Here is a 121,896-nt window from a genome sequence, read left to right as displayed (position 1 = left end):
TGCCGGGTTGCGTGAAGAAATCTGTGCCCTCGCGTAAGTTTAAAGATTTGCCCCATACATTTTAATGTGGGGAAAAAAAGGGGTTGTTTAGGGGCATTGTTCAAAAATACATGCAGAAGATGCTGTTTTCTAAGAGAGACATATACATTACCAAATTTGTTCATACATTTTTACACCTGCTAGTTGTCTTGCACAAGTTAAAAATTGGACTTTTCTGTTGGCAGTTTTTGCATGGCAGGCTGGAAGAATGGGTGGGGATTTAGGGTGAAGTCCTAGAGAGTCTAGGTAAACTGGAAACTAGGTGAGGTGGAAGCATTGGCAAACTAGCAATTCCAAGTACTCATACATACTTTATAAAATATCTGCCTCCATGTTTAATTCTGTGTGTTTATTCTCATTGCCACAATATTTTGAATGTAAAATATATACATTTATAAAATGGGTAGGACAAGTATGTGTTTTCTTACACTGGAAACATGTGTGTACTTTTAGAGAAGATTGATGTGGTATGTTATAAATTCTGCAGCATTAAACTCCATATGTCCATATACATATGCAAATGTTGTACCTGCAGATAGTCTTATTTATTTATTATTTATTTAAATTCTTTTAATATACCGATGCTCAAGACCAGGTCTTATCGTACCGGTTTACAGTAAACAAGGGGTAACCAGTTAACAGAGCAAACAACAACAAAAGTTACATTATAACAGGGAATGTAGAACTAGGCTGTTAGAGAGAAAATAGGTTAAACAAATTCTAACAAATTTTAAAAGTTAAGTTAAACAAATTCTAACTGGAGGGAAGGGCAAAAGGAGGAGAGGGTGCTTACAGGATAAGAATTATGTACAATTTTATCTAGTATATATGCAAAATTAAGCATATTTACAAATTTACATAGAGAATATGAAATTAAGCAAATTATAAGATGCAATTGGTTGGGCAACAGTTCCTTTGAGTTGCGGTAATAGTCTTAAGAGCCCAACTTTCAAACCAAAGGCCTTTAGACCAAGAAAATACATACTGTACCTGAAATGTAATTTTTCACATGCTCAGGTTTGGAAAGGCAAGCAATCAAATCTAAAATTCAAATCCTTTTCACCCCAGAACTTGTCTGTGATCTCTGTGACATTTTGAGTTATGGGTATTTAGAAGGACCTAGACAGGAAAATCAGCTCAAAAATACAACTAGTAAAAATGTTCTAGTTTCCCTCAACTTGCCAGGTTCTTGTGGCCTGGTTTGGCCTCTGTTGGAAACAGGATGCTGGGCTTGATGGACCCTTGCTCTGACCCAGCATGGCAATTTCTTATGTTCTTATGTACAATATATTTTAAACATCAGCTAGAGCACCTTCTTTGGCCAAAGTAGCATATTTAACTTGAAAACTAAGGAAAACAACAGACTTGAAAACTAAGAAAAAACAAACTATGCAGTAATGGCAAAGCAGCAAAACTGATTTTACAAAGCTTGTGTTTAATTGAAATAAAAATAAATGGGTTCCAAACATTTTGAAGACAGGACAAGTTCTATTGACAATATATCTTTATGAAAAAATTTTTTTTTATACCTTCTGATCTCAGGTTAACAAAATAAAAAGATTCCAGTCCCACAGGGGCTGAAAAGAGAGGTACCAATGTTCCTTACTGGCAGATGTGCCCCTCCTCCTGCAGGACATTCTTGCCTCTGTCCCTGTGTATCCATAGCAGCCGCCCCCCCCCTCCCCCAGTCATTCTTCCATGCCAACTTACACCAACTCCAATGACCCAAAAGCAAGATTCCTGCTCCCAGCTGAGCAGTCTGTCTCTCCTGGCCTGCTGCTAGCATACAGTTGTGCTGTGAACACAACAGCACACCAACTGCTAGGTCTGATCAGTTTATGCAACATGAGGAAGACGAAAAGGGGCATAGACAGACAGGACATAAAAGAATTTTGTATTTCTTACAGAAAAGAACATCTGAAAAGTTGCAGCTTACTATCATAATAAAAGCAGATTTATGTAAAACATTTCTTTTGTATCATTTTCTAGCAGATAGGCTTTAAAAGCCCATGTTACACAGCAAATTATTTTGTGGATACAAGGCATACAAAGTCATCGCCATTAACTGCAGCGCATTACAGGAACTGAACTTATCTGCCAATCAGATCACAGATTAAATTTTGTAATGCAAACATATGCAAATTTACAGACTTTAAAGAAATCAACTAATAGAAACTGGAAAATATTGAAAGAACACTAGTGAATTGATAGAAATACCATAAAATAACTGCTTAATCATATTCCCATACAACACAGATGCACTATGTGAGGAAGTATATTTCTAGCAGATATTCCACTATCATAAGAAAGTACATTGTTTTTATACATATTAGAAAATCATGGCCTCTAGTCCATCCTCCATAAACTTCTTATAAATGGCCATGAACTTAGCAACAAATGCTTCCAGGTGATAAATTGCTTTGCTGCCAAGCTGTAAACGGTGTTCATAATACGCAGCCATCTGTGCAACTTCTCCTTTGAGCTGTCCGTCACAGTTATTTAGAAGTTCTGACAAAAGACCCTGAAAAAAGAACAAAAAGAAGAATATGCTTCAAAGTTTTAAATGGTACAAAGATCATTGCTAGAAACTGAAAAATCCTAAAGTCCCTGTCTTAAACTCATGGATTTATATACCATGATCTTAGCACACTATGGGACTAATTTACTAAGCATTTTTGCCATAAATACAGAATAGGAGAAAAGCCTTAGTAAATAAAGCCCTTAGATATAATACTTGACATAGAGCCTGATTTACTAAGGCTTTTCTCCCATTCTATGTTCAAGCACAGTAAGTCAGGCTTTTTAAGAAATGTTAAAATATATCAGCATTTACTAGGATAAGAAGAAAATGATATATAATAGCCAATAAAACAGGGGAAAAAAAAGTCTCTCAGACAATGTCAAAAATAAAAATTTCCTTCTAGTTTGTGTATGGCTTTTATCATCATGTGTTTGTAAGAGGCCTCCCAAATCTGCCCAATTACTAACAGTAATTGGCCTTAATGGTCTGGTGTGCCAATAGTGTATATGGGAGTGGTATTAGGGCATCTCCCAATGAGGAGTGCTAAACTTAGGTTTGATAAAAATGCTGTGCCTATGCGACAGATTTAGGAGGGAGTTTGCAGGAGTAGATAGTGTTCCTGAGAGACTGTAATCCAAGGCTGCCAATCTCTTCACAGAGGGGTGCCACTAGAGCCTGGTCCCTCCACAAGGAAGATCCAAGGGAGTACTTTCTCCTCAAAAACCTACAAATAAAATTAAAAAGGCATGCTGAGAAGCTGAATTATTCCTATTTTGAGAGAGTGGCTGGGGCCCAAGCCCAGGGTGTTCAGACTTTCAAGAGAGGTGGGGAACAAGAGATCCTATCCAGAAAAGGTAGCTGGGGCCCAGGTCTTTGGCTGGAAGGAAGACTTCATGGGAGGAGAGGTCAATAAATCTCTCTCATATGTTTGACAAGAGTTCTTGGGAGAAATGTGTGCCAGACAGGGTGGTCTTTGGTGGGATCTTGCAAGGAGAAGGGCTATCTGAGAAAGGACCCCAAAGAAGTTCCTGACAGAGTTACCCAGTAGCTTGCCAGAGTGAGAGAAGATGAGATATAGGAAAATTAGTTCTTACCTGTTAATTTTCGTTCCTGTAGTACCACGGATCAGTCTAGACAGTGGGTTGAGCCTCCTTTCCAGCAGGTGGAGACAGACTAAAACTTGATGAATGCCCTATATCAGGACAGAGCCTATCCTCTAACCCTTCAGTATAACGTATGTCAAAGCATAAAACAATAAACCGAAGAATAGGATCAAGCAAGTAACCAAAAAGCTCAACGGAGCAACCATAGATTAATGTAGAAGCATTGTATACCTATACGCTCTTGCATAAACTTGGTATAAAATAACCACCAAGGCTTCCGGTGTAAATGCTCAGTAATCTTGCACCAAGGAAAATATGAAAATCTGCAGACCTGCAAGAAAACAAGCTTCGAGAGGACAGAAGACAGACAGGGAAGGGCGTCTGGACTGATCCGTGGTACTACAGGAACGAAAATTAACAGGTAAGAACTAATTTTCCTTTCCTGTACGTACCCGGATTAGTCCAGACAGTGGGATGTACCAAAGCTTCCCTAAACTGGGTGGGACAGAGACAGTCCCGCTCGAAGCACTTGCCGCCCAAAGGAACCGAACACCGGAGCGTGTACATCCAGACTGTAGTGCCGAGCAAAAGTGTGCAGAGATGTCCAAGTGGCGGCCCTGCAAATCTCCTGCGGGGAGACAGATTGACTCTCCGCCCACGAAGTAGCCTGAGAACGCAGAGAATGGGCCTTCAGACCCTCAGGAAGCGGACGACCTTGACAAAGATACGCCGAGGAAATGGCTTCCTTCAACCACCGCGCAATCATGGTCTTAGAAGCCTGCTTACCGCGGTTGGGACCACTCCAAAGGACGAAAAGATACCTGGAGATAGCGAAGCAAGACTCGTTTCACATCTAGCCGACGAAGGTCGCCACCCGCCATACCCGCAATCTCCTCTGGAGAGAACGCTGGGAGTTCGACCGACTGGTTGACATGAAAAGCGACAACCTTAGGCAAGAAGGAAGGAACCGTCCTGAGAGAAACCCCGGAATCGGAGAAACGCAAGAAGGGCTCCCGACAGGACAGCGCCTGAAGCTCGGAAATACGGCGAGCAGAGGAAATAGAGACCAGAAGACAGTCTTTAGAGTAAGATCCTTGAGTGTAGCGTGGCGAAGAGGCTCGAAGGGAGCTGCACAGAGAGCACGAAGGACCAGGTTGAGACTCCACGACGGACACGTGGCACGAGAGGGGGGGGGGGGCGGAGGTGTCTAACGCCCCTCAGGAAACGAATCACGTCAGGGTGAGCTGCTAAGGCATGACCATCCACCCGACCCAAGAGAGCGCCGAGACTTGAACGCGTAGAGAACTGAAGGAGAGGCCCTTAGAGAGACCCTTCTGAAGAAAAGAAATAATCAAAGGAATTGAGGCGGAGCGCGCAGGGACACCCACCTCCGTACACGCGGACTCAAAAACTTTCCAGATGTGCACATAGGCCAGAGAAGTCGACTGCTTCCGGGCTCGCAGCAGGGAGGAGATGACCTCCTCCCTATAACCTTTGCGCCTCAGGCGACGCCGTTCAAAAGCCAGGCTGCAAGACAGAAGCGATCGGCCTGGTCGAAAAATACAGGCCCCTGCCGGAGGAGACAAGGGAGATGACCGAGGCGCAGGGGCCCGTCCACCGCTAGATTGATGAGATCCGCGAACCACGGCCTTTGCGGTCACTCGGGAGCGACGAGAATCACCGGTCCCCGGTGGAGCTCGATTCTCCTGAGAACTTTCCCCACCAGTGGCCACGGGGGAAACACGTACAGAAGGACGTCCACTGGCCAAGGTAGAGCCAGAGCATCCACGCCCTCTGCGCCGTGCTCCCTGCAGCAGCTGAAGAACCGATTGGCCTTGGCATTGCGCAGAGTCGCCATGAGGTCGAGGAGAGGAGGACCCCACCTGTCCACTATTAGAGCCATGGCCGCGTCCGAGAGCTCCCACTCTCCCGGATCGAGCGACTGCCGGCTGAGGAAGTCGGCTTGAACATTGTCTTTTCTGGCGATGTGAGAAGCCGCAAGGCACTGTAGGTGACGCTCCGCCCAAGCGAGGAGACGGCTGGCTTCTAAGGCTACCAGGGGACTGCGAGTGCCCCCTTGGCAATTGATGTAGGCGACTGTGGTGGAGTTGTCGGACAGGACTCGTACCGCCTTGCCGCGGATCAGGGGAAGGAACTCCTGAAGGGCCAGGCGGACCGCCAAAGTTTCCAGTCGATTGATGTGCCAGCGCGACTGAGTCTGGGACCATGTCCCCTGGGTGGACTGAGAAAGGCAGGCTGGCGTCCATAGTTACTATCGTCCACTGTGGAGCTTGAAGAGGCATCCCTTGCAGGAGATGAGGAAGAGACAGCCACCACTGTAATTCGTCGGTAGTAGACTCCAAGAACGGAAGGACTACGTGGAACTGCTCCGACACGGGTTGCCAACGAGACAGCAAAGCTTTCTGTAACGGACGCATATGAGCAAAGGCCCAGGGGACCAGATCGATGGTAGAAGCCATGGAGCCCAGGACTTGGAGATAATCCCAGGCTGTCGGGGAAAATAGCGCAATCAGATTCTGGACCTGATTGATCAGCTTGAGGGCTCGCGCCAGAGGTAAGAATACCTTGACTACTCGGGTGTCGAAGTGTGCTCCCAGAAATTCCAACTCCTGGGAGGGCTGAAGCTTGCTCTTGGAAAAGTTCACTATCCACCCGAGAGAGGCAAGGAGCTCCAAGACGCGATCCACCGCCCGCCGGCAAGAGGTCTCTGACTTGGCCCTGATGAGCCAATCGTCCAGATAGGGATGGACGAGAATCCCCTCCCGGCGCAAGGCCGCTGCCACTACTACCATGACCTTCGTGAAGGTGCGAGGAGTGGTCGCGAGGCCGAAGGGGAGAGCTCGAAACTGGAAGTCCTGGTTGAGAATGTGGAATCGGAGATACTTCTTGTAGTCGCGGTGGATGGGAATATGAAAATATGCTTCTGCGAGATCGAGGGAAGCAAGGAACTCTCCGGGATGGACCGCCGCAATGACCGCCCGTAGGGTTTCCATGCGGAAGTGGGGGATCTTGAGGGCCCGATTGACCCTCTTGAGGTCCAGGATTGGGCGGAAGGACCCGTCCTTTTTTGGCACGGTGACGTAAATAGAATACTGGCCGGGGCCAATTTCCCCTTTTGGGACTGGGACCACCGCCCCCAGATCCAGAAGCTTGGAGAGAGTCTGGACCACTGCGTCCCTCTTGGCCCGGCCGCAAGGGGAGAACAGAAAGATCTGGAAGTTCCCTGACGAGGTCGAAAGCGTACCCGTCTCTGATAATGTCGAGGACCCACTGATCTGACGTGATTTTGACCCATTCCTCGAAAAACAGGGAGAGGCATCCGCCGATGTAAGGGACCAAGGAATGGGTCGGCTGAACTTCATTGCGTGGCAGGTTTAGCGGTGGTACGCATGGGCTGGCCCTCGCGAAAAGGCCGCCTGCCACAAAAGGACTGCGACCAGGAATGCGCACGAGAAGACCCCCTCGCAGCACCGCCCCGCCCGCGAGAAGCGGAGCGACGCTGACTCCTGAAGCGAAAGCGAGAGGCCGCGAAGGACCGAGAAGACTTAGGGCGGTCCTCTGGAAGCTTATGGACCTTGTTGTCAGCCAAGGAGTCCATAAGCTTGTCGAGGTCCTCGCCAAAGAGCATCTTACCTTTGAAGGGAAGCGTGCCCAGCCGGGTCTTCGAGGACTGATCAGCCGACCAGTGGCGTAGCCAAAGGAGCCTCTGGGCAGCCACTGCGGAAACCATTGCCTTCGCCTGCACACGGACCAAATCGTAGAGGGCGTCTGACACATAAGCGATTACCGTCTCCAGACGTTCGGCTTGTTCTGCCTCATCTGGCGGAAGCTCCCGGGCGCAGAGTAACTGTTGGACCCACTGGAGGCCCGCTCGCATCATGAGACTGCTACAGCAAGACGCCCGATCCCGAGGGCCAGGACGTCAAAGATGCACTTCAGGTGAGCCTCCAGCTTACGATCTTGTGAATCCTTCAAGGCCGTGGAATCTTCCACCGGAATCGTGGTGTGCTTGGCCACTGCAGAAACATAAGAATCCACCGATGGATATCGCAACAGCTCCAAGCCCTCTTCCGGGAGGGGACAGAGCTTATCCATCGCACGCCCCACCCGGAGCGCACCCTCAGGAGCCTCCCATTCCCGCAGGATAAGGAGCTTAAGCATGGGGTGGAAGGGAAAGGCCGAGGCCGGAGCCCTCCCAAAACCGGGTTCATATCCTTAGGGAATGAGGCCATGAGATTATCCACGGAGGGACTTTCCAGACCCAGCTCTTCCAAAACAAAAGGGAGGAGGGGCTCTAACTCCTCCTTACGAAAAAGACGAAGGGCTCTGGGGTCATCCCCCTCTGGGGGGGGGGGGGCATCCGCCGAATCCGAGGCAGCAGCGGGGTCCGAGGACCCGGGAGACACTGGGGGGGGGACACCCCCCGGGACCACCCGCACCCGAACTGGTCCCTGAGGCTCCGCGGCCGGTCCAGTGGTCAACGGCGCTGAACGAGGGATTTTTGGCGGGGGGAGCAAGGGGGGGCTTTCATCCAGCTCATGCAGGCTAGCTAGATAAGATTTGTGCATGAGGAGGACGAAATCCGCGGAAAAAGGGACCCTGAATTTGCCGGGGGGGGGGGGGGGGGGGGGGGGAAGGAAGAGAGGGGGGCGAGGGAAGGTCAGGACCCCCCTCCTGGGGACCCGCGGGGGCCAAATCGGGGGTTAAATAAAAAAAATCCGGCCCCCCAGCCCCAGGGATCACTGAAATCGGCCCCGATGAAAAATCCAAGATGGCGGCCATTCCTGGGCTCTGCCGACCCGGGAAAGGCCTAGCCATGCCAGGAGGAGTGGAGCCCCGGGCTAAATTTGCTTGTCCTGCCGAGGAGGGACTTTCCCCACCCGGCAGGCAAGCAGTGCAGAGGCCCTGACGCGAAAAACGCGAAGAGGACAGCCCACAAGAAAGACAGGCTGTCAGCCAGGACATAGCTAAACCTCGACTGAAGAAAAAAAAGTTGAAAAAAAGCTTGATTGACAGCCTGCACAGCAGGAGAGAGCAGGCAGGAAACCTGCTGCCTTCTGCTTCTCTGACTGCCGGTTCTAGCCCTACTCTGACCAGAAAAAAATAAAAAAGCTGGTCAACTGCTGCAAATAAGTTAGAGGTAGGTGAGTACCTGCAACTTATTGAAGTTTAACACCTTTTAACTCCTTTTTTTTTTTTTTACTGAGCGCAGCAGCGGGTTCAAAACCCTCTCGGCAGCCAGAGGGGGAACGAGGCCCAGAGAGCGTCGATCCCCACACCTGGAAGCGTCCACGGACTCAGGACTATGCAGGGAACCCCCTCCTGCAAAAGGGGACAAGCCCCCCTGAGCCGGGCAAGAACTGGGAGACTGACGTCTCCCACACAAAAAACAGAAAAAACACTAAAGGCGGCAGAAATTTCCTTCAGAGATCTTTTTTTTTTTTTTCTTTTTTTTTTTAAAAACAAGAACCAAAAGAAGTACTTGCTTGAGCCTAAAGAGAAAGAAGAGGCTGACTAGCCTACAGCAGAGAACCGAAGGGGAGATGCTGCACTTGCTGGAGACAGACGAATACTGAAGGGTTAGAGGATAGGCTCTGTCCTGATATAGGGCATCCTGCAAGTTGTAGTCTGTCTCCACCTGCTGGAAAGGAGGCTCAACCCACTGTCTGGACTGATCTGGGTACGTACAGGAAATAGAGAGCTGCTCTACAGACAATGCACCTGGGAGAGCTCAAGGGAAGGGAATTCCTGCCCCACAGAGGTAACTTGTCTGTGAGCACAGAAGAGTGCTTTTAAGAACATAAGAAATTGCCATACTTGGTCAGACCAAGGGTCCATCAAGCCCAGCATCCTGTTTCTTCCAACAGTGGCCAATCCAGGCTACAAGAACCTGGCAAGTACCCCAAACACTAAGAAGATCCCATGTTACTGATGCCAAAAGTAGCAGAGGCCATTCCCTAAGTCAACTTGAAAGAGATAATTTGACTTTCATACCTTGCTGTACTATCAACTAGTTCATCATTATTTGGACTGATTTTTTTCTATCAGTGCCACTAAAGACTTATTTTGAACAGTTTTGGTGTGCATCATGGTAATTTTTACCTTGACCAGACTTATGAGCAGAAGACACAAAGAGAAGAGAAACTAAGGGCCTTGAAAAGAAGTCTCTCCCATCCGCCTGGTGCAGGAATCCTAGGCCAGTGAACCCGTGTCCAGAACTGGATTGCGATAGGGGCTACATGTGTTTTAAATATGTGGTTTTAGCCAAATGGACCATATATCCATTGTATCATGTGATTGCTCTACTGTTGCTGAAAGAATATAGTTGGAGTGCACCGATATTTACACTTATGTCAGGAATTTTAGTTTTGTGGTAACGACTTCAGAGTTCTCTTCAAAAAGGATTGTTTTTCCTAGCCATTTTTGTTTTTAAAAGTTAAAATTTCTCAGTTAGGATCTACAGCCTAAAAGAATGAACCATTTAGACAACTATGGTACACATATGATACCTAGTTTCAGTTCACTAATTATATTACCTTCATTATTATTTCAGGAGGAATACAATGGGTTAAGAGTTCATAAAGTCGCCCACGAACTTCAAGCAACCTACAAAAAAAAATTTTAAAATATAATTCTTCTCTCTCTTTTCATTTCTCACTTTTTTGAGGCTAGTCTAAGAAAAAAGTAATCAGTGTCAGTATTTTCAGAGATCAGAGTCACCAAAATATCCCTATTGCATTTTACTGGAAACAGTTACAGGCTGTAGAATATTGATCAGCACTCTCTACCAAACCCCCACGACAGGCCCAAAGCAATACAGGCAGACAGAGAGGAAAAAACAACAAGCAGCTGGCAAATGATGGCACCAAAAGGCACCTTAAAAAGTCACCTTCCCTTACTTTCCAAAGTCATGTACGCCCAATCCCCTCCACACATATACCCACATACATGCACTGCATGCCTATGCAACTCCCCTACACACAAGCCTTCGTGCTTCCTCCACCCACACAATGACATACACCCCCTCCACTCAGCTCTATATTGCAATTTTTTTTATTCTTATCACTAAAATTGCATTTGTTTAACCACCCCCCCCCCCCCCCACATTAATGAAAAGGTACTGATAATGAAGAGTTAGCCACTAAAATTACATGATATAACTGATATAAGATTTCCCCCTTCTTATTGCAATCTCCCTCCAGCTTTCAATGCTTCTTTTGAGTAAAGGCCCTTAGAATCAACTTGGAAAATTAAGTGGAAAAAATAAAGGTGGGAAAAACATGAAGGGAAGCATGACTTTGGAAATGTTTTCAAGTTAAGCCATGTGCATAAGCTCGTTGAGAGAAAGGAATTGCAGGATGATGTCTTCCTATCTTTAGCAGAAGCTAGGATTAGGGAACTTGAAAGGAGTTGTATGTTTCTCCTCTTCTCACTATCTATCTACCTTGTATTTTATGGTTGGACAGCAGGTTATAAGATATGGAAGATGGAGGGGCTGTAATGGAATGGAATGAATGACAAAATTCCAAGAGCCCTAAATGCCAGCAGGCCCTTTGCAGAAACATGACTTTGAGAATGCTTTCCAGACTTTTCCAACTTGATTGGAAATTGTCTGCTTAGTTTGCAAACAAAACTTCCAAAATACACTGCCCCCTCCACAAGAATGTTGCTTTTCTATGCAGCCAAAAGTACACAGTATGAAAATATGTACATATTTTCAGGATATGAAGACTATGGCAGATTCATTTTTACCTGCATAGAAGGCACTGTGCCTGTTACAGAGGTAAGATTTTTCTATAAAACTCTCTTCACTTCATCATACTCTGGAAATAGTTTTCAAGCTATATGTGATAGTATTATATAAGGAAATTGTCGCACTCCGTACCTCTGTGGTGTCTGTTGACTGACAATAGTATTAGCAGTCTCTCTCAAATATACCTCCCAGTCTGTTTCTGGTATATCTTGGTCTATTGCAAACGGATACCTGTACAAGAAACATTCTGGCAATGAATCCAAGTAAGTGATAAACTAAAAGTCCAAAAATGTACTGCACTTGTAAAAAGAGCTTTACTGAAATAAGACAATATAAGCATCATTAATCTTTACTGAAGCACAGAAATTCTCATAGGAGTCTCCATGGATGGCTTGGCAATATGCCTAGTAGGGTTTACTACTACTATCAACTGGTAAAACACACACCCCTCCCCCCCCTTAAAATAGATCAATGTTTGCAATCTCATTAGGCAAATCATTTATGCAATTAGCCTGCACTGAGCATATTTCTTTTTATATTTAAATGAATTAACATGTACTTTGTGTGTAGACTTACTGTTGCACTCTACAGGCCTCACAAATCAGCAGTGCTTTTCTGAGATTTCTGCCAGATTTTTCAGCAAGTCTGCGAGCAAGATCCTGAGGAAGAGTTAACCCTTCTTTCTTACAAACACTGGATAATACATGGCAGATCTGGAACGAAGAGGTGCAATCAAGTACAATCATTCTGCCCAGTACCTTTTATTTACAACTTAACTACATGACAAATGATGGCTGGATCTGCTTTAGGCTTAAAACGCTGCAGTTAAAATAAAGATTATAATAATCACTAAATTCAGCAGCGAATCCCTCCAGTAATGCAGTGGCTGAGTCTCAGCAAATGCTCTTCATTTTTATAATGAATAACTTTTACAACAAAAAACCAAAATTTTCTCTCAACAATTTCCTGCTTGGCCCCATGTTAAAATTAGAATAGGTCACCAAAAATTTCCCTGTATAAATTTTAATGCAGAAACGACAAATAACTGATGAAAACATTGAAAATAATTTGTTTTCTGGTCATTTCATTCATACAAATAGTGGGCATAATTATATAGACTGTCCTCTTTGTGTTTGTAGGACCAACACAGAGCCAGCTAATAACACATGTATAAGCTGAATGTCTTAGGTCAACTTTTGTTTTGTTTTTTTATAATGTTTTTATTTATTTAGAACTTTTTTATACCGACATTCATAAACATATCACATTGGTTTACAGATCAACGGGGATAAACCAAAAGATGAGAAATTGATTTATAAAGTTAGAATTAACAAGGGGTCAAACGGAACAAGTAGGGAGTATTAGAGGGTCGAGCGGACCTAGGTAATGAGAGTAGCAGATAGTATAACCAATAAATAGAGATAGAGCATTTAACATAACTAGATGGTTAAACTATTTAGTTATGGTTAAACTAATAAATAAAAGTGGGCTTGAAGAGGGTAGGGGAGAAGTAGCTCTTGAAGGAATGAGCTGCAGGGTGAGGGGGGGAGGGGAAGGGGGAGGGATGATTTGACAGAGGGATGGAGGTTGAAGTTAGTTATAGGCCCGTTTAAACAGCCAAGTTTTTAGTTGGGTTTTTTTTAACGTTTTGATACATTGTTCTTGGCGTAGATCGGGCAGCATAAAATTCCAAATCTTTGGGCCTGCTATGGAGAAAGCGCGATCTTTGGTGGAGATAAGCTGAGTCAGTTTATGCGAGGGAATAGACAAGGAGCCTTTGTAGGCGGATCTAGTCGGTCTATTGGAGGAGTCATATTGTAAGGAGTCATTAAGCCACTGAGAGTTTTGATTGTGAAGGGATTTGTGGATAATTGTGAGGGCTTTGTGGAGTATTCTAGAGGGGATGGGGAGCCAATGTAGATCTCCAAGGATTGGAGTGATGTGGTCTATTCTGCAAGAATTGGTGAGGATTCTAGCTGCTGCGTTTTGCAGCATTTGGAGCGGTTTGATGGAAACAGCGGGGAGGCCTAGGAGGCGAGTATTGCAGTAGTCAATCTTCGAAAATAGAGTTGCTTGGCAGACAATCCTGAAATCATTGTAATGGAGGAGTGGTCTTAGTTTCTTAAGGATGTGCAGTTTGTAGAAACAGTCTTTGGTGGTGTTATTGATACATTTTTTTAAGTTCAGATGGCTGTCGAGCGAGACTCTTAAATCTCTTACTTGTTGGGAGAAGGACACAGTCTGAAGGGAGGGGGGAGGGGGGTTGTGGTTACCAGGGGAGATGAGTAGGAGCTCTGTTTTTGTAGTGTTTAAGGCGAGGTTCAGGTTAGTTAGAAGGCAATTAATAGAAGAAGAGGCAGTTTTCCCAGGTCTTTAGGGCTTTGGGTATGGAATCGGTGATGGGGATGAGAATTTGTACATCATCCGCGTAGATGTAATGGGAAAGACCAAAATCAGCTAGGAGTTGGCATAGTGGCAGGAGATAGACATTGAAGAGAGTCGGGGATAGGGAGGAGCCTTGGGGAACTCCATGGGTAAAGTTGATAGGGTTGTATTCATGGGCACCAATTTTGACCTTGTAGAGTCTGTTATTGTGGAAAGCTTCAAACCAGCTCAGGGCAATTTCAGAGATACCTATTTCAGAAAAGCGTTTAATCATGAGGTTGTGGTTGACCGTGTCGAAGGCCGAAGAAATGTCGAGCATGGCTAGAATGTATGACTGGCCCTTATCAAGTCCTATAAGTAGGATATCTGTAAGGAATATTAACAGAGTTTCCATATTAAAGAATTTACGGAATCCGAATTGTGAGGGAAATAAGGTGTTGTGTTTTTCGAGATGATCATTAAGTTGTGAGTTGACCACTCTTTCTGTAAGTTTGGATACGAAAAGGGAGGTTAGATATTGGCCGGACGTTAGAGGGGTCAGAAGGGTCATGTCAGAATATCATGTCATGTCATGTTAGAATGTCATGTCAGAATGGTCATGTCAGAAGGTATCCATGCTGTCAACCTGGACAGCACGGATACCAACTCTAACATGTGGACTAACTCTAATCCGAACTATCTCTAGTCCGGAATTTGTTATTTCTCCTTTTAACTTAACTTTATCTTTTTTCTTCCAGCTACCTAAGCTTCCAAGTTCACGGTCCTCGTTTAATGTAACTTTGTTTCTTCCTTTACCTAGTTATTTTTACCCCTGTTCGATGTAAACCGTCCTGATATGGTATTTAACCATGAAGGTCGGTATAGAAAAATGTTAAATAAATAAATAAATAAATAAATAAATAAGATTAGATTTTATTAAGATGGGTTTGAGGATGGCTTGTTTCCAAGCTGGGGGGGCTTGCCCAAGGGAAAAGGGAGAGATTAATTATTTCGGATAATGGTTTGGCAATGATGTCTGGGATAGAAAGAAGTGATTTAGTGGGAATGGAGTCCTCAGGGTGTGAGGAGGGTTTCATTTTTTTAAAATTATTGCTATCTCTAAGGAGGAAGTGGGTTCAAAGGACTCAAGTGTAGAGTTCTGGTTAGTTGGCATGGGGTGGGGGTGAGGTGGGGGGGGGGGAATTGTGCAATTAGCTTGTCTATTTTGTCATGGAAGAAGGTTGCTAATTCGTTACATTTATTTTTGGCTTTATCTGCTATGGGTGGAAAGGCTGTTTTTGTGAGGTGTGAAACGTAATCGAACAGGGCGTTATTGTGGTAGTTATGGATTTTTAAAGCGTAATAATCTTTTTTGGTTTTGAGGATGGAGTCTCTGTAGTGGTAGAGGGTGTGTTTGTATGATGCAAGGAGGGAGGGGGAGGGGTCCTTGCGCCATTTCTTTTCTTTGGTTCTTAGTTCTCGTTTGAGTAACTTTAGTTTGGCGGTGTACCATGATTTTTTGGGATTTGATGGGTTTAGTTCTTTGGAGATGAGTGGGCAGATTTTGTTGGCTATGTCCTTGGTAATCTTGTTCCATGAGCTATGGGCAGAGTCCATGTTGGAAAGGTCTAAGTAGACCAGATCATCAGCTAGGGCGAGGCTAAGCTCTTCTTTGGAGCAGGGTTTTCTATACTGTATAGTGTTATTTAGATTCTGTTTGGGTGTGTGGGATTTTTTGACTGTGAGATTGATTTTTATAACAGAATGGTCTGACCAGGGGACTGGGGTGCAGGATGATATGTCTGAAAGAAGATGGGAGTTTGTGAAGATCAAGTCGAGCGTGTGGCCCATTTTGTGGGTGGGGCTAGTTACGATTTGCTTAAGGCCAAGGGCAGATAGGAAGGTTTCGCAGGGGGGGGGGGGGGGGGGGGGGGGGGGGGACACACGCGGTTTAATGTCAACATGGAGATTGAAGTCCCCAAGGATAATGACTGGGGTGTCCATGTCTATGGCAATAAATTCTATGAGAGGGGAGGAGTTGAGGTCGAGGAGGCCTGGGGGAGTATAAACTAGGTATATTTGTAATTGTGGGGATTTGAAAAAAATTTCAAATTTGGGGGCGGTGTTGACAGTCTGTGAGACTAGTTTGAGATCTTTCTTGGCAGCCAGTAAGAGCCCTCCTCTTCTTTTTTTGGGTCTGGGAAGGGAAAAGATATCATAAAGATGGGTTGGGAGTTGATTTTCTGTAAATGCAAATATTTCCACTTGACTTTGAACATTACATACACCCAAAACCAGGGTGTCAGCAGTGAGCACAATGTCCTGTGAAACAAAAGCAGTGCTCAGCTTGTATGTCCAGCGTAAAGATGGACATACAACCATATAAAAAAATATATAAAAGTGGACCTAAGACATTCAGCTTATACATGTGTTATTAGCTGTCCCTGTGTTGGTTCTACAAACACAAAGAGGACAGACTATATAATTAAGCTCACGATTTGTTTGAATTAAATGACCAGAAAACAAATTATTTTGAATATTTTCACAATTAGAGCTAGTACATAAAAACAAAGATTACAGGAGATAAGAGCAGCAAAACCCATCTAGTCTGCCTATTCCTGATGCTATACCCCACACAGCCTACATGATCTCAGGCTTCTTCACATTCTCACAACTGTCTCAGTGATTCTTCTGTCTAGCTCTACCTTGAAGAGTGCCAAAGAAAACACAGTCAGCCTTTTGGGGGAACTGAGGTCCTCCATAGCTCTTTGGAATACATCCCAGCATGCTGAAAGAATTGAAAAATGAAATTACGGACCTGCTATTGGAAATTTGTAAACTATCAGTAACATCATCTATGGTACTTGAAGACTGGAGGGTTGCCAATGAAATGCCAATTTTTAAAAAGAGATCAAGTGGTGAGCCAGGAAACTACAGACCAGTGAGTCTGACATCTGTGCCAGGCAAAATGGTAGAAACTATCTTCAAGAACAAAATTGCTGAATATATAGATAAGTATAGCTTAATAGGACAAAGCCAACATGGATTTAGCCAAGGGAAGTCTTGTCTCACAAATTTGCTACATTATTTTGAGAGCATAAATAGACATGTGGATAAAGGTGAGCCAGTTGATATGCTTTCTGGAAATCCAGTTATACTATATGACAAAATCCCTCATGAGAAACTTCTTAGCAAATTAAAAAGTCATGGGATAAGGGGCAATGTCCTATTATGGGCTGCCAACTGGTTAAAAGATAAACAGAGAGAAGGGCTAAATGGTAAACTTTCCCAATGGAAAAAGGTAAATAGTGGCAAGCCTTAGGGATCTCTTTTGGGACCACTGCTTTTTAATATATTTATAAACAACCTGGAAATGGGAACAAGTGAGATGATCAGATTTGCCAGTGACAAAATTATTCAAAGTTGTTAAATCGCAAGGGGACTGTGAAAAATTGCAAGAGGACATTGCAAAAGTGGGAGACTGGGTATGCAAATGAAATTTAATGTGGAAAAGTACAAAGTGATGCATTTAGGGAAGAGTAACCCAAATTATAGCTACATAATGCAAAATTACTCATTAGGAAGTCACGACTAAGGATAAAGATCTAGGTGTCATCGTTGAAAATACACTGAAATTTTCTGCTCAGTGTGCAACAGCAACCAAGAGAACAAATAAAATGTTAGGGATTATTAGGAAAGGAATGTAGAATAAAACGAAGAATATCATATTGCCTCTATAATCAATCCATGGTGCAACCTCATCCTAAGTATTGTGTGCAGTTCTGGTCACCCCATCTCAAAAAAGATATAGCAAAATTAGAAAAGGTACAGAGAAGGGCGACCAAAATGATAAAGGGGATGGAACAATTCTCCTATGAAGAAAGGCTAAGGGAGGTTAGGATTCTTCAGCTTGGAGAAGAGACGGCTCAGGGAAGATGATAGAGGTCTATAAAATGAATGGAATGGAATGAATAAATGTTAATCAGTTGTTTACTCTTTCAAAAAGTATAAAGACCAGAAGTCACACAATGAAGTTACTAGGTAATACATTTAAAACTAATAAGAAACTTTTTAAACAATTTTTTTTTTTTTTTTTTTTTTTACTCGATGCATACTTAAGTTCTGGAATACATTGCCAGAGGATCTGGTCTGGTGAAAGCTATTAGTGTAGCTGCATTTACATAAGGTTTGGACAAGTTCCTGGAGGAAAAGTCCATTAACCATTATTAAGGTAGATTTGCAGAAATCCACTGCTTATTCTTGGGACAAGCAGCTTGGAATCTATCTACTCCTTGGGATCCTGCCAGGTACCTGTGACCTTGCTTGGTCACTGTTGGAAACAAGATACTGGGGCTTGATGGACCCAGTATGGCAAATCTTATTTTCTTATATTCCCACTTCCTGTGTTATCTGCACCAGAGCTACCATGTCTGCATCTAGACCCTCAATTTCTCCAGTCCCCTATCTCTTGCAGTGATAATTGGTGGACAGACCACACTGCAATTGCCCAGTTGCTGAGTCATTGCATGGAGGTCTGGTCTCAGTGAGATCACTGCCCCTGAGCTAAAGGCCATACCCTTTGCCTCACATGCTGCCTCAGACCTTATCAAAGCAATAGTATGCAAGAAGCCAGTGATGGTAGTCTGAGTAGCTGGTAAGGCCGGGGAAATGGAAGGGGGGAGTTCCCTAAATCCTGTCTATCTGCTTCTTAACCACAACATTACATTGGAACCAATGTAATGTTTTTCTAACAATTAACAGAAATGTATAATCTATCCTACAAACTAAGTTCATAAAACTTTAATAACTCTGTAAAATTATAATACTATGTTAACCATTTAAATGAACCTTTTTTAAAAAACTCTGTTAAACTTTGAAACTTTGTAAACCGTTGTGATGGCGAAACCGAACGACAGTATATAAAACTCGACAAATAAATAATAAAGTCAGGAGAATAAAAATAGCCACAAATCGCTGCTCAGTGGATCCAGAGTTTAGCTTTGCATCACCAGTTTTGATTGTATTTTATGTTTTACAACTTATCTAAGAGGAAGCTTTTAAGATTCGTGGACTAGAAATTTCTGAAATATAGAAACATTCTAATTGCCAACTAAAAGAAGGTATGGTGTTTTCAGGCAAAAGCCTAAAGAAAAAAAAAAAAGCAAACTAAAAATCAGTAACTGTAGAAGAGTTGCTGAAAACCTGAAACTTTATTTCTGTGAATGAAGCACGGTGTGGGGGAGGACTGCCATTGGGTTGCAAAAGCACAGGAACTGCTTTGTGCAAGTAGTAAAGGAACCTATTTAGGCCTTTCCAGAAAGCTCTGGAAAAAAAAAAAATCTAGTGCCAAGGATAGTCATGTGACCTACTTTTGTGACTAAGGTGAACTGATGGTCTTCTGAAAAAGCAAAACATCTGAATGCTGTGGCAAGAGTGAGAGAAGCAAACCTGCTTGGGAAAAATAATTACGGTATTTTTCACACTATAAGACGCACCTGACCATAAGACACACCTAGGATTTAGAGGAGGAAAATAAGAAAAAAAAAATTCTGTCCCCATGACGGGCTCTGTACGGAGCTCCCTCCTGGTGGCCATCGGTGGGAAATTTTTTTGGTTTTGCTTGGTCGACACTAGGATGAGAACATTTTACATTTAAAACTGAAAACTCGCCTTGTTGAAGGCTTCCCAACAGATATTATAATATCCTCAAGGTCTCTGGATAACGGACAGTGATAAGACTATCGAGCGCTCAATGTCTATGCCATCAAGTTGAGAGAGGGAAGGTTCAGATGACAGACTGCCTTCCTCCTGAGTTAAAATAGGATCAGATCTCAGAGGGATCAGAGGGTTGACTAACAACCAGATGAAATACTTGAACCACACCTGTCCAGCCCACACTGAAATAATGAGGATCAGACATGCCTCAAATACTTTCTGCATTGTTCTGACCACCAAAGGAAGCAGTGGAAAGTATACAAATTGATCTGCAAACCATTTCAGCAGAAAAATATCTGAAGAAGACCTGAACTTGCATGTAACCACTGTTCGATGTGCATTAATGAACATTTGATCCAATTATTTCACCACATATCTTTGCCAATATCACATGAACTGAGAGGTCATTTTGACTGCAGGACTACCCAGGTCGTATATCCTATTATCTGCCCTTGTTGCAAATTATACATAAGCCACACTAAGTTACCTGTACTTACATGGATCATCCAACACAAAAGTTGTATCCGCATCCATAAGGTAGATGGCCTCCCCCCCAGTTAAGTATTGAATGGACTCGGGCCATATTCTTGACCAATTAAAGTTCTTTGTAATCCAGCGCCTTGATTGCCCAAGGGGCAGTCACATCTCATTACAGATATTACAGTGTGAATAGGGGTACATTTATTCATGGCACACCTTATCCCCAGATGGACTCAACTCAATGATTGAGTGGGAGGCATTTACATGATGAAGCAGGGTGACCGTCTCCCCTTTTGCTTTGGTTGCCCATCTCGGTTCTGTTTTTTACTCTTCAACGCAGGTCGGCTCACCCATACTAGATTGGGAATCACATCTACACACTAGTCTTGCAGCCTAGTGTCCTCACTGGACGAGACAGTGGTCTTTCATGATTAGTCACACCCCTGTATGTTCAGCTCTATCTTTATGAATGTAAGTCAGTTTAAACACAATTGCGGGGTTGCCTCGTTTGGGTTCCTGGCCTGTTTGCAGCACTGAAGGACTGGAGTTCGCCATCCCTGTTCTAAGTCTTTCTCTACCCCATGCACACAAAAGCTCTTACTTCCCGCAGATTCCCTCATACACACAGGCTTTCACCCACACAGATCCCCAAGCAGGCACCCTTTCATTCTCACACACACGGACCCCCAAGATGCACCCATTCTCTCTTACACACAGCCCCCAAAGGCAGGCACTCATTCCCTCTCACATACACAGATCCCCAGGCAGGCATCCATTCTCTCACACACACAGAAAGACCCTCAGGCAGGCCCCCATTCATACACATACACACACTGAAGGCAAGCACCCTCTGTTTCCCCAGCAGCCTCAGAGCCCCTCTCATTTCTGCTGCTGCTGTCACTGCCACCACTTGGCTGTTGGGGAAGGAGCCATTCACTCAACCCTGCTTTTGGCACTGAAGCCCATTCTGCTGCCTCCTCCCCTCTGTGAAGATCCTGTGATATTAAAAATTGGCAGGACTAGCCCTTCCTTCATGCATCATGAGATCAGCATAGAGAAAGTGCTACTCTCACAAGTTGTAATACTGTGGGAAGGGTGTCGTCCTCTGATCAGCCGTCAGTGGGATGAAGTCCACTGGCGGCTGCATGGCCTCTCTCTGTTTTTCGTCCATTAGTTTGATCGTGTCCACCAGTGGCCACATGCACCTTCCCCCGCGGTACAGCATTCTATTAGACCCCAGACAGCAGAGGAGGCACTCTTGTCTTTTCGTCCGGGCTGCTGGCGGCCCCCCTGGAAGCTCGTTTACAACACCCCCCCATTTGCGCACTCCTAGTGCATATGATAAGAAGCAGTGATTAAAGGTGGTTAGGAGCATCCTTCTAAGTTCAGTTTATGGAACAGAAGGAAGCATGCACATGTAAATATATGAGGTTATTAAAATAATGAAATTTGGGGTATGAAAAACTTACCCCTACCAGGGCCGGTGGAAGCACTAGGCGGACTAGGCCTGGGCCTAGGGCACCGAGCATTAGGGGGCGCCGAGCCGCTGATGGCCAACATGAAGGCTCATGCGGCCGCCGGTGGACCTCATCCCACTGGCGGCTGAGCAATGAACTACTGCTGTGATGAGTGCCGAATACACACAGCAAGAAGATCAGCAGGGCCGGGGTGGAGCTCACGTCACCATGGCCCGAAGAAAAAGGTTGTATCTAAACGTGCAGGTGTTCCTCCTTCTTGCCCGTGCGGCCCCGGAAGAAAAATTGCCAGAGCCGCATGGGCAGGAAGGAGGAGGAGCATCAGCCGTGTGCAAAAGAGGAGCAGCGCTTACGGGCCGCTGCGAATCCCAAGTCACAGCGGCCTGAGAAGAAGAGGAGGCCCGGTAACAGGGCCGCTGCCACGGATCCCACATTGCTGGCAGCCCAAGAAGATTAGGGCCGCTGCAGAGCCCATCCTGCGGCGACCCATGAAGAGGAGGCCCAGAGGTGAGAGAGAGGCTGAGGGCCTGTAGAGTGTGTATGTGTGCATGTATGAGATGAGTTGAGAGATTGTGTGTGGGAGTGAGGACCTGAATGTTTGCAGAGACAGCATGTGACAGTGAGAGCCTGTGCTTGAGCAAGACAGCATGTGGGAGTGAGAGAGAGCCTGTGTGAGTGAGAATCAGACAGCATGTGCCAGTGAGAGACTGTGTGTGTGTGTGAGAGAGAGAAAGCGTGTGAGAATGAGAACCTGACCGTGTGTTTGAGGGAAGAAGACAGATGGAGAGAAAAGAAATAGAAAAAAAGACAATATAAAAGGAATTGGCAAAAAAATAAGAAAGGGAAGGTGGGGAAAAAAAGCCTGTGACCAACCGATTAGAAAACTAAGATCAAACAGCAAATGTAAAAAAAAAAAAAAAAAAAAATTGTTTTCCTTTTTACTGATTGGCACATGTAATCTTTGGGAATGTGCAAGAGTAGCACTTTCTCTATGCGGATCTCACAATGTACGAGATCAGCATGGAGGAAGTGGAAGCCCATGGGGTCTGCACAGAGGAGGCAGCAGAATGGGCTTCAGTGCCAGTAGCAGCAATCAGCACCTCCCCAATAACCACACGGCAGCAGAGGAATGAGAGAGGCTCTGAGGTTGCTGGCAAAAGAGAGGGGGTCTGCCTTTAGTGTGTGCATGTGTTGAATGGGAGACTCCCTGGGGTGTATGTGTGTGAAAGCATGGGTGCCTGCCTGAGGGTGTGTCTGTGTATGAGAACGAATGGGTGTCTTCCTAGAGTTTGTATGTGTGAGAATAGGTGCCTACCTGTGTGTGGTGTATGTGTGTGTGAGAATGAATTGGTGCCTGCCTGGGGGTCTGTGTGCGATAATGATTGGGAATTTGCCTGGGTGTGTGCGTTTGTGTGGGAGACAGTGAGAGTGAGAGCATGAATGTATGAGAAAATCCAGGGGAATAAGAGTGTGTGTGTGTGTGTGTGTGTGTGTGTGTATAGGGGGGATGTGTGGAGGGGGAGAGAGTGTCTTACAGCCTGAGAGTGTGACAGTGTATGTGTGAGAGAGAATGGACATGTGAGTATGTGTGAGAGAGAGATGATAACCTCCTAATCCTCGACAATATCAGGGTGACTGGAAATCACAGAAGGGGACAGCAGGGGCTTTTTAAAATCCTTATTAGTTTAAATTATTGGGTGTTATTTGATATATGTGCTGTTTTGAAATATTTTATTGGTGTTTGGGAAATTGTAAAAAATGTATATGATTTTAATTAATATAACTTCTATTTAGCAATAGTTTTAAAATATTATTTTATTAGTATGGTTTTACTATTATAATTGATGCTTTGTGTTTCTTGATTTTATTGTTTTATGAGAAATAGTGGTTCTCTTTTTCCATTGTTAATACACAGAGTCTGGCTTCTTGGTGTTTCCATTTCAGTTTTTTCTAATTTGTGCTCTTTTATTTTGTATTCTGTATTTGGTGAGGGTCTGTCTCTGTGACCATGATGAGACATTCTGCTAGCATGTAGTGTCTATTGTACTGTTATTGTACTGTTATGTTATGATGGGATTGCAGTATAGATTTTGAGTGCCTTTTTTGCGGGGTTTTGTGTTAGTTCACAATGTGTCTGGCAGTGGAAGGTATTTGTGCTGCTGTTACTGTGAGGTGACACCAGAATTTGAAAATATCTTTTAGTATGATGAGCTGTAAGGGAAACATCCAAGCTCCATTGTTTGGGGGAATTTCAGTGGATGCACAGAGTTACAGAATTGGAGGTGCAGGATTTATATTTGCATTCTGTCCCTTCCTATATATTCCAGACTTCACTCTCATAGCCATATAGAATTAGTTGAATGAGGCTATCAAATAATTTTATAGTGTGAAACTGGCCAGCTTTTTAAAATTACGCAGAAGACCCTTTGGACTTTTTTTTAACACTTTTTTTTTTTTATAACCAATTTTAAAGCAGGATCCATGCTATAGCGGTGGGTGTGATGAAGAAATGTCATTTTGGCTCCCCCCCCCCCCCAAAATTCTTCTGTCTAGAGATGCCATTTATTTCCTGTGACCTTAAGCATTAGTACAAGAAGGATTACGGGGGGGATGCTGGAGAGGCACACAAATGCATTGGCCCCCAGGCGCCGGAGACCCTTGGTGTGCCACTGGGTGCGAGCCATATGGGGCCGCAAGCGGTGGCAAAGAGGAGTGGAGATTTGGTGAGTCACAAGCAGTGCCCAACCTGCTCGCGACCCAGAAAACCACACAATCAGCGGGCATGATCGAGAATGAGGTAGGAGTTGGGGCTGAGACCGGGGGATGGCGGCGCAACAGGGGGGGGGGGGGGGGGGCGCAAGGGAGAAGGCTCGCCTAGGGCACCTAATCCCCTTGCACCGGCCCTGACCCTTACACACACAGTTTAGATTTTACTTTTAAAAAGGGGAGGGAGGAAAAAAATCTAAAGCACCGAGCTGAAGATTATGATGAACTATCAACACAGATACGAATTATCATTAGCCAACTGTATTACAGGGCTACTTCCTACTATTTTATAATTTACACTGACTTCACATAAAAATGTTAACATTTCTATGTTTTCTAGTGCAAGTTAGTTCATTTGCCAACTCTTGAAAGATGTTAAAGCTTTCTTGGAGAAAGCTCCATTAAACAAGAAAGTGCTACCCTGCAACTCTGGTTCTCCAAAAGTAATACTACTGATATATGCACAGAAAGGAAAAACTATGACCAACAGCCTGGGGAAGGCAACATTCAAATGCTTTTACCCATGTAGAATGGCATGACTGAGAACTGTCCTCCAGAAATGTGGGAGAGGAAATAGTGTGCAAGTTTTTAATTTTCAAGTGCACATGCGCTTATTTTGTACCCCCTCCAGCACCCACACAAACAGCAGGTCCATAAGTACACAACTTTTGCATGTGCACTTTGCTCTTGCTAATTTTCAAACAAACGTCATAGGTGGTTTCTCTTTGAAAATTAGTAAGTGCAAAGTACACATACTAAAATTGTTGGACTGGTTTGATGGCTCAGTGGCATTCAAAACTACCTGGGATTTTCTCCTGTTTTTATAGATCTTCTGCCCAATCTGGTTTAGTTTAATTATTGTAATAAAGTCTGTGGCTCCTGGCCAAGGACTGTCAATTCCATCTTTATTTATTGCTTATAGATACCCAAGTGATTTACAACCGACATACATCCTTTGTCTGGCCACTAGTCGCCATCATTGTGAAATGGTTGAAACTCCTAGGGGGCTGTGAATTTTACCTTCAAAACATACCCAACTCTGATTGGCTTGAGTAGCTGAATATGAGCTTGGGAATCAAACCCAGGTCTCCTGCATCACAGTGAAGTGCTCTGAAGACAACTGGCCAGAATAAGAGTGTATGGAGGTCAGAGTCCTTTGCCAAGGGCCACAGACTGCATTACAATAAATGAAAAAAGGAACAAAAAGCAATAAGGTGCCCAAATATTAAACTATTAAAAAAGTGAAAACTGCTGTCAGTTGGTATATGTGCTTATAACCTGTAATCCAAGTATAATATTTTTGGTAGGTGGGAAGCTTAGAATTGGTACTTGATGTTAATAGGAGTGCTTTTGCATTATACAGTTTGAAGCTCACTGCAGGCAAGAGACTGTGGATTAAAGGTTATAAGCACAAATACCAACCAATACCAATTTCCACTTTTTCAATAGTTTGTTAATAATTAAATAAAACCAGATTGGACAGGTGGGTCTATAATGGAGGAGGTAGTTGTGAATGAAGGCTCATGGTTGTATTGAGTTGTATTGAACTAGAAGCTCAAAAGAGCAAGAGAAAATATTTTTTGCTCTCCCACTCCCAAAATATCAAACATACAACAAACCCTACATCGTCGATGCTGGGAGCAGGAATCCGCACTGCTAGACATCTGCTTCGAATAGGAGGGATGACTTTAGAGGTGGAATTGCAGCACAGAATCAACCTGCAAGTAGTCATATACTTCTCCATGGTTCTTCTTAAGGCATGCTGAGCATCTTTTGTAAGTTTGTCAACTTCTGTCAACACCACCACTAGAAACGTGAAAAGCAACAAACATACATATTACTCAAGCAATAATGGGCTAGATTGGTGGCTCAGGGGTAGTGTTGTGCACTGCCATGTAAACAACCTGAGTTCAATTTCTGGGTCAAGTTCTGCTCCCTGAGCTGTCCGGGGGTGCTATGGAAGCAGTATTCACAACCCATTGCTGAGGCAACCTCTCATTGCTCAATGGTGATACCAAAGTAGCAGGGCTTAAAGTTCATGTTAATCAGGTTCCAGGACTCATCACTGTTTATGACTCCTGACTGAGGACTGCTGCTAGGTTGAGTTGGGGGTAGATATAAAATTGAAGAGACCTTCCCCCAAGTAGGCTGATGGATTGGTGCCATAGGCCAACAGATACCAGCTCCAATTCAACTGGAAGCAACTGCTGGTCCAAGAAATAGCAAACAGTAATATAAAATAGGGCAGTGTACAATATGTAATGTCTTGTGAGGCACAGTACTTAAGAGTAGCTACCCCATGATATATAAATCATAGAGTATATTACAGCTTTTAAAAAGGTGGGATTTTTTTTTTAATATTTCAAGCTGTTTATGTAATGAAATATGAAAATGGTTTATTTTGGTGTATATTGCTTTTTGGCATTTCAGTACTGCAGGATGGTCGAAGAACTAGGATGTTCTCAAACAAAAAATCTTTCACAAGAAACTGTTTACATTAACATGCTACAGGTCTGGTCAGCTTCAGAGCTTATCATGTTAAGAGTTACTATTGGTTATGATCAGTTCATAAAATGTTCAACAGCTCCCCACTCCAATCACACAACACTGAAAGCAAGCAACTCACTGCTCAGTACCACTTTTACTTCAGAAAGCATTTAGAATGCAAAATTTGGATACATTTACCTTGTAACAGAAACCTCCAGAATAATCATTAAAAGATAGAAAGTATAAAATAGAAATAGAAAAAAAAATAAATTTTCCCTTTGTTCTGCAATAGACAGGAAAAGAGGAAAAAAGTTAATGCTTTTAATAGTGTTTTGACAAGAGTGTCTTTTAAAGTAGGGCCAAATGGCAGGGGAGGGGAAGAGGCTATAATGGTTTTGGAGAAAATCTTTTAACAGATGTTTTTTTTTACTAACAGTTTAGATTAGAAAACAAGTTTGCTTAATGTAAACTGAGTTCTCCATAGACAGGATGATGAATTAGCTATGACACGTGGGTGATGTCATCCAACTGCGCCAAACAGACCCTTCTCTAATAACTCATAGAGCTTTTGCTTTGAGCATGTGCGGGAGTTCTATGCACATGCTGCCTCATAAGCTCCTCAACTGATTGCAGAGCTTAGTTTTAGCAAGGTAGTTGACTCTCCAAGGAGGCAGGCTGCTATTAAACATGGCTAATTCATGTTGCTGTCTACAAAGAACCCCCATTTATGGTAAGCAAACTTGCTTTCTCTGTCAGCAAAAAGGGCTGCATTAGCCATGACATATGGGGAGTCCCAAGCTGAGGGTTACAGTGGAGCATTTACTGAAAAGCAACCCAGACACCCCCCACCCCCACCCCCACGGACAGTGAACTACTGGGAGAACAGTAAAACAGATTGTCCAAAATTGCTGTCACTTTGGGATAGATTGCCCAGACAGTAAGTGAAGTTGCAAACTGACAATCAAGTTACAGCACTGAAAATTCCTCAGTGGTTATGGCTTGCAGATGAACCACCGAAGTAGCCTTGGCCCTTATTTGATGAGCCTCGACAGTCTGATCTGGAGGCAGCCAGAGCACAGCAATGTGTGATACAGTCCGCTAGCAGTTAAAACAGCATGCGCTTGGCCACCGCTATTCCCAGTCTGTCAGAACATAAGAACATAAGATATGCCATACTGGGTCAGACCAAGGGTCCATCAAGCCCAGTATCCTATTTCCAACAGTGGACAATCCAAGTCACAAGTTCCTGGCAAGTACCTAAACATTAAATAAATTTCAAGTAACTATTACTTATTAATGAATAGCAGTTTATGGATTTTTCCTCTAGGAATTTATCCAAACCTTTTTTACACTCAGTTACACTAATTGCCGTAACTACATCCTCTGGCAATGGATTCCAGAGCTTAACTATGTGCTTTGTGAAAAAGAATTTTCTTCTATTTGTTTTAAATGAGCTACTTGCTAACTTCATGGAGTGCCCCCTAGATCTTCTATTATCTGAGAGAGTAAATAACCAATTTACATTAACCTGTTCAAGTCCTTTCATGATTTTGTAGACTTCTATCATATCCCCCCCTCAGTCGCCTCTTCTCCAAACTGAACAGTCCTAACTTCCTTAGCCTTTTCTCATAGGGCAGCCATTCCATGCCCCTTATTTTGGTCACCCTTCTCTGCACTTTCTCCAGTGCAACTATTTCTTTTTTGAGATGCAACGACCAGAATTGCACAGTATTCAAGATGCGGTCTCACCATGGAGCGATACAGAGGCATTATGACATCCATCGTTTTATTTGTCATTCCCTTCCTAATAATTCTTAACATTGCTTGCTTTTTTGATGGCCACAGTACACTGAGCTGATGATTTCAATGTATTATCCACTATGACACCTAGATCTCTTTCCTGTTAGGACTGAAAGAGGTAAAGAGTTGAGAAGCCTGATGATGTGATTTAGTTCTATTCATATAAGCCAAGACCTTTTTACAGTCCAGAGAATGGAGGGCCTTCTCGCCTTCATGTGCATTAGGTCTTGGAAAGAACATGGGCAACATTAACGGCTTGATTTATATGAAAAGCCGCCACCATTTTTAACAGAATCTTGGGGCACGTGTGGCGTACTACTCTGTTGTGGTAAAACTATATATGGAGAGTTATGAATCCATGCTTGAAGCTTCCTGACTCTTCTAGCCAATGTAATGGCAACTAGAACACTCTTCCAGCTGAAGAACTTCAAGAAAGCAAACGGTTTGTAAGGCTGTTTTCATTAGCTGTGCCAATACCACAATGAGATCCTATGGCACCAGTGGTTTGGAAACTTTCATGAACTTTGACACTTAAAGATGAACAGATATTGGTTTGTCATCCACTGGGAACACTGCAAGCCGCAACATGGAGATGTACTTTGACCAATGATGTACTGAGACTCAAGGAAGAGAGGAGAATAAGTACTGGAGCAGCAGCTTTGGCTCACGGGAGAATGAGTCCAGAGAGCTTGGTCGACACTAGGATGAGAACATTTTACATTTAAAACTGTAAACTCGCCTTGTTGAATGCTTCCCAACAGATATTATAATATCCTCAAGGTCTCTGGATAACGGACAGTGATAGGACTACTGAGCGCTCAATGTCTATGCCATCAAGTTGAGAGAGGGAAGGTTCAGATGACAGACAACCTTCTTCCTGAGTTAAAGTCAGATCAGATCTCAGAAGGATCAGAGGGCTAGCTAACAACCGGATGAAATACTTGAACCACACCTGTCCAGGCCACACTGGAATAATGAGGATCAGACATGCCTCAAATACTTTCTGCATTGTTCTGACCACCAAAGGAAACAGTGGAGAAAGCATACAAATTGATCTGCAAACCATCTGAGCAGAAAAGTATATGAAGACGACCTGAACTTGCTTTGAAAAATGAAGCAGAATCTTTGCTGTTGTCCTCTGATGTGAACAAAATCGATCGACAGATGAAACACTCTGCTGAGGCAATCTGTCAACGTGTTGGAGATGCCATGAAGGTAGGCTGCTTGCAGGAAAGCTTTGTGTTTGAAGGCTTACTCCCAAATTCTCAGGGGCTCCTGGCAGAGGATCCATGATTCTGTGTCCCGTTGCTTATTGACATAGAACATTGCTACCTGGTTGTTTGGATCAGAATTTTCTTTCTGTGAAAGAGATGGAAAAAACTCTTAATGCATGTCAGATTGCTCATAGCTCCAGAAGGTTGATTTGAAAAAGATGTTATGTTGGCAACCAGGTCCCTTGGGTTCTGAAAATAACCATATACGTTCCCCATCCCTAAGTGGACACATTCATTGTGAGCATCACCTGATAGGAGCTCCCCTTCAGCTTCTACTCTATCTCCACATTGTCTGGGTCTAGCCACCCCTGGAGAGATTCCTTCATTTCTACTATTAACTCTCACCAGGGACAACAGCTAAAGCAACTGATCCCACTGCGCGCAGAGACCCCACTTTAGAATCCGCATGTTGAGGTGGGTCAAGAATACCATGTGTACCTCTGCCAGAGAGTCTATCCACGTCCCTACGAACTTGATTCTTTGGGTAGGATCAGGTTCGAGTTGGCAAAATTTATAATGAATGTCAGTGATTGAGGAAGCTGGATTGTTTTCTGCGGGGAATCCAGTACCACTGCTTGAAAAGGCCAGTCATTAACCAATCATCAAGGTATGGAAAGACAAATCCTTAGATGACAAGGTGCATTGCTACCACCACTAGGCATTTGCGAAAACCCTCAGGGCCAAGTATTGCCCAAAAGGGAGGACCCTGTATTAATAGTGAGAAGAATCCACTATGAAACAAAGGATTGCCAATGAGAGAGATGTATGTTTATGTGATCTTACGCCACTCTTCCAGGTAAAGTTAAATCCTTCCCTCTATATGAAGGGTAGTGGCTTGAAAGTAAAATCTGGTCAAAAACTAAGCGCAGGTTTGGGCTGGGCTTGCTGCACAATCTTCGGTTGATGCCATTGATGCCTACACATCTGTGAGCTGGAAACTGATGCTGTGAAAATGCAGGTGGTGCATATTACCAAAATTGGCAGAAAGAGCATCTCCGAAGTAAAAGAAAAGTATGGACACCTGAAGAAGGCAGCTGCTCATATTCCATTGAGAGAGCTTTGAGGACAATATGCTGGTCATTAATATGGTTCACTGATTCAATGAGCTTATCTCCAAGATATTTTGCCCAGAACAGGGCACATCTGCCAAACTGTCATGCACATCCTCTCATAGCTGCTGGCTCTCACAGCCAGGCCATTTGGAATGTTTCAATGGCTGCTGATCAAATGATTTGTATTAGAATAGAGAAAATGATGTTCCCACTCCACTGCATCCAAAGAACTTGCTGATATTCTTTCTGCTCTCCATCCAGTGGCTCTAACAAGGCTTTCTAATTCTCAATGCAATAGTGTAAGTATTGCAACATGTAGAATCGGTGGGCCACGATGTGGGCATTGAGATCTGAAAACTCTTTCCCCCCCCAAAGTTATCCATCAGTCTAGGGTCCTTGCCCAGTTGGATGATGAAGAAAATCCTAGTATTTGCCTGCTTCAGTGCCAATTCCACTACTACTGACAGGTATAGTAGCTGGACTACCCCAAACCCTGGTGTCTGCTGAACTTTATATTTAAAAAGTCCAGTTTCCTGGCCACTGGGGGCAGGATGCCGGATTCTTCCACATTCTTGTTTGTAACCCCCATTGTATACAGTGCACCAGGATTGCTGCAGGCTTGGAGTTTCCAAGATTTAGAGAAAACCAAGAGACTTTGGAGCAGGGGTCTTTATCCTTGTGGATGCTGACTCCCAAGACCTCACTCAACTTATCCATAAACTTGGAATGAGACAAGTTTTCTGGTGGAAAAGCATGCACTGATGGATCAAGTAGAGGGTTGGAGGGAATCCCCTTCCTTGGTCCCAAGAAGTGAGGGAACACTGACCCAGGATCCCAATGATGATGTAGGCAATTGGGGTGGAGCTCCCAGCCACCTGAAGGGATTATCCCTCCTCGGACTGACTGGACTACACAGTGAGAGACAGTTGGGAACTAGAATCCGCCCCTGGGACTTCCAATGGGTGCTCCCATAGTGTGGAAGCAAGGGACTCTTCCTTGAGAGAACAAATCCAACACTCTAGATAGGAGAGGCTGAAGAATGCGTAATTGCCTCCAAGCAAGTTTTCAACTGTTCTCTGTAAACCGATTTGATTTGCATATAATGTAAGAAGATCGGTATATAAAAAAACAATAAATAAATAAATAAATAAATAAGAATGCCCCCTTGTCCCCAGATTCCAGCGAGGTAAAAGTCTTTTCCAACTCTAAATGGTCTAGGGGCTGCTATGTCCCAAGACCAAAAGTCAGGAGAGAAACATCTTCTTCCAAGACCAGAAAAGGTTCATCTTCTTGAAAAGTTCCCATTGGACTCCAGGAAGAAGCTACCTCCCAAAGCAGTGAATGCAGAAAAGCAGATGAAATCGGGTGCATAGAAACTAGAGGAAACCATATCAGATCTGAAGATTCCAGATAAGGTCCTTGCTCCAAAAGTCTAGATGGAAACTCAGCTTTCAAGCTGGCAGAAGGTAAAGGAAGTGAATTCCCTTCAGGGCCTCTTCTTATTTATTTATTTGATTTATATTCTGCCTCTTGCTGTCCAGTCTAGTCTAGAATGTGTTGATGGGGCCAGGGATTGATGCTCTAGTTGTCCCAGTGTGACAAATAACTGCATCAGTTGAACCGAAGCCTGATACAAAGACTGCTTTGATAGTGCTGAGCTGCATGCTGATGGCATCAAGGGCCACTGTGTCGAAAGGACGGAGCCCGCCTCTGTTTCAATGGCACTGACTGCGCCGCCACTACTGAAGCATAGTCCTGCTTCTTTTTGTGTGTTGAAACCTGCAGGATTTGCAAAGGGCTTACAGACTCCTGTATCAGGTGCTTTTGCACTTTGCTCACCCCTGAAGGGGCAGCAGATACAGGGATTTGTGCCACAGGAGGAGAACTCCTGCTCAACTCAGCATACAGGTAAGCCTGAAGAGACCCCTCTCTGAGTTGATGAATGACGCTGACGTTTCACTGACATCTGCAGTTCCTCCATCATCCATACCGTAGTTAGCTGGGTCTTTGGAGACATCCGGCCGCAATGGTTAATGGTACGTCATGGTCTGGCCCTAGACACCTGTAACAGATGTTGTGGGTGTCATTAATGGACATCTTCCCTCCATATACACAGTCTTTGAAGCTGCTAGGTGCAGTCTCCTTTGAGCCTAACTTTTTTTGTTGACTTTCTTTTTTGGGTAGCTCTGAAATGTGCTGTTGAGGGGCTGCCAAAGCAGCAAGGCAAATCAAAGCTGAGTTTGATAAGAAAAAATTAGAAATACCAAAAATTTAGAAGAAAGAAAGGGTACACATCCATGCAGGAGTTCTGATGAAAAAAAAAAAGACTGTGGGATTCATGAGGCAGCACAAAAGCTCTATGAACTTTGAAATAACAAATCTTTGAATAACAAATCTCAACTAAAGTCTCATAAGGAGTACAGGAAAAGCAATAACCGTAAAGAGAGTACCTGGAAAGCTATGACTTCAAATGCTCATAGTTTGGGAAATAAAATCCCAGATCTGCAGGCCCTAATGACAGAGGCAGAATTGGACATCGTTGCTATCACAGAGACATGGTTCACAGAATCTCATGATTGGGACACGGCAATACCAGGCTATAACTTGTTAAGGAAGGACAGAGTGGATAGAAAAGGGGGAGGTGTGGCTCTTTATGTCAGAAATAATATCCAAGCATCTGAGCTGCAAGGTAGTTGGGGCAAGGAAGAAGCACTATGGGTCGACCTAAAAACAGATGATGGAGCATCCATTTATATTGGAGTGGTTTACAGGCCTCCAAACCAAAAGGAAGAGCTGGACAGAGATCTGGTTGAAGACATCCATAAGATAGGTAAGAAAGGGGAAGTGGTGATCATTGGTGACTTTAATATGCCAGATGTAGACTGGAAAATCCCATCTGCAGAATCTAAAAACAGTAGAGCAATACTGGATGCCATGCAAGTATCTTTGTTCAAACAAATGGTATTGAAACCCACGAGAGAAGGAACTATTCTCGACTTAGTGCTCAATAATGGAGAAATCGTCTCTGATGTCAAGGTGGGTGCCCACCTCAGCACCAGTGATCATCAAACGGTATGGTTTAATATCACTAAAAGAATAGGGAAAAGAACCACAAAGACCCGAGTTTTACAGTTCAAAAACACAGACTTTGAGGAAATGGGGAAGTACCTAGAGGAAGAACTAAATGGATGGGAAAATGAGAGAGATGTGGATCAACAGTGGACCAATCTAAAAGGAGCAATCGCCAAGGCAACTGCTCTATATGTTAGAAATGTAAAGAAAAGCAAAAGAAAAATGAAACCTATCTGGTTCTCAAAGGAGGTGGCTGACAAAATTAAAGCTAAAAGAACTGCATACAAGAAATACAAAAGATCCCAAAGGGAGGAGCACAAAGAAGAATATCTGATTCAACTGAGGGAGACTAAGAAATTAATCAAGTTGGCAAAAAGTCAAGCAGAAGAGAGGATTGCCAAGGAGATAAAATATGGTGACAAAACATTTTTCAGATACATCAGCGAAAAGAGAAAAGTCCAAAGTGGTATAGTGAAATTGAAAGGTGGAAATGATCAATGTGTGGAGGGAGATGAAGAAATGGCAGAAATATTAAACGAATACTTCAGCTCTGTGTTCACTAAAGAAGACCCTGGAGAAGGACCATCTCTACACAACAAGAAACTGGAGGGAAGCGGAACAGAGGAAAATCCATTTACAGTAGATAATATATGGGAAGAGCTAAAGAATCTGAAAGTGGACAAAGCCATGGGGCCTGATGGGATTCATCCAAGGATACCGAGGGAGCTCAGAGATGTGCTGGCGGGACCGCTGTGCGACCTGTTCAATAGATCCCTAGAAACAGGAGTGGTGCCGAGTGATTGGAGAAGAGCGGTGGTGGTCCCTCTTCACAAGTGTGGGAACAGAGAGGAGGCTGGTAACTACAGACCAGTTAGCCTCACTTCAGTGGTAGGAAAAGTAATGGAGTCACTGTTGAAAGAGAGAATAGTGAACTATCTACAGTCCGGAGAATTGATGGACCAGAGGCAGCATGGATTCACCAGAGGAAGATCCTGTCAGACAAATCTGATTGACTTTTTTGACTGGGTAACCAAGGAATTGGATCAAGGAAGAGCACTCGATGTCATCTACTTGGATTTCAGCAAAGCTTTTGATACGGTTCCGCACAGGAGACTGGTGAATAAAACGAGAAGCTTGGGAGTGAGTGCCGAGGTGGTGACCTGGATTGCAAATTGGTTGACGGACAGAAGACAATGTGTGATGGTAAATGGAACCTTCTCTGAAGAGAGAGCGGTTTTAAGTGGTGTACCGCAAGGATCGGTGTTGGGACCGGTCCTGTTCAATATCTTTGTGAGCGACATTGCGGACGGGGTAGAAGGTAAGGTTTGTCTTTTTGCGGATGACACTAAGATCTGCAACAGAGTGGACACGCCGGAAGGAGTGGAGAGAATGAGACGGGATCTAAGGAAACTGGAAGAGTGGTCGAAGATATGGCAGCTGAGATTCAATGCCAAGAAGTGCAAAGTCATGCATATGGGGAGTGGAAATCCGAATGAACTGAATTCGATGGGGGGGGAAAGGCTGATGTGCACGGAGCAGGAGAGGGACCTTGGGGTGATGGTGTCTAATGATCTGAAGTCGGCGAAACAATGCGACAAGGCGATAGCTAAAGCCAGAAGAATGCTGGGCTACATAGAGAGAGGAATATCGAGTAAGAAAAGGGAAGTGATTATTCCCTTGTACAGGTCCTTGGTGAGGCCTCACCTGGAGTACTGTGTTCAGTTCTGGAGACCGTACCTTCAAAAAGACAAAGACAAGATGGAGGCGGTACAGAGAAGGGCGACCAGGAAGGTGGAGGATCTTCATCGGATGACGTACGAGGAGAGATTGAAGAATCTAAATATGTACACCCTGGAGGAAAGGAGGAGCAGAGGTGATATGATACAGACTTTCAGATACTTGAAAGGTGTTAATGATCAAAAGACAACGACAAACCTTTTCCGAAGGAAAAAAATCAGCAGAACCAGGGGTCACGATTTGAAGCTCCAGGGAGGAAGATTCAGAACCAATGTCAGGAAGTATTTCTTCACGGAGAGGGTGGTGGATGCCTGGAATGCCCTTCCGGAGGATGTGGTGAAGACCAGAACTGTGAAGGACTTCAAAGGGGCGTGGGATAAACACTGTGGATCCATAAAGTCAAGAGGCTGCCAATGAAGAGTGGGTGACTCGCCAGAATGATGGCTACTGCCTGGAGTCAATACCCTTATTAAATAAACATACACAGGCTTACGGTGACTCCAACATCGCTCTAAGCTTCAACAGCAAGAGGAAATGTGGAAAAAAGGATTCACACTCACAAAGAGGGGAGTAGCTGGCTTGTTACGGCGGTTACTACCCCAAATCAAATAAGCCTGATACTTCACTTTCAATGCATATACAGCAAAGTTCTCTGATTCAACGGCAGGGGAGAAGAAAAACTGATACTTCACACATCCAGCAGAGCTCTCTGCTTCAACGGCAGGGGAGAAGAAAAGAGGGTTCGCACTCACAAAGCGGGGAGTAGCTGGCTTGTTACGGCGGTTACTACCCCAAACCAAATGTGCCTGATACTTCACTTTCGATGCAATCCAGCATGGCTCTCTGCTTCAACGGCATGGGAGAAGACTTATACGTCACGCATATCCAGCATAGCTCCCTGCTTCAACGGCAGGGGAGAAGAAAAACAACCAATAAGGGCTAATAACATAGTCTGGGTAAAACAAATAAGCATGGGTGCAGCTTGCTTATTGCGGCGGCTACTACCCCTAACGAATCAAGCTAGATATTTCACTTGGATGCAGCTCCATCACTGCTCTCTACATTAAAGGTGGGGGTGGAAGGGAAATAGAACCAAGAGCTAAGAGAAACAGATAAGTATGAGAGAAAATATGTGTGAAGCTTGCTGGGCAGACTAGATGGGCCATTTGGTCTTCTTCTGCCGTCATTTCTATGTTTCTATGTTTCTATGAAAGAAGGGTCCATTTGGCACTGTTCAACAACATCATCCGCATGTCATTGCTAATTCAGCCTTGTGTCGATGAAGAAAATTAGTTCTGATCTGCAATTATTGTCTAGTAAACTTCTTAGGCTGGAGATGTATGCCACACTGACTACAGCCTTCTTTGTTAAAGATTCTGCTTTACTTACAACATAACCAGCAGTCACAACATGTAAACTGCTTACCTCTAGCAGTATTACTCACACCGTTCAGCTTAGGACAGAGATATGACAGGAGCTGCCTTCTCCTGGAGATGTAGGGCCTCTGTTCCCAGCTGCCACATTTTTATTTCTGCTCAGCAGCTCTCTCTCTCTGGCTTTTAAGGTGGACCAAGATAGTTGCCTGGTCCCACACAAGTTAAGGAGGGTTTCTAGGGACACTCCTTCACATACCCTCTCCCCTCAGCTCGAACCTATTGTGTCTAGTATCCTTCCTTACTCTGGATCCCTTCCAGGGAAGTAACTTTTCTTCCCCATGTGCTTATTCTGGTCCTTGCCAACTAAACTCGGGGTAGTGGCTACAGGGTCATGCTCTCCCCCTCTTACTAGGGTTAGCCTTAACCAATCCCAATTACCACAACCACCCACCGTGCCCTTTGCCCAGTGTCCACCCATTATCATTTATATGAGTCCATCTGCTGTTCTGAATTCCAATCCTCCTCCAGCAAGACTCGCTTGTCTAAACTTGGATGCTCCAGTTGTAGCTTCTCTTCCACTTGCTCTAACCCCTGATTGTCTTCATCTCTCACTGAGAGGCTTTATCTCCTTTCCAGTTTTTACCACAGCAAATTCTGACTTCTTTGTATCATCTCCAGCTGCAAGTGCTCATCTGGCCACTCTATGCTGCTTCCATCAAGCCAGGCTGTAAAGCTCCATCATGAGCTCCCTTGCATATAAGCCACAGTCAATCAGGCTTTCATTCTCTTTTCTTGATTTCTTCAAGTGTGCCTGTTCTTGCCACTCTGACTCTTCTCCAGACTTTCCTGTAGCACTGTCCAGAGGCTTCTCTCTGGCCCCAGCATATTCGCTATCTTCCTCTAAACCTTTGTCCCTCCACAGGGTAAAGAACCAGTCAGGTGATTAATACAGTTGCTGTTCTTCCTCTGCTTCCAGGTGCAGTGAGCCCTTCCCTGGTCTTACTTCTGATAGGCTAAAAGTTAGGAGCACCCTGTTTGTTTCCTGTTCTTTCAAGACACACGCCCAATCTGTAATTTTACAAGGCTTTCCTGCAGTTGCCTCTGGCCTTCCAAATAGGTTTGAAGCCAAACTTCTATTTATTACTCAGTCATGCTTTCCGTAGACAAGGTCGACTTTCTTGAGCTCTGATACAGAGCAGCTGGCTTGCTTCTAGAGGACCAAGCCTTGTTCATACACAATCCACAAACTGTTCCTTTTTTTCCCCCCTCTGACAGGAAAAGGCAAAAAAAACACCAAACCCCCCCCAACCCTCTGCTTGTTCAGCAATGACTTCACAAACCTTGTCTAGCCGATCTAGCTATGTGGAACCATTCTCCTTACCTGTAATAATGTTTTTTGAACTACTTTAGCCTTCAGGCCCCAGAACCCAGCTCTCTGTATTGAAGAAAACATTTTCAGATTTATAGCTTCTGTACTCCCCCTGAGCTAGTGTCTTAATTTTCTCAATGCTCTATGCACACACCTAGCAGCACTGCTTCTGTCCCAAACTGCTTCCTTGGGTAGGAATCACATATCCGCACTTATTTTCTTCTCTACTCTCTCTTCCTTTTCTGGAGACTTGTGTTTATGCCTATAGTCACATAGTGCAGAAATACCGAACTGACACCGTATATGGGATTGCTCAGTAAGCTTCTTAGGCTGAAGATGTGTGTCACACTGACTCTAGCCTTCTTTCTTAAAGATTCCACTTTATTTACAACATATCCAGCATTCACATGTAAACTGATTATCTCCACAGTATTACAGTGTTTATCTTAGGACAGAGATGTGACAGGAGCTGCCTTCTCCTGGAGACGTGCAGCCTCTGTTCCCAGCTGGGCCCACATTCTTAGGCCTGCTCAGCAGGGTCCCAGTCATAGAGCTCTCTCTCTCTGGCTTTTAAAATTGACCAGGCTAGATGCCTGGTCCTGCACAGGTTAAGGAGGGTTTCTAGGAACACTCCTTCACATTAGAAAATAATTAGCCCACACCATAGACAGGGACTAATTTCATCTTGGTATGAAGGATAAGTTCCCATTTATTATACAAAAGGTCAGAAAATGTCTTCGGAGACAAGTGATCTAACTGGTCAACAAGTTGCCAGCTTCCCCACACTTCCGGGTAAATATACCATCAATCCTGATGAGACCTTTACAGATGAGAGGATAATTCAGTGTTCATGCCTGTTAAATCTTTGGCACCTATGCCGATACTGCCAAAACAAGATGCCAAAATTTTTTTTTTTTTTTTAAGCAGACATGGTGATATTTTTGCAATATGAACAGCTTCTACTGGGACTTGGACTAAAACCACCAACTTATTTCGTACAAGCTACCAAATGCTTTTTAAATAGTAATGACTTGGTTGCTACTGGTCTACCCTGCATTTGAACTGGTAAATATGAGATTATATACAGTTATGATCATAAATTTACATACCCTGGCAGAATTTGTAAGATATGTAGCATTTTAAGAAAACATGAGTGATCAGACAAAACATGTCTGTTATTTTTAATGTATTTCAAATTAAATTATTATGCATCATAGAATAGCATAATCATTAAACAAACCACAGCAATAAAGGAAAGAAAATGGTCCTGTTCAAAAGCTTGCATACCCTTAAATTTTGGGCTGATAATATGCACTCAAATTGACACACAGGTTGAAATGGCAATGAAGGGTAAGTATCCACGCCTGTGTACCTTGTTTGATTGTAATTAGCGTGTGTATAAATAGTCAAATAGTTTCTTAGCTCTTGAGAAACCCTTGTGCATTTCATCCATTGAAGCATGGGGAAAGCAAAAGAACTACGAAAGGATCTGTGAGCAAAAGTAGTTCAATTTTATAAATCAGGAAAAGGATATTAAAAGATATCCAAAGATTTGAAAATGCCAATCAGTACTGTTCAAATTCTGATTAAGAAGTGGAAAATTATGGGTTCTGTTAATACCAGGCAGACCAAGAAAGATTTCAGACAACTGCCAGAAAAATGTATTGGGATGCAAAGAAAAACCCACAAGCAACTTCTACTGAAATACAGGCTTCTCTGAAACAAAGTGGTGTGGAAGTTTCAGCATACACAATAAGGAGATACTTGAACAAAAATAGGCTGCATGATAGCGTTGCCAGAAAAAAGTCATTGCTGCACCAATGCCACAAACAGTCCTCTTACAATACACCAAACACCTAGAGAAGCCTCAAAATTTCTGGAACAAAATAGTTTGGAGTGATGAGACCAAAATTGAACTTTATGGTCACAATCATAAATGCTATGTTTGGAGAGGCGTCAACAAAGCCTATGAAGAGAAACACAACATCCCTACCAGGAAGCATGGAGGTGGATCTCTACCGTTTTGGGTTGTGTGAGCTAAAGCAGCACAGAGACTTTAGTCAAAATTGATGGCAGGATGAATGAATCATATCAGAAAATACTGGAGGAGAATTTGCATTCATCAGCCAGGAAGCTGCACATGGAGGTGGCAATTGGGCTTTCCAACATGACAATGATCTGAAATATAAGGCCAAGTCGACCCTTCAGTGACTGCAGAAGAAAGTGAAGGTTCTGCAGTGGCCATCAGCGTCCCCTGACCTCAACATCATTGAGCCACTTTGGAGAGTACTCAAACATACAGGTATTTAGAGTTATCTGGAGGCTTTTTGCCAAGAGGAATGGACAGCTTTACCACATAAGAAAATAAAGGGCCTCATTCACAACCATCACAAAAGACTGCAAGCAGTCATGGATGCAAAAGGGGGCAATACACAATATTAAGAACTAACGATATGCAAACTTTTGATCAGGACCATTTTATGATTTCCTTTATTGCTATGGATTGTTTAATGATTATACTAGTCTGTGATGCATAATAGTTTAAATTTGAACCACAAAAGTAACAGATGTGTTTTGTCTGATCACTCATGTTTTCTTAAAATGCTACACATCTTACAAATTCTGCCAGGGGTATGTAAACTTATGATCACAACTGTATTTCCCTGCTCTTTTGCCTTACAAAATTCTCTTAAATTGATTCATTTTACACAATCAGCACCACGCTTTGGTAAGCCCAGTTATGCTATACAATTTAGAGCTTCACCTCTTGGTATTCATGCATATTGGTTAAAAAGGTATTGTCGGGCTTTAGTAGTGAGCATTATCTACTTAGACAGTCATGCTGTTAACAGCAACCTACAGCATTTGTTTAAATAATGTAACAATGTAATTACATCTCATGTTATTATTCCCTGTTATTATTCCCTGTTCATTGTAAAACAAGACTTTGTCTATGTTATTTTGCTGGTTGTAATGTAAACCGAAGTGATAATTAATCTTGTTAATTGAACCTCGGTATATAAAAGTTATAAATAAATAAATAAATAAATAAATAAATAAATGTTAATGGTCTCAGAATCAATTTAGGGCCCCAACGCTTCCTCCACATTATCTACAAAGAAATGCCTTTGCCCCACAAGCAATAATCAGAAACAAGACATCTGTTGTAAAATACTTTAGCCATTAAAGTACTGCATTGTACTTTTCATTGCTAACCTTTAAAATCTCTTTGAGTACTTGTCTCGAGTTGTTGAGATTGTGCAACTGTCTTTAACAGTTCCTGAATTACCACCCGATCACTGTTTCCAGCATCACTGCCAAAAGAGATATTTCATCCATAAATATGAGAACACATGATTAAACAGGTGATATCACCAACAAAATACTAATATAGTTCTTACTCTAATGCACTCAAGATCTCTTATGCAGTGTATAATGTTCTATCACCGAAATACATATTGATAATAACAGATAGTGAAGCTGCTTACCTGTAAAAGGTGTTCTCTCGAGAGCAGCTCACCTATCACAAGTGGGTCATGTGACCATCTATTATGGTACTAAGTGGAACAAACTTTCTAGAGCTTTTTTTTTTTTTTTTTTTTTTTATAAAGACTAGAAGTCTAATGCTAATGTGCAAGAAAGCAAATTTGCTTAACGTAAAAACAGTGTTTTCCGTAGGTAGCAGGATAAATCAGCCATAACATGTGGGTGATGTCAACCATGGACACTGAATGGACCTCTCACATGGCTAATAGAGCTTTTTGCTCTACTGAGCAAGTGTGGGAATTCCCACTCAGTCATTGCCTTCAGTCGATTTTAGGGATAAATCTAGTTAGGTAGTCTACTTTCCAGGGAGGAGGGCGGGCATTTAGCATGACTAATTCATGCTGCTATCTATGTAAAACACCATTTACGATAAGCAAGGAGAAATTGTTACTTAACTGAATTTCCTTTCCTCTAGTAAGGGCAGTTCAATCCCAACGAGTGGATTATGCTCCTCTGCCAGCAAATGGAGATGGAGCAAAAGCCAATGTCACAGCTATATAGTCCCACCCTGACATCAACCAGACAGTATTCTTTGGAAAAGCCAAACTTTGGACAAAACTGATTATACTTGAACATTATCAACAGCCAACCATTGTGTTTCTCAACCAACAGGAAAACTGAACCCAGCCAAAAGAAGGAACATATCTAGTAAACTAAGGGCTAGAGAAGCCACTTACCAGTATTCCACGAAGTGCAGGAATCAGTCTGCATAGCTCGCTCGAAGGTCAACCTCAAATTTAAAAATTGGTAGCCAAGGGTGGGTCTGGGATTGTCCTGCCCTTACTAGAGGAAAGGAAATCAGGTAAGTAGTAAATTCTCCTTCCTCAGTGTTCGGACAAGTCAATCCCAACGAGTGGGTAATACCAAAACTAATCTCAGAAAGGGTGGGAGGCTGCCAGGGGTCCAATCAATACCGCCCGCACAAATGCAGCATCCTCCCTAGCCCTAACATCCAAGTGGTAATGCTTGGAGAAGGTGTGCCAAGATGACCACGTCGCCGCTTGGGAAATTTCAGCAGGCGACAACAAAACAAAGTTTCGCCCAGCCCATGACACCGCCTGAACCCTCGTGGAGTGTGGTCTAATCTGTTTTGGTAAGGCAACCTTAAGACTGCCAGAATGACCTCTTTAACCCAGCGGGCTATTGTTACCCAAGCTCCCTGTTTACCTCCACCATGGAGCACAAACAGGCAGACTTCTGAACATTTTTAGTCATCTCCAAGTACCGCAGTAAATGATGCTTGATGTCCAAGAAACACAAAAGACAGTATTCAGCTTCATCTCTATCCCTGTCCAAGGCGGATAAGGGAAATGACTGATTCAAATGAAACTCCGAATCTACTATTGGCAAAAAGGAGGGCACAGTCTGAAGTTGAACCTCACCCAGTCATATGAAGAAAAGATTCATGGCAGGAAAGAGCCTGCATCTCAGAGATCAGACATGCCAAACAGATTGCTACCTGAAAAACTGTCTTCAAGGTAAGCAGCCAAAAGGAAAGAGTATGCAGCAGTCGAAAGGTTGAACCCGCCAAGAGCTCGAGGACCAAGTTAAGGTCCCACAGAAGCACTGGAAGCCGCAATTGGGGGGTGGGGGGCAAAGATACTTAACTCCCTGCAAGAAACGAAACATCTGAATGGGAAGACAAAGGCCCTCCATTGACTCTCCCTCTATAACAAGCCAGGGCTGCAACTTGAACCTTCAAGGTGTTAAGGACCAAACCCTTAAGCAAGCCCTTCTGTAAAAAAATTCCAAGATCAAAGGAATATGCAGCTTGAGCTGTTGAGTACTTCACTCAGAACACCAGGCCACAAAGACCCTCCAAACTCTGACATAGGCTAGAGAAGTAGAAAATTTCCAGGCACGAAGTAGAGTGGAAATTACAGCAGGCGAATAACCCCACTTCAAAGGAGCCCTTTCAATTGTCAAGCCATAAGACAGAATCAACCCGGATCCTCATGTACAATGGGCCTGACGTAACATATCCGTCTGAGACGGTAGCCTGAAGGGACTGCTCACCAGAAGTCTCTAGAGATTGGCGTACCATAGTCTTCGAGCCATTCTGCAGCCACTAAAAGGATGGTGTTTGTTTGATGTGCAATCTTCTGGACCAGCCTGCCTATCAGAGGCCAGGGCAGAAACACAAACAGAAGGGTGCCATGTGGCCACTCCTGAACAAGAGCATCAATGCCCATCACTTTTGAGTCCTGCCTGCCACTAAAGAAGCATGGAACCTTTGCGTTATTGAAGGTAACCAACAAGTCTAGATCCAGTAGGCCCCAGCAGTTCACCAGGAGTTGAAAGGCCTTGTCCATCAGCTCCCATTCTCCTGGGTCCAAGTTTCTCCTGCTGAGGAAACTCGCTCAGATATTGTCCTTTCCAGCAATATGAGAGGTGGATATGCATAGGAGATGCTGCTCTGTCCACACCATGCGTGCATCTATCTTCTCCTAAACCTGTTGACTCTTGGCTCCACCCCGATAATTGATGTAAGCCACCGTCGCATTGTCAGACATTATCTGGACAGCCAGAGCCTTTAGCCTCTCAGCAAACCACAGTCATGCCAACTGAACAGCTCATGCTTCCAGTCTGTTAATGTTCCACTGCTGCTCTGCTGCATTCCAGCACACACCCCCCACCCCCCCACCCAATTCCAGAGGCTCACATCTGTCGCAAGTACCAACCAATTCGGCGTTGTGGGGGAAATTCCCTTCCTGAGATGATCCACGTGTAATCAATAGTTCAACTGAGATCTCACTTCTAATGGAAAAAGCAGCCTCACCGCATAGTTCTGCAACTGTGGAGTCCATCGGGAGTGTGCGCCAAAGAGAATGCATATGTGCCCTTGCCCAGGGAACAACTTCTAATGCGGCATCCATCAACCCCTGGATCTGTCGATAAGACCACATGTTTGGACGAACAGAGTTCCGCAGGGATCAAACTACCATCGAGTGGATCGGAGACTCCAGCAGAAATACTCTGCCCTGCCTTGTATCAAATCAAACCCCAAGATACTCCAGGGTCTGAAACTGCTGCAAAGTGCTCTTGGCCAGATTCACCACTCAGCCTAGGTCCTGTAGCAAGGAAACTACCCTGCAGGAAGCACAAAGACTCTCTTCCACTGTCTTGGCTTAAATCAGCCAGTCATCCAGATAAGGATGAACTAGAATGCCCTGCTTGCGAAGGGCCATCGCTACCATCACCATGACCTTGGAAAAGGTCCTGGGTGCTGAGGCTAGTCCAAAAGACAAGGCCTGAAACTGGTAATGATGATCCATGATAACAAATCTGAGGAACTGCTGATGTTCCTGCCGGATGGGAATATGCAGACATGCCTCTGTCAGATCCAGAGACATGAGATACTCCCCTGCTTGAAAGCCATTATGACAGAGTGCAGTTTCCAACATGAAATATATGACTTGTGGATGTCAGTTGACGCCCTTGAGATCCAGTATGAGCCAAAACGACCGTTGTAATGTCGCTTCCACTTCTACCCTCCGTTGTAATGTCACTTCCACTTCTACCCTCTTCTGAGGGGAGTTGAATGGAGAGATCATTAAGGAATCCAGAGGAATGCAAAGAAATGCTAGAGTATACCTGTCCCGAATCACTTCGAGAACCCATTGATCCAAAGTAATCTGGGCTTACGTGTGATAAAAATGGGATAGATGACCATCTATCTCCTGTACCAACAGATGAGCCAGTGAACGTTCATTGGGAATACAGAGGGCATCTACCACTGGAGCCTGTATCCTTTCAAGGTCCCTGGGAGTGAAAGGAATGAGACCTGCAGAAGGGACAGGACCACTCGGAAGAACCTCCTCTATAAGGCCGAAAAAAATTTAATCTCAATTCTATCCTGAACATCCTTCAGTGCCGCACCTCCCTCTACTGCGATAGTGGTATATTGCGTGACAGAACACACCAAGGCATCCACCCTAAGGATACACAACTGCTCTCTGGTCTGTGGATCCAAGGAGTATAAACTCGCCAAGACGCATTCCCCTTTAAAAGACGCCTTGGCGCACTCCATTCCAGATCAATCAACCCTTGGATTGCATCCAGGAAGGGAAAAAAACAAGAAGCCTTGTGCAGGGTGACCAAACCAGAATCCTCCTCCTGCATCCCCAAGGAGTCAGGCCCAGCCACTCCAAGGGTATTAGATCAAGGAAGAGCACTCGATGTCATCTACTTGGATTTCAGCAAAGCTTTTGATACGGTCCCACACAGGAGGCTTGAGTGAGTGCCGAGGTGGTGGCCTGGATTGCAAACTGGTTGACAGACAGAAGACAACGTGTGATGGTAAATGGAACTTACTCTGAAGAGAGAGAGGTGTTAAGCAGAGTGCCGCAAGGACTGGTGTTGGGACCGGTCCTGTTCAATATCTTTGTGAGCGACATTGCTGATGGGATAGAAAGTAAGGTTTGTCTTTTTACGGATGATACTAAGATCTGCAACAGAGTGGACACGCCAGAAGGAGTGGAGAGAATGAGACGGGATTTAAGGAAGCTGTAAGAGTGGTCGAAGATGTGGCAGCTGAGATTCAATGCCAAGACGTGCAGAGTCATGCATATGGGGTGTGGAAATCTGAAAGAACTGTATTTGATGGGGGGGGGGGGGGGGGGGAGTGTGAAGGGCTGATATGTGCATGGAGCAGGAGAGACACCTTGGGGTGATAGTGTCTAACGATCTGAAGTCGGCAAAACAATGTGACAAGGCAATAGCTAAAGCCAGAAGAATGCTGGGTTGCATAGAGAGATGAATATCTAGTAAGAGAAAGGAGTGATGATCCCCTTGTACAGGGCCTTGGTGAGGCTTCACCTGGAGTACTGTGTTCAGTTCTGGAGACCATATCTCCAAAGGGACAGAGACAGGATGGAGGCAGTCCAGAGAAGGGCGACCAAAAAGGTGCATGGTCTTCATAAATGACTTATGAGAGATTGAAGAACCTAAATATGTATACCCTGGAGGAGAGGAGGAGCAGGGGTGATATGATACAGACTTTCAGATACTTGAAAGGTTTTAATGATCCATGGTCAACAAAAAACCTTTTCCGTTGGGGAAAAAAAAATAAAATCAGTAGAACTAGGGGTCACAATTTTAAATTCCAGGGAGGAAGACTCAGAACCAATGTCAGGAAGTATTTCTTCATGGAGAGGGTGGTGGATGCCTGGCATGCCCTTCCAGAGGAAGTGGTTAAGACTAAAACTGTGAAGGATTTCAAAGAGGCATGGGATAAACACTGTGGATCCATAAAGGCTAGAGGATGGGAATGAAGAGAAGAGCCATGGGGGTGGCTTGCTGAAATGGAGGCTACTACCTGGTGATTACTACCCTTACTCAATAAGCCTTCACACATGGTTAATGCAACTCCAACATTGCTCTCTGCTTCAACGGCAGGGGGAAATGTGGAAAAGAGGATTTGCATTCAGACAACAACCAACAAGGACTGAACTACACAGTCTGGGTAAACAAATAAGCATGGGAGTAGCTTGCTTATTGTGGCGGTTACTACCCTAAACCAATTAAGCCTGATACATCACTTTGAATGCATATACAGCATTGCTCTCTGGTTCAACGGCAGGAAGAAATGTGGAAAAGAGGATTTACATTCAGACAACATCCAACAAGGCATTGATCTGTGCAGTCTGGACAAACAAGCATCGGGGTAACTTGCTTGATGCGGTGGTTACTACCCTTAACTATTAAGCCTTATGCTCACCTTTGATGCAACTCCAACATTACTCTCTGCATCAATGGCAGGGGGTGGCAGGAAATTTGAATTAAACAGTTACCAACAAGGGCCCTGAACTTGGTGGTCGGTAAAATAGCTAAGTATGGGAAAATAAGTGTGGGAGCTTGCTAGGCAGACTGGATGGGCCGATTGGTTTTTTTCTGCCGTCCTTTCTATGTTTCCATATGTTTCTATGTAAGGTCTGAAAAATCAAACTTGGCAACTCATCTCTCTGAAAGAAACTTAGAAAGGTTCTATATGGCTCCAAATCTGGGGGAATGTCCCCTTCCTCATCAGGTGAGCCACCCCCATCATCTGTATCATTATCCACCTGTATTTGAGCTCTGTCAGACCCCACTGTGCCACGGTATTTGACCATGTAGACAGGCAGAGGAGCACTTGGAATTACCTTAGTAGGTACTACCGACTCAGAAGACCAGCCCTGTAGAAATGTCTGCAATCCCTGGAAGAATTCTACCCAGGAAAAGGAGTACGGGTCCATTCCAGGCTCTATAAGTCCGAATCTGACATGCTGGGAACTAGTGTCCCTGGAGGACTCGACCAGTGGAGCAAGCAAGGGAGGGGGATGCCCTAACCATGTTTCCCTCAGTCCCACTTCCCTCAAACCGAGGAGAGAGTCATCGCCAGCAAAATCAGGAGGTAAGTCTCCCCAAACATCCAGGCAGTGCTGACACAGGCTCAAAGAAAGCTCCTGCTGAATGGCCCTGATGTGGCACGCAGCACAAATAGATAGGCTTCTTCGCCACAGGCAATTTGCTGTAAGCGTGTAGACCGATAAAGGTTTGTGCCTAGATTATCTGTGCCCAAAATGGTCACACAAAAAACATATGTCCAAGCACACGTGCCTAGGCCACTCGTCCAACTGGACACCCAATACAGAAGCCTAAGCTGGACACACAATATGTGCGTCCACAGAAGGAAGAACGCCCAAACTGAAGGCACAAGTGAGAACAGATACACAGATGCGCAGGCACACACCGACGACTTGCAGCAAAAAACATGCAAAAACAACCCCGCGACCTACCACAAGCTGAAATGGGAGAAGCCTGAGATCAGAGCCTAGCCAAACAGCTGCTCAACCCGCCGTGTCTGCACTATCTCCTCACAGAACTCCCCAGAGACATAAGCGGGACAGCCAAATGTCGAGAAAACAGACCCTTCCTTTTGCTTTTTTCCTTTTCGCTATTTTTTCTTTTTTAAAGTAAAAAACTTACCTGAGCTCAGCCTCAAGAGCGGCTTGGTGGAAGGAGGATAACCAATGGGACACTGATACCAGGGTACAAATTATACTGCAATGATAAGATGGATCAAACTGATGGAGGGGTAGCACTATATATTAAAACATTGAGTTAAACAGGATAAAGGTGCTGCAGGAAACAAAATGCACTGTAGAATCTTTATGGAAAGAAATTCCATGTGAAAAGGGGGATAAAATAGCATTGGGGGTGTATTACTGTCTACCAGGCCAGAATGAACAGACAGATAATGAAATGCTAATAGAAATTAGGGAAGCTAACACAATTAGCAGCACAGTAATAATGGGTGACTTCAATTACCGTTAACAAGAAAAGGGGCCAAAAAATTATTACTTCTAACACAAGCCTAAATGATGGGGTCAGCAAGCCTGTCGTTCTGGTTTTGGCAAAGAAACCCAACCGGTCTTCAATTACCCCAATATTGACTAGGTAATTGTCACATCAGGACATGTTATAGCATTTAGATTTCAAAAGAGAGACTATGATAAAATGAGGAAAACAGTTTGGAAAAAAACTGAAAGGAGCAGCTACCCGGGTTAAGAGTTAATAGCAGGCATGGACCTTGTTTAAAAATACAATCTTGGAAGCCCAGACCAGATGTGTTCCATGCATTACAAGCAAAATCATCCTTAAGAAAGAGGGCCCTTTCGACAGCAGTACCTCATCAATGGAATGCATTACCTCTGGACCTCAGGCAAGAGCATTATCCATCTTCTTTTAAAAAAAAGACTTAAAACATGGCTATTCAGCCTAGCCTTCCCTGACTCTTAATGCTATCCTTCCCATACTCCAAACTCTAGCCTTCACAGACTCCTAATTCTTGCCCCCTCAAACTCTTAATTCTTCCTCTCTTTCTTCTGAACTGACACCCCATTCAGTTCAACACAATCTGTCAATTCGCTCCTACTATGTTTCTTAGCCATCTCTCCCACGCATTCTTCTAAGACGCCATTTTATGTTATGAAATGTCTGGTTATGTCATGTTGTCTCAGTTGTTTCAGCTATTTACAATATGTTAAGTTATATGATAGGATAAGTTACAGTTTACGATACTTTAAGTTATATTTCATTCCATATTTATATGCCTCACTGCTCTATGTAATGCTCCTAAGCGAATTTTTGTAGTTACATTGTAAACCGGTGTGATTTGTATTCTTACAGGAACATTGGTATAGAAAAAAATTAAAAATAAATAAATAATAAACTTAAGGATGTAGCATTTCCCTAAAAATTGACTGTAAGAGTGTCCCTTCCACTTGCTCTCCCTACTCCCCTGGTCACTTTGCCCTCTCAGGCCAGTATCTCTCCCCTCCACTTCTAGGCTCAACCCCTTCCACTCTATCGCTACTCCCAGAGTTTGACCCCATTCTCAGTATTGCCCCTCACACAGGCTCCCTCTGTCCCTCCCCTTCTCTCATAAACATGCTTCCTCTCTTTAGTGTGCACACACACACACACACAACCTCATACAGGCTCCCTCACTCTCTCGCATACACACATCCCCTCATACAGGGTCCTTCTCTCTTGCATACATACCCACACAAACTCCCTTTCTCTCTCATGCATACACCCTCATACAGGCTACCTATTGTCTCTCTCTCACACATACACAATCCCTTCACACAGGCTAGCACCCACACATCCACACAAACCCTTTTTCATACACACCAGCTTCCAGTCTCACACACATACACACTCCTTCACAATCTCCTCATATAGGCACCCACACTCAAGCACCCCCCCTAGTTCTCACCCTCCCCTGCTCTCTCTCTCTCCTTCCCCCTACTCACCCTCTGCTCTCTCTCCCACACCCACACTCAAGCACCCCCCTGGTCTCCCCCCCTTGCTCTCCCCCTCTCCTCCCCACCTTCCCATCTCATACCCCCCTCCACTCTCCCTCTCCTCCCCCCTCCCCCACCTTCCCCTCTCCTCCCCCCTCCACTCTCTCACGCCTCCCCCACCTTCCCCTCTCATACCCCCCTCCACTCTCTCACTCCTTCCCCTCTCATACTCCCTCCACTCTCACTCTTCCCTCCCCCTCACACCCTTTCCCCCTCTGTGTGTGGGGGGGAATTCTGCGCTCCGCAGTAGGCAGAATTCCCCCAGGACTAATACATGAGAGTGCATGAAAATTTATCTTATGCACTTTTTATTGGGAATATCCTGAAAAAACAGATGTTAGCTGAGGCTCTAGAGCCACGCTATGAAACATTAAGATTTCCATATCCTAACACAACCAAAGATTCTAATAAACAATTTGTTACATAGTTTTGAGTAAGAGCTTTCATTTACAATGCCTCAGAAATGTATGCTTCCTGTAGAATTTTCCAGGCTTATCTACGTTGTGGTCAACTTTTCATTAGTCACAAATCTATATTAAATTTATAGGCAGAATTTTAATAAACACAGAGCTAGCAATAATTCAACTGAAAGGCTATCTTGACAGCTTGGTGGCATCATGAACTATGAACAGCAGCAGATTACCACTCTTTTCAAGATTTACATTTAACTGAATGGAAAAAAAGAATTAAGATTTGTTTCAAGAAATTTCAGTCAAGTATTAATTTAAGCTAAATTATAAAACAATAAGGATTGATCTGATTGAAAAAGACAATACACCTCACTCCATCAAAATAAGTCGGCATAGCTGGTTCATGCAGTACATTTAGCAAACACAGTTGGTTCCAAGCCTTTAAATGCGTTTTCAAAGCAAGGGGAATAAAACAATGAATATACAGCACACTTTGTACAAATGGAAACATACTGAACCGAGAGTTACTCAGTACATTTCAAATAAGGCAAAAAGCCCCCATGCTCTTACATCAGAATATAGTTTATAGTGAATTGGATGCCAGCAATGGTAAAGATAAGCTTGGTATCATGGCAGAAACGCAAGCTACATTGTGCTTTGGTGGCAGTGTGGGACCACATCCTGTGTGCCCCTAATGGTAGCAGGCACCCTGGAAGCTGTACAAGCTGCGAGTGCCAGACAGCAGGAGGCAATATCAAAGAAGGTGAGACAGGGGAATGTGAGAAAGAGGTCGGAGTTAGAGGAGATTTAGCTGGGTGGAAAGGGATCAACTTACTGCATGTGCATTTATGTGAATATGTATATGAGTGTGTATATGTACAAGTGTATGCACGTGTCTGCCTGTGAGAGAGAGACAACTGGTGTTGGGGATGTGCGAGAGACAGTGCGAGTGTGTGGGCATTGGGGCTAGCAGCGGGTGTGTATCTGAGAGGATACCAGGAATGGCGGTGCAAAGAGTAACAGGATTAGAGCTGAGAACACCTAAACCACACCCCCAGTCCTCCCTCTCCTTCCAATTTGGATCTTCCTTTACAGTTTATTCTGTGAAAGAATAACTAGAAATTCTGGATTTACAGAAGTATTACTGAAAAAAGGCTTAATTTAACCTTTAACGGTTTTGCGGGTTTCAGCTAGTATAACTAACCACTTACCTTGGGTTAACTTCCAAATGATAATTGCTTGCAATAGTGCTAATTTCAATTTTCTTTTTAGATGGTGTCTGTCCAATTAAAGAATAATGAGTTAGCAGGAAAAATGAGAATAAATTATACTTTCAGGAGTGATTAACTTTAGTTAGCTCATTTTACAGTATTACGAACTTTTACAAATTTTCCTTTATCCTGGATTGCTTGGAACCTTCCCTTCCTGAGCAATAAGGCATTACAAGACAGGGACAAAATATTGCTTTTTTTTCATGTCAGTTTTATTAGAAAGCTTGATTTTCTGAATATTTTTCTTCTTGCAACTCAGATTTAAAAAATTTACAGTACCATAAAACCATGTTTGCTTACCATAAACAGTGTTTTTCTTAGATAGCAGGATCAATTAACTATGATTTGTGGGTGACATCATCTGGCGGCATCAAACTGACTCTTCTCTCCAAGCTAATAACTTTGAGGTTTACTGAGCATGTTCGGGAATTCTTGTGCGGACTTCACCTCAAGATTCTTCACTGTCTGTTTCAGAGCTAATTAAGCAGTCAACTTTCCATGGAGGGCAGCATGTATCTCATGGCTAATTCATCCTGCTATCTATGGAAAACGCTGTTTACAGTAAGCAAATATGCTTTTTCTGTCTGTAAGCAGGCTGCATTAGCCATGATATGTGGCAAGTCCCAAGCTGAGGGTTGCAGCGGACTATTACTAAAAAGCAACCCAGACTCCACAGTGGAGAGTAGACTACTACAAGACTACATTCTGCAACACTGCCTTTCCAAATGTATTATCCGTATTTGAGAGACGGTCTAAATAGTAGTGGGATATAAAGGTATGCACTAATGACCAAGTGGCAAGCTTTGCACATATCCTCCAGAGGAACTTCTCACAAGTGGGGAATGGACGAGGCCATAGCAATGACTTGAATAAGTTTTTACCAAACTGATAAGATCAAGTCCCACTGAAATGTAGCAGTGTTGAATGTATCTGCTATCCAGTTGGGAAAGGTACACTTAGACACTGCTATTCCTAATTTACCATGCAAATCATCCATTAGCCACCCTCCAGTCTTCAGGTACAATGTAATCAATATTTAAAAAGGGCTCCAGGGCTTGACTTCAGTGCCGGGAAAAATAGTGGAAACTATTCTAAAGATCAAAATCAGAGCATAAAGAAAGACATGGTTTAATGGAACACAGTCAGCATGGATTTACCTGAGGCAAGTCTTGCCTCACAAATCTGCTTCTTTTTTTTTTTTTTTGAAGGGCTTAATAAATGTGGATATAGGTGAACTAGTAGATAGAGTGTATTTGGATTTTCAGAAAGAGTTTTGACAAAGTCCCTCATGAGAGGCTTCTAAGAAAACTAAAAAGTCATGGGATAGGAGGAGATGTCCTTTCGTGGATTATAAATTGGTTAAGAGGCAGGAAACAGAGTAGGATTGAATGGTCAATGTTCTCAGTGGAAAAGGGTAAACAGTGGAGTGCCTCAGGGTTCTGTACTTGGACCGGTGCTTTTCAATATATTTATAAATGATCTGGAAAGGAATACATCAAGTGAGGTTATCAAATTTGCAGATGATTCAAAATTATTCAGAGTAGTTAAATCCAAAGCAGACTGTGATAAATTACAGGAGGAACTTGCAAGACTGGAAGATTGGGCTTACAAATGGCAGATGAAATTTAACGTGGACACGTGCAAGGTGATACATACAGGGAAAAATAACCCATACTATAGTTACACAATGTTAGGTTCCATATTAGGTGCTACCACCAAGGAAAAAGATCTAAGTGTCATAGTAGATAATACATTGAAATTATCGGCTCAAAACAGCAAACAGAATGTTAGGAATTATTAGGACAGGAATGGTAAATAAAACGGAAAATGTCATAATGCCTCTGTATCGCTCCATGGTGAGAACATACCTTAAGTACTGTGTACAATTCTGATCGCTGCATCTCAAAAAAGATATAGTTGCACTGGAGAAAGTACAGAAAAGGGTAACCAAAACGATAAAGGGAACGGAATGGCTCCCCTGTGAAGAAAGGCTAAAGAGCTGTTCAGCTTGGCGAAGAGAACTTTAAAATCATGAGAGGTTTAGAATGGGTAAATGTGAATCGGTTATTTACTCTTTCAGATAATAGAAGGTCTAGGGGGCACTCCATGAAGTTAGCAAGTAGCACATTTAAAACTAATCGGAGAAAATTATTTTTCACTCACAAGTAAAGGTTTGGATAAGTTCTTGGAGAAGTCCATTAACTGCTATTTCTCAAGTTGTCTTAGGGAATAGCCACTGCTATTACTGGCATCAGTAGCATGGCATATACGTAATTTTTGGGTACTTGCAGCCTGGTTTGTCCACGGTTGTAAACAGGATGCTTGATGGACCCTTAGTCTGACCCAGTATGGCAATTTCTTATGTTCTTAGTCTATTAGGGTCAATGTGACTGGGTTCTTCTCTTGTAGTAGGCCAGTACTCTTTTACAGTCCAAGGTGTGGATATTTGTCTCGCATCATGAGCATGTGGCCACAGGAAGAAAGTTGGCAGCAAAATGGACTGATTGATGTGGAAAGCAGAGACCACCTTCGGTAGGAATTTTGGATGCATATGAAAAAAAAATCCAAAAAAAACCCGAAAACACTTTATTGTGGAAAAACAGCATTTAAAAAAGGTAGTGTACTAGAGCTGTAGGTCACTTACTCTGTGCGCCAAGGTTATAGCAAATAGGAAGTCTATTCTCCATGTGCGGTACTTCAGTGATGCTGTGTCCACCAGTTCAAAAAGCAATTTCATCAATTGGGCGAAGATTATGTTAAGATGCCATGGCACTGGTGGCTTATGCACCGAAGGCTTCAAGTGCCACAACTCCTTCATGAATTTCACTACAAGAGAAGGGTGACGGGTCTATCATCTACAGACGTATGATAGGCTACTATGACACTGAGGTGCACTATCATTGAAGAATTCAATAAGAGATACAAGTATGATAATAGGTGCTTGGGTTTGTGGTAGATTGGGTCAAAACAGTGGGCACACCAAGTGGAATATCGATCCAAATGAAAAGAATAGTTGTACCTGGTGGAAAGTTTACAGGCTGAAAGTACAATATTTCAATTGATTTGGGAAGTGAAAGGCTAGCTATTATCATGCACTCAACATCCATGCCATGAGAGTGAAGGATGTTAGATTTGGATGAAGTATGCTCCCATCTTCCTGAGTAAGTAGAATGTAGCAAAAGTTGAATGAGATACACATACCAGACTTGCTTGAGCCATGCTGGACTATGAGAATCATGCAGCCTTGATCCCAAAGGAGTTTCTATAATGTCCTTTCAAGAGATAATGGTGGAAAAGCATACATGATGCTTGTTTCCAATTGGGAAAGCATTTTGACCTAATCTGAGATCTCTTGGAAGAATAGAGCAAAATTGGTCGCGTTTCCAGTTTTGCTCTGAAGGAAACATGTTATCAATGGATGGTCCCACAACTCATTGGCTATGGATTGACAGAGAGACAATTTGTGTAGTCAAAACACTGCTGAGGTGATCTGCCAATGTACTGGATATTCCGGGAAAGTAGGCGACTTGAAGGGTTGCCTGATAGTTGATCATCCACTGCCAGGTTTCCTGTATCACCTGACAGCCTGCCAGGAGCCTGTGTCACCCTTTTTGTTCATAGAAAACATGGTTGTTGGTTTGAAGTAAGATGTTCTTCCCTTGCAGGAGATGTGTGACAAATTGGAATGCATTCTTGATTGCTTTAAGTTCAAGAAGGTTAATCTGAAGAAGATGATATTCCTTGAGGATTGTGTATGTCCCCAACCCTTGGTGAAGACATCCATCACCAAAGTGACTTGATAAGGAAGAGGTTGAAGGGGGGCTCCATCCTGAAGGATGTGAGAAAGCAGCCACCAGCAGAGTTCCTGGTTTCATCTCCCGAGAAATGAAAATTACTGTGCTCAGTGGGTGCATAAGCTGATGGCACTAGGTGTATAAGCCACACTCTAGACAACAGATATGTAATCAGGTCAGTGGGATGTGCATCACCGCTGCCATCGGACACCAAAATTCGGCAGGCTATGGAGGTACGAAGTGACAATGTTTCTAAGCAGGGCACAATGTTCATGCTCTATCATAGGGCAGGAACGCTCTCTCTTGAAATGAAACTATTCATGCACCAATGAATTAGATTCACTGTGCTGGAAACAAGAAGGGCTTCTCATAGTTGATTAAGAATCAGAGGTACTGTAGTCCCTGGATTGTGGTGTGGAGGGCTTGAAATACCCTTTGAGAGGATACCGTTATTGGCCAGTCATCCATATATGGGAACACCTGGATTCCCCATCTCAGGTGGGCCGCTACCTCTGTAAGACACTTGGTGAAGCCCCTTGAAGTAGCCTAAAGGCCAAATGGGAGTACCTTGTATTGGCAATGAATTGAATCTACCTTGAAGTTAAGTCAGGGCCAACACGAGGGGTGGATAGAAATCTGTGTATGCATACTTGAGATTGTCATCTGGTTAAGGAGAAACTCCTCCATAGTTAATCATTTTATAAACCTTGGTAATTTTAGTATCACACCCTTAGATCAAGTCCAGGACTTAGGAATCCAGATACGTGAAAATGTTACTATGAACAGACACAAATAAAATAAAATTATAGCAGGATATGCAAAACTGTGCATCCTACATAGATTTAAACCATTACTAACTACCGAAGATTTCCATATAGTCCTACAATCTCTAATTTTCTCAACTATAGATTATTTAACTCCCTACTACTAGGTCTCCCAACCTATCTATCAAAAAATCTGCAACTACTACAAAATGCAGTGGCAAGATTCTTAACTGGAATCAGGAAAGTTGATCACATCACACCCTCGCTTATAGCACTGCACTGGCTGCCGATACAATACCGAATATATTTCAAAGTTTTAATCTTAATCTTCAATATCATCCATAACGATAACCCAGGACTAATTGGCATCAACCTTCAAACAGTGAATCCTTAGGTCGCAAAACAAAGGACTATTAACTGTACCTATTTTCCGGGGCACACACCTAAAGAAAAATAAATGATCCCAGGTTCTCCATAGCTGGATCTAAACTATGGAACTCACTACCAGAGACAATTCGACTGATCCCAGAAAAAAAAGATATTCAAATGTGAATGAAAAACATGGCTGTTTTAAAAATGCCTATAATCTAACTTAAATGCTATCCGACTGAAGAAGCAACAAAATATAAACAACAAACACAATACCAAATAATGAGAGAACTAAGGAGCTCTTGACTACTCCCTACAACCTTGTATACTACTAAACAGAATCCCAGGTCTACTAATCCTTGGACCCCTCCTCAGTCGAGAAGTAAAAACTGTGTGCTGCAATATATATCTTACCAAATATGTTTCATGTCAAAGTACATGTAATACTATATTATATAGTACCAATGTATGTGTTATACCAAATTGTGCTACACTAACTTATGTAATGACCCAAAGATGAACGTTACTTTTGTAAACTGTTGATCTTCACTTGGAATGATGGTATATAAAACAATTAAATAAATAAAATTGAGCGAGCACATCCAGTTCCCTTTCTGAACAAAAGGGAGAATTGTGCAGAGGGAATTAATCTTTAACTTCTCTGGTGGAGATAGTAGCTCAGATACCTCAAAGTCTGGGATGGATATCAATTCTCCTGACATCTTAGGAATTAGGAAGTAATGAGAGTAGAAGCCATTTTCCATTTGTGAGGTTGGGACTTGCTCTATGGGGTGCTGCTGGCAAAAAGCTTGTACCTCCATGCAAAGCTAAGGTAACTGTGCTTGATCCAGAAAAAACAGTTCTGAGATACAGAAGGGAAGAGAGCTGAGAAAAGTGTAAACAGTATCCATACTGTATAATTGAGGACCCACTCGTCCATCATGATTTGGTGCCATGTTCCCAGAAAGTACTGAATTCTGCCCCCCACTGGGTAAAGGTTTTCCAGGACATTTGGAATCAAAAACTTGGCCCAGATTTTGGTTGGGTCTGTTGGGATATTTTTGGCAATAAGTGTTTCCTCTGGAGAGATCTAACCAGAGACTGTTGGTGCTATTATCTGTGCAGATTCCAAGACCACAGACTGATATGGAAGCTGCACAACTCTGTAACCAGTAAGCTTCTACATTTTGTAGTTGAGGTATAGCTTTCTGGCTGCTGTAATGCCAGAAATGGGCATTTCCCACATTTTCATCTGTAAGGTATCCAATATGGTATGCATCAGAAGAGCTACTGGATCTGATGGGATGTCCAAAATCTAAAGTCGTCTCATGACTTCAGTTCAAGGATCCTTGTACTTCCTTACATTGACAATGAGATGAACTTTGAATAAGACTGATCTTTCAGAGGAGACGCGTGATCTGGTAGTTCTGGAAGCAGATCAGAAGGTATCCCAAACTCTGGCCAAAATTGTGAAGACTAGTGTGGTGACAGATGTGGTTCATCCTGAGATTTCGGGAGGGAAAAGGTTGGTGTGTAGCTCCTAAATTAGAAGACTCCACTACAGCCGAGGATAAAGTGTGGATCAGAGGATTCAAGGAAGCACGTACATGCAGTGTGGAGACTGCAGTTTGAGCAAGTGCTGTGGGAAAAGAAGAATGTAGCAGTAGTAAAGATCTGAATGGTTCTCTGGAAAGGGATACAAAGAAGCTACTGATTATGTCTGTCACTTGCTCAATAGTCTGCTAAATTTTCTGAGCTGGTAGAGGAGGAACATCGTCTTCTAATATCAGGGCTGGTTCCTACTCCACGATGGGTGGTCTACTGGAGGAAAGCAAGACAGAATCCAGCATCTCTAAATGCAAGTCTTGCACCAGTAGCTGCAAGACCAGAAGTGCCCGTGTGATGAGAGGAGGTAGCCGGGTTGAATCACTGGGTACCACAGACCTGTTTTGCACACTATAAAGCTGAATGGGTATGGCAGCACTCAGAATTTAAGACTCCAAGAGTCCTGTAGGCACAGAATGTTTGAATTTGGAAGAATACACCAGTAGGATTAAAGCAGAGATGGAATGCTTCACAGAGAGAGTGTGTGAAGCTATGATGAGAGGAAGATACAGAGTGCATTGAGGCACGTGGAAGGTGGACTGTAAACTTTTTGTGTATTGGATGACTAGGGATAGAATGCATCGGTTCGCATCTCTGAAGTGTTGGTGCATCGAGAGAAAAGTGTAATGGATGCTTCTGCGTCAGTGCATTGGGTGCTGGATGTGGCAATGCACCATACATTACTATTTGCATCAATGCAATATGCTTCAAAGAGCCAGGTTTCTGCTATGCTTTCAGCACAACACTTCATGAATCGATAATGTGGATGCACCTCGATGCTTATGCTTTTTTGAAGTATGAAGAGGTTCTGTCGAGTAGCGCCATTTTAACTTCAACGCATAGCAGTCATTTTCACTCGACCTCACAGATGTCGTTGATGGGGGGAGTATGAGGAACTGCGGCTCAACTCTCTTTCCTGTGAGGCAGAGAAATCCACCTTCTGGGATAGATTTGCTGCGGTTCCTACAAGATCGACCCAGGATCTCTATTTTTTCTGCTCTAAATTGCTTACCAGATCATGGTCAGCCCCCAAGAAGTAGTAACAGTTCCTGTCCATCAGTTATGGACATCACTTGACTGAAAACACAATTTTTGAATCCACTAACTGTAGTCTTTCCCTTCAACATGATTTTAAGAGATGATGTTCCAGAACCATCTGTCCTTTCTTCTTCCTCTTAAGTAGTACTGAAAAGCACTGTTGGGTGTGCTGCTGAGGAAGTGAGGCAACAAGAAATGAACAAAAATTAGAGAAAAAAAAATGAAGAATTTTGATAATTCTAGAAAACAATGTAGGGAAAGAAAATACAAGTCCGTGTTTCAACTCAGACAAATAAATGATCAAGGAACCTCTCATGGGAATTCCCATACACGATTCAGTAGAGTTCAAAGCCCTACTAGCTTGGAGAGAGACCAGGCCATTTGGTGCCAATAGATAATATCACGGCTAATGTTGAGATTACTTACCTGATAATCTCCTTTTCCTTAGTGTAGACAGATGGACTCAGAACGAATGGGTATAGTATCCGCGTGCTAGCAGTTGGAGACGGATCTGACGTCAGCACGGGGTATATATACCCCCACAGGAAGCGTAGCAACTTAGTAATCTTCCTTGCAAAAGCTGTTATGGATGTGTGTACTGACGCTCAGTGAAAAGTGAAACAGGATTCCCCTGACCGATTGATAGTAGATGGAGACTGCCAGCATTCCCAACCGGAAGGCGTTGACATCTGGTAGAGTGTACGCTCTTATGGAAACAGATGACATGGCTTACCTTGAATCGATGAAACCCACGTACACAGGCAGCTGGGCGGGATGCTGAGTCCATCTGTCTACACTAAGGAAAAGGAGATTATCAGGTAAGTAATCTCAACATTTCCTGGCGTGTAGCCAGATGGACTCAGAACGAATGGGATGTACAAAAGCTTTACTCCCAGCCTGGGCGGGAGGCTGCCTGAGGACCATGTAGAACCGCCTTCGCAAATGCTGAGTCCTCCCTGGCCTGGACATCCAGACGGTAGAATCTGGAGAAGGTATGGAGGGAGGACCATGTCGCCACTTTACATATTTCTGCAGGCGACAGCATCCTGGATTCCGCCCATGATGCCGCTTGTGCTCTGGTAGAATGAGCCTTGACTTGTAGAGGCGGAGGCTTCCCAGCCTCCACATAAGCTGCTCTGATAACTTCTTTAATCCAGTGGGCGATGGTGGGCCGCGAGGCCGCTTCACCTTGCTTCTTCCTGATGTGCAGGACGAACAGATGGTCCGTCTTTCGTAGTTCTTGTGTCACTTCCAGATATCTGGGCAGTAATCTGCCAATGTCGAGATGGCGCAACAAACGCCCTTCTTCAGATTTCTTCAAACCCGCCGTGGTAGGCAAGGATATGGTTTGGTTAAGATGAAACTGTGAAACCACTTTCGGTAGAAAGGAGGGAACCGTGCAAAGATGGATAGCCTCAGGAGTGATTCGGAGAAACGGATCCCGACAGGACAGTGCCTGTAGCTCTGATATGCAGCGTGCTGAACATACAGCCAGCAAGAACACCATCTTCAAGGTTAGAGAACGGAGAAACAGGCCCCGAAGGGGTCTGAAGGTGGATCCTGCGAGGAAATCCAAAACAAGGTTGAGGTTCCATAAGGGCACAGGCCACTTCAGTGGCGGACGAATATGCTTGACTCCTTGCAGGAAGCGAGAAACATCTGGGTGCTTGGCGATGGGCTTGCCATCCCTCCTGGGGCCATAGCAAGACAGCGCCGCCACCTGAACCTTGATGGAGCTGAGGGAGAGACCCTTCTGAAGTCCATCTTGCAGGAAATCCAACACAACAGGGATTGTGGTCAAATGTGGATTGGTACCATGAGTGTCGCACCATGCCTCGAATACTCTCCAGATCCTTACATAGGTGAGGGATGTGGAAAACTTGCGAGCTCGGAGGAGTGTATCTATCATGGGCTCCGAGTAACCTCTTTTCTTCAGTCTAGCCCTCTCAATGGCCAGACCGTAAGAGAGAATTGAGCTGGATCCTCGTGGAGGATGGGACCTTGACGTAAAAGGTCCCGGAGAGGAGGCAGGGGAAGAGGCTCCCCTGCCAGTAGTCTTCTCATGTCCGTGTACCAGGGTCTTCTTGGCCAGTCTGGAGCCACTAGAAGAACTAGGCCCCGGTGTTTCTGAATCTTGTGGATGATGGCGCCCAGCAGAGGCCACGGAGGAAAGGCATATAGCAGAGTCCCTGGAGGCCATGGCTGGACCAGGGCATCGATTCTGTGTGAGAACGGGTCGCGCTTGCAGCTGAAGTATCTGGGTACTTGAGCATTGGACTTGTCTGCCAGTAAATCCATGTCCGGAATCCCCCAGTGTTCTACAATCATCTGGAAGGCTGTGGGTGACAGCTGCCACTCTCCCGGATTTAGACTTTCTCTGCTGAGGAAGTCTGCCGTGGTGTTGTCCTTCCCGGCAATGTGGACGGCGGAGATGTCCTGAAGATTCGCCTCTGCCCAAACCATCAGTGGGGCGATCTCCAGAGATACTTGTCGGCTTCTGGTTCCGCCCTGACGGTTGATGTATGCCACCGTGGTGGCGTTGTCTGACAGCACTCTGACTGCTCTGTTCTTCAGTTTGTGAGCAAATCGAAGGCATGCCAATCGGACTGCCCGAGCCTCCAGACGGTTGATGTTCCACGCTGACTCTTCTCCGCGCCACCGCCCTTGTGCGGTGAGTCCTTCGCAGTGTGCTCCCCAGCCGCTCAGGCTGGCATCTGTGGTGAGCAGAGTCCACGTGGGGGAGGACATCCTCGACCCCTTGCTCATGTGGTCGGGCTGCAGCCACCACCGTAACTGTGTCCGGACTCTGGCAGGCAGAGGTAGGTGCGTGGAATAGTTCCGTAGACGAGGGCTCCAGCGAGAGAGCAGGGAGTGTTGTAGAGGTCTCATATGGGCCCTTGCCCAAGGTACCACTTCCAGGGTGGATGCCATGAGACCAAGAACCTGCAGATAATCCCAAGCTATGGGCCGACTGGCTCCCATCAAGTACTGGATACGCATCTGAAGTTTCAACCTTCTCTTGGTAGTGAGACTGACTGTGTCTGCCTGCGTGTCGAACTGTACTCCCAGGTATTCCAGGGACTGGGAAGGCTGTAGGCAACTCTTGCTGAGGTTGATTACCCAGCCCAAGCTTTCCAGAAGGGCGATCACCCTGTTGGTTGTCCGATGGCTCTCCTCTCGTGATTTCGCCCTGATCAGCCAATCGTCTAGGTAGGGATGGACCAGAATTCCTTCCCGCCTGAGGGCCGCCGCTACCACGACAACCACCTTGGTGAAGGTCCGCGGTGACGTGGCCAATCCGAAGGGCAAAGCCCGGAATTGGAAGTGGCGACCCAGAACCTTGAAGCGTAGGTAGCGCTGATGATCCAGATGGATCGGGATATGCAGGTATGCCTCTGACAGGTCTAATGCCGTGAGGAATTCTCCTGGCTGTACTGCGGCCTTGATGGAGCGCAGAGTCTCCATGCGAAACCTCGGGACCCGTAAGTATCGATTGACTGACTTGAGTTCCAGCACAGGCTGAAAGGTGCCCCCTTTCTTGGGTACCATGAAATAAATGGAATAGTGTCCAGAATTCACTTCCCAGGCAGGTACTGGGATGATGGCTTTCAAGGACAGGAGCCTCGCCAGGGTAGCTTCCAATGCCGCCGTCTTGTGTATGGGACAAGAAGATTCCACAAACTTGTCCGGAGGGAGATGATGAAAGTAGATTTGGAAAACACGCTCGCGAGCGTGCAGGCTCTCCAAACTGCTTTGGAGACGGAAATTACTAAGTTGCCACGCTTCCTGTGGGGGTATATATACCCCGTGCTGACGTCAGATCCGTCTCCAACTGCTAGCACGCGGATACTATACCCATTCGTTCTGAGTCCATCTGGCTACACGCCAGGAAATTCAGTAATTCAGCTTGCTTATCACGAAATACAATAAAACATGGAATCCTAACCAGAACTAAGCAAAATAAATTGTAGTGCTGCACTGAAAATCTAGAGGTCCATATTCAAAAGCCGTTTAGATGTATCTCAAGCATCTAACAAGGAACAACTGGCATATCTGGCCACTTATCCGGCTAAATTATAGCTGGATAACTATTTATTCGGCTAGAATTACGCCGGATAAAAAGGGGACGTTACGGGGAGGAGTTGATTTATCTGGCTAACTTAGCAGATAACTTGAACTTACTCAGATATCTTCAAAAGTTATCTGAGTAAGCAGCATTTTAGCCCCTCAAAAAAACAAGTATTAAAGGAGCCTATGGCCTGATATTTTCTCTCCCTTACCTAATATAAATGTTGCCCTATTGGACTGTGCATCCCCCCATACCATCTCTCTAAATATGCTGAAGCCATCGAACGCAAACTCTCCCCCCCTCCCCCGCCGCCAGACAATTCCCTTCTTCAGACACCGAGGCCAGGCCCTTCTCCCCTCCCTTAGCAATGTAACTTAACACCCCACCCCATTCACCCTCCCCGGCCCTTCCCCCTACTACCCAAAGCCAAAAAAATCCCCACTTACCCACTACCGGCCAGGTCCAGTGCAGCTTCTTTCAAAGCTGCTTTGGAAGCATAATTCAACACCAGCTTTACATTTCCAGTGCTAGAAAAGTACTAGAAGCACAAACCTGGTGGAGTTTATGCTTCCAGCGCAGCCAATGGGGATCTTTCTGGTTTTGGGTAGTGGATATATATATATATATAGTGGACATATATATATATGAGGGGCTTGTCCACTACCCAAAACCAGAAAGATCATATATATATGAGGGGCTTGTCCACTAAAGTGCCTACTGAATATTGGCCTCCTAGTGTATATCAAGCTATTAGCCAAAGCAAATTATGGATCAAAATAATGCCCTAAAATTCTGTTACAGAAATAACAGCATAATATTGATCAGCTATACTAGAGCCTGGCTTTGGATTTCCTATACCTTTACTTCTTTCACTGCAATTTATTCAACAAGAGTTCAATTCATTGAACTTCTAGCTACTTTCTCTTTATATAAGTCTGTAAAATATGGGTGACAGACAAAGTTAAGAGCCAAGAGAACATATGGTTTTGCTTTTACTGTATTTTTGCTTTTTCAAATTTTATTTTGTCTTTTAGTCCTTCTCCTTTCCCCTCCTGTTTTCTTTGTCCAATCCAGGCTATCTCCTCCTTCCATGTCCTCCAATGGAGAAATTACTTACCTGATATTTTCGTTTTCCTTAGTGGAGACAGATGGACTCAGGAACAATAAGTATAGTGTACTCCTGATAGCAGTTGGAGACGGATCAGATTTCAATCTGACGTCAGCCCTAGTACATATACCCCTGCAGGAAGTGCAGCTCTTCAGTATTCTCCTCGAAAAGCATTGTGGATATATGTGTGACTGACTAATTTGACTAACTTGATTAACTTTATACCTTGGTTAACTTGATTAACTTGAACTGTTTGAATTGGCTATAGCTGGAGACCGCCAGTGCCCTCAACCGAGAAATATCGACACCTGGTAGTTAGCATGGCTTACCCTTGAATCACTCGCTCCCGGGGATGTCCCCCGAGAATTCCATGAGTAACAGCAGCCGTGGGTGGGATGCTGAGTCCATCTGTCTACACTAAGGAAAACGAAATTATCAGGTAAGTAATTTCTCCATTTCCTAGCGTGTGGCAGATGGACTCAGGACCAATGGGATGTATAAAAGCTACTCCCGAACCGGGTGGGAGGCTGCCCGTGACCCCTTAGTACTGCCCTTGCAAATGGCTGTGTCCTCCCGAGCCTGAACATCCAGGCAGTAAAACCTGGAGAAGGTGTGGATGGAGGACCATGCTGCTGCCCTGCAGATCTCGGCGGGCGACAGCATCTTGGTTTCTGCCCAGGACACTGCCTGGGCTCTAGTAGAATGGGCCTAGACTTGTAAAGGTGGTGGCTTGCCTGCTTCCACGTAGGCCGCCTTGATGACTTCTTTGATCCAGCGGGCTATGGTTGCTCGCGAGGCCGCTTCCCCCTGCTTCTTCCTGCTGTGAAGGACGAAAAGATGGTCGGTCTTTTGTACAGATTCCGACCTTTCAAGGTATCGGACTAGGAGCCTGCCAACGTTGAGATGTCGTAGACTTCGAGCCTCTTCCAAATTCTTATGCTCATTCGGTGATGGTAGCGAGATGGTTTTGTTGAGATGGAAGTGAGACACCACTTTGAGGAGGAATGACGGAACTGTGCGTAACTGGATGGTTCCCGGCAGGACAGTGCTTGTAGCTCGGATATATGACGAGCTGAACAGACTGCCACCAGGAAGGCTGTCTTCAATGTTAATAGTCTGAGAGAGACAGGCCGCGGAGAGGTCTGAAGGAAGTTCCTGCTAGGAAATCTAGGACCAGGTTGAGGTTCCAAAGAGCCACCGGCCACTTTAGGGGTGGTCGGATGTGCTTGACTCCTTTCAGGAAGCGGGAAATATCCGGGTGAGAGGCTATGCTGCCGCTCTCACTCTTGGTCCCGTAGAATGACAAGGCCGCCACCTGTACCTTGATGGATTTGAGGGACAGTCCCTTCTGTAGGAATTCCAAAATCGCAGGAATTTTGACTGAGTGTGATATGATGTCATGGTTCTCACACCAGGATTTGAATACTCTCCAAATCCGTATGTATGTTAGGGATGTGGAGAACTTGCATGCTAGGAGTAGGGTGTCAATTACTGCCCCCGAGTATCCTCTCCTCCTTAGGCGAGTCCTCTCAATGGCCAGACCGTAAGAGAGAATCGAGCTGGATCCTCATGGAGGATCGGTCCCTGTTGGAGCAGGTGTCTGTGTGGAGGAAGCGGTAGGGGGTTCCCTGCCAGCAGTCTTCGCATGTCTGCGTACCATGGTCTTCTTGGCCAGTCCAGAGCCACTAGAAGTACTGGCCCCCTGTGGTGTTCTATCTTGTGGATGATCGTGTCCAATAGAGGCCACGGCGGGAAGGCCTACAACAGAGTCTCCTGTGGCCAGGTCTGTGCCAGGGTTTCGATTCCCTGGGACTGGGGTTCTCGCCTGCGGCTGAAGAAACTGGGTACCTGGGTGTTGCACCGGCTTGCCAGGAGGTCCATCGTTGGTGTTCCCCAACGGTTTACTATCAATTGGAATGCTGTGGTTGACAGTTTCCATTCTCCTGAATCTAGACTCTCTCTGCTGAGGTAGTCCGCTGCGACATTGTCTTTCCCGGCAATGTGGATGGCAGAGATCTCTTGAAGATTCACTTCCGCCCATGACATTAGGGGATCTATTTCCAGAGACACCTGTTGGCTTCTGGTTCCTCCCCGACGGTTGATGTAGGCCACTGTTGTGGCGTTGTCAGACATTACTCTGACCGCTTTGCCTCGGAGTCTGTGACCGAACCTTAGGCAGGCTAGTCTGACTGCCCGGGCTTCTAGGCGATTGATATTCCATCCCGACTCTTCTTTGTTCCATTGCCCTTGGGCGGTTAGCTCCTGGCAGCGTGCTCCACATCCTCATAGGCTGGCATCCGTGGTAAGTAGGATCCAGGTTGGGGAGGATAGTCTCGTTCCCTGGCTCAGATGGGCTTCTTGTAGCCACCATCGTAGTTGGGCCCAAACTCTGTCCGGGAGCTGAAGCCGTACAATGTAGTTCTGGGACAGTGGATTCCATCGTGATAGTAGTGAGCGTTGTAGGGGTCTCATGTGAGCCCATGCCCATGGCACTACTTCCAGTGTGGATGCCATGAGGTCGAGAACTTGTAGGTAATCCCATGCTGTGGGGCGAGGTTCGCTCAACAGGGTTCGTAACTGGGTCATCAGTTTTGATCTCCTTGTCTGTGTCAGGATGACCTTGTCTTGTTTGGTGTCGAACTGGACTCCCAGGTATTCTAGAGATTGGGGAGGCTGCAGGCAGCTCTTGTTTGTGTTGACCACCCACCCGAGGCTCTCCAGTAGAGTTTTGACTCTGTTGGTTGCCTGGTGGCTTTTCGCTGGGGATTTCGCTCTCATCAGCCAATCATCTAGATAAGGGTGTACGCAGATTCCTTCCTTCCTCAGTGTTGCTGCCACCACCACTATGATCATGGTGAACATTCGGGGTGCAGTGGCTAACTCGAAAGGTAGTGCCCGGAACTGGTAGTGACTGTCCAGGATCGAGAAGCGCAGAAAACGCTGATGCTCTTGATGGATCGTAATGTGTAGGTAGGCTTCCGACAGATCCAGGGAGGTAAGGAACTCTCCCGGTTGTATCACCCTTATTACCGAGCGTAGGGTTTCCATGCAGAAGCGGGGAATCTTCAGGTAACAGTTGACCGCCTTGAGGTCCAGGATAGGTCTGAACGTACGTTCCTTCCTTCTTGGGAACGATAAAATAGATGGAATAATGGCCAGTACTTATTTGTTGTGGAGGCACCCGTGTTATAGCCTCTAAGGTTAGTAATCTGGTCAGTGTAGCTTCTACTGCCATTCTCTTGGAAGGGTCGTGGCGGGAGATTCCACAAACTTGTCCGGAGGGAGGTGGTGGAAATCCAGGTAATATCCCTCTCGAATGATGGATAGGACCCACTTGTCCGAAGTTATCTCAACCCATCTTTGGTAGAATAGGGCCAGTCTGCCACCTATGGCTTCTCCCTTTGGATGGGTCGGCTGATCTTCATTGTGGGGTGCGACTGGGGCCTGGGCCCGAGCTGGCTCCCCTTTTATTGTGCTTGCTCCAAAAGGGCTGGTTCTGGCCTGCAGGGCGGGCCGCTTGATATGAGCTTCTATATGGGTTGAAACGCTGTGATCCTCTGCTCTGGCGGTCCGGGGGAAGGATCGCTGGTTTCTCTTATTCCTGCCCTCCGATAGCTGTGGCAGTGGGGCTCGCCCCACTTGTTGGCTAGTTTCTCTAGTTCGCTCCCGAACAGGAGTTTCCCTTGAAAGGCATCCTTGTGAGTCTCGTTTTGGATCCAATGCAATCTTCTATCACATGTAAAAATGTTGAAACTTTTTGTTTTTTGTGTTAATTATTTCTCATCTCTCTGCTTCCTCTCTTTTAGTTGCAATGTTGCTAGGCTTGCTGTTCCTGATCCTCGTTGCTCTTATTTATCAATTGCCCACTTCCCCCTCCCCTGTTCATTGTACTTTCCTCCTTTTTGTTATAATGTAAACCAATATGATTCGTATTTTAATGTTGGTATAGAAAAGCTGTTAAATAAATAAATACATTTGGAGGATGCGTCGGCTGACCAATTTCGGAGCCAGATTTCTCTCCTGGCTGCCACTGCGGATGAGACTCCTCTAGCTGCCGGGAGTACCAGATCCGAAGTGGCGTTCGCGAGGAATGATACAGCTGGTTCCAGGGCTTCCCCAGGAGTGTTCCTGGTCTGCGCTAAGCAGGTGCGTGTCATCACGGCACAGCAGGCCGCGATCTGTACAGACATAGCGGAGACGTCAAAGAACTGTTTGAGGATAGATTCTAGACGTCTGTCTTGAGCTTCCATGAGTGCTGCTCCTCCCTCCACTGGGATAAGTAGTGCGCTTTGAGACAGCGCAGACCATGGCATCCACTTTCGGACATGCCAGGAGATCTTTGGCGGCAGAGTCCAGAGGGTACATGGCTGCCAGAGCCCGGCCCCCTTTGAATGTGGTTTCTGGGGCCTCCCATTCCAGGTCAATTAGTTGCTGGATGGCTTGTAATAGTGGGAAATGGCGGGAGGTCTGACGAAGTCCCTCCAAAGTGGGTTCGGTTTAGGTTCCCCCGAGGCACTTGTGCCCGGGATGGCAAGCTCTTTCAAGCTGTGCGTGACCAGGTCTGGAAGCTCGTCCTCGGTGAAGAAGCGTCTCATGGTTCGATGGGGTTCTGTCCCCGGGAGTTCCCCTTCCTCCAGGGGTTCTGACTCCTCATCTGAGATGTCTGTGTCCCCGAAGGTGGGGCTTCTGGGCAGTGGGATCACCTCCCTGGACATAGAGGGTCCTGGCATGTTGAGGTCCTCTGGTGGTGCCTGTGACCGCATTGTAGGAGGCCCCGGTTGCATGTGGACGAAGGTATGCAGACCTTTGAAGAATTCCACCCAGGAGATAGAAGCTGGGTCTAGACTAGGTGGCACCGTGTCCCTGGGGATCCTCGTTTGAGGGGGGGGGGGTCCCGCTGTGTGATGCTAGGTCCGGCGTACCGCTCGAAGGGCTGGGGTCCGGTACCGGCTGGGGAGGGCCATGAGTTGGGTCCCCGAGGGCCTCTTCGCACTGTATACACAGGGCCGTGGCCTCCTCATGCTGTGCAGCTCTAATGTGGCATGCTGGGTAAAGGCCCTGAGCTTTGAGCTTATTTTCAGGTGGAGCCATGGTTTGTGCGCGTACAATAAAGTTGTGCATCGAAGATGCACGTGTAGGTTTAGTGCGCGCTGTTGTGCGCACGGGTCGAAGTTATGCACCCAGCCCAGTGAGTGCCTGGCTATGCGCTTCGCTTGTGCGCCCAGCACTTGTGCGCACAAGGTATTTGTGTGCACGGAGAGAGACGGCGGCGAACAGGGCCGAAATGGTGACTGCAACCACGCGGACAAATGGCGACCACCTCGGAGGGTCTCCACTTGGGAGGGCCCTCTGATCTGACCAGGGTCTAGCCCTGCTAGGGCCGATCAACCCAGTGGCACTGGTCCCGGCTGGCGACCTGTGCGTCTCCTCGAGCTTCGGAGACCTTTAAATAGATTTCTACCTTACCTTGTCCCGGCACTTCCCGGTTTCATTCCGGGCGGTCTCTGGCTGCGGGGGGAGGGAAAATACCTTCATCGCCGCGTTCGAGGTTGCACCCGCTGCCTCTCAGCCTCACCCGATGTCTGAAGCTAGGTCTCCGCCGAAGGTCGGCCGCCGGACCGAGGCTCACCTCCGAGGGATCGCGGAAATCACCTCGGGAATCTCGACTGGGGGAGGGACCCAATGGGTGTCACCGCAGGAGAGCAGGGCTCGTCTGTAGAGGTAAGATTTCTTCTTAATTTGGATTTCTTTGGTAAAATTTACTCTAACGGTGTGCTAGCCCGCATAGAGTCCCTAACTGCTATGGAGACAGAAAATACTGAAGAGCTGCACTCCCTGCAGGGGTAATATGTACTAGGGCTGACGTCAGATTGAAATCTGATCAGTCTCCAACGGCTATCAGGAGTACACTATACCCATTGGTCTTGAGTCCATCTGCTACACGCTAGGAAATCTCTCCTCTTTTGTGCAGCCTGAGGCCCCACATCATGGCTGCCCCCAACAATGGTTCTTCTTTTCCCCAGGCCAGAGGGAGGGGATGCAAGTCCTGAATTGCAGTGGTTCCCCTTGCCCAGCATAGCAATAGGCAACTGAGAATTTTCCACCCCTGCATACACACTCTTAAAATGGGATGAGAAAATAAACAGAAGATTCTTACTGTTATAGTCTGATGCTCAATTCTCAGTTTTTCCACTCCTGGCCCATACAGTTCTCGCAGTAAACACATTATTCTGGTCTTCTTTCCAGCGCCTGATGGACCGTATACTAAAAGATGAGGGAAGTCACCACACTGCACCTGTAAACAGTATAGCAAATCAAGTAATGATCAGAAATGCTCCCCTTTTATTGAGAACTGGAGTTCTCTTCTGCAAAAAGCATTTTCATTACACACACTGCATTCAGTATCAAAGGATGACTACCTCATATTTTGGGGTAGAAATTTTCAAAGGCTTAGTCAGGAACTGTGTGTATAAAAATCAGAGGTTACGTGAATAAAAAGGCTGAAACTGCTCAAATGGGTTTTCAGCTGGCTGAAAGCATACAGTACTTTCACAATGTGTTTTGTTTTTTAACCACATTACAAAAAGGTACTCGGGGAGGTGTGACCAACAGCTACACAATATCTTTATTTTTAATTTTCAAAAATATACCCGGTACATGTCTATTCTGAACCATTATTTTAGATGGTGCAAATCATACAAATATACTTTTCTTTCGCATAAGAACCATTCAAACACAATGTATGCGGGTGCCTTGAACTTGAAAGCCAGCTGGATTTGTGGGGGCTAAGAAGTAGGTGACATGTGACATAGTAGATAATGGAAGAAAGATAAAATGGCCCATCCGGTCTGCATAGTTATTCTTCTCCCCACTGTGAGGATATAATCCAGCTGCCGGCAGTAGAAATGTGAACATTTGTACAATCTCTCTCCTTATCTGAGTCAGTTTTTGTTTTCTCCATAATTATTTCTCTACCATAATGAGTAGACGGGTACACAAAATCCTACCCTGAGCCTTCCCCTTCCCCCATGTTTATCACCATGCTCTGTAATAATTAAACTATGGAGGCGGTTGCCAGAACATACCATAATAGATGATGGCAGAAAAGACTAATTGACCCGTCCAGTGTACCCCAGTTTTTCCTGACAACACTATAAGGCTAAATCTCAGTTGCCTGACATAGAAGCTCTGCCACTGTAGGAGCCCTCTCCTTATGCAAGTCTGTTTTTGATTTTTCTCTCATTGATTCTGAATCATCCTGAGTAAATGAGTATACTGGACCCCGTACTTAATCCAACCGCATTTTCTCTACAGCCACTGTTCACCGAGAATGCAATTCAATTTTCAGATGACGACATGCAAATTACTTGGAAAGCTTTCACAAACTATTGCAATGAGGAGATCGTACAAATTATTGAATCTCACTATAAGATCAAACACCTAAAGAACAAAAAAGAAATACAAAACCCATGGTTTACACCACCCTAAAAAACATGAAATCAGCTCTCAGGAAAACAGAGAAAGAATGGCAAAAAAATAAGCTGCCTGCTACACTACAAAAATACCGTTCACAATTAGCAGCCTACAAGAAATCAATCCAAAACACAAAACGGAACTACTTCGGCAATAAAATTATGAATTCCTCCAACAAACCCAAATCCTTATTCAACCTTGTAAACAACCTCATCTCTGATATCCACATCTCCAACGCTACTATTACCAAAAAAAACCTAAGCCAAGATTTAGCCATCTACTTTAAGGATAAAATCTCCAAAATAACAAACACCTTCATCACCTCTTCTTTCTTCAATTTACAAACTTCTTCAATTAACATCCCTCCTCCTTGGCTCGACTTCAGACCTATTTCCATCACTGAAACAGAAAAAATGATGAAGAAAATCAACCCTGCTCGTCATGAACTCGACACCATTCCCACCCGAGTTCTTAAAGAAATTGCCTATCCTTTAGCCCCAACAATTTCAGCAATCATCAACAAATCGCTCGAGGAAGGCGAGCTGCCTCCCAAGTTAAAAATTGCCACCGTCACTCCTTTATTAAAGAAAAAAACCCTCAATCCAGATGACCTAAACAACTACCGCCCAATCTCCAACTTACCCTTCTTTGCAAAAATGATTGAGAAGGCGGCATTGAAACAACTCAACGACCATCTAGACGATAATAAAATTCTTTCTCCTTCCCAATTCGGCTTCAGAAAAAACCACAGCACTGAAACCCTCCTCCTTAAACTCTCCAATACCATCCTAAGATGTTTTGACAACAAAAAAGGATACCTTCTGATTCTCTTAGACCTCTCTGCTGCCTTCGATACAGTGGATCATAAAATTCTCATCTCATGTCTAGAATCCATTGGGCTGGCTGGCAAAACTCTCAGTTGGTTCTCATCCTTCCTCAGTAACAGACACTTCAAAGTTTTTCACAACAATAGCTCTTCTTCTCCTGTCCCCCTCGATACAGGTGTGCCTCAAGGATCAGCACTTTCACCAATTCTATTCAACATCTACCTGACCCCTCTTTGCCATCTCTTATCTAGTCTTGACATAACGTATTACATGTATGCAGACGATATTCAATTACTCATTCCTATTTCTTCCTCGATAGAAGATGCTATGTCTAAAGCAGCCTCACACTTGGATACTATCAGAAACGTGCTAATTCATCTTAAATTATGTCTAAATACAAGCAAAACCGAATGTATCCTAATTGCCAAAAAATATCCTGGACATTTAACAATTCCACCCTTCTACTTTGACAAGATCCTCGTCCTTCTCAAAGAGAGCGTTAAAGACCTGGGTGTTTGGTTAGACACTGACCTAATCTACAAAAAACACATCTCCACAAAAATAAAGGAAGGCTTTCACAAACTTCAAATAATAAAACATCTAAAACCCCTACTCCACCCCCATGATTTCAAAACTGTCCTTCAAGCCCTCATTTTTTCAGGTTTGGATTACTGCAACTCCCTATTGATCGGCCTTCCAAAATCTTCCTTGAGACCCTTGCAGCTCCTTCAGAATGCTGCAGCCAGAGTTCTAACAGGTACAAGAAAAGCCGATCACATTACACCTGTTCTCAACCAATTACAGTGGCTCCCTATTGAAAAAAGAGCAGAATTCAAAGTCCTCACCATACTCCACAAAGCAATATACAATGCCGACTATTCCACCTTTGATGACATCATTCACATCCATTGCTCCCAACGTACTACACGAACCGCCAGCAAAATTAATCTAGTGATTCCCTCTCTTCCACAGGCTAAATTATCCTCCACCAGAAACAGAGCCTTTTCCATCATCGGCCCCAAGCTCTGGAACTCGCTTCCTCATTGCCTCACCAATCAAGATAACTTAAAATCCTTCAAAAAAGACTTAAAACCCTGGCTTCTCAGCCAATCTTTTAAAGATAGCACTCAATGACTCTAAAATTCTTTTATATATTCTGCCATTTTTCAATCTCCCTGTTACAATGATACAGATGCCCTTCAATGCTTCATGAGATATATGTACTTCTATTCAGGATTCTATCCTGTGTTATCTTGTTATACATTCTCCTGTTGTATTTACTATCGTTAATTTTAAATTGTAATCTTCATACATCGTTCTATGTAACATGTTGTTTCTGTATGTAAACCGGAGTGAAGGCAACTCTGCTATACCTCGGTATATAAAAAATGCTAAATAAATAAAAAAAAAAAAGATTCTACATGTAGGCAAACCACCAAGATAGCTAGAAGTCACATTATAGAACACACAAAAATGCATTAACTTCTGCAACTCCAAAGCACCAGTGTAGAGCACATCTAGATACTGGAACAAATTTTCAGCCTGCAGATATTCAGAGACCGTGAGACTGGCTGAGGTGGAGAAGCTGGATTCTTAGATTAAAGACAAACGTTTTGGTGTAAATGTGTTACATTTTAACATGTTTCTATGAGCTTGTATTCTGTAATTTATTTTGTAGACTTAGCCATACTTTTTTTTTCCAAAAGGTACTACTGTAAACTTGTCAGATTATTTTAATTGGTACCCAACTGATTTTCAGATGGTTTGACAATTCAATATTTTATAATGCCTACCAGTCTTCTTTACTAGCATGCACTTAGCACCAACTATAAATATACATTTGAATAGTAAGTTAAGTAACCACCCCCCCCCCCCCACACAAAAAAAACACTTAAACCCAAGCCAAGAGGGCACAATTTTCCCTGTATTGCATCAGAAAACAAAAATAAGACAAAGTTCATTTTTCGATATAAATATTGGAATGCCATATCAGTAGCAGTGCAACAGTATTTTCTTCCTGCCAGAGCCCTGTGCTATGCAAAACAGTGATAGCCTTTCTTATCAGGCTTACCAGTGGGTGGCGGTGGGTGATGATGGTGCACAGGGCCAAGTGTGCCATCAGGAGGCACGCTAAACATAACCATTAGTAGAAAGGGTACTGTGGCTGCAGGATGGAGCTGATGCTGTGCTGCTTCTAGGAGGGAATGCTATATATTAAGCTGGTGGAGATGCAGGCAAAATTTACATTTTGATAACAACTGGATTTTGATGGATGATTTGATTTTTCTGGTGTATAATTCTCTCGTATGCAAGATATGCCTGCCAGCCCTGAGGCTTTTATATTGGGTCCAAGCTATTTTGTAATAACAAAGAACAATGTGTGCCTTTACATATATTTTGAGTGTGGATTAAAATTTTCCATGGGGGCAGTCCATCAGACAACTTCCCCAGATGAACTGCTTGCTCAGTACTGGTTCTACAGGGAACAAATATCTCAAATTTATCCACCACAAATCCAGTAATCTTACTAACAGAACTTTGCTGCACTGGCCACTTGTAAGCTTTGTTTGAACACTCAAAGCTATTGTAAAAAAAAAAAAAAAAAAGCAGCCTAGAAGACTTTTGTGGGTGTGTGTTTGAGGGCAAATTCAGGTAGCAGAACAACTGCCCTGTTTGGCATATACCATGCAATCATAGAAAATCCCTGTATTAAACACTCTGCCTACCTTCCTATTGGCTCACTTCTGCTTTAGGGCACAAATATGAGCAAGCTAATTTTCTGTCTAAAGATTATTTGTAGGGACCCAATTTTATCACATTTCATTGCCAGGAATTTTGTGAAAGGAAAAAAAGCATTTTTTTACATTTGTGGTTTCTCATTTATTACCAACACAGGAAAGCATAGTCCTATGATTAAATTACATAGAAACATAGAAATGACGGCAGAAGAAGACCAAACGGCCCATCCAGTCTGCCCAGCAAATTAAACGCACATCACAAATTCTTGATTGACAAAGGCTGATTATTTATTACTTTTAATTCAGTGGTGTTTAAAGACAATGTTATATCTTGTCCAAGGATATACCATACACCAAAAAGCTCCACAAATACTGCAGAGTACATGACACTGTAGGTTAGGAAAATGATCCTTTGCTGAAGACCAGACGAAGTGAATTGATGTCTTGGGCCACTTCCAGTGCTGCACTTTAATATCCTCCCACTTCTTTCACAGCATCCTCTGTACATCCAGGTAAATAAGCCAAAAGTGAGTGATTTGCGTCCAGTGCTCAGACGACAAGGTTCAGATTTAAAAGCCTGATGGCTTAAAAAAATATATCATGGAGCAGGAATAGAGTCTGATACAAAGTACAGGGAAATTTGTTCTTACCTGATAATTTCCTTTCCTTGAATACAGCCAGAGGAGTCCAGATGCATGGATTTATGCTCCCCTGCCAGCAAGTGGAGAAAGTACAGGTTTGCAGACTTAATCTCTTATAGGATACTGTGTGACCTCAGCCTGTCAGTATTCAATATAACAAGCTAAGGTAAGACAGATTGCCTATAGCCTCTATAACCAGGGAGTTCCTTAGGGAAAGAGCCCTCATAACAGATTCTCCTTAGAAACAAACCCAGAACTTCGCCTAATGCTGTAGTAGAACACTGTAAATAGATGCGAAGAATCTCAAGAATCCTGAATCTTTCTGGTAGTTTGCATATACTGTACATACACATATATATATATCTTCTCCCCCCCCCCCCCTGTTTTTTCTGGCTATTTCCACTGCAGCTGGCTCTTGAGTGTTTTCTTGATTCCTGGGAGAAGCTGGGAGTTAAGGATGTCTCTCTCTGATCTCCACTGTCCAGCCTGATAGGTGGCACTATTTGGCAGTCCAGTTTAAATCTGCTGCTTTCCTGAGTTCATAGAAACATAGAAATGTAGGCAGAAGACCAAACGGCACATCCAGTCTGCCCAGCAAGATTCCACACTTATTTTTTCTCATACTTATCTGTTACTCTGACCGCTGAGTTAAGGGCCTTTTATTGGTAACTTTTTGGTTCTAGTTACCTTCCACCCCCACCATTGATGTAGAGAGCAGTGCTGGAGCTGCATCTAAGTGAAGTATCAAGCTTAATTGGTTAGGGGTAGTAATCGCCGCAATAAGTAAGCTACTCCCACGCTTATTTGTTTACCCAGCCTGTGCAATTTAGTCCTTGTTGGTTGTTGTTTGAATATAAATCCTCTTTTCTTCACCCCCCTGTCGTTGAAGCAGTGAGCTGCGCTGGTTATGTATTGCAAGTGAAGTATCAGGCTTATTTGGTTTGGGGTAGAAACCGCTGCAACAAGCAAGCTACTCCCCAGCTTTTTTGTGAATGTAAATCCTTTTTTCCACATTTCCTCTTGCCGTTGAAGCATAGAGCAATGTTGGAGTCGCATTAACCGTGGGTATGTTTATTGAATACAGGTATTAATCACCAGGTAGTAGCTGTCATTCCTGCAAGCCCCCTATGCCTCTTCTCTTCATTCACATCCTCTAGACTTTATGGATCCAGTGTTTATCCCACACCCATTTGAAATCCTTCACAGTTTTGGTTTTCACCACTTTCTCCGGAAGTATTCGTTTAATATTTCTGCCATTTCTTCATCTCTTTCCACACATTGATCTTTTTCACCTTTCAATTTCACTATACCACTTCGAACGTTTCTCCTTTCTCTGATGTATCTGAAAAATGTTTTGTCACCTTGCTTTACCTCTTTGGCTATCCTTTCTTCCGCTTGACGTTTTGCTGTCTTGATTACTTTTCTTTGTCTCCCTCAGTTCCACCAGAAATTCTTCTTTGTGCTCCTCCCTTTGGGATCCTTTATATTTCTTGAATGCTGTTCTTTTAGCTTTTATTTTGTCAGCCACCTCCTTTGAGAATCAGATAGGTTTAATTTTTCTTTTGCTTTTCTTTACTTTTCTAACATATAGATTAGTTGCCTTGGTAATCGCTCCTTTTATTTTGGTCCATTGTTGTTCCACATCTCTTTCACATACCGTTTGATGATCACTAGTGCTGAGGTGAGCACCCACCTGGACATTAGCGACATTATCTCCATTAGTGAGCACTAAATAGAGTATAGTTCCCTCCCTCGTGGGTTCTATTACCATTTGCTTGAACAGAGCCCCTTGCAGGGCATCCACTATCTCTCTATTATTGCTAGATTCAACAGAAGGGATTCTCCAGTCTACATCCGGCAGACTAAAGTCTCCAACAATCACCACTTCTCCATTCTTTCCCATCTTTTGGATGCTTCAACCAGATCTCTGTCCAGCTCTTCCTTTTGATTTGGAGGCCTGTAAACCACTCCATTAAAAATGGATGCCCCATCATCTTTTTTTTTAGGTCGGCCCATAGTGCTTCTTCTTTGCCCATCTTCCTTGCAGCTCAGAGCGCATCTAATGATTGGTCTAATTTGAAGTAGCGTTGCGTTGCGTGAATAAAAGATTGATGCCGGCCTGGTCTTTTGAATTAAAATGGCGACCATTAGCTTGCGGTTTAAAGTGTGTGAAGACGCCGAACATTTTCAGACTCCGGACTAGAACAACTGTCCCCTGATGAAGAATCGATTCGAAACGAGGCCTTGTTGGGATATGGACATGGACTTGAGATCTAGAACATGCACAGATAAGTGACAGGGAAGTTCCCTGCAGTAAGATTGTGTATGAGAAAATTGTGTGTCGGCGTTATCGAGAATTGTTTGGTGCTTCGTGAAGAAGTTTGAAGAAATTTAAAAAAAGCCCAATTGTGGGTAGAAATAATTTCAAGAAAATGTTTTAAAGTCACTATTCACAAAATTCAATCACGTTTAAAAATAGAAAAAATATTCACAGGTTGGAGGAGGTCAGTTTATGATTAAAAATTGCCATACATTGGTGGATGCGATGATATGAAATTGTATGAAACCTTCCTCTAAAAAATTTTTCCCTTTTGGTGGATAAACAATTGTACTTTATAGATTGTTTTTCAATGTTGAGGGATTTTTTCCTTTTTGAAAAACGTTAGGAAAATCAATAGAGGATTGACCGGAGGTGATATCGTGTTTACATTTTCATGGATATTGTTTCTGACATAAATTAGACTCCTCCCCCTTTCCTGTCCTCTCTGTCCTTCCTTAACAAGTTATAGCCCAGTATTGTTGTATCCCAATCATGAGATTCCATGAACCATGTCTTCGTGACAGCAACGTCATCCGCCCTCCACCATTAGGGCTTGCAGATCTGGGATTTTATTGCCCAAACTACGAGCATTTGTGCTCATAGCTTTCCAGTTTTTCTCGTTCAGGTTACTGCTATTCCTGGACTCCTTTTGTGGCTTATTTAGTTGAGTTTTGTTATCCACTTCACCCTTTTCCTTTGCATTTGTGTTTGGGGGGGTGACATTCTAATTTCTTACTGCCACCCCCAGCATCTAGTTTAAATGCCTTATGACATAGGATTTGAATTTATCTCTTAGGATCTTCTTTCCTGCCACAGACAGATGTAAGCCATCTTTGACAAAGAGCTTTTTACTGTTCCATACATGGCCCCAGCCCCCAATAAATCCAAAACTTTGTACCTTACACCAGGATTTGAGCCATACATTGAAGTTATTAATATGGCTTAGCCTCTCCTTCCCATGAACTGGTAACACTTCTGAAAAGACAATGATTGTCACCATGTGACTAATCTGCTTCACTAGAGACTGGAAATCTCTCTATACCGCTTGGATGTTATTTCCAGCAAGATCGTTGGTTCCCAGATGAATGATAATATCAACTTTAAAGTCTTTGCTTTCTTCTTTGATCACATTGACTATTTGAATAACATTTCTGCCGGCCAATGATCCTGGGAGGCTTTTAACTGTAGTGTTTCCCTCGCTGAGAGTTCCCAGATTAGTGCCTCTGATGACAGAGTCACCCAGCACAATGAGCTTTTTCTTTTGGTTACTGATTGTATTATGGAATTTGTGTATGCATTGGGTTTCTTCTTTCTTTTCAGATAACACTTCAATCTCTTTCTCAAGAACTTCTTCAGTATTTAATACAGAGAAGGCGTTTTGTACTTGTGTCACTTGATCCAGTGTGCGTCTCCACATCACAGGTCTAATTCTACCAGAGCCTACTGTAATCCTGGTTTGTTTGTTTTTTTAGTTCCTTAACGCCTTGGGTGAGTGGGAGGGTAAACTTGTGGGCTGCACAGCTATCAAGAACGGGTGTCTGAGGGTCACAGGTCTTATCCAACCTGAGCCTACTGTAAATATCTTTTTCCTTGACTTTTCGGTTTTCTGTGGTAATGGGGAATTAATTCCTGAATAATGTAAAGTGGGTGAAACTTTCTTTATTGCAGCTAATTCAGCTTTAACTTCAGTGAGCTCCTTTTTCAAGGAAGAGTGTTCTGAACAAATGGGGCAAGCCCTAAGTTTTCAGATGATTTCCCTCAGAATAAAGGCTCCACAATTGTTTCATTGGATAGTCCTCATTTTGGTAAATGTATTTGATGGATAACACCTAAGGAATTACCAATTTACTAATTTATCTTGTTGCCAATTATATATTTAGGCATTGAGTAATTGAGAGTGGGTGGTGGGCAGGGATGGGAGGACTTTGGTAAGTCTTTCAGTGGGCGATTCCCATGTTGATGCTGCATACCCTGGAAGTGGGTGCCTTTTGGTGCCCTTATTGTTAGATGGTGCTATGGACCCTCTTCTTTTTCTAGGTTTATTGGTTCTTCATGTGAATTTTCTTATGTCTCTGAAATTAATTTCTTGGAATATTCAGGGAATATATAGCCGGATTAAGAAGAAAGGTTTGATGCTTTCCTTGCGATAGGCTCGGGCCTCAATTGCTTTTTTGCAAGAAACCCACCTTCCTGATTCTGTACACTTGAAATGGAAGAAAGGCTGGCTTGAACAAGTGTCTTCCTCATTTTACTTCCAATAAATGGGGCTGTTTTAGTGCCAAAGCATTATCTTTTTTGTTGTGGATTAGGTTTTTGCTAACAATGGCAGATAAACTGCTGTTAGGGAACTCGATGGGTATCCCTGTACCTTTGCTAATGTTTATGCCCCAAACTCTGATCAATCAGTTTTTATATTCCTTCTTCCATGTTTTAATAAACTGCATTTTAAAGGGGCCCATTTGTTTGGGTGGAGATTTCAATTTTGTTCTGTCCCCCAAGGAAAGATCAGAATGTAAGCTAAGGAATAATTCTGACTCTCGGTTGCTTAAGTCCAGCTTAAAGGAGCTGGAGCTCCATGATGTTTGGGCTGAGGTGAATGAGGGGGCCAGGGACTATACTTTTTTTATTTTTAAACACCGTGCATAACATTTACTGCTGTACTGATTGTTAAGAACTTGTGACACTAAGCCTATTGTTTTTTCAGATCATGCTCAGATTAGTGTAGTTCTTGAAGAAATAATAGTAGGTCTGCCCAGAGATTAGACTATAAAGAGACACCTTTTATCTGACCTTGATTTTGTCTCAAGTCACTGAAGCTTGGAAGGAATATCTATTCTTCAGTGATGATAAAGGGCTTCATATCTTTACAATGTTCAATGTGACTAAAGCCAAAATGTGAGGGCAGATCATGTCCATAACTTCTGCTTTCAAGAAGTGCAGACAGGAGTGAATTGCTTTTTTGAAGGCACAATTATCAGTACTAGAGGAAAAGCATTAGAAGTTTAGGGGGTCCAAAATGTTTCACCAATTGAAACAGTTAAGGGGTTAAATGAATGCTCTCGAAAGCTCTATAACAGCATACTATTTACATATAAGTAAGCGACTTTTATGAGCATGCTAATAAATCTCCTAAGCTATTAAGGCAACTGTGGAAAACTAAGATTAAATTAAACAATCTGCCTGTTAATGTGGGACAGGTGAAGTATCCATGGTCTTAAGCAACATTGCTCAGTACTTTGCTGAATTTTACAAATCACTTTATGGCCAATATTCAGCACTACTTAGCTGGATAAGTAGTGACTTAAGTGGTGGCAGCTAAATATCCGGCTACGTTCAACAGTCACCACTTAACTGGATAAGTATTTACCCAGCTAAGCAGGTAGCCTGAAATCTAATGGGCGGGCAATTAATGGATCAGGAAGAGCTATTTATCCATCTATCTTAGTAGTCATATAAATGCAAATATTCAGACTTATCCACCAACGGTAGACGGATAAGTTAGACCTGCTCAACAGCAGATACGAGTTGCCTGGATAATAGCAATAGCTGAAAGGGGACATGTTTAGTCCAAGATGATTTGGTTGCTGTGCTGGGGCGGTCAATCTAGTTTCCAATTTTTCAGCATAGACATTTCATGACTGCTCCTGAGACAGGCTTGTACTTTTCTCATCCACAAACGGGTTTCATTTCTCACCTGAATATGTCTACTGAAGCAGAAGCACGGTGTTTTTCCACCCTTATATGAATGGTAGCTTTGGGTCTACAGAGTTTTAAAGACTATTGGCCTAAGATTTGGTGATATACCTTTTAAGGGTTCCATTTTGTAAGATTGTAGATTTTGTTAAGATCTTACACTACTCCCTAAATTATGAGAAGGTAGAACCCTTCTATTTCTCCATTGTGACAGTGGAATTGCAGCCAGGTTGGATCCTTCCTACACTTGTGGTGAGAATGTCCCGATTCAAGCTTTTTTGAAGGAGGTGTATAGTTGTAGCTATAAGATTGCTATGTGGATATCTCATTTCCTATTTCTTGGCTTTTATTAGGGGAAGTCTTCCTTGATATTTTTTCTGTAGATCTTTTTAATTCAATTCAGAATTTGTTGCTAATGGCAAGAAGTATCTTAGACAGAGGAAGAGGTCTGCCCCTCCCACCCAATCAGAATGACTGCATAAAATATGCGAGATTATGTGTATGGGAAAAGCAGGGGTGGCTCAAGGCAATCTGCTGCCTGAGGCGTGGGAAGAGATGGCACACCCCACCCCCACCCAGTGTAAATATTACACTGGGTCCCAGAATACCAATACACCACCTACCAGTGAAACAAAACAAACCCAATTGCTATGGATCCATACAGACACTACAAGCTAGCAGAACATCTCACACGCACAGAGCAAAGATATACCCTCACCAAATACAGAATAAAGGATCACAAATTAGACAAAAAGTGAAATGGAAACCCAAAGAAGCCAGACTGTGTGTAACAATGGAAAAACAGAACCACCATTCCTCATAAAACGAAAAATCAAGAAACATAAAGCATCAATTATAATAGTAAAACCATACTAATAAAATAATATTTTAAAACTACTGATAAACAGAATAACAATTTCCCAAGCACCAATAAAATATTTCAAAACAGCACATAAATCAAAAAGCACATGAAGGCTGGCACTCTCTCGTTTACATATGCTGACACACATATGTAGGCTAGCTCTCTCTCTCTCATATACAAATATGTGTATTACTGCCACTGATGCCATATTTCATGAGAACTTTCGGGCCGATACAGTACAGTGCGCTCCGACGGAGCGCACTGTACTGTATCGGCCCGAAAGGGTTAACAGTGCTGTATCGGCCCAAAAGGGTTAACAGTACTGTATCGGCCCGAGGGTTAACAGTGCGCTCCGACGGAGCGCACTGTTAACCCTCGATTGGACGCGCGTTTGACGCGCTAGTGTTACCCCCTTATTCAGTAAAGGGTCGAAAACGCGCGTCCAACCCCCCCAGAACCTAATAGCGCCCGCAACATGCAAATGCATGTTGATGGCCCTATTAGGTATTCCCGCGCGATTCAGAAAGGAAAATGTGCAGCCAAGCCGCACATTTTACTTTAAAAAATTAGCACCTACCCAAAGGTAGGCGCTAATATCTTCGGGCACCGGGAAAGTGCACAGAAAAGCAGTAAAAACTGCTTTTCTGTGCATCCTCTGACTTAATATCATGGTGATATTAAGTTGGAGGTCCCGAAAGTTACCAAAAGTTAAATAAATAAATAAATAAAAATTTGAAGTCGGCCCGCAGGTCGAAAACCGGACACTCAATTTTTCCGGCATCCAGTTTCTAAGCCCGTGGTTGTCAACGGTCTCGAGAACCGACGCCGGCAAAATTGAGCGTCGGCTGTCAAACCCGCTGACAGCCACCACTTCGGTCCAAAAAGAGGCACTAGGGACGCGCTAGTGTTCCTAGTGCCTCTTTTTACCGCCAGGCCTAATTTGCATACTGAATCACGCGCATAGGAGAGTGGCCTGAGCGGGTGTTCACCCGCTCTCCCGCGGACTTTACTGTATCGGCCCGTTTATTTGCCTTATTTTGTTTTTAATCTTATTATTTTGTATATTGCGCAAATGTTTGCAAGGTTTTCTACCTCCCTTCCTGTTATCAAAGCTCAGGTAAGTAAATGAATTGAAAAGAAATTTGGACAAACCGGGAATAAACTCCTCAAGGTTTAGCCCTGGTATATATATGCCGAGGTTGTAAGCAAACAGGAGGGGGACTAAACAAGCTAGATGAGAACATCACAATGAAAATGCACATCAGGAAACTGATCAGAACAGGTTACACTAAGCTGCGTGTACTACAAAGGTTGAAACCACTATTAACTTTTGCAGATTTTCATACAGTACTACAATCTCTAATATACTCTAACTCCTTACTTCTAAGTCTCCCAGCAAGTCACTTAAAACCACTACAACTATTACAGAATGCCACAGCAAGACTTTTACTAGGATCAAAGAAGTATGATCACATTACGCCCTCGCTGATGGCACTGCATTGGTTACCAGTAAAATCCAGAATTTACTACAAAGTAATGACAATAATATTCAACATCATTCATTCTAATAACACCGGACTGTTAGGAGTAACAGTTCAGCCTCAGCAAGACTTATTAGGGACAAGGAAGTTTGACCACATCACCCCCTCACTGATAGCACTGCACTGGCTGCCAGTACAATCCAGAATTTATTATAAAGTATTAACACTAATTTTTAATATCATCAATGACAAATCCGTTTAATAGAAATGACACTTTAACCATACACACCGCAGCGAGCACTAAGATCGCAAAACAAAGGATTATTAACTGTGCTTACAACGAGGAGTACACATCTAACACAAATAAGAGACCAAATGTTTTCCATTGCAAGACCCAAGTTGTGGAATTCTCTACCAAAGACATTATGTATAACATATAAAGACATATGATTTAACTTAAAATATCAATATGCAGTTAACTTCACTATCAAAAATCCTAGCCATGGTTGGTAGAACGAGCAATAAGTAATGAGCGATGTAAAGTGTATTATGACAGCTTACTAATATGTGAAGGTGTTTGAAATGAAACTTAGGAATTACAAACTATTGTCCTAACCCCTTAACATGTATTTGATGTTGTGTTGATCCAGAATATTTATTTGTTAGTGTGTTGACTTAGAATATGAATGTTGCTTTTGTAAACCATTGTGATCTTCAGTTGGAATGACAGTATTTAAAATGACTAAATAAAAAAAATAATGAAGGGGCTGGCAATAGCACATTTCTCCTCTTTCTCTTGGCATGGCAAGCAGCCTTGCTCTTCCCCTTCTCTCCATAACAGTTTGGGCTCCTCGAGGCAGAGATTAGCTGCACTGCTCCCCTCCAGACCATGATGTTCCTTGCCTCTCAGTGTGGGCAACATGGGATCAGGCAGTGGGATCAGCCAGCAGCAGTCTTAGAGCAGAGCTCCTCAGAGGCGAGGCCAGCAGTTCAACTTTGATTGCCTCCCTTCTGTCAAGCCTCCTGTGATGGTCTCGTGGACCCTAGGTTGAGAATTACTGACCTAGAACATCTCAGTATCCTACCTGATGTATACCATGGGTGAAAGGAGTCAGGAGGATCCTTGTAGTTTGAAGGGATTCTGAGTGCTACTGGAGATAGGTAAGAGATCCGTTTGATCTGTGCCAACATTTGTTTGAACCCAAAATGTTTTAGTGGATTCAGATAAGAACTGGAATCAGTTGGCTGACAAAGAGGGCACTCTGAGCTCAAAAATGGGTTAACAATTTGTACCAACTTTCCTGGAAGAATGAAGCTTGAGGATCCTGGAAATGATAACCTCATATTGTTACCAATCTGTGCAATAGTATGATAGACTCGGAACATAGAAAACTTCTAACTATCCTGGGCTGGGCTGAAGGGGGAAATTTTAGAATCCTACATTATTGGCTAACCAGTGATTAATCACTTAAATCGCCTGCCTGCATTGGACACCCCAATCCTGGGCCCAATATATTTATGTGGCACCTAATTTAACAGCATTTACATGCTAGTTTTTGACGTTTAAAGTTATTACAATTATGGTTGCATCTAAACTGATTTGAATCCAACTACGTTGCCTCTTTGTTGTTACACTAAACCTGCTGTTGTAAACTTTGATTATGGTAAACCAGTTTACTGTAGACACGAGCCTGCTTTGTTCTATTGCTGTGCAAACAAAAAGTCTGACACAAGTTCTTCTAATTTTTTTTCAGGACACGTAGATATTCTCTATTGGTAGGCACATAATTTTTGCATATGAGTAGCAGTGGCAGAAGTGTGTGTGTGGATGAGTGGGGTGTCATCCCCCCCACCCCCATTTCCCCTGACCCAGCATCCTCTCCCCTTTTTCCATCTTTTATTAGCCTCTCTTCTGCCCCCTTTCCAACCTCCCCCAGTTTTAAGGTTGGTGTCTTGGGAGAATGGAAAGGGACCCTGGACTCCCAGTTCTAAGGCTGGTCTTTTAGGGGTCACCTGGTTGCCATAAGTGCTGTGACTGGGGAGGAAGTAGCGAATCACCTCTTCAGTGATTCACAATGCGCCTACCACTCCCGAGCTCTCCCCTCACAGTGCTCTGGGGTAAGCTCCATATGTTGCTTTCTCCCTCCTTCTTCAAGTTATTGGAAGGGTGGGAAAGACACTACCACTTCCCTCTTCCCTCAGCTCTCTGCTAACTATTGGGAGATAAACCATAAAACTCAACTAACAGGAGGCAGCTTTTTTAGGGGTAGGGCTGATCCTAACCAATAGCAGAAAGATAGTCTTGTTGTTGCGCTCCGCTGGCTGGGAGCGCTAGGGGTGAGATGAGTGCCCCTTGCGGTAAGACGGACCTCGTCTAGGGTTGGAGGTGACCAGGCCCCTGCCAACCAGCATGCCTGAATGAGGCCAACCACGCAAGGTTGGTCTCCGAGTGGTCCTCAGACTACTCCCTGCCCTTTCGGACCTGTTGCAGGGAGCAGCACAGGCGGCAGGCCGGATAAGAGACGAGGGCGGACAAGGACTGAAGCTTGAAGGCTGAGACGAAGGCTTCAGGACTCAGGAGAAGAACACAAGGCATCGACATCCAGAAAGGCGAGCAGATGGAAGCTCCAGTCATAGAAGGCATCTGAGACTAGAGTAGGTGGAGTCTCAAGGCATCAGGAATGTCTGAGGCAAGGATGACTCTTACAGACCTTGGGAAATCCAGACGAGATGAAAGGAACTTGGAAGACTTAGACGAAGACAAGTGGGCACTGTTCCTCAGGGCGCCCTACACAGCCCACTACTCAGGGCGGACCCAATGGGCTGGTGACGGACCACCCTGTCCTCTACGCGCTCTACACAGCCTAAGGAGGCTGGTCACAGACCACGCAGGAGCGGGGCAGGCTCAGGAAAGGAATCCAACTGGCAGAGGCTCCAATGACCGGAAACAGGAACCGACGGAACGGATTTACCCTCGGGGTGGCCATCTGGAGGACTCGGGGAGCTGGAACATTGCAGGAACAAACATCAGGAAGATCAAGTACATAAGGACCTCTAGCCATCGACGCCGTCAGGCCTTCTGGAACATCAGGAGGGCAGAGACGGAGGACAACAGGAACATCAGAGACCGGGATCAGGAACAGCAGAGACGAAACGAAGAGGGATCCCTTGGAATACTGGAACACCAAGCAAGAGCAGGAACATGGAGTCCAAGGGGAAGGAGAAGCTCCTCAGACGACTGGCTCATTGCGAAGGCCAAGCTGAGTGGAAGTTGAAGTCCTTTTATAGGGCTGAAGACAGGCAACTCCCTGGGAGGAGTTTGGATGGGCCACACCTAGCTGGCCCTATAACTGAAGAGAAGTGCTGTGGGCCGGCCCCTAGGTAGAAGGGCATGGCCCAAACCAGGAAGTCCACGCAGACTTTCCTGTCCAGAAGGACTCCACATTAAGTATATATTACTGCCTTAAACCTCTGAAACATAGCCAAAACGTTTTGTACATTTGCATCATTGGTGTCTGAGGGAATTGCTCAGACTGCAGCACCGAAGGGCAGGAAGTGTGGAATATTGATATTGATTATTAACAGAGCTAACAGAGAGGATTTAATAAAATAAAAACAAATACACCCTCACTTAAATATAGAGGATCCTACATAATCCCTATAACTCCATTTAAGCTATACTTATAGTAGCTAATACCAACTGTTTCATTCCCTCCCACCCTAACCCTCTACCCACCCACCCCAGGGCTTGTTCTTCTAATATGGTCTGGCTGGGATACATAATTGGTAACAAGATGATTTAGTAATTCTTTAGGTTTCTCTATCAAATCAAATGAAGACTATTCAATGTAACAGTTGTGGAGCCTTTATCTTGAGGCAAATCTGGAAACTTAGGGCTTGCCCCATTTGTTCAGAACTATCTTCCATGAAAAAGGAAGTTAAATTAGCTGCAACGAAAAAGTATTAGCAACCACCAAGGAATCCTCACCCACTTTACAGTATTCAGGAATCGTTTTCCCATTACCACAGAAAATTCAGAATCCCAGAAAAAAAAAAGTGCTTTACAGTGAGCTCAGGTAGGATAAGACCTGTGACCCAAAGACACCCATTCTTCACAACTGTGAAGTCCACATGTCCCCCTGCCCCACTTGCACCGAGCGTACAGGAACCCAAAAACAAATGGATTACAATGTGCTCTGGTAGAATAAGACCTGTGGATGCAGAGATATCCACTCTCTCAAGTGACTCAAGTACAAAATGCCTTCTCTGTATTAGATAATGAAGAAGCTCTAGCGATGGAGATTGAAGTGGTATCTTAAAGGAAAAAAGAAACCCAATGCATGCAAAAATTCCATAATACAACCAATATCCATAAGAAAAACCTCATTGTGCTGGGTGACTCAGTATTCAGAAGCACTAATTTGGGAACTCTTTTCAAGGGGAACACTATAGTTAAAGTCTTCCAGGATCCACAGCTGGTAGAAATGCTATTCAGATAGTCAATGCAATCAAAGAAGAAAGTAAGGACTCAAGTTGATATTATCATCCATCTGGGAACCAATGACCTTGCCAAAAACAGAGAGATTTCCAGACTCTGGCAAAGCAGATTTATCTCATGACGAAGACTATTGCCTTTTCAGAAGTGTTACCTGGTTCATGGAAAGGGGAAAAAAAAAGAGACTAGACTAAGCCGTATAGATAACTTCAATGCATGGCTCAAAACATGGTGTAAGGAAGAAAGTTTTGGATATATTGGAGGCTGGGGAATAGTAAAAGGCTGTGTAAAAGATGGCTTTCATCTGTCTGTAACCAAAACTCAACTCACACCTTTTAGCCTATTCTCTATGTATTACACTATTTATTATTATTTTTTAAATTTTTGTGAATAAGAAATTACCTTTGTGAAATTATTTCTCCCGAAGATTAACGTTCTTCTAAAACAAATTAGTCTCCAAAAAAAATGTCTCACTAGTGAAACTCTCTCTAAAGAAATCCTTCACCACATTAAAAAATTTATGGAAAGGGTTGTGGCTTCATATTTAATTTGCATCTGTTACCCCCCAGTAGTCAATGCCATGACATGTTATAATCATTAATGACCAACAACCTTCCTAAGAGACTGTTGTGAATTCATTATGAAAAGTAAAATTGTCTACATGTGACTAGATAAGAGAGATATGCGTGCGGAACAGTGGGCTAAATTAAAAGGAGCTATTACGAGGCAACAAACCGATATGTTAGAAAAATAAACAAAAAGTTCAAGGAAAAAGAAACCAATTTGGTTCTCAAAGGAGGTGGATGCAAAAATAAAGGCAAAAAGATCAGCATTCAGGAAGTATAAAGGATCCTAAAAAAAGGAACACAGGGAATGCCTGGTGAAAATGAGAGAAACAAAGAAAGAAATCAGAAAAGCAAAATGTCAAGCAGAAGAAAGGATTGCCCAAGAGACAGAAGTAACAAAACATTTTTCAGAAATATAAGAGAAAGAAGGAAAGCCCGAAGTGGTATAGTGAAATTGAAAGGTGACGAGGAAAAATGTGCAGAGACAAACAAGGAAATGTTGGAAATTTTAAACAAATACTTGAGTTCTGTGTTCACTAAAGAAGATCCTGGAGAAGGACCATTGCTGGTTGACAAGACCATAGAAGGGAATGGGCTAGACAACTCCTTTTACAGAAGAGAATGTATGGGAAGAGCTAGGAAAACTGAATGTGCTCAAGTCCATGGGGCTGGATGAGGTACATCCTAGGATACTACGAGAACTCAGATGTCCTGGTGGGTCCGCTAAATGACCTGTTCAATAGCTTCCTGGAAACGGGAGTGGTGCTGCGAGATTGGAGAAGAGCGGTTCTGGTCCTGCTTCATAAGAGTGGTAGCAGAGAGGAGGCTGGAAACTACAAGCTGGTTAGCCTAACCTCTGTGGTAGGAAAATTAATGGAGACACTTCTGAAAGAAAGGATACTGAACTATCTACAATCGAGTAAGTTGCTGGACCCAAGGCACATGGATTCACCAGAAGGTCGTCCTGTCAAACAAAGCTGATTGATTTTATTTGATTGGGCGACTAGAGAATTGGATCGAGGAAGAGCACTTGATGTCATCTATTTGAATTTCAACAAAGTTTTTGATACCATTCCACATAGGAGGCTTGTGGACAAAATGAGAAGCTTCAGAGTGAGCGCCAAGGTGGTGGAGTGGATTACAAACTGGTTGAATGATAGGAGACAGCATGTAATGGTAAATGGAACCTACTCTGAAGAGAGAGAAATGTTATGTGGATTGCCACAGGGATCAGTACTAGGACCAGTTCTGTTCAATATCTTTAAGCGACACTGCAGAAGGAATAGAAGGTAAAGTTTGTCTATTTGCAGATGAATCCAAGATCTGCAACAGAGTGGAGAAGCCGGAAGGAGTAGAGAGAATGAAAAGTTATTTATGATGATCAAGGGGGTTAAAGGGGCACTTAGGGAAGATAAGGCCATCATGGAAAGATTAAACGATTTCTTTGCTTCGGTGTTTATGGAAGACGTTGGGAAGATACCTGTTCTGGAGACTGTTTTCAAGGGTGATGATTCAGATGAACTGAACCAAATCACAATGAACCTGGAAGATGTGGTAGGCAAAACTGAAATTGAAGAGTAGTAAATCACCTGGATCGGATGGCATACACTCCAGAATCCTGAAAGAAATAAAAAATGAAATTTCAGACCTATTTCAGTTAATTTGTAACCTATCATTAAAATCATCCATTGTACTTGAAGACTGGAAGATGGCCAATATAACCCCAATATTTAAAAAGGGCTCCAGGGGTGATCCACAAACTATAGACCGGTGAGCCCAACTTCAGTGCCGGGAAAAATCGTGGAAACTGTTATAAAGAATAAAATCACAAAACATTTAAATAGACATGGTTTATTGGGACACAGCCAGCCTGGATTTACCCAAAGGAAGTCTTGCCTCACAAATATCCTACATTTTTTTGAAGGGGTGAATAAACATGTGGACAAAGCTGAACCGGTAGATGTGGTGTATTTGGATTTTCAGAAGGTGTTCGACAAAGTCCCGCATGAGAGGCTTCTAAGAAGACTAAAAAGTCATGGGATAGAAGGCGATGTCTTTTTGTGGATTGAAAGCTGGTTAAAAGACAGGAAACAAAGAGAAGGAGTAAATGGTCTGTTTTCACAGTGGAAAAAGGTAAACAGTGGCGTGCCTCAGGGATCTGTACTTGAACAGGTGTTTTTTAATATATTTATAAATGATCTGGAAAGCGGTACGGGTGAGTTGATCAAATTTGCAGATGACACACAATTATGCAAAGTAATTAAATCTCAAGTGGATTGTGATAAATTGCAGGAGGAGGACCTTGAGAAACTGGAAGATTGGGCTTCCAAATAAATGTCAGATGAAATTTAACGTGGCAAGTGCAAAGTGATGCAGATATGGAAAAATAACCCTTGCCGTAGTTACACAATGTTAGGTTCTAGCTTAGAAATTATCACTCAGGAAAGAGTCATAGTGGATAATACATTGAAATTGTCGGTTCAGTGTGCTATAGCAATCAAAAAAGCAAACAATGTTAGGAATTATTAAGAAGGGAATGGTAAAGAAAACGATGAATGTCATAATGTCTCTGTATCACTCCATGGTGAGATCACATCTTGAATACTGTGTGCAATTCTGGTCGCCACATCTCAAAAAATGATATAGTTGCACTGGAGAAAGTGCAGAGAAGGGCGACCAAAATGATAAATGGCATGGAACGGCTGCCTTATGAGGTAAGGCTAAGGAAGTTAGGGCTGTTCAGTTTGGAGAAGAGACGACTGAGGGGGGGATATGATAGAGGTCTACAAAATCATGAAAAGACTTGAACAAATTAATGTAAATCAGTTATTTACTCTCTCAGATAATAGAAAGACTAGGGGACACTCCATGAAGTTAGAAAGTAGTTCATTTAACACAAATCGAAGAAAATTCTCTCACAAAGTGCATAGTTAAACTCTGGAATTCATTGCCAGTGGTTACAGCAGTTAGTGAAGCTGTGTTTAAAAAAAAAGGTTCAAGGTCCGGGTATTCCCACCCGACCCAGACCTTGCAACCGGACAACGGCTAATAACAGACTTTGCCGCGACCGCACCAGAAGTGGGGGAGGTTAGCCCCATTGGAGTTTTGGCGAGAGGAGAGCCATATTCTCCCGGGGAACTTTCACTAACCCCCCCGATCCCAAAACGCCGGCTCGAGCTTTGCCCCTGGAGGGCGCCGGAGGTGCTGAGATGCATACCCAAGAGGTGAAGATAACTCAGCAGGGTGGCCCAGAAGACGCCCCAAAGGCTGGTGATCCCGGAGGAGCCCTGCAAACTCGCGTGGCTGAGACGCCAGGAAGTGAGGGGGAAATGGCGGCGTCTACCTCCAGGACAACGGGGGAGCCAGGCGAAGGAGCAGGAGGCGGGGTAAGAAAATCTCTCACCCAGCAATTTGTTAAGCCGGCGAAAATAACCCTCGATAATATCTGGGATCTCATGAATGGGATGCAGGTTAAACTAGACAATCAAGCTCTGCAACTTGAAAATATTTCGACCAAATTTGGTTTGCTGGAAAGAGATACACGGCAGAAATTTATTGAACAAGGTAACTCTATTAAACAAATAACTGACGATATTAAAAGCCTTCAGAATACAAATGCCTCAATAATATCAGAAAGGATGTCCACATTGAGAAGGCTAGAATCCATTGAGAATCATGTGAGACATTTAAATCTGAGATTTCTGAATTTTCCGATTATAATGGGGGAAATCCCTCTGCTATCTTTTAAGAAATATATTTCGGAAGTCTTGAAGATTCCCCAACAAGAGATACCACCGGTTAAAAAAATATTTTTTCTCCCGAAAAGAACAAGCACTCCCTTAACGGTCCCACAACAAGGGTCAGGTTTTCAAAATCTGACCGATTACCTTGAAAACTCTAATATAGAAATAATAGATCGTGCTGTTCTTTTTGTTTCTTTCTATGAAGAAAGTGATGTCTCTAAGATAATGAGAAATTACTTTAAAAATATTTCTACATTATTCTGCGGTGGACTCATTCGTGTTTACCCGGATTTGGCAAAATCTACTCAGCAGCGTAGAAAAGATTTTCTGCAGATGAGACCTGAGACTATAGCACTGGGGGCTAGCTTCAAATTGAGGTACCCCTGCAAGTGCATCATCAAACTGGCCAGGAATATATACATTTTCTTCCTACCAGATCAACTGAGGGCTTTTTTGTCTGGCAGGAGACCACCCGATGAGAATGTTGGGACAATAGAAAATTAGGTGCGAAGTTGGGCATAAATTGTGATAGATGTCGTGTGTACTCCTTGAATATTTCCTCTCTCTCCAATATTTCCTAAGTATTAAGAGACTTGATATTAGCTATTTCTATCATATGTTGGAAAATTATTTTTATTTCCTAAATGTCTCTGTAATTTCTTATACAAATGTTTTGTTTGTATATTGTTTAAAAGATGATAAATAAAGAATTAAAAAAAAAAAAAAGGTTTGGATAAGTTCCTAGCAGAGAAATCCATAAACTGCTATTAATTAATAAGCAATAGTAGCTTGAGATGTATTTAATGTTTGGGTATTTGCCAGGTACTTGTGACTTGGATTGGTCACTGTTGTAAACAGGATACTGGGCTTGATGGACCCCTTGGTCTGACCTAGTATGACAATTATGTTCTAACCAACGAGGGCCCTGAATTTTTATGGTCTGGGGAAACAAGTAGGGGGTAACTTGCTGATGTGGCAGTTACTACCCTTAACCAATAAGGCTGATACTTTGACAGAACTCAAACATAGCTCTCTGTTTCAACAGCAAGGTATAACGGGGAACTGGAGTCAACTGCAACCAAAGAGGGCCCTGACTTTTATGGTCTGGGAAACTGATAAGCATGGGTTAACCTACATGGCACAGCAGATACTACCATAAGCTTACTGGACAGACTGGATGGACCATTTGGTCCTTTTCTGCCATCATTTCTATGTAACTATGGCTGCCCTGTCTCTTATCCTCCCATTCCCAGCATTCGCCTCTTCTGCTAATGCATCTGCCCCCACATTCTGCCAGCCTCTCCTAGGTCTGGGGTGAGCAAAGTTTGAGCCACAGGTCCCCTTCCATTTATGTAATCGATTTCTCTCCTTCCCAAAGTTGGGTTTCATCATATATCGGGACCTTCATTTTCAATTTTTATTTTTTCTGGGAATTTTAATGTTATAATAATAAAAAAAAATGTCAGTGGAAAGATAACTCCTCCACTCTTTTTTCCTATGTGTTATGACAGTCATTTTTCCACCAATTTTTTTTTTTTTTTTTTGCTATAACATTGAAATTCCTACAAAAATTAAAATAAAATCAGAAAATGAAGGTCCCTAATCATATTTACACACACACACACACAGTACAGCTGGGGGAATTCTGCGCAATGCAGAATTTGTGCAGAAATTCCCCATGCGCAGATTTTACCTTTCTCCGTGCAGAATCTTGATGATGCAGGAAAAGCCGGGCTTCAGGAGCCTGCTAGAAGACTAGCCCTGAGGCAGTCCCATGAAGAGTGCGGGTTCACTTGAGCATGTCAGCATGAACAGCTGGCTCTGCGAGCCTGCTATAAGAGGAGCCACCACCCAGTGCAGCAGTCAGCTAAATCTGCACGAAGAGCAGGTGCGCGTGAATGCTGCAAGACAAACAGCAGGCTCCACGAGCTTGCAGGAGGAGACAGTGCTGCTGAGCTAGCAAGCACAGGAACAGGAGCAGCTAAGACTACCTTGAAATGCTTCCTGTGTGAACACGAAAGTGGGCAGCTACCCAGAAGGCTAGACTGCCCAGCTCTTTTAGGATCCAACTAGTCCTCATCCTAAAGCTATGCAGCCTATTTATGAGGATGGGTTGAGGTATGGGAGTGTTGAGCCTGGGACTGGGGGGAGGAGAGTGGTGTTGGGGTGGGGAGGGATGAGCCTTGGGTAGTTGAGGGATAGAGAGCTGGAACATGGATGTTGAGTCTGGGGTGGCAGAAGAAGTATGGGAGGGGAGAGAGAGCTAGAGGTTGCATCTGGTGGGTAGGAGATCTAGGAAAGGAAGAAGAGTGTGCTCTTGAGAGAGATAAGTGGAGGAGAAAGCTGGGGCAGGTGAATTCTAGGGAGGAGGGGCCATGCCTTATAACATTTTTACAGTAGTCTTGGGGGAATTCTGCATTAAAAAATTTAAAATACTGCATCTCTGAACAGCAATTTTTATTCTGTATTGCATTTTAAATGAATTACTCAGACAGTAGTAATTACACTGTTCTGACAAATATATGCAGAATTTTGCAGAATCTGTAAATACTGTACACAGAATTTTTCTTTTTTTGCACATAATTCCCCAGCAGTAATACAAGGCAGCTATCCTGGATTCCTGGTCTGGTGCCAAAGCCTCTCCTTAACCATTTAGCTCTTCTACTGGTTGCTAAGCAACTAGACAACTCTACTAACCAATGGCACAAAGCTCTGGCTTTTGCTCTTCAAATTGCCAAAAGGAATAAAGGCAGACATCACCCCACATCCAAAGACACAACATACCCAGCCCACACTCAAACCCATCATACAAATACAGAGATATACACACACCAGACACAAACCGCACTACAGACAAATGGTAGCTTCGGTTCTCTCTCATTTTCTATGGATGGGCTGGCCCAATTGGCATGGCTGGGTGTCTCTCTTCCCCCACGAATAAGTTTTTTCTCTCCCCATCCCATCCCCACCAATTTCTTTCTTCCCGTCTACTTTTCTGTTGCATTCATTTTCTGGCTAACAAGACCATCACTTGACAGCTGCACACTTATCTGCTGGTCTATGCTGCTATCCCCACCACTTCTCCCCCATCTGTGTCAGCCCTGCAAGCACATTCAAAACTCCTGGGCACCATTTCCTGTAGGTCAATTTTTTTCATTGTGAGATCAGACTCTAGGAACTGATGCTCACAAGTTTCAAATGCACTCTCAGAGCCAGTACAGGGAGATGCTCCAGCTGCCCCTCTCACATAGTCTGGGTCATGCGCTACTGAAGGTGTGGCATGTACATCCATTAAAGGAAACTGCACATGTTACAGGGAACAGTACCAACAATGTTCCTCTGAGCCATTTCACTTTCTGTTTTTCTTATATGGACTCTCAGAGAGCAGGGACTTTACTCTGTTAACACATTCTCTTTCTTCAACTACAGCACACTAATCCTTGTCAATTTTAACCCAAGTCTCTTATCTGTGTCTTGACTAGACTGTAAGCTCCATGGAAAAAGGACTGATATAGTTCTGTACTTGGTAGAGGTAAGGTGGCTTGCAAAAGTATTCGATCCCCTAAAAAGTCAGATGTGTGGATAACAAATGACACTTACACACAAGCCGATACAGTGCGCTCCGACGGAGCGCACTGTTAGCCTGCTCTTGGACGCGCGTTTTCCCTTACCCCTTATTCAGTAAGCAGAGGAAAACGCGCATCCAACCCGCGGCACCTAATAGGCCCTATTAGGTATGCGCGCGGGATACAGTAAGTAAAATGTGCAGCCAAGCCGCACATTTTACTTTCAGAAATTAGCGCCGACCCAAAGGTAGGCGCTAATTTCTTCCGGCACCGGGAAAGTGCACAGAAAAGCAGTAAAAACTGCTTTTCTGTGCACCCTCCGACTTAATATCATGGCGATATTAAGTCGGAGGTCCCGAAGAGTAAAAAAAAGTTAAAAAAGAAAATTTGAATTCGGCCCGCAGCTGTCGGGCCGAAAACCGGACGCTCAATTTTGCCGGCGTCCGGTTTCAGAGCCTGTGCTTGTCAGCGGGCTCGAGAACCGACGCCAGCAAAATTGAGCGTCGGCTGTCAAACCCACTGACAGCCGCCGCTCAAGGCTAAAAGGAGGTGCTAGGGATGCACTAGTGTCCCTAGCGCCTCCTTTTGCCCGATTCTACCGCACCACCTCATTTGCATACTGTATCGCGCGCGCCGGGAGAGCGGGCGTTCGTCCGCTCTCCCGCGTTTTTACTGAATCGGCCTGACAGATTGTTCCAGACAGTATATTTATTGTAAACTAGTATGCTCTTAAAGTACATTTTCAAAGTCACAATTCATTATTTCTCTGCATTTTTTGTAACAGAATTAAAAGCTTAGAAATGCTGCTTGCATAATTATTAAACCCCTTCAGACTAGTAATTGGTAGAACCATTTTTTGCTGTAATAACAGCTTTAAGTCTGTTGGGGTAAGTTTCTATCAGCTTTGCACACTGTTTGGGAGTGATGTTTGCCTATTCTTCCTGGCAGATTTGTTCCAGGTTGGTTAGATGACACGATGGACTGTAATTTGAAATAGTGCCACAGATTCTCGATTGGATTGAGATCTGGACTTTGTCTTGGCCATTGTGTAACATTGAGAAATTACTTCCTTTTCTTTAGGACAGTCAGATGAATCCAGAACAAGTGGGTTATGCACATCTACCAGCAGATGGAGACGGAGCAAACCGAAGTCACAGTATATACATCCCTGCAGTGACATCAGCCTGCTAGCATTCTCTTCAAAAGCAACTGGTGTTCAAACTAGAAAAAAACTTGATTAAAAAACAGATAACCATTTCAATAGTCAGCTAACAGGCAACACTGAGCTCAGACAAGAATGTATTAATACTAGTCTAGGGACTGGACTAACACTTAATAGTAATCCTTGTAACACATAGGCACACAGGAGGACCACAATACAAACATTCGGCAGCCAAGGGTGGGAAACTGGATTCATCTGTCTGCCCTAAAGAAAAGGAAATTATTAGGTAAGTAGTAATTTCTCATTTCTTAGAATCCAGTCAGATGAATCTAGAACAAGTGGAATATACCCAAGCTAATCCTGAATAGGGTGGTACCTGGTACCTGTCATTTCAAATGTCATTTGAAATGTCATTCCACCAGGTAGGTGGATGGTTCTTTTCTACATGATCGGAGGCCCCGCTGCCTTGAGCGCCGTTCATGGACGTCCAAGGTCGGGGCTTCTGTTCATGGACCTTCCCGCCTGTATCCAGGTGTCCATGATCGTAGGCCAGATGTCCATGGAAGCCCCGACCTTGGACGTCCATGAACGGACATCCATGATTGTAGGCCGGACATCCAAGGTTGGGGCTTCCGTTCATGGACATCCATGAACGGAAGCCCCGACCTTGGACGTCCATGAACGGAAGCCCCGGCTTCCGTTCATGGACGTCCAAGGTCGGGGCTTCCGTTCATGGACGTCCAAGGTCATAGACCTCCGATTATGGACTCCTGGATATAGGCGGGAAGGTCCATGAACAGCAGCCCTGACCTTGGACGTCCATGAACGGAAGCCGGACGTAAAGTCGGGGCTTCCGTTCATGGACCTTCCCGCCTGTATCCGGGCATTCATGATTGGAGACATAGTGCCAGAGCCAATATATGCATGTTGTCCATGGCGCTGTCCGGTACGAAGCTGACTGAACACCACACTAACACCAGGGTCAGGGTAGGCGGTAAATATGCAGGTTAAAGACGCGGTAAATAAGCGGGTTAAAAAGGTGATAATTTGGGCGCACGTTACTGTATCGGAGAGAATAGCTAATCCGATCATTAACATATCATATACATGCGGCGGGCGGAAAAGGATACGCGTCTTTTTCTGCAAGCGATAAGGACGCGTAAAAGCAGATAATGAATCGCGGGTCCGCCTTACGCGCTCAAAACGCGCGTCCAAAGTGGGTTAAAAAATGGGCAACCGCAGCCGCGCTTTACTGTATCGGCCCGTTAGCAAGCAGTTTTCACATAGACACAGAACGGGAGAAAAGCCTTAGTAAATCAGGCCCTTAGACTGTGGGCCCTTTAGAGACAGGGAAATATCTACAGTACCTGAATGTAATCCAATTTGAAGTGTCTGAAAAAATATATAAATGTAGGGTTGCTAATCACCCAGTTTCAGACTGGACAGCCAGGTTTTTCAGCTGTGCTCTACAGTGTCTGGTCAGAAGTACTGACTAGACACTAAAAATCTGATTTTTGCAAGAAGCTCCTTTTCTTTCCCACAGCTTCCTGGTTATAGGGAAAGAGAGCAGAGAGCTGAGCTGTGCTTCTGCCCACTTGCCTCATTTCCTGTGTTGTGATTAGATGGGATGGGGAGAGGAGGCAGGACACAGCACAGCCCTCAGTTCCCAGTAGCAATGTCCCTCAGGAACAGAGGAGGGGGAAGGGGGAAAAACAGACAGTCATAGTCAGGGTAGGGAAAGAGGAGAGACAGAAGGAACACAGAGAAAAGGGGAAGGAAAGGAAGATAGACATAAAGGGAGCAAAGGAGGAAAGAGACGGAGTATGGAAGGAGGGAAGGTCACAGGGAAGGGAAGAGACAACAGGAGCATGAGGGAAGGAGGAAGAGAGTGGGGAAGGAAAGGAAGAGACAGAAGAAGCACAAAGGAGACAGGAGGACATAGGAGGAAAGGAGATAGAGAAAGAGGAAGGCACTCAAGGAAAGGGAAACAGGAGGGAAGGAGGGAGAGACAAGAGTATGGAAAGAGGCGACTACAGAGAGGAAGGCAGCACAAGAGAGGAGTGCACAGAAGTAGGGGAGGGCATATTGAGAGACAGGGGGCACAAGGGAGACATAAATGAAAGGCTGAGAAGTTTTTAAGGAAAGGGAGAGTAAACCCCTGTGTCTGAGAGAGGAGGCTGGGTGCTTGGGAGTGCGCGTGCGACAGAGGAGGCTGGGTGCTTGGGAGCGCGCGTACGTAATCGACAGAGGAGGCTGGGTGCATATGGGGAAGTATGGAGGTGGGTGTCTATTAGAAAGGCTTTAGCTGTGATAGAAAACAAAACTGCATGAGAGAAACTGAGGTTGATGTCTTTATGAGGATAGTTGAAATAACATTTTATAAAACAAAATATATTGAGGGTGGTGCTTGAAAGCCAAGTAATGAATGGATCAACAACTGACAGTAGTCTGCAACCTCTCCCCCCGCCCCCCCCCAAAAGCATGATGTTTAGTGGGGTGTCCAATTATGGTCCATGGAAGAGTTGGCTACCCTATATAAACATAGAAACGATGGCAGAAGAAGACCAAACGGCCCATCCAGTCTGCCCAGCAAGCTTCGCACTTTTTTTTCCCTCATACTTATCTGTTACTCTTGGCTCTTAGTAACCTTTTGGTTCTATTTCCCTTCCACCCCCTCCATTAAAGCAGAGAGCAGTGTTGGAGCTGCATCTAAGTGAAATATCTAGCTTACAGGCCGATACAGTGTTAACCTGCCCTTGGACGTGCGTTTTCCCTTACCCCTTATTCAGTAAGGGGAGGAAAACACGGGTCCAACCCGCGGCACCTAATAGCGCCTTCAACATGCAAATGCATGTTGATGGCCCTATTAGGTATGCCCAAGCGATACAGTAAGTAAAATGTGCAGCCAAGCCGCACATTTTACTTTAAGAAATTAGCGCCTACCTTTGGGTAGGCGCTAGTTTCTGCCGGCACCAGGAAAGTGCACAGAAAAGCAGTAAAAACTGCTTTTCTGTGCACCCTCTGACTTAATATCATGGCAATATTAAGTCATAGGTCCCAAAGAGTAAAAAAAGTTAAAAAAGAAAAAAAAAATTTTAAATGGGCCGGTGGCTGTCGGGCCAAAAACCGGACGCTCGATTTTGCCGGCGTCCAGTTTCCGAGCCCGTGGCTGTCAGCGGGCTCGAGAACAGATGCCCTCAAAATTGAGCGTCGGCTGTGAAATCCGCTGACAGCTGCCACTCCGGGTCAAAAGGAGGCGCTAGGTACGCGCTAGTGTCCCTAGCACCTCCTAATGCCTGTTTCTACCACACCACCTAATTTAAATACTGTATCGCGCGCATAGGCAAGTGGCCTGTGCGCACACCGGTTGAGCGGGCATTCGTCCGCTCTCCCGCGACTTTACTGAATCGGCCCGTTAATTAGTTAGGGGTAGTAACCGCAGCAATAAGCAAGCTACACCCATGCTTATTTGTTTACCCAGACTATGTAATTCAGTCCTCGTTGGTTGTTGTCTGTATATTGATCCACTTTTCTTCATTCCCCCTGCCGTTGAAGCAGAGAGTTATGCTGGATATGCATTGAAAGTGAAGTATCAGACTTTCTCCCCTGCCGTTGAAGCAGAGAGCCATAATGACAAAACTTTTTACCAAAGTGCAAATAAAGAACAAATAAACCCTTACATCCATGTAAAGAAATGTGTTTAGTTCTTTGGGCAAGAATGATATACCATCTCCCCAAATCAAACTTGTGTTTAGGAACAGAAAGACAGAGCTTCCCTTTCCCGCAAATAAAAGTTGTTCCATTTAATCCTCCATAACTAAAATAAGCAAATGGCTTAGGTCTTTCTACTATTCTTCATCAGGGTCTGAGGATACCCAAATATTAAGAGGGGATGGCACAAAACGGTAAATAAAAACATATTCCCTGAAGTAAATGTAATAATGATCATATCATCCTTCTTCTAGATGTCATTTTCTTTTTTATTATCATTTAACGTTATCTGGGAGAAGTGGGATCTCCCGTCAGAGTATAATGTAAACCGGAAGCCTGCCCTCTTCTCCTCACCCCGCTGCCCCATCCCGTCGAGCACCAGGATCGAAGTGCTTCCTCACCAGATTCCGAAGCTGGGCTGCTTGTTCCTTGTGGTAATCCAGTTTTCCCAGGGCACTCGGCCGATATTTATCCACCCAGAGGCTCATGGCTGTTATGCCGCTTCAGTCCCAGTTCAAATAGCGCGCGAGCTTTCCCTTCACCGGAAGCAAGATTAACCAAAAAAAAAAATGTTTTTTTAAAACAAGCACGCGATCACCACAGAAGCAGAGATCAGCGGCAATTCCTGCGAGCGCCAAAACAAACTATTAAGTGGTAAATGGCAAGTAGGCAAATTTCCCGCCAAATTGGGTTTTTTTTTTTAATTTAGGGGCGGATTTTTTTCTACGTGTTTTTCGCGCACTGCCGCTGACAACGAATCACGACTCTTCCTGTCCTTCTCTATTCCCCTCTATCTTACAGCATGAACGGTTAATAATGCAATTGTCTCTAGACAAGAGTCCTAAATAGACTCGCAGGTGGATGACGTCATCCGACAGCGCCTAGCGCTTTTAGCCTTGTCTACCAAACATGCGCGCCAACACGGTGACCAATGGGAGTCCAACTGCTACTTCCGCTCTGGCAATGACTAATAAAACTGCGCTTGCTCTTTGCGTGTTGTTGATTTTCCTGACATAAGAGCTGTAAGTTGCAGTCTCTTCTGCTAGTAGGAAGCAAACAAGATTTGTCTTTCAAATGGACAAAGATAAAATAACTCGAGTGTAAACAAATATTTGCGCATCTTTATTGATGATAGTATTATTTATTTTTGGACTGTACTGTGCTATAGTGTGAATGTAGACACCGCGCTTCCAAAATGTTGATGGGGAGGGAAGGCGTGGGTTGGGGGAGCAAACTGAGGCCGGTGGGGGATGTTAGGGCGCAGTAAATACCTATAACATCAGCCGATTCGAGAGCCGCGCTGATGATGATAGAGTGAACATATATCTGTTAACTCGGGTCCCCAAAGATTTCAAGAGAAGCACCACAGAGAACATATCAAATCATGGAGAGGGGATGGGGGCTTCCTCTGAGTTTGCTGAGAAGGGTTTTTTGGGGGGATGGACATCATTTATAGCCCTTTCTGTGATTTCTCATCTGGGAAAAATGGATGTAGTGGTATGGTAAGAACATATGAAATTGCCATGCTGGGTCAGACCAAGGGCCCATCAAGCCCAGCATCCTGTTTCCAACAGAGGTCAAACCAGGCCACAAGAACCTGGCAATTACCCAATATTACTAGATTTCTCCAATATCTGCCTGCCTAGGGAAGTAGGAGGGTGAATAGATGATGAGATGGGGTGTTTGTGTGTTGTGTACTCTTTCCTCTACTTTCTTACCTTTTTCCCCAATCCTTTACTTTTTTCCCTTCTTAAGAACATAAGAAGTTACCATACTGGGTCAGACAGAGGGTAAATCAAGCCCAGCACCCTGTTTCCAGCAGTGGCCAATCCAAAATGCAAATACCCAAATCGTAAAATCCCATGCTACTAATGCCAGTAATAAGCAGTGGCTATTCCCTAAGTCAATTTGATTAATAGCAGTTTTCCTAGTGTGTAGACAGATGGACTCAGGACCAGTGGGTTATGCTCCCCTGCTAGCAGATGAAGACGGAGCAAGCTGACATCACAGTATATATACTTCTGCAGTGACCCCCAGCCTGCAGTATGCGCCATCTCCAGCAGATGGTGGACGTGTAACTCCCTACGGAGATTGCTTCAGATTTTGGAAGGAGAATTTTAAATGAAGAAAGAAAAGCCCTGTTCTCCTACGGTAATACTAGATGGTTCCTCCCCCAGTTGCGAATTCCTGAGGTGATTTCCGTGGTCCCTCAGTTGTGTGCCTTGGTCCAGAAGCTGGGTTTCCCAGCGTGGACTTAGCTGATTGTATAGCTAAAAGGCAGCGCGTGCAGGAGGCTGAGCACAGCGGTGACAGTAGATGACCTCTATCCCCCGCAGCCAGAGAGCACCTCTGTACTCAGTCGGTAACAGCTGGGTTCACGAAAAGTTTAAAAAAAAAAAGATTTTTTTTTACCTTAAGAAACACAGACAGAGTGGTTTGTAGGACTTCCTCCAGCCTCTGTGCTTGGTGCACTGTTCTGACGTCATTCCTGCTCCCATGGGGGTTAGGGAAACTGGGCAGCCTTGCGGGTTGAGCATCTCCAGTGGGCTAGGCCCCGCAGTTAGGCCTTGTGCCTGCGCACTGACTAGTAGGCCACAGTAGCATGTTCATGCGCTTTTCTGCATACGTGTGCTCAGTTTTGGGCGCGCCTTTTGCATGCACAAAGTTTTAAGAGTGGTGGTGCATACAAGCTTCGGTGCATAGCTTGTGCGTGTGTTTTGCGGCGCTTACTTTTGAGGCATCTGATTTTTGTGTGCATACATTTTTTAAGTGCGAGCAATTTGGATGCACGTTCACGGTCGCCTGTGCACTGATGGCGCTGGTAAACAAGAAACCTAAGCGCCTTTCTGTCTGTGTTGCCTGTCATGCCCCCGATGGAGGGAAGGGGATTTGGATGGGTTGCCGGACATTCCTGAGGTGCTTGGCCTGTTGGATATATGGCATAAGCATCACCCTGTTTAGAAAAATTTTACTTTCTCTTCCCAAAAGGTTTATTGGATTAATTGCTGGATCCATTATCTTTTCTGCCCTGGGCTCCCTCTTTGGTGCATCCATGTCCATTGCAATTGCAGTTTCTTTAAGTATAGTAGAATAGATTATTTTTAACCAAGGGTAAAGGAAAGTAAAATCTTGTCTTGTACTTTATCAGATCATCACCTGGTTCAGATCTCGATTGATTTTGCACCTCCTGGGTCTCGCCCCTTCACTTGGCATTTAAATACGTTCTTGTTGGGTGATACACCCTTCCCGACTCTGGTGCAGGATGCTAGATTGGAGTTTAGTGAGTTCAACCCTGTTGCGTTCGTGCCTGTTCTCGCCCTCGCTCTACCCTCTCTACCTTGTGGCGACTCCCTTCGGGTCTGATGGATAGATGTTGCCGCGACTTCTCCTTGCCGCTTCTCCCCGGAATCCCCGGGCTGGCCTGACGCTGCGGATCCGCCATGTTCCTGATGACGTAAGGGCGCACGCATACGCGCGCACTCCAGAGTTTGTACCGGCAAGGGCGCGAACCTCAGGGGCGTCCCCCCATAGTGACGTCATTCGCTTCCAACTTAAAAGATTCCCCCTTGCTACGAATCGAGTTAGCAAGGGGGAATCTTTCTGCTGCTCTGCCTCCACAAACTTACCTAGGGGTACCCGCTCCTTGGGGGCCCCGCTCTCTCTTCTTGATTTCAGATTGCTAAGATGGGATCCGGTACTCACTCCACAAGGGCCTACATCCCTGAATGCTCAGAAGACTCCTTACTGCCTGGAAGCGATCGCAGATGTCAATACTGTGAGTTCTGTTACAGATAGGAACCGGTACTCGCTCCACGAGGGCTTATGTTCCTAATCTCTGAAGACTCCCTTTTGTCTAAGACGTTATCGCAGGTACGGAGATCGTGAGTTATTATTGCAGATTGCAGTTAGGAACCGGTACTCGCTCCATGAGGGCCCATGTTCCTAAAACCCTTCAAAAACTCTCTTCTGTCTCAGAAGCTATCGCATACCTATATCTGGTACATTATTATTGCAGATTCCAGATAGGAACCGGTACTCACTCCACGAGGGCCCATGTTCCTAAAACCTTTCACAGACTCTCTTCTATTCCAGAAGCCATCTCATACACAGATATTGTGAGTTCTTATTCCAGACTGCATATAGGAACCAGTACTCGCCTACGGCTCCTGTTCCTGAATATACTGAAGACTCTCTGTTGCATAGAAGCCATTACAGATATCTACAATTGTGAGTGTATCATCTACGACTGGTTATGTATCCAGCATACCCTGTCTACTCACTACCTATTAGGGATGTGAATCGGGCTTCGGATGATTGAAAATATCGTCGATATTTTCAAAATAGTCAGAAATCGGGGGCTCCCCCAAAACGATAGGAAAACCCCATGATATTGATTGTGGGGGTTCCCTTATCGTTTTGGGGGAGGGCGGGAAAAACGGCACACAAAAATAACCCCTAAACACACCCTGACCCTTTAAAACTAACCCCTTAGCTTTCCCCACCCTCCCGAGGCCCCCAAAAACAATTTACAGGTACCTCTGGTGGTCCAGTGGGGGTTCCGAAAGCGATCTCCCGCTCTGGGCCGTCCTCCCGCTCCCGGACCGTCGGCTGCCACTAATCAAAATGGCGTCGATGGCCCTTTGCCCTTACCATGTGACAGGGTATCCGTGCCATTGGCCGGACCCTGTCACATGGTAGGAGCACTGGATGGCCAGCACCATCTTGTGCTCCTACCATGTGACAGGGGCTGACCACTGGCACTGGTAGCCCCTGTGACATAGTAAGGGCAAAGGCTATCGGCGCCATTTTGATTACTGGCAACCGATGGCCCAAGTGCAGGAGATCGCTCCCGGACCCCCGCTGGACCACCAGGGGCTTTTGGCAAGTCTTGGGGGACCCTCCTGACCCCTACAAGACTTGCCAAAAGTCCAGCGGGGGTCCGGGAGCGACCTCCTGCACTTTGACCGTCGGCTGCCAGTATTCAAAATGGCGCCGATAGCCTTTGCCCTTACTATGTCATAGGGGCTACCGGTGCCATTGGTCAGCACCTGTCACATGGTAGGAGCACAAGATGGCGCTGGCCATCCAGTGCTCCTACCATGTGACAGGGTCCGGCCAATGGCACGGATACCCTGTCACATGGTAAGGGCAAAGGGCCATCGGCGCCATTTTGATTAGTGGCAGCCGACGGCCCGGGAGCGGGAGGACGGCCCGGAGCGGGAGATTGCTCCCGGGAGCGGGAGATCGTTTTTGGGACCCCCACTGGACCACCAGGTACCTGTAAAGGTTTTTGGGGGGTCGGGAGGGTGGGGTTCATTTTAAAGGGTCGGGGTGGGTTTTTTGTTTATTGGCTCGGGCGCAGCCGATAAACAAAACCGCGATCAGGCCCGATGCAAAAAAAACCCACATGTGAATCGGAACCGGAATCCGAACCGATTTCGGTTCCGATTCACATCTCTACTACCTATAGTCTCTCTCTACAGCTCAGCAACCCAGAGATCGCAATTCCAGTATCTGAGGGACTTTAGCCCTGCCGGGCACATCAGCTCACTACTGCCACCTCTGGTGGTTCTACTTCCTGTCTAATAAACAACTACCTGTGTTTGTCTCCATACTCCAGCCTAGCCGGTGGTCCCTCTCAGGATATCCTCCTGGGGGCACTGTCATCTGCCATCGGCCCAAGGATTCACCAGTTTCCATTAAGTGTTTATTCCTTACACTACTAGAGCGGTATCATACAGACTGCCACCCTGTGGGAGCCAACCCACAACAGATCATTAACTCCGCCTATGGAGTATTACAAATTGCTAGCTCCTCCCCTTGGGGGAGCAGCATTGAACAGATTGCTAGCTCCTCCCCTCTGGGGAAGCAGATCCATAACAGATTGCTACTCCTCCCCTCTGGGGGAGCATATCACTAACAGATTGCTAACTCCGCCTCTCCTGGTGGGGTGATCCATTACAGATTGCAAACTCCGCCCCTCCTGGCGGGGTGATCCAGAACAAACCCGGAAGTGAATTATTTTCCTATTTTGCAGTGGGAGGCTTTTAAAACATTCCTGCATGGTAAAATCATTAGCTTGGCCAGCTTTATGCAACGGGAGCATAGAACTGTGGTATATAAATTGCAGGAGAGGATCTGGGAATTGGAAAGACAGCATAGACAGGTTGGTTCTCCTTGGATCTATAAGTTGTTAGATTTTGCTCATCAGGAGCTTAATACTTTGGAGATCGGATGGGTTTCTCGTGCTCTTAAGTATTCTCGTTTATGATTTTGTAAGCGCATTGACAAACCTAGCACTTTCTTGGCTAGGATAGTTAAACAGGTGGGTAAATCCCATATTTTGGAGTTTAAGACGCCCATGGGTGGGAAGATGTCAGATCCTACACAGATTGAAAATCTTTTGTCCATTTTTCCCCAGAGCTTTATGCTTCCCCTATTATTGTTTGTAAGGTTATAGGTGAACCCTTGGACACTGTGGCAGCTGACCAAGCCCATGGGGAGAAGTCCCATAAGGGGCCACAGGTCAGGCTCAGCTTTGGGACACACAACACAGAGTTATATCTTTTATTAGACAGAGTTGAGAAGCCACCAGAGGTGGCAGTAGTGAGTAGAGATGAAGCTCGGCTGGGCTGGGGTTCCTCACACCTATTAGTAAAAATTTGTAACCTATCATTAAAATCATCCATTGCACCTGAAGACTGGAGGATAGCAAATGTAACCCCAATATTTAAAAAGGGCTCCAGAGGCGATCCGGGAAACTACAGACCGGTTAGCTTGACTTCAGTGCCAGGAAAAATAGTGGAAAGTGTTCTAAACATCAAAATCACAGAACATATAGAAAGACATGGTTTAATGGAACAAAGTGAACATGGCTTTACCCAGGGCAAGTCTTGCCTCACAAATCTGCTTCACTTTTTTGAAGGAGTTAATAAACATGTGGATAAAGGTGAACAGGTAGATGTAGTGTACTTGGATTTTCAGAAGGCGTTTGACAAAGTTCCTCATGAGAGGCTTCTAGGAAAAGTAAAAAGTCATGGGATAGGTGGCGATGTCCTTTCGTGGATTGCAAACTGGCTAAAAGACAGGAAACAGAGAGTAGGATTAAAAGGACAATTTTCTCAGTGGAAGGGAGTGGACAGTGGAGTGCCTCAGGGATCTGTATTGGGACCCTTACTTTTCAATATATTTATAAATGATCTGGAAAGAAATACGACGAGTGAGATAATCAAATTTGCAGATGACACAAAATTGTTCAGAGTAGTTAAATCACAAGCAGATTGTGATAAATTGCAGGAAGACCTTGTGAGACTGGAAAATTGGGCATCCAAATGGCAGATGAAATTTAATGTGGATAAGTGCAAGGTGATGCATATAGGGAAAAATAACCCATGCTATAATTACACAATGTTGGGTTCCATATTAGGTGCTACAACCCAAGAAAGAGATCTAGGCATCATAGTGGATAACACATTGAAATCGTCAGTTCAGTGTGCTGTGGCAGTCAAAAAAGCAAACAGAATGTTGGGAATTATTAAAAAGGGAATGGTGAATAAAACAGAAAATGTCATAATGCCTCTGTATCGCTCCATGGTGAGACCGCACCTTGAATACTGTGTACAATTCTGGTCGCCGCATCTCAAAAAAGATATAATTGCGATGGAGAAGGTACAGAGAAGGGCTACCAAAATGATAAGGGGAATGGAACAACTTCCCTATGAGGAAAGACTAAAGAGGTTAGGACTTTTCAGCTTGGAGAAGAGATGACTGAGGAGGGATATGATAGAAGTGTTTAAAATTATGAGAGGTCTAAACGGGTAGATGTGAATCGTTTATTTACTCTTTCGGATAATAGAAAGACTAGGGGGCACTCCATGAAGTTAGCATGGGGTACATTTAAAACTAATCGGAGAAAGTTCTTTTTTACTCAACGCACAATTATACTCTGGAATTTGTTGCCAGAGGATATGGTTAGTGCAGTTAGTATAGCTGTGTTTAAAAAAGGATTGGATAAGTTCTTGGAGGAGAAGTCCATTACCTGCTATTAAGTTCACTTAGAGAATAGCCACTGCCATTAGCAATGGTAACATGGAATAGACTTAGTTTTTGGGTACTTGCCAGGTTCTTATGGCCTGGATTGGCCACTGTTGGAAACAGGATGCTGGGCTTGATGGACCCTTGGTCTGACCCAGTATGGCATTTTCTTATGTTCTTATGTAACAGCGATTCCCTCTATGGCTGTGCTGTAGTGGAGAAAACTGAGATAGTGAGTACAGTGGAGCATACACAGAGTTCTGGTATAGAGCCTCGTTGGTAAAGTTACTCACACAGCGGTTTCTCCTGGAAGATGACACAGAAGTTGGAATAGAGGCAGGCCCTCAAGGAGCGAGTACTTGGTTCCAGGGAACAGCTCTGAGGAAATAAAGTTGGTAACTCACTGATGATGTAGGCAGCGGTTTATTTTATTTATTTATTTAGCATTTTTATATACCGACTTTCCAATAACAGAATTACTGATCAATTCGGTTTACATTTTAACAGAGCAATAACATTGACAAGTAAATGTCTTACAATGAACAGGTTGATATAACTTGGATAAGTATATATGGGGTTAACAAGTAAAAGATACATTGCCTAATGTAGGCATAAGTAAAAGATACAGTGCCTAATGTAGGTTAAATAAACAGTTGCTAATTATAAGACTAGGTTTCTTCCAAGCAGAAGCAATAAGTTCAGGCAGTGAGTCAGGGAACATGGGCCCTCGAGGAGCACGTACCGGTTCCAGATAGCTACCTGAAAGAAATGAGAGAGGCCCCCGAGGAGCGGGTACCCCGTTAGGATAAAGTCCAAAAGTTGGAGAGGCAGAGTAGCTAGGTACGGAGAGCGAATCCCATCCATAAGGAGATCCCTTGCTAACTTGATTAGCTAGCAAAAAGTGTAGGCTTTTGTATCTGGGATGCGTGACGTCATCACAGGGGGGCGCCCCTGAGGTTTGCGCCAAAGAGAGAATAAGAAGCAGGGCCGTGCGGCGCATGCCCTATGGTACCTGGACAACATGGTGGGATGCAGCGCCCAAGCCGGACCGGGGACGCCAGAGAGGACGGCAGGCAGACGCCGCGGCAGCCAGATGTCCATCAACCACGGGAGGAGTCGCAAAACAGGTAAGGTGGGCGGAGTGGAGACGTCGGGCAGCAACAGTCGTAACATCTCCCCGGCTCTGGAAGACTCTATGATTGATGATTTTTTGGTTGGACTGGGGCTGCCTAAGTTGCAGCTAGCTTAAGTGGTAGTGCTGGGCTCACCCATCTCTATGTTAGAGCTTCAGAATGCCATCCAGCAGCTCCCAGGTGGAAAATGCCCTGGTCCGAGTGGCTTCCCTATAGAGATCTATAAAAAGCATTTTGAGGATCTGGGTCCTTTTTTGCTTCCTTTGTTCCAGAGGGCGGGTGAAGGGGATACTGGTTTGGCAATCTCATGGATGCGACTATTACACTTTACAAAGATGGTAAAGATGCTAGTGAGTGCGGGTCTTATAGACCCATTTCTTTGCTTAACTCTGACTTAAAAATTCTGGCCAAGATTCTGCAGTTGTAGCTGGAGTCCTTGCCGGATCTCGTCCATTCTGATCAGACGGGATTTGCTAAGGGGTGGGTCTCTACTGCTAATATGCGGAGAAAATAGCAGGTAAGCTGGCTTTGATTTTATTCTTAAATGCCAAAAAGGCCTTCGATCAGCTCTTTTGGAGCTTTCTCTTTCAGATTTTGTGGAATGTGCTCCTGCTAGATCGGTTCTTACATTGGATTACAGCGATGTCTGAACGTCCCCGGCCCGTCTGCTGATTAATGGCTCTTTGTCCCCCATGGTTTGCTATAGCATGGGGCACCTGGCAGGACTGTCCCCTATCCCCATTGCTATTTTAGCTATTGAGCCCTTTGCGGCTGCGGTTCAGCATAATACTCATATTCAAGGGCTTCATTTGGGTGGGAGAGAGCTGAAGATTTCTTTATATGCTGACGATGTCCTTATATACTTAGCAGCTCCTTCTATCTCTGGTCCCCCTCTGTTGCCCCTGATAGTTAGGTATGGAAGGTTATCAGGTTATAAGGTCAATATAACTAAATCAGACATTTTTCCTATTGATCCCAAAATGGGTATCCCAGACTGTTTTCATGAATTTTGCAAGGTACTGACTGGCTTTACTTATCTTGGTATTTTTTTCCCAAGGGACTTCCACAATCTTTTTTCTTCAAATTACTCTGAGATTTTGAAAAAAAATAAACACAGCTTTTACTCGTGGGATGATCTCCTTATCATTTGGGCGGGTTGCATTAATTTGGTCAAAATGAATATTTTCCTTAAATTGTTATACTTGTTTCAGCATATTCCCTGGGCAGTTCCGGTATAGGTTTTTGAGGATTTACATAGCTCAGTTGGTAAATTTATTTGGCATTCCAGGCCTGCTCGTATTAACCTTAGTCATTTGTGGCTTGACAAACAGCAAGGTGGCATGGCCCTACCTAATCTTCAGGTTTATTACTGGGCTGCCAGGTTAGTCTGCTTGCAGCATTGGATTTGTGATACACATAGTTTGTGGTTAGCTCTGGAAAAAGAACAGGCCAAAGTTGTGGATCTAGCTATGCTTTCTTTCTTGCTGCCATCCTCACCCCACTCTCGTAGGATTGGTAGAACTAGCCCCATCTTAGGTTTGGCAGAAGGTGCTTAGATTTCTCAATATAACACAGGAAGACTTCCTCTCTATTTCTCCTATCTGGCATTTCGAGCTTATCAGGTTGTACCTTCTCCCCGGTGATCAGGAGTTGAAAGGATCAGGGTTTGATCACTATAGCACAGTTGTGGGAAGGTGATGGTCTGGAGACCCATCAGACGTTAGTGGAAGATTTTGATCTCTGTCTGGTTGGACTTTCCACCTGCTTACAGGTCAGTAAGCTCTGTCTGCTCGGTTGTGCATAACAGGTCTTATGTGGCCACTAACTGGTCTGGAAAAGTTTACTGGTTAGTAAGTATGGGAGTAAAACTTCACAGTCCCTTGTTGATGCCTGGAATGGTGACTTAATTCTTTAACTGACAGATACGGACTGGAAACATATTTGGCAGGATGCACATAAGAGTTCTATATGTGTTAAACGGGTTGCTTTAATGGTCATATTTCTCCATAGGACGTACAAATCCCTGAGGGTGATCATCCTAGTGCTGCTGGTGGCAGAAGCTGCCAAGCTGGTTGAGCCTAGACCTTCCTCCGGCATCGTGATGCAAGACACCCCTGGCTTCCTCATCACGCAGTCCCAGATTGTCACTCAGAAAGTCTTTGTGTAGCTGGGTCCCCAACATGTGATCCAGAAACATTTTAACCTCACTAACATGCAGTTGCCTGCAACTAAAGCTTGGTTCACAGATCATCTGAAATATGCTACCCAGAATGTTCAGAACATTCTTAGCCAATTAGACAAAATTATGATCCAGACCATTAGAAAAGACTTAGAATGACCCAAAAGGTTTATTGGACTAATTGCTGGATCCATTATCTTTTCTGCCCTGGGCTGCTTCTTTGGTGCATCCATGTCCATTGCAATTGTAGTTTCTGCAAAAAATTTGTTGAACACTGTTAAAGAGTTGCAGGACGATATGAAAAGTATCTCTAAACAGATACGACACCAACAAGAACAGTTAACTTGTCAAGGTAAAACACTAAGTAACACTGTCTGTTGCGGGAGCGCTAGGGAATGGTCCCAATTCTGTGGAGAGTTGTGTGCCCTTGGATCATGGTGCGACTGCAGAGAGCTCCGAAAAAGCGCCGAGGCAGGTGAGACGTGTCCAAGCACAGGCGCACAGGCAGAAGACCAGGGGCTCTGACCTCTGCCGAACCTGACGCATTAGAAGAGACCCAACAATGCAATGCTGGTCTCTGGGGTGGCCTTCCGGCCACTCGATAGCCCTTTTGGACCTGCTGTATGGGAACGGCAAATGCATCAGGATGGATAGAGGTCGAGGACAGACAATGGTACAGAAGACTAAGACAAAACTTGAAGACTGAAGACACGATCAGATGAAGACTCTTGAAGACATGATCAGACGATACTTGAAGACGGGGCAGATGATACTTGAAGACAGGGTCAGACGATACTTGATAAGGTTGAGGCAAGGCTGAAGAGAAGAACATCATCGACACTGATGAAGATACTTGAGTGGAAAGACGACAGAAGAGTTAAAACTCAGTATGAATAGGAAACTGGCCAAGACTCATAGCAGCAACCATCCTGGACTGAGCTTCGGGGACCCGGCATAATTGACGCAGGCCAACCTGAAAAAGCAAAGGCTTCAGACCCAGCGTGGAAGACGAATCAGAAGGTCATCCCAAAGTTTGAAGAGAGGACGGCCCACTAGGCAGTAAAATCCGGAATCAGGACATCCGCAAAGAAGGCTACCCTGACAAGGGAGCCAAAAGGTCTGAACGCTTGACAGCGAAGGATCTGAAGACGAAGACATCAAAAGGATCTGAAGACGAGGACATCTGGACATGAAGACATCTGGAATGTCAGGACATCTGGACTTCAACCCCCAGGACACTTAGTCAAGAACATCATGAAGGTGTTGAGAGAACTGGAGAACAAGACATCTGAAAATTCTGAACATCTGGACTTTGGACCCCCAGGCCACTCAACCAAGAGCATCGAGAGGCAGAACAACTGGATGACGGACTTCAGGAGAGACAGGACATAAGAAGGCGAGAACTTCAGGGAGATCTGTAGATGAGGACATCAGGAAGGTCGGATGAAGAAGACATCTGAGGACAAGGACTTAGGATCCGGCGAGAGACCAAAACATGGAACGAAGATGTAGACTAAGGATCAGGAACCACAGATGACGATAAGGGAATTCCCACAAAGAACAGAGTGCCTTGAAGAAGCAGAGGTGGACATCGGAGTCTCCTGGACTGAAGAGCTGGAACGGAGGATCCAGGAGCAGTCCAGATCCATGACTGACTCCTTGCGAAGGCAAAGAAGAACTGAAGGCTGAGCCCTTTTATAGGGCTGAAGAGGAACACCCAGGATGACATCACTGTTATGGTTATGAGATTCTTGGGTACTGAGGTGATGGCCACTCCCATGGGGAGGAACCCCATGAGGAACCGCAGTACTAGGCTAGACTCTATACACGCAAACACAGAGAAGTTGTATTTATTGTACAGCTCGATGGTACTGCCCGGGAAGCGGGCAGCAGTGAAGGTAACCCAGAAGAAGTAGTCCAGGGGTCCTCAGCAGAGGAGAGCAGTCTCACACTCGAGTAGGTGATAGGCAGCGTGGCTTAGCAGGGACAGGTCCCGGATGTAGACACAGAGCGCTGAAGCTGAAGGTGAGACAGACTGAAAGAGTTAGTACGCACTAAAGCAGAAGCTGTATTGTTGAAGGTCCTGGCAGGCAGAAGATTAGGGCACCAGATTAGGGAGCACAGTCCCTCGAGGAGCAAGTACCTGGTATCCCAAGATACCTGGTATCCCAAGATAGGTACCTGAAATAGAGCAGAAGGGCCCCCGAAGGGCAGAGAGAGCTTCCTGCGGCAGCTGGGAAGTGGCAGAGCAGCTTAGACTGGAGGCAATCCAATCCTTGCCAGCTCAGTTTGTTAGCAAACGAAGGGCAGGCTAAATACCAGGATGTGCTGACGTCACTTGGAGGGGACGCCCCCAAGGTTCCCGCCATGAGGTGGATAAGACGTGGGTGGCGTGCGCACCCTAGGAGGCCCTCAGGAAAATCATGGCGGACACCATCGCCGTTGCCGATCTGGGGACACCGGAGAGAGTGGCATGAAGACGTGGCAGCAGCCATCTTCCCAAAGCTTGAGGAGAGAGAAGGAAGAAAGGTGAGGCACAGAGGTCGAAGCCATCTGAAACTGACGGACGCAACAATCACTAGGAGGAGCCAGGAGGACTGGCCCTTTAAATAGGCTGAAGAGGCATGGCCTCGCCCTAAGGAGGCAGGACCAGGGACAGCGGCAGCCATGCTGTGAAGAAGAAGCAGGCCCGAGGCGTTGAAAGCGACTCCTGCCACAGGAGGAAAGCTGGGGACGGCTCCACGCCACGTAGAAGGAGCTGGAGATGGCGGCCCTGCCAGCGCTGGAAAGCGGAGAATGTCGGCGACCTCTGGGCCGCAAGGTAGAGAAGCGACGGCAGCTGGCCTGCCGCGGAACATGGCGGCAGCTCCTGCCTCATGAAGACAGCGTTGGTGGCCTCCTGGCCGCAAAGGCTGAAGACAGCGGCTCTGGCCTCAGAGCAGGCAAGCAGACGGTGGGGAGACAAACAACAAGAAGGTGAGAGACTGCTCACGGTCTAGCCGCGAGCAGAATTGTAACACTGTCACCTTGTTTAACCTATATTCTCAAGCAATTGAGCATAACCAAGCGGACATTACCACCATTAAAACCGTGCTGAGTGAAGACCGCACTTTTATCAGCCCATTCAAGTGCTCACCAATGACTTGTTTAGAGAACTGGACAACAGCATGAGTAACTTAATGAAAGGACAGATTCCAACCTATTTAGTCTCTCCAGATGTCATTACAGATGCTTTCACTAAAATTACCTGAAGTAACATCGAGCCTATCCCGGTCCACATTGCTTATCATATGGGCAATGTTATACCTCTATATGTGGACACTGTGAATATGGAGGTTGCATATGTTTTAAATTTGCCTTTCAATTTACCTGAGAATGTTTACCAATTGAAACAAGTAATTAATGTAGGTACCTGGACAAACAATGTATACCTGCGTGCAGACATCCCTGCCCTTCTAGCCTATCAGAGCGACAACCCACAGCAATATTTAGTTCCTAATTTAGGCCTGTGCCAACGAACAAAGGATATACATTGGCTATGTCCTGGTAAGCCTTTCCTTAAGGATATTACAGAAACTCTGTGTGGTTTATCCCTGGAAAATGTTGGGGCCATGCGAAACACGGCTGTGCCGGGGGATCAATAGCATTTACATAATTGTTGCTGCACTGGTCTTGTGAGCAAGATATGTCTGCCTGACAACTATAATTTTGTGAGAATAAAGACTGCTTCCAGTTTATCATGGTCTCCTGTGCTTATTGATGATCTACCTGTCCTGGCACACCTATATATTATTTGGATCATTGATGGTCATACATGTCATACAGCTGAGGCCTGTATAGTAGCCTGATAGTAGGCTTAAGCAAGATGAGCTCCATTGCTGGCTCATTCTGCTTAAGAAGGGGGAAATGTAGGGAGATATTCCAATTTTTACTACTGAAAGCACCAAATATGAATTACAAGCCGTTAAGCCCGTTAAAACGGGCTACATCCCTCTGTCTCTCCCCTCCCCCTCTTTCTCTCTCCCCTCACTCTTCACCACCTCCTACCTCCCTCCCTCCCTCACCCACTCCTCCCCACCCTCCCTCTCCTCTCTCCCTCTCCTCTCACTCAGTCCCCTCCCTCCCACTCAGTCTCACTCACTCCCTCCCCCCTCTCTCTCACTCAGTCCCACTCACTCTGTCCCCACTCCCTCCGTCCCCTCCCTCAGTCCCACTCCCTCCCTCCCTCTCTCTCCCTCCCTCAGTCCCACTCCCTCCCTCCCACTCAGTCCCCCCCCTCCCTCCACTCAGTCCCTCCCCCTCACTCCCTCCCCCTCACTCAATCCCTCCCTCCCACTCAGTCCCTCCCTCTCACTCAGTCACTCCCTCCCCCCTCTCTCCCTCCCTCTCACTCACTCAGTCCCACTCACTCTCCCTCAGTCCCACTCCCTCCCTCCCACTTAGTCCCTCCCTCTCACTCAGTCACTCCCTCCCACTCTCTCTCTCCGTCCCTCCCTCCCACTCAGTCCATCCCTCCCTCTCTCTCTCTTCTCCCTCCCTCGCTACTGGCCGCTACCGCCGTTGCCGCCGCTCGCTACCGCCGCCCGCTACCGCCGTCGCTACCGCCGCCGCTACCGCCGTCGCCGCCCGCTGCCGGTACCGCCGCCGCTCGCTACCGCCGCCGCTCGCTACCGCCATCGCCGCCCGCTGCCGGTACCGCCGCCGCCGCCGCCGCCGCCCGCTGCTGCCACTGGACGCCGCCATTGTTTTCTTTCAGACGCTTGCTCAGAGCGACGTGCTCGCCCGCACATGCGCGGTAGAGCTGGTCTCTACTGCGCATTTGCGGCACGTCGGTCAAGCTTCGTTTATCTAGTAAGATAATAGCCAAGAATATGCAAACTAGTGTACCGAAAGGCTAAGACGCTGTCACATTGAAAGAGAAGAGTCCTTGCCCAGATGAGAACTTTACTCTGAAGGATACTTTATGAAGATCTGACTGTTTGTATGCTCTTCTGTAAACAAAGAAGACAGAGAGACAATGCAGCAGCTAAGCTCATAAGCAGGAGTCACGGATGGCTAAGGAAGTCCAGAGGTCAGAAAGACCCCCACTCTTGGAAGAAGGGGGGGGGCAGTCTGAGATGGAGAAAAATGCTGACACTGGCATAACAGCTTGGCATACAGATGTGGAAGTACTCCCCCTGAAGAAATGGGGAGAGGAAAAAGACCTGCTGTGCGGCAAAGACCCTTCACCCACCACATGATTATGCATGAGCTTATGTATATTTATCAACTGGAAAGTATAAGATGGGGGTCAAATAAGGAGAAGGGAGCAACCCTGAAACCAGAGAGAGGTCCCCTGAAAGAAAAAGGACCCCTGAAATAAAAGGAACCAGAAGAGCAAAAAGGGAACCCGAAGCTGACCAGCACCCCCTGCTATCAAGGAGGAAGAAGATTAAGTGTGGCCAGGAGATCGGGGAGGGAAATCAGAGAGATGAGACTCCCTGCTCAGGTTCGGAGAGTGCACAGAACCTGAGTTTGTGAGGGGCGAGAGCAAGTCCCAGACAGCCTGGCAAGTATCAGAACCAGAAGCAAGTCTCCTTCGTGGACCGCCTGCCAGCTCTGCCAGTACCAAGCCCCGGAAGCAAGCCTTCTCTCCTGCCCACATTCTCCAGAACTCCAACCAGCATCTGCTTCAGAGGCGAACAGATGGATATTGCCTGATGTTGGGCCCAGGGGTAAGTAAGTTAGCCATAAGTATTAACATATTAAGCAGGCTAAGATTTATGGCATGTTTGTAAGCACCCATGGTACAGAACTTTCTTTAGGGAAAACTGGTGCTTAGTGGCCAGGATGTTAGAAACAGGAATTGTTGTTATCGTCTAAATGCTAACTTCTGCCAAATCTGATAAATAAAAGTCTATTTCTGAGGAGAACACGTCTTTTTCCTGAGCTTAGGATCGTGAAGTAAAGTGGGAGGGCAACTGGAAGTGTCCTGTAGCAGACAGGTCCCTGCACCCCTAAATTTGCTTACAGTTGCCTATAAGACCTATGTCTTCTTGTACTACAGAATTCTACCCAGATACAAATGAAAGACCATCTCCAACATATAGTATCTTTTAACAACTACTGTCCTCAAAATACTTCCTGAAGTGTTTTCCAGAGTAGACTTTGCACAAGCTATGATAAAAGATTTACTGCTCAGGGCATTTTCTTTATTGCTAGAGTCAATTGGAAAAAAGAATATCCAAGAAAAGTGGCTATCATATCTTTCTCCAACTCCTAGTTTTCATGATTAAAAGGGTGAATTATTTTCACTGCTATTCAAGTCTAAGGGCCAGATGTACTAAGCTCTTTTCCCATAGACACAAATGAGAAAAATCCTTAAGTGCATAGAAGCACGACAGCAGAAAAAGCCCATATGGCCTATCTAATCTGCCCATTGGCGCTACAATCCTTAGCACTCCCTAAGATCACCTGTGTTTTTCCCATATTCTCTTGAATATAGATACTGTCCTTATCTCCACCACCTCCACAGGGAGGCTATTCCATGCATCCACCATCCTTTCTGTAAAGAAATATTTCCTTATATTATTCCAGAGTCTATCCCCTTTTACCTTCATCCTATAACCCTTATTTCTAGATCCTTCTTTCTGTTATATTCCACCTCTTGTGTATTGATACATTTTAAATAAAGTCTCTATCTTATCTTCCCTATCCTGCTTTTTCTCTAGGGTAAATATTTTTAAATCTTTAAATCTCTCCCCATATACTTTACAATGAAGACCACTGGCCATTTTAGTAGCCATCCTCTGGACCAATTCCATGTGGTTTATATCCTTTTAAATGTGCGGTCTCCAGAATTGTACACAGTATTCTAAATGACATCTCACCAGAGGCTTACAGTATATAGGGGCAATATCATCTCATTTTTTTCAGCTGATTATTCCTTTTCCTATACACTCAAGCATCTTTCTAGCTTTTGCCAGCTACTTATCTGCTTTTTTGGCCACCTTGAGATCATCAGATAGATCACTCACAGATACCACTCTTGTTTAATGCATAGTAGAATTTTGCTCCTGTACTATACCACTCTCTTGGGTTTTTGTAGCCCAAATGCATGACTGCATTTTTTAGCATTAAATCTTAACAGCCATAATTAAGTTCAAACCATTCCTCAAGCTTCAGTAGATTCCTCTTCGTGTTTTTCACATCTTGCTTGATGTCTATCCTGTTATAGATTTTGGTATCATTCACAAAAAAGACAAGTTTTTCTTGATAGCCTTTCTACAATATCACTTATGAAAATGTTGAAGAGAACCGGTCCAAGGACTGATCCCTGCAGCACACTACTAATAATATGTCTCCTCTGAGTTTACTTCATTTCCCACCACCCTTTTTCGCCGCTCATTCAACCAGTTTCTAACTCACACGGGCATCAGGCCCTAAATGTGGTTGCAGACTATTAAATTGTAACCAGGTGCAGTTATGATATGCATTTCATTCACATTCCAAAACTATTTTATCATGATGAATGTAATTTAAGTTTTAATTAGTAGTGTTACCTGCAGTTAGACTCCCGTTAACACCGACATCCCTCCTCGACGCCAGCTCCCAGTCAGGCACAGCATTGTGCGAATCGCGGGCTGACTCTGCCCCCTTTTTATGTCGGCTGCCGGCGGAAGTTCCTGCTAGTGCGGGAAATTAAGCCCTATTTAAAGGGAAGCTCTCAAGCACCGCGCTGCTTCGGCCACAAGTTGCTTGTGTGGGAACACTGTTGGATTGTTTCTTTTCTGCCTCCTGATGTGACCCGGACTGTATTGGATTCCTTGCCTGCTGCCTGCTTTTGGATTTGTTTGCCCTGGTTCTCTTGTCTGCTGCCTGCCCAGACCCGAACTGCTATTGGATTCGTTGCCTGCTGCCTGCCTTTGGATTTGTTTGCCCCAGTTCTCTTGTCTGCTGCCTGCCCAGACCCGGACTGCTATTGGATTCCTTGCCTGCTGCCTGCCTTTGGATTTGTTTGCCCCAGTTCTCTTGTCTACTGCCTGCCCAGAACCGGACTGCTATTG

General features: G+C 44.6%; 1 protein-coding gene across 3 annotated transcripts; it reads right to left on the bottom strand.

Moving 5' to 3' along the window:
• Positions 1-1,454: 1,454 nt before the first annotated feature.
• On the bottom strand, positions 1,455-103,366 carry RFC3 (replication factor C subunit 3). Of its 3 annotated transcripts, XM_029602680.1 has the most exons (10): positions 102,907-103,366; positions 91,913-91,941; positions 71,385-71,522; positions 52,421-52,488; positions 41,621-41,718; positions 25,862-26,043; positions 12,014-12,150; positions 11,570-11,668; positions 10,221-10,290; positions 1,455-2,560 (listed from the first exon to the last, which is right to left on the bottom strand). In XM_029602680.1, exons 3-10 carry the CDS (start codon positions 71,451-71,453, stop codon positions 2,369-2,371), a joined length of 915 nt encoding a protein of 304 aa, XP_029458540.1. In that variant the 5' UTR covers positions 71,454-71,522; positions 91,913-91,941; positions 102,907-103,366; the 3' UTR covers positions 1,455-2,368. The 3 variants fall into 3 exon arrangements, with proteins under 3 accessions (XP_029458540.1, XP_029458539.1, XP_029458541.1); XM_029602679.1 differs by lacking the exon at positions 91,913-91,941; XM_029602681.1 differs by lacking the exons at positions 91,913-91,941; positions 102,907-103,366 and adding an exon at positions 91,804-91,825.
• Positions 103,367-121,896: the final 18,530 nt, after the last annotated feature.

Source organism: Rhinatrema bivittatum, chromosome 5, assembly GCF_901001135.1.
Source record: "Rhinatrema bivittatum chromosome 5, aRhiBiv1.1, whole genome shotgun sequence".
Taxonomy (NCBI): Eukaryota; Metazoa; Chordata; class Amphibia; order Gymnophiona; family Rhinatrematidae; genus Rhinatrema; species Rhinatrema bivittatum.
Note: the sequence above shows the minus strand (reverse complement) of the source record. Positions and strands in the feature narration are given on the sequence as shown.

Excerpts from the sequence above, each read along its gene's own strand:
- RFC3 (XM_029602679.1), bottom strand. The coding sequence starts at position 102,993 with ATGAGCCTCTGGGTGGATAAATATCGGCCGAGTGCCCTGGGAAAACTG. Across the intron at positions 71,523-102,906 it reads CAGCCCAGCTTCGGAATCTG|GTGCAGTGTGGTGACTTCCC; the intron begins GTGAGGAAGCAC and ends TACTGTTTACAG. Across the intron at positions 10,291-11,569 it reads AGTCAACAGACACCACAGAG|GTTGCTTGAAGTTCGTGGGC; the intron begins GTACGGAGTGCG and ends TTTTTTTTGTAG.